Raw genomic sequence first — 144,179 nt, 5'->3', positions numbered from 1 at the left:
TGATGGCGAATTGCCTTGCCGTAGACTGAACGAGTAAAAATTATTCGTCAGTACTTATTGTCGTTCAGTTGCTTTGAACTACACAATTTGTTGAACGCTTTTGTACTGTTTTTTGCCATATTTTGATAATGTAATATGGATTCTGCACTATAAACGTTTACATGCTTGAACTTGTTGTACATCAAAAGTGTGCTATTGCGAAGCTGATCAATTACAGCTACCTCCGTTCATACACGAAAAAGTGCTTCAGCTTCGTTCTGCTGTCAAATGTTATAGGAAGCAAAAGCAAAATCGTACAACATAACGTTCAAAATCTACACCCAGTACGTTCCCCGGTGCCACATTTCAGATTGCCAATGTTTCATGTGAGGCGACGAATGCAGCAGAAAACGAGTGAAGCTTGAATGACTTGATGAAGAGACCACTTATTTCGAGTGTAAGACGAAGCGTAAAAAAGAAAACAGACCACCGAAAACACCCTACCGAAGACAATAAGCGAGAATGACGTTTACTAATTACATTTTTCACCGTCTCCGCTCGACTCCTTCGAGGATTGCATTTTGAAAGGAGGTGCAAAAAATACAACTTAGGTCAGGGAAAGCGAACAGGCGGGAGACAAATATCCAGGCAGTAGTTCGTCCTTCGGTTACTATGAACTGTCCACCTATTGTAACTGGCTAACGGTCACCTGCCGTGTGAACAATGAATCCGGTAGGGATTTCTTCGAGGAAGCAGAGCAAAAACCAACCATCTGTACGGTTCGCTAGCATCCGGCAGAGTGCGTATGAAAGTTTTTCATGTCGATTTTGCTACCACTTTCTGTAAACCAAGGATGAGACAATGCAACAGATAAGATAAAATGAGGGTAAATAGAGTACAAGCGAAAAATTGTGTTCCGTTGACATATTCTTTTGAACAAGGAGAGATCATGACATTATATCTATTGTATGGATGGTAAAACGGCTTAGCTTAGTAATAAAACGTTATGAATGTAAAAAATAATTCGTAATAATCAGTGGATTGTAATACACGCAGCCCGTAAGTGTATATATGTATGGTAGAGTGTAATACACAAATTAATCAGGCACTTAAGGATACAAAAGAAACAGTTGCTGTGAAAAATACGAAATATATGAAAATTCACAATCTACCGAGGTATATCAAATTACCGGAAATGCTCAAATGTGCTTGACAATGTTGTTCGAAAGGCTTCGGATCATTCCAGATGGCAGATTGGTAGTCGAGGTTTTCAACCTATTCCCCAACCTCAACCTGTCCCCGCTATTGAAGGAAATAATAAAAATCCAACAATTTATGGAGCTCTTTGCCACGCTCTTCGTGGAGTGGTGGTCGAAATGAGTTCGGCCATCTTCCCGGGTTGATGGATGATAATGGTTTCCGGTTCAGTCGTTTGTTCGATGGATACGTAGAACGATAAAATGGCTTTTTCCGAACATATCAGCGTCCTGAACAAGCCCCGAGTGTGTCTTATAAGTTTGTAGCTGGATCGGGATAGCTAGGAATTATTTCCATGAAAATGATCGCGCATGCTAGTGAATGACAAATAGTAAGTTTCACTGAAAACTGTGCATCATTTACCATGAGTCACGCAATGCTGTAATTGGACAATGAACAGAATATTTTTAAAGCCAAATTCCCTCGACGTTTTTTGATCAAAGCATGCGTGTAAGAACCGTATCAGTTGTAGTGGTTCGGCAATTGGTCAAAAGTTGAACATTACATTTAACATTACGAAAATGCTTTAAGTTTACATAAATGGCTTAAACTTACAGTTATTACTGATTTTCCGTTTAATTATGAATTTCTCTCCGAGAAAAAAAGAAAACCACGAAACTACTGCTATTATACTTAACAGTGTAACATTAATTTTACAGCAGAGCTTAATTTTATACAGTTGATTATTTTTTTGCACTTCGTTTAATGTTAGTGTATTCATAAGTTTACTGAAGAAATAGATCTAATGAATTACTAACACCACTTGTTACATTACATATTACGTCGCCCTCTACAAACATTACAAGAATGGCTGAATGACCACGTGAGTCGCTCCACATACCGAAGCTTTATGCGATGTGAATGGTTTATGCACATCTTATGTTCAGAAATCCGTGTACAGTGCTATTTGTAGCACATTGGAAAGTCGTACTAACATTTAGGTTGGATTTGATTGTCCATCGTGACGAAGGTCTTTTGTTATAGAGATTGGCACTTAAGCAGCTTGAGGGAAAAATGTTTTCTTCAACCTATAGGTTTTACTTTGATTTCTTCGTTTTTTTTTGTGAAAATGTTGTCGATGGTTCAACGGTTCTCGCAACTTTCAGTGGAGATTTTCCCCATGACAATAATAACACAAACAAAGAAGATTCCAACTGAAAGCACGCGCATATTTTTCGCTGTACTGCCGCTGCTAAAGTTTGAACTGTTGGTACTTATGCGTGAATGACCGTTGAAGAGAGACGCTCTGTGAAGAGAGTGTATGCTCTGTGAAAACATCTATCCTGCGCACTTTGTAGCGCTTTCTTATTTTGTGTTGAGTTACGTTGACACTTTTCTGATGTTTGAAGCTCTTGTAAATCGGTTTTGAAGTTTTACTTAGACTCATGGGGTTATTTTTGTAACAATTCTTCAACGCTTGACGTGAGCTTTGTGAAGCTACAGCGTACAAATCGTCTCTTTGATAACATTAACCATAACATGAATTAACATTCATGAATTGTGTGTTTTGTAAGTGTATTTGATATTAAGTGAGTTTGCAAGGAAATCAAAAATCATTTGATCAATTAGTTGGTTTATAAAGTTTATTTCTTAATTAGTAGTAAAGCGTTTTTCAAAGCTATCCTATGCCGTTCATCTTCTCATGTCCCAAAGAGCGTGAATAACTTGTTGAATTGTAATAATCAGCATAGCAAGGTACCAACACACGGTAGCAATCGATAAAATAAAAAAAATATTAAATAAAAAAGAAGGCGAAAAAGATTACTTCTTGTTCAATGGACCGGAATTCTACAGTCGGTTGGGGAAGCGTGATAGTGGAAAATATTTAGCATTTTACTTGCCACAAAACTTGAACTTGGGTTCTACGATGCATCGGTTCAGAAAAAAGGGCTTATCGAACTGGCGAAATCAGAAAACGCAAGAAGGTAGTCTGGTGATGCAAAAATATAGCAGAATCACGTATGAACGTTTGATTGTGAAGTTCCGTACACGATTTTAAACACGGCTATAGTTTGTTGAGAAAAAAACTACTTGTAAAAATGTTGGTGATTATTTAAACACTTTTAATTGTAACACTTTCTTGACTGCAACGAAACAAAGGAAAATAATCTATCCATTACATCGCCGTAATACGAAATCTTAATCTTAATAAGTCATGCAAGTTTGTAGTCCTTCGAGAAATAAAGCCAAATGAGGGGCTAGCACATTATTTTCATTTGGCCATCTTCAAAACACGACATATCTGCCCAACATAGTTCAGATCATGTCTTGATTTTGTAAATTTGTAAATTTGTAATGTAATGTAATGTAAATTTTTGTGAATCTTCAGAAAAATAAATAAATCAAATTTTGTGTAAAGTATATAAAAAACCATTATTTTTTTTTTATTCTGAATGCTTACTTTTACGATTATATTTTTCCGAGCTTTACACACTACGAAAAAAAACTAACGTCATGTTCCCGACACTAACGGTACTGAAGTAAAAATAAACTGAGCGTTTTAGTTTCACAAAATTATACATAAAAAGAGCAGCTTTGCGTTTGTCAAATCATACGCTGGGATGTAATATTTATTTATTGAAATTAAAACGGTTCTATAATATGGCTATTATTGCTAGGATGTAATAAGTGGATACAATATTTTTCAGCTGCCATCCATCCAAACTGAGCTGCCAAATCCATCGAAAATGAAAAAAGCTTGTTGCAAAAACGTGTGATGAAAACATAAAACACAATCATAATTAATAATTATGTTACGAAATGCGCAGCCTGTCTACAAAAATAAAAGAAATTGTTGATGATCATTGCTAATTTACATTAAAGAGCTTATTTTATGGATACAATTTGAATAGTGCAAACAAAAATTGTATTCTAAGTGCACAAGAGCTTCACCGATATCTGGGTGTCATATGTGACGTAAGAAACGTGTCGAAAATCGCAAGATTAATGAGAGTGTTCTTATGTATTTTAAAACTAAACCATTATCTCCGAGACTTGTTTTACTAGTGGTTGTGGCTGGCCTTGAAACGATATAGCGAAAAAATAAAAATAAAACATATCAGCATTACGATTTTCTTGTTTGATGTTTGATTGAGAGTCTTGAATGCAGCTTGAACGTTTGCTGTAACTGTAACTGGAAAAGCGTTTGAAAGATTTATGATTTGGTAATTTTACCATATCGCACCTGCCATCAAAACTGCCCGAAATGGACGGTTTAGCAATAACGCATTTATCATTCATTAGTTACGTTGTGGATCATGTTTGCGTTTCTCCTTCATTCCACATCGAGCGACGGTTCGGTCGGTTTTGCTACCATCGCTCTTTACTAAGACATAAAAATTGATAAAATACATATTCTCCACCCACCGCTGCTAGTTTTGTTCCAGAAATGATCGAACCGAGAATTGTATAATGTTTTCTCTGTTGTGCTTGTTCCACGTTGTGCTTGTTCCACGTTTGTTGTTTTCCTTCTTCTTATGTTATAGAAAAATCTAATGACTACCTTGGGAAATGGTCAGTATCGACCAAACCGATAGCACGTAAGCAAAAAGAAAGAAGAAACACAGCTTCAATCCCATTTGAATACAGCATGGCTGCATAGATGCATAGAGGAAAGACAAGACAAAAAGCAACTTAGGTTTTTTGTGGAACTGTGAAAACTCTGATTGGGATGTTTGGATTTCGGATGAATGTAAGGTTTAAAAAAATGAGGAGTGGGACATTGGATGCAATCCAAGATTGAGGTAAATGCGCGAAATGGATGGATTGTAATAGGGGTAAGCGTTGGTGTATTCGATCGTTATATCTCTCCCTTTATCTGTTTCGCGCTCTAGCGCGTACACTGCTTCCCTTGCACGTTGGTAATATAACTAGAGAAAATGGACGCTTGCTGACGAAAGAAAAATGTTGAATAATGCTAAAAGCTTCATGGGAGGTTAATCCAGTTTCTTCCAAAGCGGAAACGAACGATGGGAGAATCTAAAACCCTTCACCAGATGCTCCTTGACAGAGATCCGATTCGTGTGGCAGGGATGCGCATTGATTCTGGCGATACTACCGGCAACATGTTGATAATCTGTTTTTATTCGTCCAATCATCGTTCGGGTTTTTAGTGCACCTTGCTTTGCGTCGGAATTTTAACCGGAAGGGACGAATTCAAGTGGGAAACGGCTTCAACTCGAAAGGCACCTATGTACGGCAGAAAACAACCCTGTAAAAGCCTTTCAAATATTCATGCTCGCATGCTTGCAACGCATCGGCTGTCCGCGATGTAGTGAATTTCTCGCCTCCAAGTGGACCAGCATCCAGCAACTTGTTCATGTGCCCTGTTTTTTATGAGCAAAGAAGTAGTAAATTTTTGGGACATGACTCTTATCGACAATCGCTAAAGTGTCGCAGATGATGACCAGTGCTGGCCGGATTTTGGGTGTTATTCTAACACTCTCAGGCAGCAGTGGAAGTAAGGACGGGATGCATCACGTTGGGTGAATATTCGGAAATCGAAGCGATTTTTTCAAGCAAACTTTTTGCTTTACGTGCCACATTTTACACCACTTGACAGTTCATGTTGATGGAGATGTGGAGCCAAAAAAAAAACCTTTGAGAGAGAATCGAATTTTGGAAGTACTCGAGTTGGGTTACAGCCGCTCGGGGAGGCTGTAAAGTTAATATACAACCTAGCGGAACCTAATTCGCGAATCGAAGCTTCCGTTTATGATCCCAAAGGAACCGTTTGGGATCGCACGCGGTAAGGTCTGATGTCCGTTTGTTTCGTTCATCCTGCCGAATTTATCCCCTCGGGAACCCTCATGGGAGTGAAAAGTGGAACCATGCTTCTTTAAACAGCCTGGTAGGCGTATATAGCTCGCCGACGAAGGGAGTTAAGCTGAATGGGGTCAGGTGCAAGAAAGGCTTTCACATAGTATGACCAGTAATGCCTGATATTATTGGGCCGCTTTCTAGTGCTAGCGAATATTCTAAGGGGGAGGTGGTGAAACAAGGTAAAGACGGTCTCATGGTGGATGTTAATTTCCTTTTGCATAAATTTTGGCAGTTTATTATTACTTTTTTCCTAAACCGGATGCGTTGAGGCGGTTACGGATAGTAGCGTCCGGTAGGTCTACCCTTGAATTTGGGAATCGGTTTCCCCGGTCTTACCTTTGTAAATATCCTTTTTCGGTGCGATATTTCGAAACCCGGCGGATGTTATGATACAGGTAAAATTGAAAAACATTCTTGGTGGGATGTTTAGGTACGGGTAATGGTTTCTTGTTAGAGATGGTCTTATTTCTTACAAAAACTAGATAATGGAATTTTCTTTTTTCTTTTTTATTTACTTTACTTAGTACACCTTAGAAGATACCAACAAGATCAACCTTGGACTAATGCCTGTTACAACTTCCAAAGCATTTTGGCAAACATCAATAGCGCATAGGGTCGAATTTTAAAAATATCAGTACTCTTCTCTTTCTGGAAAGTGTCCCTCAATTGTCGTCTAAATAATGTTCTCGACACTTGCACAAAGGTGAAACAGGTCCTTTGCTTGTTAGAGATAATTAAAAGATCGCAACATCTAGCTGTACTTTGAATTTGTTGTAATGAAAAGAAAACAATATTGGTTTATCTCTCAAAGGTGTTGAAATAATATCACTCGCTATTTAACGATAGCACGGATAGTACGGATACACTAGAATTAAAACTTTTATAAATGTAGGCAAATAGAAATTAGCGTTTGACTAAGAGGGAAATATCAGACAAATGTTAGCATACAGATCATGCTTTGAAATATTAACATTTTTCCCAGTCGTTACGGCTTTACGGTGATTCAACAAAATGGGACATAGCACAAGCAACATTTTTTATAAAAATCTTCACTCAATTTGGGTATCTTAGAGTCTATTGAGTTTTACTTTTTATTTATTTGACATATATTTACTAACATTGTTCTGCTCTCAATAAATGTTCCTCCCTTGGTCAACGCGTAAAGTTTACTGCAAGCGTTTAAAAGCAACCTATCGAAACCGTGTTTAACTCTGCCGCTTCCGATAGTCCAAGGTGTAATTGAAAACCTCCTCAATACATTGTTTAGATAAAGTTTATGACAATGAAAACGGTTCAATTATGTAAATTCATACCGCCATTAATAAACCAGTGCTAGACTAGTCTGGCGTTTCGGAAAACTTTACCGATTCATACGGACGCATGGCAACCGAGATCTTTCGTTTTGTTAAGTAGTGAAAATAATGATGCAAAGTTAGCCATTGGATACTTCTGTTCTAAAATTATCCCTTTGCGGGGAATTTCATTCATGTTGCATGACTCACAGTAGGGTTTCGTTTTCCAGTCTAACAGACTGAATATTTGACTAAAACATGTTCGAAAATGGCTGAAGACTGGAAGGATGCGGAGAGAAATATTGTCTGAAGGAAAACATGGTAAAATGTATTCGATCAATGTGCCTTCTTAGCAAAATATTTGTCGTTCATTATTGTACGAACGAATTCAGTTTGCAGTTCCACGCAAATATGATAAGATCGGTACCGTTACGCGAAGTGATCGGACCAATGCCTTGTACGAAACCGAAGGAAAGAATGTCTTCGTCCAATTTAACCTTCCGACCGTCGCATAACCTTCTACTCTTCCCATGACAAACGTTTTCCCGTAGCAGTGTGGGAGAAGGCAACGGTTTACTAGAACATTCCAAAAGCTGGTTCCGTGAGGATGATGACGGTGTTTCTAGCCTCATCAGGCACTGTTCCTTTCTATGTCTCACGGACCAAAATTTTCTCCGAAGTTTGATAGCTATCTGCTGTTTTTGCTGCCCGGGAGCTAATTAATTTGATTCAATTAATTTCAAAAACAAAAGCACACCCACAGCAAAGCATACCGATCCCGAAAGGTCCCGGATGGTGGCAGGCAGAGTCTTAGTACGCTCTGGCCGCCGGGTCGTTAATAGGTAGGAAAAAGGGCGTATTGTAGAAGTTCAGGCAACGAAGCGGGTTGAAAAGCTGGTCACTGGAGAACTGTATGGTAGAGTAACCAATTCAATGGAATCCTTTTTCTCCGGCAAGTGTGTGAGCTGACGACCTTGGTGCTACCTCAATGGGATCCTTACTACTACCGCTGGTGTTGATGCTAGGTTTTCTGTTACTGTTTTCAATTGTGGTGATGGCAATGGCGAATTGAAAAGAAAAGTCGCGAATGGGGCGAACCACTTTACGTTATTGCAACCAATTTTCCAAATAGCTCTATTTCGAGTGTTTCGTACCCGTGTGAGAAAAAGTGGCCACATTTGCAGCTATCTAGCTGCAGATATCTGCCGTAAGACATCGCTACGGACGAGATCTCTATGCTCGAATACTTCGCTCTCGCGCGTCCATTGGTTGCATAGAAGCGGAACGTAGGATTATGTAGATGTGATGTTGATTTTGAAGTTGAAATCACATTATGCACAGCCACCCAATTCATGCACGAAAGAGCACGCTAGTTTTGTTTTGCGAACGAGAACAATGCCTTTATCCATTTTGGCGGAGAAAATAGTAAGCAACGAATGGTTTTGTATTTCATGATGTATCATCTTGGTGTTCAGCTTAACTGTGATCGGAAGATATAATTGTGATTATTCTTTATATTTCTACATAAAGCACCACTTATACTTTGCTAATAAATAAAACAAATCTTTCAGAAGGCAGTCCAAGCACATTCATACTACTGTATAACGTTTCCGTTCGTATAACGATTTTTTCTGTTAAAAGATTATTCCTTTTTACAAAAATCGAATTTGAACAAGTTTTAACCCAGTGATGCCAAAATTAGTTTGAATTGCTGGTCAGTTTGCGTTTAAAAGACGTTCCATGAAGAACCATGCTCTAGTCACAAGACCCCTGTGTAATTTAAATTAATTTCGATTATTAAAATTATACTAATCGATAGGCAAAACCATGTTTCGAAGTTATCAGGTGTCCACATGTTTTATAATTATGTATCTATACTGAAGGATATTTTTTAATTGAACTATGACAAGCATGATTTTTTTCTGGTTGATCTGAAAGTTTCAGCTTAATGCACCCAAGCTTACTTTTTGTATCGTTTTGGATGAAAAAGCACACAACCCGTTTTTTATCAATCAGTTTGGCTTTCTGTGATAACTTCCACTACTAGCTACAGAAAACAATCCTAAGAGCTACGACGAAGGGGCTTTGTTAATCTTTCACATTCAATCGGCTTTCGGTTGTGCTTGAACATCAAAGTGATTTTACCGATCAGAAGGAAGTATGTTGCCGAAGCCTTGATTTCGCCAGAAGCACATTTTTCACATCACAAAGGCGTTTTGACATTGTGGAAGCGGATCTATGTTTAACGAGTAGAAAAGGCTCTCTGTCAAGGGTTTTGAGGGATTTTAGAGAAAGGTTATAAATAACGACCACCCTAACTAACTCTTGCCATACCGATTTTTTGTTCAAACCAGCCTAAGACTATCATATTTCATAAAGTCTACGATGTTGAGTTGCTTGTCGATTATCAGATATTGTGAATTCAATTTGAACTTTAATTACGGCTCACGCTAAAGTCTTAATACTTGGTGAAAAAGCAGCGATTAATTGAAAATATTTAATACATCTGAGCTCTTTAGCCAGTGCAAAAACGTACAGCTTTTTCACAAAGTGTTCAAACAAGAAATTTTTATACATTACAGTGTACTTAGAAGGGGGCGGCCGGGTGGCATGATGGTAGGGGTATCCGGCTACTGATCTGACACAATAGGACTATCCGGCTACTGATACTCCGGCTACACAACTGACTATCCGGCTACGTAGTAAAATAAGTCGATACGGCCTGGCCGATGTGTTTAAAAGAAAAAGTACTTTTAACTACGAAAAATTGACGAAGAAAGAATGTCCTTTTCGAAATCTGTACTCAAATGCTAAAAAAAGGCTTTGTCATATATGTTCATAAGAACGATTGCTTAAGTTCCGCAGAATGACGTAATTTATAAGAAAGAGAGAGAAAGAGAGAGAAATAAAAAAGAAATAAATTTAATTGCGTTCTTCAAGAACTAGCAAATTGTGAAAAGATTACCTGATGAAAAGTCAATACATCAACTTTGAAAAATCAGGCCACCAATTTGCAATACGGTATTTTGAGTATATTGAGTATGAAGGTATTTTGAACATGTTTTTTGTGGATAGAAAATAACTTATTGGGTGTTGGTATAACAATTTGCAAGTTCGAGTTAAATCAAAATTTCCTGATAGCTCATAGCTTCGAGAAAATCAAAAAGAGACTTTAGTGAACTGCGACTGTATATTTCTTCTTCTTTCCAGTTTGAATTGTTTGAATATCAAATTTAGAACACATCAAACCCCTTAAATGACGGTTAATTTAATGCAGATCTATAGTGGTTACTATTTACGGAAGTTTTATTTCTTATATACTTTCTTATCCGGCGTAGCAACCGCTTTGCGGTTTGGGCCTGCCGCAGGTTTCCTCAGACTGTAATATGTCCGGTTGGCACCCTAGCGCGTATCTCAAGCGCGTATCCAGCCAGCACCCTAGCGCGTATCTCAATATCAATTTTACGGTAGATGCTGACTTTTGACCCATGCAAGATAGGTGAAATTTTGGACGACTTCGAATGTGTGCACTTATTTATTTGCACGTCACCCTTGCGTAAGATAGGATTTGTTGGCAGGGCCGCTGTGACACCATCAGCGGTATTTGCAATGAACTTAGTTTTTGTTTCGTTCATCTCCAACCCGAGGTTTTCCCCACCCTTGCCTGCTCAATCCTTTGGTAAGCATCCGCTACGTAGGCGAGGCGTAAACCAATGATGTCCATGTCATCAGTGTATGCCAAGATCTGGATTGACTTATCTTATATAAAATGGTCGAAGTTTCCATCTCCGAATCGCGGATGGCCCTGTCCAGCGCTAGGTTGAAGAGTTGACAAGCCCAAGGAATCTACTATACCTGCAATTAGCAGGCAAGTATGCAATCATAAACCCAGTAAAAGGATTATTCGTAAATAACCGAACGATATCGGATGCTATATAAAATGAATTCAATTTCCTTCGTACGCTTTGCTTTTTACTGAGTTCGGATTGACTCGTGGTGTTGAATTCTGTATACCAGTAAGAGGAAGGCAAAAAACAGCAAAAATAGATAAACATTCATCGAATCGTAATCAGAGAGAAATACCTACTTTGGCATCGTCATCACCGAAATAGGAAATGGTGAATATAGACCACCACCTGTCAATTCTGTCGACTACGTCCCATAACAACAATAAGTATGATAAGAAATCTAATCACCTTTTTCCGATATCAAATGTCGATCTTCATCAGTCGCAAAACTCATGAACAGATTTCGTGTCAATCTCTGAGGCCGGCCGTTATGCTAGTTGCTCGGCTGTCCTATTGGACATGCGAACGGTCCTTTTCATCCCATCGTTGCCTTTACTTGTGCCTTGCTGTATTGGCAGCTTTGCCAGCTTAACGCCTGCCACCCATGAGCGGCCAACATTTCGCGCCACGCTCACAATGAACGAGAAGCTGTGAAAACTCATGGAGACTGATAAGCCGCATTTTGACTTCACCTTCAACCTACCCTGCGTGGACCTAAGCTAGAGGGAAACCCACCCGCAATGGCAACAATCGAATCCAGTTATTTGGATGATCAAATCGTCCAACCGTGATCCCAGCTCTGTCGGCATTCCAATTCAACATCACAGCCGAAACTGGTGCTGATTTTTGCAATCCGAAATGTATTTGACCTCGTATTTTTTCTTCATTCGAATTTACCACCTATCTCCTCAGCCCCCCCCCCCCTCCCCCCACTCCTCCCTCCCTACTCCTCCTCTACATCGATTCCACGATTTCCCCATAAAACGTACCAGCAGCACGGCGACGGAAGGCAAGCAGCTGCACCACGGCACAGCTTAGGTCCGTTGTCACTTCCGTCACACAAACGGCAACATTCGGTTATGTGAAACATTTGCCTAGTAGTTGGTATTAGGCAAGGTTCGTGGAAAATGTCACGGTATTTGTGCCGCTTTCAATCCGAAGGCCGAACCTTATCAACTAACATTGGACGGTACGTGTGCTCTACGTGTTCTTTGGTGTGGTCCGGATCCGGCATGCTTCTCTCCCCGGGCCGTACGGGTACAATGCACCAAACTATATTGGAGCATCTCATTCGTTCGGTTGCCTAGCTTTGCGATGTTATTTATACTATCAATATGTAAATATCTCCATACAAATGTTTCCTGGCGTACATGCCGCATACATTTCTTCGTTCCCCAGCAACTGGACGGTTGCGATCTTCCGGATGGCAGAGAGCACATTTTCCACCAATCGTACAACAAACCGTTGGATAAAAAAAAACACGAAAAGCTTCAAAATAGAGTACCCGAGCTTCCCAAAAGCATGCTACGATGGCTACGACGGCCACGCTGTGTACAAAATGATGCGGTGAAACGGAAAAATGTTTTATTTTGCGCACTGTTGTTCCTTCAGTTCTTGATGTTGTTGTGTTTTTTTTATAGTTTCCTGGGGTTGCTTCTTCATGATTTTAACAAAGCCTGCATTGAACCGGAGTTATTGGAATGTTGGGACACAGGCCGGTTTAGACGAAGTGTACCTTAGTCAGGATATAGCGAAACACATCGCTCCATTTATGTCGTATTTCGCTTCCTTTCTCTCGCTCTATTTCGCTGTGTTAGTTTCTTTTTTCATCAAAAATCAATCCAGTTTAGTACTCGACCGATGGTATCAACGACTAGGAAGTACGGGAGATGTATAGAATAAGTCTTGCAACGGCTATGCTTTATGCTGCAAAGCTTTCTGCATTCAAGTCATTGTGTGGTGCGCTTTTGTGCCACTTATTGGTGCATCTGGTAACACCGTCAGTGCTGACGGTTATTTGATGCGCCGAATTGCCACCAATCCATTATCTTCGATATGACGCGAATATTCCATTTCCACCGGCGCATGCTTTTGTCCGGCGGAGGATACTCGCTGCTCGTGCAGGGTGGTATTAGAACTATGATTCGAGGATTTGCTACAAATTGTTAACATTTTCAGCTACACAAAAGCATTTTCCAACTCGGGTCACCGAACTAACACGAAGATGGACGGATCGAGAGTGAGAAGAGTTTTGATAAAATCAACTAAATTTCATCACCATTCCCCGGACCCATCCAGCAATCTCGATCAGGATCACCGATATTCTGAGTGGCAGATGGGTTTTGTGACAGATTCAATGCCCCTGCACAAGTGCCATAGCTCTATGGTGAGGGTTTGTGGATTGATGATGGTCCGAAATACTGGAGTGGCTTTAAGATATTCATTTATTCCGATCCTACACAGCAAGCACGCAAGCAGTATTCAGTCATGTTCGTACCCTTCCGATTGGTTCAATATATTGCGAATTGGACTGTGAGTTTCCCGTAGTTTTCTCTTGCATCACGAGTTATCATCATTATCATTGCTGTTTTTTTATTTGCATTAGATTGTTGATTTTTTTTTCCTCTGAAGCCTTTTGCTTCTCGTAGCAGCGTTGGTGAAGAGTGGTTCGCATGTACAGCTTCGCAATCGAACTTTTCATGTGAAAACCAACATTTTTGTACAATTTGTGCCTTTCCATGGATTGTAGGCTATTCGGTATTCAGGGCTTTCAGGGCTGAACAGCAGAACAATCGGAAAATGAATTTGAAATTCTAATCAATCCTCATCCGTTCGCTTCGACTGTCGAGTGGTCAGAAAGTCAATCTCTGGTTGGATAGTTGAAAATGTTGGAATGTGTTCTTTGCGTTTAGAGTTTTATCCAAAAGCAATAGCACTTGCGGGCGGTTTTGATTAATTTGCCACTTCCAATGTGTGTTGGATTATTTTTGAAGGATGGTTTAATGTTGCGGATGAATGATTCGGTTTATCATCATGTTGATCAGCTCAGATAAGGTAAATTATGCGCACGTGGCAACGTTATAGTGTCCTTTACATTGCATATTTAGGATGTACATAGCTAACAAATATTGCAAAGGTCACTGTCGTGGGACATATTTATTCGTCTTAAATGCTACTCTTTAAACGCTGCGATACACCAAAAAGGGTAATATTTATTAAAATATATCCTGCTGCAAACGTACAGCAATGAAATTACATGATTCGTTTGTTTTATTTTGATATACACTATTATCATACGTCAACTGTAACATATACGATAACTGTATCATATACGATATACTTCTTAATATAAACATTTCCGTACAGAGGTAGAATGGAGACGGAGTAAACGTCTTGCGAAAAGGTGTTCATTGTAGAATAATATTTTTGATGGTAATGGTCGAAAGCACTTAGGCTACTCATTTGATTAACGAAAGAACCACCTGAGGTTCATTTTTTTCTTCTCTGTTCAGCAACAGACTTTTGAGCAGGATAGCACAAATGTTTCAGTGGCTAATTGTATCCCTATCATCTGTTTATCATTTTACTCTTTCTTATGCATCCTGCTCTTAAATTTGTATATCAGTATTTTTATGTTCCATCATTAAAATGTGCTGGAACTGCAAAAGTACTGCTATTATACTACTTTTAATCGAAAAGTATGGCTAATGGCACTACTGTAGGAAAGAAAAAGTCTGTTTTATTGTACAACATATCTAAAACTCTTTTCGCATAGCGCTTTGGATCAACAAATATGGTCCATACAGAAGATATGGTATCAGTGCGTTAAATTCAAACCAAAAGTTTCATTTTTAACGTAAAAGAGCGCTGAATGCAGTATAAACCTATCTAATCACAGTTGGCTTTGCCCGGTGGGAGATAATGTTGTTCTAAAATATTTTTACACCCTCGTGGAAAGGCTAGTAAGCGATAAAACAAAGAAGTGGCTGTCAACGTTCTTCGCTATGCTACGGATAAACACACGCAAAAAATCAAACAGAATGGCTGAAAAAATGATATTTTGTTTACATTAGCAGCTTCTAGCGGTGGTGCTAGTTGTGCTGGGTGGTAGCAATTTTACGCTTTGCTGAATGGTTGCGAACTGCAAGCAAGAGAAGCAAAGAAAACACAGACTCTAAAATGGCTCTAATGTCCAACACTGCGCGTTGGAAGTTTTTTTTTCTTCCTTCCCCTGAATTCACGTTCCCACCAACGCCAACCCCTCCGTCTGGAACTGGTGACAAAATCTGGGATACGGGAAATTGCTTATCCCTTCGAGAGCGTTAGGAAAAACGGAGCGAAATGAATCGACGGGCACTCGGGATGTTTTCTTCCCTTCCCGACGATTTTCCGACTCGAAGGAAATGGAAATGAAGAGGAAACGCGGCTGTGTACGCATCGCAGTACCAGGCGAACGTGGTTCACCCTCGGAACCGGGTCGAAGCAAGAGGACAGAAATTTATTCTGCATGTAATTTCGCCTTAATTGAATTACGCTTTTTTGCGCTTTTGGTGCGCTTTTTTATTAAATTTACATTGATTTTGTGCCCTTCTTTGCCCGCTTACGGATTTCGGAACCAGCGCAAGAAGCACGGCAGGCGCTTGGCGAGGTGACCGACAGTGACACCATTGACAGTGACGCAAAAAGGACACAGCTTTCTCAACCGGGTGGTGAGATTGTTCGCCATTACGGTACACCGTGTGGCTGCCGGGTGTCGGTGAATGACACTGGATTTAGATTGGCCATCCAAAGGATCACGCGGGCGCAAAGCGGCGTGGATCTAGATAAAAAATAAAACAACTCAAACATGCTGGATTGCTCCCAGCGGACGATGCAACAGGACAATCATTAACAGCGCTGTGGTTTTTTTCTCTTTTCCCTGCTATTGGATGTCTGCATACTGGTTGGACTTCGGGCATAAGTGCCAACACCGGCAAATGATGGATGGTTTGATCGGTTTATAACGAAACTTACTGTTACGTCCAATTGCCGCCACGCAATAGGAAGCTTTACTTTATTTGTTATACTTCCGTGGAAAAAATCGGCCCTCAAAAACATTGCTCTATCAAAAGTGACAAATTTGATAACGTTAAAATGTACATGATAGCGTGCTTTGATTATCCTCTTTTGTTTATTCACCCTTCTCTAGTTTAGATTTCGTAATGGCGGTTTTTTTAAACGTTTAGTGGATGAAAAGTGAAGCACATAAGCGGGGTGTTGTTTTATTTTCGTTGTGTGAATTCAGCTGAAGCTGTGGGATGTAACACATCAAACCGGGATGCAAAATCACACCAACGCCAGAATTCCTTTGAAGACTTGACAAACATCATCCTGTACCTTGTGGATTTGATCAAGTCAAAAACATCCACGCCATTTTTTTATGTTGCAGTTTTTTACCTGTACCTACGTCCATGCAACACCTACGGCTAGCGCAACTTAATTAGATTATAAAATTGTTACAGTCCCGGACAGGGAAAAGTGATGGAAAATTAATGACATGTCCGTATAGAACCTGTGCTACGTATGCAAAGTACCGTTTCATTTTTTTGTAAACGTTGTTGAGTGATAAAAAGGATTTCAAATAATGGTTTGCCTCGTCAAATGGTTTTATTTATGCGTTTGTTGAACAACCTTTGATTAATCGGTAGAAAGAGTAATTATTTTTCCATTAGTTTAAGTGTTTATTGTACAAGATTCGGCTGATTATTGCGGCTGAAACTTTAATATCATTTCGGCATAACGAGATAGGACGTCTAAAAAATGTCCCACTCTGCAGTCACAAATTAGAGTCATCTGAACTATCATAAAGTACATCTCTTACCATTTAACCGACAATTAGATCTGGTTTCTGCCTTGATGAAAAATTGCCGGCATGACTACCGAAATGCTACAGCAAGCCCCTCAAGGTAGTTGTAGCAGAACGCTCGGATCAAACACCGATAGTGATGGCGGCAGTGCTGGTAGCCATAAATTATTCCCTGGCAATGCCCATCGATGGTTGAACGTACACGTAACGCTCCTCAAACGCTGTTTGGCATTGTTTCATTCCCTTACGGCAATTGGCTGACCTTCGAACCCCAGCTTCGCACGATTGCCCTACATTTGGAAACGGTTGGTTGCACGACAAAGGAGGCGAAACCCTGGTCTTGGAAATTGCTTACAGGATCGTTTTCACCTTGCAAATAACACTTGTCCAAACGGGGTTGAGCAACACTGTGGGGATCCTAGTTACACCGTTGCACAATGGTCGGTTACGGCATGGGGCTATCTGCTAATGACATAAAGCCCTCTAAGCACTTTTCTCAAACCATTATACCGCGGCGTGACAAATCGGGTTTGAGCTAGTGTTTCACGATGCTGTCTTTGTTAGAAGTAATTTCCTTTTCAGAGAAATCTTCTAGACATAGTTGAAAATTGGTATGGAGGTGTTGAAAACAAATCGTATTTTTATGGAGCAATTGTATTCTCGGACTTTGTTGTGATTGACCCAAAAAAAACTTATATTCATAGATTTACACAAATTTAAGTCGATTTCGGCTTACCAGAACATAGAGCATTTTGTCCGCCTCAGTTCCCACAATGTGTGATCCATACACTGGTTGGAGTTCTTAGGTAAAAGCATGAAATATTCCTGTAACATGCCATGCGTGGACGTATGTATTAAAGGTGTAATATTGCATGTACATACAGAGTTACGAAAGCGAGAAAGCAACGAGAAAACGAGACAGCACTGAACTAGCGTCCTAGCTAGCAATACATCCCGCGATGCCGTAGGACCAGTGCCAACGACTACAAAACGTTGGAAATGGTTCTGGAATACGGCACCAACATGGTCGCCTCCTCCTCGGACTATCTTTCACCCTTGAAGCTATGGAGCAATAATTTTCCAACCGGCAGCCAATCCAAACTAGTGGTCTCACACGGCGCTATCCTTCTAAGTAGTTTGGCTTGTTGAATGGTCGGCTGAGAGAGTTTTCAATGCGAGTTGCGCATTCCTTCCTTGACTGCACGTTACATCTTCCCTTCCGGCACCGAACCAAATGGATGGATGGTAGTGGTGGCGATGGTGAGCGGTCTTAGTTGAAGGAGTTTGTTGTAGTTTGGCTTGAAAACTACTAGAAAAGCTCTCGAGCGAACACACTTCATGCGGTAGCCTGGCCCCTACTTCGGGTCTTGCTGGAGCCCGGAGCTAGCTGTACAAGCACGTATGAACGCTTGTTTGAAGTTGGCTGTGCACATTTTTCGATTCCACGCCACGGTTTCGTCCATCATGAACGGTACTGGTTGCGTCCCACAGCGAACCCCACTGCTTGGCTGGATCGGTGCGGGACAGAGTGGCATGTTATGATTAGGAATTTATTGTAATAACACCTCTAAACGGTTTCATGCTTTGGCGAGCTACAACACCACCCGGAATGATAAATGGGTTTGCGAATGAGCCAAGTGGTGGCGCTGCTGTTGCTCTATTACACGCCCTCTACGAATTCTTACGGATATCGCACAAAATCACGATCTCGGGGTGTTGTAGGGCCGGTAGGTTTCTTTTGCACCACTCGAAACGATTACTATTGTCGATAGCTTTGTTGCAGAAGCGTGTCGAGGAGAGCAGTGGTGTTGGTAAACTTTGTGGCTTTGTTGTAGCAGACGGTGGCAACTGGCAGCAGGTGTCAAACCGCTTCTGGGCACAATACCGAAACGATTAAACGATTCGATTTTCTGTAGGAAGTGATGTCGGTCTGTGAATCTGACTCGTGACGAACTTTCGAAAACACGGCATTTCGGGAACGTCGAACTGAAGCAATTGGAAGGGGTTTTCCTCGTGAATGAATTCAGAAACCATCACCACTCGCCTTCAAGGTCAGTTACTTTGAAATCACATTTGCTTGGAATGTATAAATTATTAACTTTGTCCCGTTGCTTCGCGGCACAAGAACGGTGGCACGTGTGAGTTTGTGGGGCTGGGATTAAATGCTAAAGGTAGCTTTCGGTGCTAGCTGGCTGTATCGGAGGTTTCCGAAGAGATGGCAGTATGGATGACTCACAAGAAATAAGTTTTCCTCTCGTGCGTGGGAATGACGGGTTGCGTACGTCAAACCGTCTTCACAAATTCCTTTCCTAGGGCCAGCCGCTCGGTTTCCCCTTGTCTCAACTACATAAATTCCATCTTAGAAGCTAAACATTTTCCTGCAAACTTCCATCCACTGATTCGTCAGCCTCACGTTTCCCTTCTACGAAGCACCTAGCACCTAGTCTACCCTGGAGCCGAACGAATGGATAGGTACTACGTTTGACGGTGCCTAACAAGGAAAATCGTTTGAAAATGCTAATTGAAACATGCTTTCAAATCAACTGAGAAAAGCCGCTCGAAATTGTTAAGCACAAAATCCGCGCAAGTTCGGTGAAAGGTTCTCCGGTTAGTCTACCGTTTTCTTTTATCTTCAGACAAGGCCTAGGCCGTCGCTGTTTTGCAAGATATTGCCGAAACATGCCGTTGGAGTTGTTTTCGCGTATATTTTCAACAGTGCTACGACTTCTCATCGGTACTTTTTGTTGTCATTCAAGTTGGATTCGATTGTAGGTTTGTGGGAGGGATCGAAATGAACGTCAAGTGGATTTTGCGACCGGCAACGATGGTTTTAGTTCGTAACATTTAGGTTAAAATTTTAAAGCAACACTTACAGTAATAATGCGCTAAAATTACCTTACTAATAGTTTTTTTTTTCATTCAATGTTTTTTTCTGAATCATTATAGGTACGTATTTATCAGTCGAATATGGACGCATTAGCTACTCATTTTCGTCAAATGGAGTTCACTATGGAGGACCATCTAGCAAAAGGAATATGGAAAAACGTAAGCACAACTTAGTGACCAACTAGCCTGTAGCCTGCCCATATTTCGAAAGGGAAAACAGCATCCGGTAAACCGTTTGTTCACTCTGCTGGCAGATTAAAAGCTCCCCGGCACTGTGTTTGTATTGCAGCAATTATTGCACCAACATCATCAAAACCAATAACACCCGAACGATCACTTTTCCTCTTGCGATAATTTTTGTCTGTCGAATGGTTGTTTAATCTGCCGTAACACCGTCACGTCTAAATCTGGTATGGCGAAACGTTGATCAGGAAAACTTCTCCGGATTTTCAAATCTCCAATATACTGTTGACTGTTGGAAAGTTGTGCTAGCGGTAATGGCCAAAGCCCGAATCCACTTTTGTCGGATGAGTCAGGTTTAAGTCATCTGCAGATTGAAACACACTTTCCCACGAACCGAGTGGCATCAATGCATTGAAGTACCATCGATGCAGATGCTTACAGGTCTTCAGCGCCGTCCATTAGATGGTCTGCACTGTGTGTTTAGCGTAGGAGTGATGGTGTCCTAGAGTTTGTACCAGCACAACTTGGTGCGATACGAAAGACCTGTCCATCAAACAACACATTCCACTTTACCAAGGCTTTGGTCAAAACATGCAAAGCATTTTTCGCCCATCCGAATTAAACACTGTGCGAAAAGTCAACGAAGTGTAAAAAAAAGAATCGGGTAAAAAAAAAGAAAAGGAAGGAGGAGTAGTAAGAGAAGTAGGAGGGAAGTATGTTCCGCTAGGCGAGATGTAACTGAGGTTGACAGGGATAATGATTTTTCGTGTCGAGCAATCGCTGTCGGATTATTTGAGCATGCAAACGTCACAGCATTCACAGCGTTCATCAGTACTATGGTTTAGTTTCCCTGATTTTACTACGTTATTTCCATCAGCAGAGGCACACTTCTTTTTCGGCTTTTATTCCAAACAAATATTGTGGAAAACATGTAAATTCAGAGTAGTTTTTACACATTTCAACATTACATATAGTTTAATGTGCGGACTCGATCTAATAAGATTGATCTTCTCATATACTTAACTAATTCATGGCAAATAATGAACATGATAAAACAAACGTTTAGTGTAATTTTGTCACATTATCCATTAGATTTTTAATTTCAAATCGATAATTTATTTTTGACCAATACGACTCACAGTAAAAAAAAATATGTAATGTAATTCGTTAATCTTGCTACAATTGGTACAGAAAAGAAACATCTCACCAAGCGCACATATATTTCTACCACCATGAGGGGGCCTTGAAAAAGTTTTCTGCGATTGATCGCTTTTGGCAAATCCTTCATGCGACAGGTGGGGACAATTTTCGTACGAAGTTTACAGATAATAAGATGCAAACCACCGTAAACGGCTCGTTTGATAAGCGTGCGTTTTTCCTTACGGGGTGTTTATTTTCGCCCCCCCCCCCTCCCCATCCTATTTTCAATGTGAGCAAGCGTTCGGTTTTGTTACAGCACACAAACTTGTGAACCATGAATGACATGGTTTTGTCACGCTGTTGAAAATAAAAGGTGAGCTTTTTTCCACAATCCACGCGTACTGTGAACAGGGGGACACATTTATGGGTGGTGAGCAACATGCTTGAGAGGTGATGGGGAAAGCGGGTTGGGAGTGAGGTAGGTAATAGAATGGTTTTTCCAGCGCGTCGTAAAAGGTTGAAAGAAAATTGAATATAGGTGTCGATTGATTGTTATTTTTCGTCGCCGTGCAGCCCGACTAAGCAAGGCGTTTTGGCCCAACTCGTTCAATAACGCCTATTTGTGTTTCCGAACGTTACCCGGTGATGGAACGATCTTACCATCGATACATCGCTAATATTGGGTTGAGTACAAAGTTTGAGTATGATTTGAACTATAGTTTTAGTTTTTGTTTGTTTGTTTGTTTGTTTGTTTTTGTTTGGACTTTTAGTAAATTGATTCTCATTACTTCAAATAAAGTCCGAAGAGAAAAATGCGCTTTTCGATTGTAAAATAAAAAAAAAAACATGTGGCATTTTTACTGATGGAATATATATACACTTTCGTAATAACCCATCCGTCTTTCATGCGAGTGTGAGTATATAGCAGAGTGTAAATGGTTTTGCACAGGTGCAAGCTACGGTATTGTTGTGGCGAAACGTTATAGCATCATTGTTATTATGTTTCATTCAATTTCCTCCTACCACCGGCCGTCTACCGTCTACCGGCCACCGTCTCGATTAGATTCGATTTTCAATAGCTCGTTTACGGTTTTGATGTTTTATTTATAAACATAATCGTTTGAAGCGTCTCGGTAGTTGGGCAGAGGAAAACACGTTCACGGTAGCGCAGGAAGATATGAGATAGCTTTTTTATATCGCACCCATTTCACTTCAAACTCGACCAAACCACGACAATCAAATGGAGGAAAGTTTCAAAACCCGGATTGAAAATAATGGCCAGGTCGATTCAGGTGGATCAAGCAACTTTTACACAGTACTTTGTTTTTCATCACTCCCATCATTGATCGACGTTAAACAGTCTTTACTGGGGCATTGGTGAGTGCGTGCCCGGGCTAGAAATATGTTGCCACCAGCAACTTGCACGATTTTGCCATTTTTATCCATGTCTTTTCCACAACCTGTATCCTTTCCGGCAGGAAGCAGGAGCAAACCTCGCACAGCAAGAGAACAAAGAGCCAATCATGGGCCAGACGTTCGTGCGGGAACTTGTTGAGTCTTTGCTCAAGGAAGCCTGCCTTACTGTAAACAGAACCCGTTTACGAAGTGGAGCTTCCTCGTGAAGTGTTAACTGGTGCACATAGCTGCCGTGTCAGAAGGACAATTAGTCAGTCAGTCAGCCGTTTGGACGGCGTGACTTAGGCTGTGCTTACATACATCGATCCCATTAAGGAGGATGTCTCTGTTTCGTGCTCGTTAAACAAGGGCACGTGCTACGAACGCCCAGCAATAACTGGGGTGGCCGAGGGACTGTTTGGCCAGGGCACACATACTACCGACAAGATCTCGGGTGAAACGGTTTCACCGTACGTTTCCCAACTACCAATTCTTCGTTTCCCGCTAGGAAGCCAGAACAGGTTGATTGTTTACAGTGACGAGCAAGTCCTTGAGCAAGTACTTGGCTCACCAAATGGCTTCGTTACCGATCGCTATGGTGCACTCTTTATGCACAGACTGTGCATGCTAACTTCGCCACATACCGTTGACATCCCGTATGCTTTTCCGCAAGTGCAAGTGTGCCACATTCGTCTGAAGAATGCAAAATCTCTGTTTCAATGCTTGTTTTGCCATGCCCCTGCTTACGGTACATGTTTCAACCGTGATTCATTTTCTCGAAGGCATGCAGCAGAAATTTGAACCTCGGATTCGAGACTTTGACAACCGTCGTCGGGTACAATAGTTTTGCAAAAACATTCGTCGTTCGCCTTTGCCACGGTTGCTTGCCAGAGTGCGGGAGATCGATCTTTTAAAGACGAAGAGAAGTTTCGATGCAATCAAAACGAAATGCCACTCTTGCAAAACCGAAGCTTTATGGATGGGGCGCATCCAGGGAATGCCGTCACGTTGCGCGTCATCCTTTGATTGTCAATAAATTCTAGTCTATTGGAATAGACAAACCGTACGTACAACATTTTATAGTAGCGCCATGCAGCTTTGTCACTGTTCACAAGAAGCTCCAATCTATCCGTGGATGGCTAAGGACACGGGTGATGCGCTACTTCTTTTGCTGTTGTGTGACTTTAAGCATGTGGGCGCTCACGGAACACTTCATTTCCCGGATGCGGTTCTCGTCTACATCAATAAACCAACCGCCGTGAGCCGTGTTGTTCCGTTGGGAACAAAGGAAGGACGGGGTTGATGTACGTCTATCAATTCCGTTTACTGAGTAGCGTCCTCACTTGACATGCATCCGGTAGCAAATTGTGCAGCCTTTGCAACAGGCTTCTTCATTGCACCACCAATAGGAACTGTTTGCGCTGAAGAATATACACACATACAAGAAGCATACAAGAATGCTTTCGCTACTTTCTGGTGCTTTTTGCTTATTGTCGTGTTTTATGGTGCTGTTTTACCCATTTGATTAGATTCGTTGGCAAATACAATTGTGGTATTATATCATTTTCTAGAAGTTTGATTTATGTATCCATCTGTTAAATAGTCTCATTCGAGTTTCCGAATTAGTTCCTTGTTAAAGTTCGTTTGCTATTGTTCTTGGTTTTTTGTTACTGATTTAAAATGTTTCATCGTCGTACATGCAACATTCCAACAAGAATAGTCCTCCATTGTGCACATGTTCTGCTATGGTTATTTGAATGGATTAAATACATGTTTTAAGTCTTTCAGTTCATTTATTTTAAAGTTGCTCTCTCTCTTCTTGGCGTTCATGCCTGCTATTTCTGGCTTACTTAATTTTACCACGTAGCCGGATAGTATTCCTTGCTACGGGTGATTGGTACGGATGGGAGTTTGAATTGGTCCTGTCTTGTGAAGGGCGTCGTCACTACTATATTTATTTTATGCAAAAAAGATTAAAAAACGAAAGCATGACCCTGTGCCAACTATTTCCCTTGCAATGACCACCAGGAATACAAGGCTAGCAAACTCTTACATATAGTCACACACACACATATTGTAGATAAGTCATTAGAAAATTGCTCTATTGTGCTGTTGCCGCAACCAAAACTTCCCCTTTTGACATGTATTAAAAATATTATTTAAATATTCCTTGTTTAGTATTGATCGCTATCGATAATAGTGATTAGTATTGATATAATGTGATTTCTTGAGTTTGATACAAAACAAACAATGCAATCGAAGTGCTTCCAAAAACGAATAGTGTGAAAACAATACAGACTCTTACGTTGACGACGAATTTTATGCCAAAAAAAAAAACAATTATTTTTTTCATAAGCGGATCAATAACGGAACTCAAATGGAGCGCATGTACAATGCACCATTTCGTCCGACTTGAAAAGGATAGCGCTGTTACTCGAGGCCAACTTTCCTGAAGTTCTCTTTATCAATGTTTAAAACAGCGGTAAAACCCATCGAGAGAAGTGGACTGCTTACCAGAGTAAACAAGTGATAGGCCCGAACAGTGGCGTTTCGTGCTCGAGCATGCTCTGGTAGATTTGCAATGACCACTCTGAAGCACTTGGAACTTTTGATTCCACCATCACCGATTTGTGTGTACTTTCGGTCAGATCGAATATCAGCACAGGCAGCAGCAAAAGGTCTGCAACTGCACCGCTGCAAAGTAGATGTTCATCGAGTCGTGCACGTTTTCCTCCCGTTTGTCTGTAAGGATGTACGAGGGAGGGCGAGCAAATAAAAACGGAATGGAAATTGTAGATGAAGGAAATACAACGAAGCGCTCAAGCAGAAAAGGGATGACAAAAAAAAACAACTGCCATCCGGAACTCGTTGAATGGAATGGCGTTCGCTTGTGTAGGTGCTATAAAAAAGGAAAAACACGATCACATAAAACAACACTTTGAATCGCGTTGCGATGGGAAGGAAAAGATTTGAGGCTATCCTGCAGACTGGAGCGTGTTATTAAAGTTCGTCTATTGGCCGGCAGTACATCGTTGTGCTGCTGTTGTCAACGGACTAGCGGTATCAGCGGTGCGATGCATCGGGATACATATAAGAGAACCGAAATTCGATGACCTCACGCGGAGACTGCACCCCGATGTTCCCCCCGAGGGATAGATCTTCGATCCCCGAGGGCAATAAAAAATACTTTCTACGGTACGATAGGAAGTGCCCCAAAATTTTCACTCCACACTTTCCCGGTAGGAAATGAGAAAAACGAAAAAAATAAATAAACCTTCCAGCCTACACATCACAGGAATACCCAGAATCCAGTGATCCATGACCCGATCGAAGATGACATCCGGTTGCAACGGTGGTCGTGGGAAAAGCAGATTTTTCCACTTTTCTCTCGGTTCACCCCTCGGGTTGCGGTTGAACCGTGGCCAAAAGCAAACATCGATGCCATTGGTGCAGTTGATGTGTGCACTTTCGCCTAGGAAAAGCTCCGTGCCACCGCCGTTTCCGCTCCAACGGACGCATTCATAATTGAATTCGCTTCTTTTGTGTGCTTCCTATTGCGCACTTTGCGGGCACGGTTGTGTTTTCGTTCGTTCATTGCAAACCTTTCGCGGCATAAATATCTGCTCGAAATCGACCACGGTTGGTCTATGGTTGCGCGGCAAAATCAAACGCCGAATGATTTTTTTGTTGTTCCCGTTTTCTCTGTTTTGATTCGTTCTGTAGCATTTCACGTAATGTGATTACTGCTTCCGGCGTAGACGGCGAGTCACATTTGGCATCCGTCGCAAGTGCGTCCTTCCGGCGCACTTGATGCGGCTATTCTGCCGGCAAACGGGGGCGGATGTTTCTATCCTAATGAATTTGCCATTTTGGCAAACTACCATGGAAATGGAAAACTAAGGCGTAGTTTTTGCTTGCATATAATTCAAATGGTCCATTTCTAATATAATTGTAGGGCGCGCATTTTATTCCCATCCTACCCGTAACCACAATATTCGGTTTAAATCTAATGCTTTGCTCTTCTTTTCGAGCAGATTACATGCTGCAAATGTTTGGAAATATTACAAAAGCCTGTCATTTCGAGCTAATTATTGCGCTAATTTATGTGTTGATATTGTTATCTATAATTGCGGATAATAAAACCGTCTGCAGTCGGTTGTTATAAGTTTTAACAAATATTATGTTTGACTATTAGTCAATCTCAATGGTTGTCAAATTTGTTTGTAACGTATACTGGGAAGGATAACGTACATAAAATCCCATAATGCGTGCTGGTTGGTATTTTAATCATGACTTTAATCATCGATCAAACTTTTCCACGTTTCTGCAACCACAATAGCACCGATATGATTGAAAACGAATGCCTCCTAACCGAACATATTGTTTGTGGTTTCCAATGCAACACAAAACACCACACGATATGCGCGCAGAAATTCGAAAACAAATACAACAAAAACAACACCACCAAAGCATCAACATCACAGACATGATCACACACCCCTTTAATGGCACAATATTTGTTGGAAGAAATCAGTTGCATTAATCTTTAATTTACGATATGTCAATGGGTGCGAACGCTAGATAAAATTAATATTAAATAGCATTTGCATTCGGTAGCGTTTGTTTGCTGCGGCTTGTGCAGGGTGCAATTATGGAATATTAATGTAGACTGATCAGTCTAGTTCGGGATGGTTGTGGTTAGGAAAAAGTGGTTGCTAGAAAAAATGTACAGCATGGTTTTCATTGGCCATCGGTGCATCGGTGCACAGTGCCGGTAGTACCGTAACTTGCACCCGGTACCGCACAGTCCCTCATTTTAATGGTTGGCAACTGTCATTCAAAGAGAAATAATTAAGCCGCAAATAATTAGCTGCAATTTTAATTGAAATTGAAGAATGATAAACAATAACAGGTCGCCCGGGCCGGTAAATACAAGTCCAAATCGAGTACAATGCCCAAAATTAAGCGTCATTGTAATGGGAGTTTTTTTAGCTTGTCCCCTGCACAAATGTCTGATTCCAGCTTATCCCCATACTCACACAAACACACACATACACATGGGGCTGTTTGGTTGTGGGCATCATTATGTAGGCATATTTGTAAATGGCGGTACACCGCATACCCTGAATGATCTGTTCAGCGTGTTATTGTTCGATACGATCATCTAATTTCGTGTGCGTGTGATTGTTTTCATTTTCCCCAGCCTCGGCGCATAATGATAATTTGCTCTGATTAACCTTTTTCATACACCGCTCACAGTGGCAGTTGGATAGGATGTGGTTAATTGATGTCTTTAATACCATCATTATAATTTTTGCATACCATGACCGCGGCAAACTTTTTGTGTTGTAGAGAAATAATGTTACCTTGATTCACTAATTACTTTGACCGGCGGAGTAGTTAAAATGGAGTAGTTTTACTAATAACATCCATCATAACCGTGGCCAGGTCAGGTTGAATACCTTCAACTATCATGACTGAGAACAGTGCCCATCATTGGCATCATGTTTAAAAACTCAGTTGACAGCTTTGAAAACAACCATTGCAATTGTCTGTTAAACAACTGTCATCATTGAACTTTAATCGATTTTAATTTTTTTATCAGAGCTTAAGAGCATGTAAATTGTATTGAAAAGTTATCTATGACGTACATGCTAAAAACTTTAATAAGCAAACAGCAAAATCAACGAGGCATAACTCACAGATACAAATTTATTTTTTTTATTAATTGATTTTGCACAAAACATTCTCATACAATGCAAACAGTCTGTACCAAGAGCAACCCCTCCTCTCTCTAAATATCCCTTCTGCCTTCCCTATATATTGAAGCAGATAAAGGCAAGCTGAAAATGTGTTTGCCCATACCAAAATGTTAATTTCAACAAATAAACTCATTGAAGCTCGTAAGCATACCGAAACACTCCATTGCAAAAGTCATACCGTGTGAAACGCAGGTTCGAGGATTACGGTAGGATATGGTCGGTAATTTCGTGACGGGCTACGATGGTAGCAGTATGTTATTGAGCTCTTCCTGCTTTCCTCGGTTGAGCAAACTCACCTCCCCAACACTACCATGGGACAGTTTTATTCAATTTCATTCCGATAGCATCTCATCAATCTTGTGTCCTCAAACTCGCGACCACGACGCCACACTGACAAGCGCCCATCGCTTCCAGCTCATCCTGAACGAGCTAAGAGCAGCTTCATGATAAAAAGCATGGATGAAAATAAGAAACAATTGTCTTCGCTGGGAAAACATTGACACTTCAAAGCGGCGACACGGAACGCGACTAAGCCCAGCACGCGATGTGGTGAGGTGAGATGAATGATTCTCCCGCGTACTGGAAAAGCTGCAGCATGAAAAATAGCCACCCGTCGGTGCCACCAACTTGTATGTGTGTGTGTTTGTGAAACGTAGAAACGAAATAAAGAACGTAGCGCCAAGAAGGGATATACTTTCAGCAAAATCATCCCGAAAACGACGGGCACTGGTACGTCCCGAAGAACCTGTACATCTTGTCCGCACCTTTCAATAGCATACGGTGAAAGTGTTGTCGCCACTGGAGCAAGGCATCCATCTGGGAACGGTTGGCACTAGGCAAGACTGCTGGCGGTATTCTTTTCCGTGCGATTTCAGATTCCTTTCTCGCGTTTGCTTCCTCAGACACGTTCAGCTCAGCGCTCAACCAAAGGATGTAGTTCGTGTTCGTTTTTTGATGAAAAATGATCCCATTTTCCACCGCTCGCCTGGCATCCAGAGCAGCTGTGCTTCTTGAACGTCACCTCTGGCACGACTGGATGAAACGGAGATGGATCGGAAGTGTATCACAATGCAGATGGCAGTAATCTTCGGTCATTTGGGTGAAAAAGCGAAGAAACATGAAAATTTCAGACGTTCCTATTGCTAGCACAAATTTAAATATGCAGTTAATCATGCTTGGCGGCGTTAGGTTAGGTTCATTTGTGTTCTTAGCTCCATTAAGAGTTCGATAGCGTGGTAAGGTGGAATTGAAAATAGTACATCAAAAAATCACTCGCAACGCTCATCAATGGTGTGTAGGAAGCTGCATTTTTCTAGCCGAATGAATTATGTAATACCTGCTGCGATATACAACGTCAATGTACAACAATTTATCGTTCAACTACTTTGCTGCTTGAAACAACTAACGAAGTTTCCCATTTGACATCAGCAATATCTAATTAGCAAGCTATTTTAGTAAGGCTATGTCATTATCCTGCAAAACGCTTTATTACGTCCAACGGAGGCCAATGAAACCGTGTCATTGGTGTTGAATAACAAACACCCAGCCCGAGTGCTGCAATTAGTGGCACTGCTTTTTCAGCTAACCCATCCAGTTACCTCCAGCCGGATGCGATCGACAGGATGACTTGAATTCGGAACTACGAAATATATATGACCACTGTCACAAATCCTCCTACCAGCGTCCCACTGCCGGGGAATCGGATAATCCAATCGTATTCGAGAGAACTGGAAACACTGATTTCTATCAAACCGTGTGTAGACTGACTGACGTAGACTGTAGTTAAGTTTTTTATTCGATCTGTTCGTATCACGCACTTGCCGCTTGCCGTTGATATCCTTATGCAACCAGCTTTTGCCTTTGAGCTTCGATCACTGGAAGAAGCTAAACAAACTTCCAGCGTTGCGTGTGTGGTGGGAAGGTGACCGTTCCGATTGCCGGAACCACAGAAGACGTACACAGTTCATCAACTAGAAGGTTTTCCGAGAGCATCAGCCATCCGTGTGCTTCGTTGGTTGGAATGAAAATTCTGAAACCGTGTGCGAGTCGGTGACAGGGAACGAGGAAACGAAGCAACACATTTCCGGTCAGTAGAAAAGGGTATTCAACGCGCCCCATTTTTATGCAGCTTCACCATGCTACCACCCAGTTTTGGACATTCGAAAATCACTTCTTTGCTGGTTGGTGCTAGTGCTGGTCATACGATGATAGGATGCGTTTCTGGGACGCTTTGAATATTGAACTTCGGCATAGATGGCTGACACATGCAGAATGACATTCCCGTAGTCGTAATCATCATGCACACGTCATCACTTGACGATGTGGCCAACCATGGACGGAGTTTTACCATTTTCCAGATACGAAAACTGAGATGAAACGGAAAGATCTGTAAAAACTGCCATCAGAAGCTGGGGAAAAGAAATGTTGATTTTTCTTATTACTTAGCAGAATGCTCGTTTGCCGTTGTCCCAATTCCACTGATCGACTGTTTGGTTTGAGTTCATGATGAGGTTGGTTTATGCTGTTTTTTGTTAGTGTAATCATGCAAAGCTCCAATCACTTGCATTCATGTAGTTTTATATTCAGTTTGGTCTATTCTAAATTCTGAACGAACTCCAAAACCACCACATGTATGTACATGAATAACTAAATAATTGTGTGGAACATACCTTTGAGTTCTGTGTACACTACTGTGTTGAATCCTTTTCGTTTTCGTTTTGTATGATCGGTAGATTTGTAACATTTTATTATGACTGTTTCAATGCTATTAATGCTTATTTGAAGCATTTTTCTCGAAACCCATTTTTATACAGCTGTCCTCTTTTAGTTGGATGTGCACGCTGCACACATATCAACATTCACTAGTTCAAATCTAATATTAGCAATTCAACCAAAATGAGTTGCATTGGAAGAATAGAAAACCAAACGGGCAATCTCAACGATCGTGGATGGCAATAACCATTACAATTCGTGGATGAACAGTACAATTGAAATGACGGCAAAGTAGACGTCAAACATCATCAGCGACGTCTCTGTTCGTTCAAGCAATCATCAAAGATGTTCGCCTCAAAGAAGCCAGTCAAAGGCAGAAGCTTAAGCTTATTTATGCATCTTGCAATCATTGCATTCGGGAGCGATGCTACCGATTTTCATCTGTAGCATCTCTGACTAACACTGGGTAGTATCAGGCACCATTCCAACCTGTGGCAGTTACATTGACTAAGAAAGTTCAAGTCACAGCACGCTGACCAGACGGTTCCTTAACCAGGGTGCGGGTTTATCAGTCGGTTGATTGGATTTGCTTCGCTTGCGATGCTGGCACTGGGTCGAGCATTCATTGACGCTGTTTTGAGTGAAGTAAAAGTACCGATAAGCTGTTGAGACCAAGACAAACAATTGCAACAGCTAGGAAGAGGAAGGCAAATTGGTTTATCCGGGACTGGTGTACGATGCAAAGGGTTCGCGATGCTGAGTCAGTGTTTTTCTAGATCGATTTTGATCGCGCTGGCGCTTTTGAACGTCTACTAAGCTTACAGAACCATATTGAAAATGGGCAAAGGTATATATGTATGTGACTAGGATTGCGATGGACGGAACGCGGATTCGTACTTCTTGCATGCAGTTATCACATGGGATGCTTCCAATGCAAATCTAACATAAAGTAATTGCTTTTATGTACCAAATTTCTGATAAAAAATAAAACTATTAGAAATGAAATTGCAGCCCTGATCTGGAAAATAATGCAAGCGAAAAAAAACGAGTGAGCACAGCAGGAACATAATGCAAATATTAGCGCAAATTCTCTAAAGAAATCAAATAAGAATGAAAACCCCCGTTCTTGAACCCCCACGGGAGACCGCCATTCGTCGGGGTGTAAGAAAAGTCATAGCAATGAAAGAACGTCACGAAAGCTCGCCACGGAAGAAGTAGGATACTCGATCAACAACGCAGCTAGCTTGTTATGAAAAAAACCATTGCCTGTACGTTGGAACGCGCTATAAACATTTTGTTTTTTGCTAGCATCTTACTTGCAAGTCGTTTGTTTTTTTCAACGGATTGGGATTTATTTTTACTTAGGTCATTTTTGTTTTGTTTGTGTATGCCTTGTTGTTCTCCCGACTTCAGACGTGCAACTCCGCTCAATGCAATCTTACTGTTACGGTCTGTAGTAGACCAAACAAGCTGAGGGTAATTTTGACGTTCATGCGAGTAGCTGGGAGTACAACTCTTGGTCTCGGTAGTAATTTCATTTACCCCATACCGAAATGAACAGAACAAAAAACCCCTTTTGGATTGTAATGAAAATAGCTCGCCCTCACTGGTCTGTCCTCACTGGTTTGGCTCACTGGTGGCCCCTCCCCTCCCCCCCCTTGCATCACCAGGCACAGAACAACCGGAAGACGCCGATACGATTTAGAGGTGGGTAGATTCGTTAGATTATGTTTTCCCTTCACTCGGTAAGACTGGGTTTTGTCCGTCCCTTTTGCCCGCCAGTCACTGGGGAACCAGGCTGACTGTAATAAAAATTCAAATAAAATAAAAATCTTCCGTCTCAGACTTATGACGATTGTTTCGCTTCACCCGGCTACCAAAGAACACCAACCGTTTGCTGGATTTGCATCTGATGAAAATGTGCCGTTCAGTCCACGCCCTTCCAAAGCAGGAACTGGTGTGGGAGTATATGTGTATTTTCGTTGACTTTCTTTTTACTTAAAAAAAGGGAAAATATGTTTACGCTCGCGCCAATTTGTCATTTTGATTTTTTTTTCCACTTCCGGTTCGCCTTCCGTTCACGTCAGAGTAGAAATAACTTTCTCGGGAAAAGCCACCATAAAAATGAAACAAGACCTCTCGGACGTTCAGTAGCTGATAAGGCAAAGCGCGGGTGGTGCAGAATTTTTATCTGAAAATTGTCACAACGGGAATAGGGTTTATAGTTCCGGGTCAGCCGTGCCACTAGCGGCCGAAGAAGTAGGCTCATATCTGATTTTATCTGCTCTGTTATGCGTGCAAAGCAGTCATTTTGATGAAGTCTGGTGGATTCATTCGGGCACGACGCAAGCGTTTGAGCAACTCGTGTACTTAAAGCCGCTGCAGAGCTTTATTTTTTCGGTTCAGTTTCAAAAACATTGATAAAATATTTATGTTTGGCGGTACAATATGGAGGCGCCTGGTGGTTTAGTAGTAACCGCATCGATCGCTAATGGACAGGCCCAATAATAGAAGCTAAGCAATCTTCTAAATGTAGAAAAAAAAAAACTAAGAAGATACTTTTGAAAATGTTTCGCTAGCACAAACTTTGCAACAGTAAGCAGTAAATAACATGATTCAATAAAATTAGCCGAAATCCAACGTGAATGCACTTATTCAAGTCAATTCGGATGCACGTTGTGGAGTGGTTAATTCCATTTTGTGACGTATTACAGATCAATTGATTTCCACTCGTATACATTTCAAACGCAAACAGCAATCATTGAACATTTCTGTTCAATTTTGGCTCGCTATTAGTACTCTGGTATGCAAAACTGACACATTCTTGCCAAACGCTAATCGCAAACGACATGTGTTGTGATTTCTGTATTGCATGTTTCTTTTAGCTACCTTCATTAAACCACCATGTTTAGCAAAACGATAGTAAGCGACAATACCTTCGCCTTTTGCCACCCCGGCCCTGCCTGCAAACAACCCACGGGAGGGAAAAATGATATTTATATGCAAATTACAGACAGCGGCACCAACCACCACCCGCCCGGCTGGAGCGAATCCCTTCTGATTTCATAATAATGTGCACTTGAATGTTGAGGAGCGTTTTCAAATTTCAATATCATCAAATCAGAACCGCAAAAACGCGACCCTTTCGGTTGCTGACGTGCGTTCCTACCTATCAGACCGCTGCGTCGCTTCTGGCTGAGCATAATCGTTATGATTTTGCCATTGCAACTAGCACTCCTCTACACGTGCCGGAGGATTGTATTTATTTTTAGGACGTACGTTGTCGATGTACGAAACCGAATCGGCACGAGGTACTGTATGGTATGTGAAGAATATTCCGTCCCAGCGCATAGATTCTATGTTCACTTCTGTGCCTGTGCACACTGTCGTTTAAAATATAATTAAACATAACCTCAAAAATGCGCACCAACGCATACGTTCAACCGCACGTTAGCGAATCATGCTCAGCAGGATCGCAATCACCGCGGTGTTCAATTCCGTGTGCTCTTCGCACAGTTTCGCACCATAACGAGCTGCAATTGTGCCAGTGCATGCGTATGTCTGTGAGTGATCGTTTGTGTGAACCTGGAAGCAGTGGAAGCAATTTCGATGGGAGTACAAGTTAGCATAACTGATCCTTCCAGTGTTACCCGCGTTCAGCGAGACAAGCAGATGATATAATTTAATTGAAATGAAAATTAAAAAATACATTCAATTCCACCATCCCTTAACATTGGCACACATTTCGCTTGCGGGCTTGATGAAATATCACTTATCCGTTAGTGTACGGCAGGATATTGCTCTCGAGTTTTATTTTTTATTTTTTTGCGGAACGATGGTTGAAGGTGTAAACGAGTTTGCATGTGTGATTTTTGTTTGCATTTTGGGCAATTTTACAGTTTACGCCATGTTCCTGCTACAACACTAAAGTTGCGCACTTTACACTCTGTAGTCGTACCTGATGCTGGCGTACTGGTGAAAAAAAGGTCAACTGATGATATCAAACAACCACCAGAGAGATACAAACATATGAATCTCGCATTAAGGGATAAGAAAGGGCAGTGTGAACAGTAACCGGAGGTCACAGCACACTCCAAAAGCCCAACTCGATGAAACATATCGAAATCGTGCCCGCCTGCTATCGTCCTGCCGGCGACGTTGTCTACCTGCGACTGATAATATCATGTAGACGGCACGTTCTATTTCCCACCACCGTGACTCGGCTGCTGCTCCTCTCGTTGAGCATTGAGCGGTGAGAACGCGCATCCAAAACGTGGGCGAGCTTTGAAGCTGTGATTCGATTTGATTCCTCCTTGGCAACACGTTCATTTGCCTTGTTTTATGCTGCTGGAGTGCTTTTGTTTTCGCTTTTGTTACGCTTATTTTACTATTGTTGTGTTGTATAATTTCGTTCCGGACCACCCGCAGACCATGGGCCTATGTTTCGTAGCGCGAGCAGGTTGTAACACGGGTAAGGAAATGCAAGCTTTTTACGAGCTGTTCCCACATTTTCTCCGTCACTATCGCAGGCGATTGGGGATGAATAAAAAAAACCAACGGTTCACCGAACTAATGGAAACTCTCTGCATACGTAGCTTTTGTTTGTGCGCGCTAGCATTAAATGGATGAATATGGTTTTGCAGTTGAATTTTTAATTTTCCAAATTGGCGCTTCCTGGCAAGAGGCTGGACCGGTTGTTGTTTTTTTTTTATCTCGCTCGTCCTACTATACCGTGTACAAGTGGGAGATTTCGGGTGGCTTTATGGTGGACAAATATTTCGCGAGCGTCCACAAAACTGACCTCGCGCGCATCCCGCCGGGAGTTGATGGCAAAAGTGTGTTGTCGAGAGTTGGCGTTGTAATTGAAATTTAAGTGTTGGCTCTTGTTTCCTGAGCTACTGCTGCTGCCTGTGTTGGCAGCAGTCGTTGTTGATTTGTTTGTTTGGCGCGCAGTAGGGTATTACAACGCCAGTAATGGGGAAACTTTTTTTTTTGCATGACTGATATCTCATTTTTGAGAACAAATATGTATAAAGTTCAGCATCATGGCAGATCGAGCGTGGGCGGAGGATATTATTTTGCTGTTCGAATTTAATATATACATTTCAACAACGACGGATAATATATTACTTGCAGGAATTTTGCAACTATTTACAATTATGAGACGGAAATGAGTCATCTCTAATGACAAAAAATACATGCTGGCCGTTCCTCTCGATTAAAATAAAATTGATAATAATTACAACAAACTATTACGCTAGCAATCAAAAGAAAATGTTTATCGCAACGATGACTCAAATTTATACCAATATCAAATTATTGACCAAAAAAGAGTGATAAAATATTTGGGTATTCGCTTAAAAATCCTTCAACTATTAACTGTTTGCTGTACTCACAATTGTTAGGAAATCAAATGCTCGAAACGGCACTTCAGTGCAGCTTGGCCGACGTGGCCAAATGCGTTTCGCCATGGATCCCCATGGTGCACAATGGGCTTGTTTTGAAATGGCCCAAATGAGTATGATTTCGTAGCTACTGCACCAAATAACGTACCACTTTAATGAGCTTTCCGAGGGCTGGAGTAGTTGTTTCTGTTGGGCCCTGCTGATCAACGCACACATAAGGTACAGAATCGGCAAAACGATGTACGTAATTTCATTAAATATTAACTGCCACACATGATGGTAGTGTCGTTTAAATTATAGATTAAAATGTGCATTTTCCGTTCGCTTCCCATTTGCAACCATGCCAAAGTCAGCTGTGTGGAAAGTAGCTAAAAAAATGGCGAGAAGTTAAGCTCGTGTTTGTTTGCGTTGTCTGTTTAGAGCATAAAGCTGTACTTTACAGCGGAGCTTTTGGGATAGTTTTGTTCCGGTGGGACAAAACGATCCCATGAAGTATTGCAACCAACCGTCAATTCGTCATAGTATTTTGCAGCATCCGGTGGTAATTCCATGCAGACGCACGAATGCGCACCAGCCACACCGATGGGCCACGTGTCGTCGAAAACACAATTTGATTAGCATTAGCGAGGAAAGCCGTGCATAATAATAAGCAACTGCCTGACGCTACTACTTGGCAGGTTCCACACCGTAGTATGGGTTCTGGTACAGATGCAATCCCACTGCATGAAGTTTTGAGCTTAGATGCAGCTGGACGGTACCACAAAGCAAGTGCGTGTCCATCCGTGAACAATTGAATAGATCATTTTGGCCATCACGTACATCGCAAGCAGGTTAACACATTCACGCTAAATGACCATAACAATCGATAAGTTTGTAGCGTTTGTGGTGCCGATTGCATATACCCAGGGGGTTTTAGCATTATCATTTCACTGATACAACTACCTCTGATGAAGTGAACAATTTTAAAAACAAAGACGATATACCTATTACAAGCAAAAACATTTGAAATACTGAATTTGATTTCTGCGGCGGCCCGGTAATGTATATGGTTGCGTCACCGATCTACACACGACCCCGAGCATTAATTAATTTTATTAACTTATCATAACAATGTCATGAGAGAACTATAACTTAAAATAGTTTTGCTCTATGTAAATCAATTGCGATTCTTCATCGATTTTTTGTTTCATTTGAGTGCATTGAGCAAGAAGATAATTTTCTCCTCATGTTTATAATGCCATAAACGCTGCGTACTGATACGTATTAACCGCCAAGTTTCTCACCGTACAACAACCGAATTTGAATCCTTAATACAAAGTTGCAGGGAAACTGTGGAACCTGCCTTGGATGGTTACGTCGTTTGCTGTTCTTTTCAAGGGTTACGATCCACTTCAAGTCGCTCATTACAAGTTTGCCCAACCAGTCACGGCCCGATCCAAAACTCGAACGCATCGAACTCACGGTGAGGGTGTTGATAATGATGATGAAAAAGATGGAAAAGCATTCGTCGTACCTATGAAACCCGACGGTAGCGGTTGTGGGTTCCGTAATAATAGCTCCCACGTAATGCATTATTGATGTTTGGCGGTTTTTTGATGTCCTCCATCCTGTTTGCCCGTGCCACTTACTGGTGAAAGTGAAGACGACACTGAACGGTGTGCTGCAAAGATAGAATGAATCCTACGAATGACAACTCGGTGACAACGGCGATCATGGTGGGCGGTTCGATGCGGGAAACGTTGGCAAAATTAAAATCATCTTGACAAGTGCTCGCGTGGCACCATTTGCATAATTTTCTTTTGCCATCAACCTATCCGCTTGGAGATGGATGGGTCTGGTGAGGTTCCGTGTCCGCGACAAAAAGCAAGCCCGTCTGCTTTACCGGAATCTCGTCACGCTTTCGCGGAGCATGGAGGCGTCGGGGTAATGTGGAGTTGTTTCTTGATTTGTTAAAATCTTCACCCTGCCTTCTGCTTGGTGACAATGAACGGTTCGATAACTTTATTTACCATAAATGACAGCACCATAATTTGGCATTGCGTCGCCTCGATTATCCTTTTAGAACTAAACTCAAACTAAAGCGACAAGACACTACAAAGTCGACCCCGACGGTTGTTGCACGTCCTGCGTACGTCATTAGTCTGCGAATGGCCGTTATGGCTCTTGCTATTCAAGGAATATTTTATCTGAGTGCATAAAATTTAACAAATAAAACAATGTTTATACCCCTTTTGGTAGCATTATTTGACGGAAGGCCATGCTAAAGTTCATTCACCTCTGTACTGGTTTAATTGATAATGATTTTTTTTTTGAAACGAAGAGATATGATAGCAAAATATTCAATACTCGCAAGCTAAGTAAATTATCATTTGTTATTTTTTAAATCTACTCACCAAGAACAAGAGCTTAACTGAAATAAATTTGATCGTTCTCTGTGCCCCTTACTACGTCCTTCAGATGAGCTTTCATACGTAAACGAACAACATGGCAAACAAGTCATTAGATGGCTTTATGAGTATCACAAACAACTTTCAAATACAATATGCGAACACCGAAAAGATATCACCTCTGACGGTGGGTAGAATGAAACACAGCAGAACGAAGATAGAATCAATGCAAACATCGTCCTACCATATCGGGAGGCAAATTTGTTTCCTGCTTGTTGCGACAGAAATCGACGCCAATGGGAAATCGAAATCTGATTCGACGTCGGATTTATTCTGCATTCACACACTTACACTGTGATCTGTTGGCAAGGATGTCGTCAGTGAGATTCGTGCCGAAGCTTCTTGACGGAGGTCATGAAACGGTACCGTCGGCACCATACCAGGTACGTGCCCAAGAATAAGGAAGAAAACGGTCCCCTTGCCTTCCTGTCGACTGGGCGTGGATTTACACGGAGGCGTAGTAAATTGTATCACGTACTGTTTGCATACGAATTACACACCGCACCGATACCTGCCGATTGGGGAAAAACATTCTTTCGTTAAAATACTCTTGATCTGATGTGTGCGATAACCATTCATACGGGTGGACAACTTCGAAAGCCTGTTGAGACTAGAGGCTATTACATGATACGAAAATTTAGCATTATGGAAGATCGGATGTTTAACAGAAATGATGGGTTTATGCACAGGTTATAAACAACTTTAACTAATTCAAACGTGACTTAAAATTTTATTCCAAATTATGTTAAAAAACTTACACCAGATAAATATATGAAAACACTGTAACTTCCAACACCAAACACTCCCTCTCATGGACATACTAGGTGTGTGTGTGCGAGCTTGTAGCAAATTTTGCTAACAATCAGCGACAAATCAAAACTTCCCGTACAACAAATAGCACAGCATCATCGATGCGATAACGCTGATAGATAGACACCGGCGCAGCTGTGTAGATACAGTCTCTGGAATAGGGCCGTGACATTGGTCTAAAATGCCAAGTGTCACCGTGCTGCGAGTGTAATTGACAGACGAGTGAAAGTGATTGCAAGCAAATAAAATCATATTTTTCGGATTATCATGCTCTGCGCGCTGCTCGCACGTTGTGAGCATTGAATGTGCGATGATGCGATGCGAGAGCTCTACAGCCGGGTCCTCGGAGTTTCACTTTCCTATTATGCAGAAAACATGGTGGCAACACATAGACATAAACGTCTTGTGTGTCAGGGTGGCGTTTATTTTTACTGTTTATCTTCAAACATCATCTGCCCTGATGATGAACAAACAGTATTGGTTGATATTGATTCGCCGGAACGATGGGTACCATGATGACAGCATATGACTCCGACATTTGAGCATGATCGTATCCGACGAGAAGTTGGTTATGCTTCATTAGGTAGGAAAGCAGTGTTGATGGATAATTATTTTTACGATTAGATAATGCGCAATATCTTGACAATACAACTGACTGCATCCTCCGTTCTTCACAATATTACGATCATGTAAAGTCCCGTAAATTATCAAGCTAATTTACCATTACAAACAAAAACATATGACTAAGACCAAGTTATTATCAGGTAAAACTCAAGTCAACTGGTTTACTTAAGCATTAAACGAACTACAGGTAATTCAACTATACCGAAACAGGTTGATTAAACTCCTTCGTACCTTTCATCCCGTGCGCAAGGCAAACTCAATTATCGAAACAAATGTTAAACTAATTGTTTCCAAATTTGCAGCAAGTAAGAAACCAGGCTGTTACGGACGAGAATCGAGAAAAAATATTGCTGCCCGAAAAATTAACGTCTCCCAAAAAAAACGATACTGGAACTTTCGCTTTTGTTGCTGAAGTTGGGTACCATTACAGAAATAACGTTCTGCGGGACGATGAAAAAAAAAGCCGTCGTGGTGCACGTACAACTGGCATTTGCCATCCCGCCACGGCTATTCGTTCGTTGAGAAATGATGGGAACTAATGCGAACGGTCTGCTGTTAATGTTTCGCAATAAATTTTAACCACGATTTATTTGCTGTACTTTTGTGTGCGCAACGTCCCCATGTCTCTATTTTTATGCCGCACCGAAATGGGTTCCGGAGAAAATTGGATGCCCGTTTAGGGGTAAGCTCTCAGGCGCGCTTGTTAATTGTTGTGCGTTTAACTAACCGAATTGAATCGAATGTTTACGGCGTGCAACCAACGGATACTTTGGTTCGGTTGCAAACATGGCAAAGCACAACACATTTCTTCACTAGGCCGTCAAGGTTTGCAATATCAATATAGGTTTGGGGCTTAAAAAATGCGACCCGATTGTACGCGAAAGATGTACATTGAAAATGTATGTTTAAGGAACATGGTTTCTATTTACGTATGTAGGATCTTGGAAGAATGTGATATTGGCAGTACTCTATGTGGGTATTGTACAGTTTAGCTCCATGTCCATGTTTTTTTTTCATGTTACAACACCGATGACGGGATAACCTTAAATTGTTAAAATGTCTTATTATGTTGGCGATATAGTTCACGCATTACTTTTGATCATTTAAGTTGTCTGTTTAGTTTCATACAACATATTAAATGCATTTTGGTTAGATTATCCAGCATTACCAAGCTTTATTAGTATTATTCAAAAATAGAAACAAAATTGTAAAGAGTAAGTGCGTTAATTCAATTCAATAGAAATAATATTCAAGTTTCGAATAATATCAAAGTTTTACATTAGTAAAATAAAGTGAGTGAAATCGAAAGAGTATTTTGAATGATACAACGATACTCGCAATCAGTGCTTGAGTCTACATTCTGATCCGAAAACATGCTGAAAGTGGTATATTTTATTATACGCCCGGACGTAATCACAATGCGATGGAAACGTCAACCTTGCTACCAACATAGACCCACTGTAATGCACTTGGCATTTGAACTAAAAGTAAAAGAAGATAAAAAAACGAAGAAAACAATAATTAGCTGCAAGAGTCCAGCTAGAGCGGTAAGATGCTACTGCTTGCTGACTCAGTTGTACCATCAATGGTTGAATCAGAAGTTCGATACACCTTTACCTCCTGGTACTTACGTTTTGCATGTGCACCAAGTGTTCTAACGTTTGAGTAACGGTATATGCCGTGTGGGAGTTTGAAATGTTGTAAATGCAGAAGGTTCGTGAATCGCGGCATCTGAACACTTTTAAATGATGGTTCACTGTAATGTGCATTCCGTGGAATAATTGTAAGGCGCGCGTTAAGCCGCTCGGATTGACGTAGCTCACGTATGCATAGCCCCTGTTGCGTTGCCCGTACCCCATCAGCAGGCGTATGGAGTGGATTAGGCCGGCGCAGGAAAATACGGGAACCAACTCGTTCGGTCCAAAATTTCTCGGAATGCCCTTCACAAACACTTCAACGCCTCGTTGTGTTTCGTGCATCTTGCTCCTCAGCACAATAATGCACTGTCCGTTGAAAAGTTGCACTACAAATTCATTGTTTAACCAAGTAATTGGCATTGTTGCAGCTGTGTAATGCACACTTCAAAGCACTTCTATTAATGTTTGCTCATCAACTATTTTCCCGTCACGTTGTACCACCGTTTTTTCTTCAGCAAATAAGGCCGCTTCTTACAGTTTCAACCAAAACGCTGCGCACTTAGTAGTTTACTTGCAAATAATGTCGCCAACACGTGGATTTTATGTTCGTCATATTAAAGTGTGCGTGTGCGGGATGGTATTTTTGTAAAACGCACACACTCGGAAAATGTGTAAGATAAAAGCTTCACATACACAATTACGCATGTGTTGCAATTGCCCATACGTACGGCATTTAGGCAGCGAGAAAGAAAAGGGTGTGTGCAAAAGATAGAAATAAAGGATTGTAGCAGAGTGGAGGAACAGAGTGGGAGAGATATTGAGAAAGGGAGAAAAATATGGTATTTGTGAATTTACGACATGTCCTGCCAAAAACAAGTTATAAATGTGTGATCATCACACCTCATCACACACACTGTGATGTGGAGTGATTTGACGCACCGGGAAGCTGTGACAATTCTAGTGATTGGTTATTAATTGATATTTTATCTAGTGCGTAATTTCATCCGTGTCGTAGGAGCATTGCGTGCATTAGGAAACAGTCGACGCCACCTTTCTTTAGTTGCCCTTTTCGACCCATGTATATAGAGGTACAATTTTAGACAAAATTGTATCTTTGTTTGAGCAAAACATTGTCCCCAAAAGGAATAGAAAAGTACGCTTAGTAAAGTTCCACATGCCCTGCAACCTTTTCTAACCGTTCCCATTTTATTAAGCTGTCTGTGTTGATCGGGACAATGCGGGAGCTTTACATAATAAGTGTTTTATCATAGTGTTGTACACCGCCATGAACGTTTGGGACGCATGGTTTCACCTCTGACACGCGACGCCGTTGCAGTGCTGGCCTTTCCGATAATTTACTGTTTCAATTACATTGTCTCCAGTGACCGGTGAGTTCGAGCTGTGCATAGTAGTAGCAGGTTAGCAATTTCTTCCCCCCGAGCTGATCCACATGACACGGCTGGCCGGAACGGATAAGTTCGGCTGCGTCCAATAATTTAGACCTAATTTATTATTGAATTAGCATCGATAAATCACACGGGAAATAATTACAATATTGCACGGTTCCCAGCATCCCACCTGGCGTTGCTACACGGCTCAAGTTTCTCATCTTCGGGCGTAATGGCCACCGTTTAATTTCAACAGCTCGCCGGTGTGCTGCTTCTCAGCGCCGCAAGCGATTAAGGTAGGTTTGGAAGCATTTTCGATGGGTGAATAATTTAGCAATCGGTGGTTTAAATTCTCCTCTGCTTATAGACAATCAGTTTGTCGGAAATGAAGTTTAAGACGTAACGATCTTCGAATGCTTCCAAGAACTGGACTATGTTTGATTCTGCATGTATAAGGAATACTTCTCATCAATGTCATGTTCTGCGGTAAGATGTGCTAGGGATAGCTTATCATATGGTGCTTCTGATAGACCGTTTTCTGTCTTAGACTGCGGTTGTTGGAACATGCTGGTGTTTCTGATTCAACTATGAATTGCGGTACAATGCGCTGCTGATGCTAGCCAACGGGCTTTCAATCATGCAATTTTGACTGAATAAGCGTTGCGGTCGACCTTGGACAGTGTGAAGCACACGACATTGATGAAACCGCAACTTAGTTTGGGTACTGATACGCAAATTGGAAGATTTCTTACTTGCTTTACTCGATGAAAATCTGTCAAGAAGAATTATCTTCAAATCGGAACTTAAATGAGTAGTATATGATTATGGTTAAATTTGAAGTATCTTAGTTGAATGTGCAATCTAGTAGGGTACATCATATTTTTCACTGAAATAAGGTATGTCAAGTACAGAAATAAGCACACAAAAAACTTCATGCAAACATTGCATAATTGTTACGTTCTCTTCATACAAACTTATCTATATAGTTCGCAAATGTTTTCGAACAGAACAAAACCGATCGTTCCTCGGGCCATATCGGTCTGTATCCAGTTGCATGAGAAGTTTACAACATGTGTTGGTAACAGGAAGAACAAAACACCACTAAAGCGGAAGTCTGTTGTGCGGAAATCCAAACAGAATAGGATATTAGAACTTCATCGGTAAATATCCGTTTCGTGGTTTAAACCTTTACGATCCAAAATTGTCACAACGGTTTGCTACTACACTCGGTCCCCGACTGCTGGTGGGCTGTTGTTATGGTAGGAGCAAACCGGACTCAAACGGATCTTTCATATCGTGGTATATCTATCCAACGTTCCTTCCCACAGCATTACGTACTTCTTTGGCACCACAGGACACTCACAGGTTGAAATACTTTACCGCGATTTTCGATAGCTAAACGATGGTACGCAGAAGGAGGCACGGTATCGAATAGAGCAGTAAGCTCAAAATTGTGACCCGAAGCAAGTTTCGTCTACTGATACCCATACCCTAGATTGGTCGTAATCATTGTCTTCATCATCTTCGTAACAGCGTTTCACCACGAGCAGCAACCATTTTTCTATTTCCGGTCCAGCGGGGTGAAAAGATACTTCCATCTAGCGCCAGGGTGAGTCGGAATAGATGCTTGAATTGAAGACAGAGCTAGGGTGCCTCGAGGACTAAAACTTGCTTACGAAACTTGCTCCATTATCCGAAGCCCGGGTAGAGTGCAAGCAGTACGGTGCCTGTTTACTGCTTCCGGATGTCCTCGGGGTGTATTCTGTCTTGGCTGTTCCTTTGCCCGGTTTGTGCTTCGATGTCAATGATGCGGAAAAATGATTGAACCCTTACCAAGGATGGCCTTTTGCTGAACGTAAGGAGTGTGGTGGGTTCTGTTGAACTCTTGCCCGTTTCATTTGTGGATGTAAAAGGATCCGATTCGGGACTGTTAGAAAACCCGTCCCGATAAAGAAAGAATTTTACAAACTCAACCCGACGGGCCCGTCTGCGGGCGAGGACTTTTCATAATTATTCCCGTAAAAATGCTACAAAATTTGCATTTCGGGCTGCCAAGAAGAAGACCTGTTTCTTAGAGTGAGCTTTTGCAGGATAGTTGGCATCGGAGTCACACCCGCACTAACCTTCGTTATCTGGAATATATTCATTTCCTTAGTCAGGTTTCTCTTTACGAACCGTTTAATTGAAGTAATGGATGCTTCCGTTGCTTTCGCTGGTCTTTTCTAGGCTGGTCTACGGGACTCGCTTTGTACAATGGGGCCAACGAACGCAAAATAAAGATAAGAAGAATAGGAAAATACGACGGTCCGGTTATATTGTGAGATCATTGAGATATTTTTTTAAATAAAAAAAGGACGTTTGTAAAAGGTGGATCGACAGGGTGGTACCATAATCACCACCGGTTAGACTTACCGAATGCCCAGCAAGGTACACCGGTGTACTCGTATGGGTACCAATGGAAATACTCCCTCCCACATAGTACAATGGGTTTGTTCGTCTTTAGAATAGATGCCGCCTATACAGCACCTGGGCGACAATTAGCGAGGAGATGAACGTCATTTGTTCGGTTTGATTGCGGTCATTAGTTTTCGGATGATATCGTACCGGTGGTGGTCCGTACAGTTACTAAGGGTACAACTTCAGTAAGCCTTAACCCTGCAAGTGTAGGTTTCATTGGGTTAAGGATTCAATTAAAATGACTGTTTTTCTGCATTGAAAGGTAGATGGCGGTTAGAGCTATCCTCGAGTAAGGTAAAATTAATTAACCGTCTGAACTAAATGGAGTTCGGAAAACCTTCCGAAAAATCTAATGGAAGCGAATCAATTGTAAAAGCCTAGTTTTGAGCGAGAAGTAATATAAACAGCATATAGACATATAACTACTTAGAATACGTTACTTCGGTTACCGATGAACTTGAACTAAAATTAGAACACGTGTGTTCCGTGGTCTTGAGATTATTTATGTATAGGTAAAGCGATGAGACTGCTTTGTAAAGCTCTCTGTTATAACCATACAGTAGAATTCTGTACAGCAAATTAATCTTTTCAAAGCATTATTTTTTCGTATGAAAAACCAGAACTAGAAGAAAATTAGTAATTAATATTACCGCCATATTCATTTCGATACAAACAATTTCGACGCAGTCTAGTAGCTTCTCTTGTTATTACTCTACAGTAAGCGTAACTGATGCGGCACCTTCGCGGAAAATTTACCATTCCAATATACAAATGGTAGGTTGTGTTGTTCCTGCGTAATAATACCCGCCATGCACGTTTGCCTGTTCGAAAGGTGAGGATATTTTGTTTTCCTTCTTCTAACACTAGCAATTTTGTTGCCATGGGTGGGTGCAAAGTTGGGCGAGTTAATTTTTCATTCCAGCAAAATTCTTCCCAGCGCACCATTGCTGCGGTTCGTGAAAATCTCGATGTTCATGTGCTGTGCTGTCTCGTTGGCAAGGGTTACTGGCAATTACGAAATGATTTTACCGGACCAACAACATCCCGTGTAGCTTAACGGGTGTTGCAAATGCAAAACTCATAAATTTCTGGCAAAGGAATGCCGGGAGGTGGAATGAGTTCGATGTGGATACGGCAACGGGCATGTACATTACCTGAGGGATGGTTTATGACCGTGCTTTTTACCTAGCTCGTGTCCATTGCCTATCCGGTATGGTTGAGATACGCTTGCAGCAGATTGGTGGAAAACCACCAATCTGACACGATGTTCGTTTCGTAATCCTTTGCTACATCCTTCGTCACCCTTTCGGCAGCACGGCAGTTGTTTTCCGTGTTCTACTGCAATGCAATTACGCTCCAATGTAGCAACACGTTGCATGGTTGCGGTGTCGAAGTCGCCAACCAAGGTACGATGCTGGTTGCGCTGGAAGCATGATGTTAGGAACGCTTTCGGTACGGACGAATCGCCAGGAAACGATGATGAGTTGCATCCGATAGAGGTTTTCTCCAAAACCATATCGATCACGCATATTAGTCAACCATTGACTAACATTTTCCTGCTCCCAACGTTACTCATTGTCCAATTTCCGCTACCAAACATGCACCATCGGATACGCGGACAGTGTTATGTTATGCGTACAGGAAGGATGACAGCCAATGTTGTGATCTGAGGAATAAAATGCATATTGATAATTATGTTCAAACAGATTTAGATTAGTTTCAAAACTCTTCAAAAACCACTCACAACATTACCATCTGTATTATATCCTCATGTTCCGCTTCCTAGTAGCGGGACATCAAACGCAGGACAGTTAACAATATTAGCATCCACGTACGAATTTTAATCTATTCGATTAAACACGCTGATAAGGTACAGGCGAAACGGATTCCGTCCGGTTACGAGGCGTGGGGAGTCGGAGTATGCCAGGGAGTCTGTGGGAAAAGAGCATTAGTGCAGAAAATTGGTAGTTTCCCTCCCCAACGCTCGGCATACTTTGGTCCCGATTTCCCAAACCGAAGTGATTGTGAAGTGAAGTGATGTTGCCAATTGCAAACTGCAATGTGAACCCAAAAATACCCAATCGGTATGCTAATAACAGGGAGGACGAGCTTTCGGTGCTTTGCTGTGCGCTAATGTGATGTTAAATGACATTCGATTTGATCACAATCCGTAGGTCAAATCCGTAGCTTCCTTGCATCCCGCACATACGCGTTGTTCCGCTTCCGTGGGTGATTTCGAATCAGTTGGAATGAAGGTAAAAACCGGGTCACCAGTTCCCCTTAGCGGGAAACCTGGTTGCACAAACGGAAGCAAATTGTTTGATGGTGTAATTGATTTTCGGCAAAACTGGAAATGAAACTATAATTAAACATACACAAACAGATCCATGTGCGGGCTTTGCGTATACCAGTGGGCCGAATGCTTTGCGACAAATTGACAGTTTTCCGTAGTGGGGACCACCGAGCGTTAGGTTTATTGACACCGGTTGCCTTGGCGCCGTTTGACATCAATCATACCTGTTTTTATGGATCTGTACTGTGCTTGAAAACGAAAAAAAAACACGCATTTATGTTTGTCTGATGCAGTTGGTTTGCGCTTTTGCAGGTTTAATTGGCCAATCTGTGTATTGCGTTTTGGGTGCACCACAAAGAACTGGTACGCTCGCCGTTGGTGTCATCGGTCATCGGTAGCACTGCTTACGTGACAAGTTATTTACCGACTAACGAGTGGATTTTGTTTCCTTCCTCCGAGAGGTTCGGCACGCAACAGATTATGGATAGTACTAGTCAATAGCTCCACTAACCTTCGTTAACGAACATATACCATCAGGGCAAGAGGCAGTTTTTCGCTCCGATTGCATTGGAACATCCAAGTCAACAGAGCGTGTAACATGGTACCAGTATTGAAACGATCCAAACAATGGCAACATATCCGTTTTTATGTTGTAACTTGCTCCAAGCGTGCCATTTTGATTGATTTTCATTTGATACTTTGTTCCTGTTGAATGTAAATAACAACTTTCTGTTTTTCTGGCAACACTGCCAGCGAATTGTCAAACTTGTAAATACGTGAAATAAATCAGTTGAGCTTTGAACGTAGAGTAAAACGGACGCCGGACTGTGTAAAGAGTTTTACTTGCGTGAGCATTACTCATCAGGTTATGGGCCCAGGAGCTGAAAATTGCTAGTTTGAGTAATTTGCGAAACGTGCTAAGCGAGTGTATTTAGTTTGCGCGTTATTTCTTTCTTCGTGATCGTAAGAAAAGATAAAGTTCCTGAACAACCGGCGTCACTAAGTGTACAAAATGGCGGATTCCGTTAAGGCCGTTTTTACGAAATTGAACAATGCGAATTTCATCGCATGGAAATTCCGTATGCAAACGCTGCTAGAGAGAGAGGAGGTATGGGAAGTGATCGAGGTTCCTATACCAGACGAAAAGAACGACAGTTTTGCAGAATGGAAGAAGAAGGACACAAAGGCAAGGAATACAATTGCGATGTTTGTCGAAGACAACCAGTTGCGCTTTATCAAGAAAGCAGAGTCAGCCAAGGAAATGTGGGACAATCTACGTTGTTACCACGAAAAGGCTACAATTGGCAACCAAGCTTTGCTTTTGCATCAATTGTGTTCTACAATGATGGCCGAGGATGCTGATGTGGAAAAGCATATCGAATATGTGGAAAACATCTACGAAAAAATGGACAACGCCGGCGTCGATTTGAGTGAAATGCTACGGATCATCTTATTTCTACGGACTTTGCCGCCGTCGTACAGCACGTTTGTCACATCGGTGGAGACCTGTCCTCAAGAAGACGTCACTATGGAATCGGTGTTGGCTCGATTGCGAGAAGAAAGCATGAAGCGCGAATGTCAACCAGGAGTAAGCTGTAAGGAGGAGAAAGTCCTTAAGGTTGAAACAAAGGATCGTGGTGAGTTGAAATGTTTTTATTGTCACCAACCTGGTCATTTCCAGCGAAATTGTAAGAAACGGCCATCCTATAAGAAGACTCCGAAACCTGCGCAAGCTAAGCGTATCCAAGCTAAGCAACAACCAACAGAGAATGATACTGCTGTTCATGGCGCGGCGTGTTTTGTTGCTGGGGAAGTGATTCCTGGCGCTTGGACGATAGATAGTGGCTGCACGTGTCACATGACCAACGATCGCGAGTTTTTTACGGAGTTCAAAGGCGGTTATGTGACTGACGTGGTGCTGGCCGATGGAACAAAGGTAAAATCGGCGGGATGCGGACACGGTATTATCTTTGGTGAAACTGGAGAAGGTAAACGCATCGCCATTACCCTCGAAAACGTTCTTTATGTTCCCGGATTAGAGGGAGGTTTAATTTCAGTAAGAAAGTTGGCACAAAAAGGTTTTGACGTCGTTTTTAATGCCAACGGTTGCGAAATAAAGTGTGGTAAGGGTGAGGTCATCGCGATTGGTGATATGGAAGGCAACCAGTACAAAATGAAGATTACAGAGGCGTGTTTGAAAGTTAGAGGAAATCACACAGAAGAGTGTCAACATACTTGGCACCGGAGATTCGGTCATCGGAGTATCGATGTTGTCGCGGCAATCCGGAATAAAGGGTTAGCAAGCGGTTTACATGTGAAGGATTGCGGAGAAAGGATTGTGTGCGAGTGCTGTTTGAAGGGGAAGCTATCCAGAAAACCTTTTCCTTTAGTGACCGAACGCAAATCCAAGAAACCATTGGACCTTTTACACACTGTTATATGTGGACCGATGGAGAATCCTACCCCAAGTGGTTACAAATACTTCATGACCATTATTGATGATTTTAGTCGCTTCTGTGTGATCTATCTCCTGAAAACGAAGAATGAAGCAGCCGATAAGATCGTCGAATATGTTCGCTGGACAGAAAACACCTTTGGTCGGAAGCCTAGTGCGATTCGCTCTGATGGGGGAGGCGAATACACGGTTAAAGCTCTACAGGAATTTTATAAGTCCCAAGGTATAAGCGCACAATATTCCACTCCATACTCACCACAATCTAACGGAGTGGCTGAACGAAAGAACCGAGCCTTGCAAGAGATGGCGAACTGTATGCTGCTTGATGCTGGACTGCCGAAACGGTACTGGGGAGAGGCTGTAATGACAGCAGCCTATGTGCAGAACCGACTCCCTTCAAGAGTAGTAAACCGTACACCCTACGAGCATTGGACTGGGTCAAAGCCGGACTTGTCCAGACTACGAGTGTTTGGAAGCGAGGCTTACGTTCATATTCCCGACCCAAGAAGAAAGAAGTTCGATGCGAAGGCGGAGAAACTTATTTTTTTAGGTTACTCGGACCAGCATAAGGCTTATAGATTTCTAAACATCGATAAAGATCGCGTGATCATTAGTCGTGATGCCCGTTTTCTTGAGCTAAGTAATGGCTCCGAACAGCAGGAGGAGTGCACTGTGGAAAACGTGCCGGTGGAAGCTCGGACTGAAGTTGTTGAACTGGATTGGACGGATCAAGTATCTGTGGGAGAATCCGAAGAAACTATATCTGTGTATGAAGATGCAGAAGAGAGTGACACTTCTGAAGAGCCACTAAAAGAAGGTCGAAGTACGCGTGGCGTTCTTCCCAAACGTTATGAGGACTTTGTTGTGGGCAAGGTCACTCATGACGAAGAGCCGTCAAGTTATCATGAAGCGATGAAAATCCCTGTTTGGAAAGAAGCTATGATTGAAGAAATGAAAGCCCATGGACAGAACCAAACATGGGAGCTTGTAAACTTACCCGTCGGAGTGAAGCCCATAGGAGCGAAATGGGTTTTCAAACTGAAAAGGGATGAGACGGGCAAGATAGTGCGACACAAGGCACGAATTGTAGCTCAGGGCTACACGCAGAAGTTTGGCATTGATTATACAGAAGTATTCGCTCCAGTTACTCGACAAACAACATTACGTACGATGCTAGCAATAGCTGTGAAGAAGGGGCTAATATTGAAGCAATACGACATAAAGACGGCCTATCTCAATGGCACTATCGAGGAGGAGTTGTACATGCAGCAGCCATCGGGATTTAAAGTTCGTGGAAAAGAACACATGGTGTGCAGGCTACAGAAAAGCATCTACGGATTGAAACAGTCAGCCCGCTGTTGGAACAAGGCTTTACATGCAATTCTGTCGACGCTTGGATTTGTACAATGTGACTCCGACCCTTGTCTCTATGTACTTCGTGGAAATCAGTCTACAGTGTATTTACTTGTGTACGTAGACGATTTACTGATGGGATGTGCAGAAGAAGCAACAATTGATCGAATTTTTGCTGACCTAAAAGATCGACTCAACATAACTTCGCTTGGTCCCGTTCGACATTTCCTGGGTTACGAGATTCATAAGGAAGACGGAGTGTATACTATGCGACTGACAGGTTATATAGAAGATCTAATTAAGAGGTTCGGAATGAAAGATGCGCATCCTGCTAAGACTCCAATGGACCCCGGCTATTCACTGGTTAACGATGACAGTAAAATGTTTGAAGACAAGACTCTGTACCGCAGTTTGGTAGGAGCGTTGTTGTATCTAGCAGTAAATGCAAGACCTGACATATCGCTTAGTGTTGGGCTATTAGGAAGGAAAATGGAAAATCCCAACGAAAGTGATTGGACAGCTGGAAAGAGAATCCTGAGATACCTTAAAGGAACAAAGGACTTTAGGTTGAAGTTCGGATCCGGCAATGATTGGACTTTAAGAGGATACTCTGACGCTGACTGGGCAGGCGATGTGAAAACACGAAAATCTACGAGTGGTTTTGTTTTCTTATTTGGTGGTGGACCAATTTGCTGGACCAGCAAAGCGCAAGCGAGTGTTGCATTATCGTCACTGGAAGCAGAGTACAATGCATTAACGTTGGCGTGTCAAGAGGTGCTATGGTTGCGGCGATTGCTAGAAGACTTCGACGAACCACAGACCATGCCAATTGTGTTGTACGAAGACAATCAAGGTTGTATATGCTTTGCTACTGCAGAGAGATCGAGTGGGCGAGTGAAGCATATCGATACGAAAAGGAACTTCATACGTGAATTATGCGAGCAGAGAACTGTGGAGCTGATATACTGTCAGTCGAGCGAAATGATAGCAGATGCATTGACAAAGCCGTTATCTGCGCCTCAGATAGGGAAGTTTTTGAAGCAAATCCAAATGTGCTCGAATTAACTATGTGTTTTGAACAGTAGTTATTTAGGAGGAGTGTTGAATGTAAATAACAACTTTCTGTTTTTCTGGCAACACTGCCAGCGAATTGTCAAACTTGTAAATACGTGAAATAAATCAGTTGAGCTTTGAACGTAGAGTAAAACGGACGCCGGACTGTGTAAAGAGTTTTACTTGCGTGAGCATTACTCATCAGTTCCTGGGTATGTACGAGCTGTGACTTGTCATCGATTGATTGATGCAATTATTGCGACAAAAGGAAATTTGCATTCAATTGCCACAAAACTGGCAGCATTCAGGTTTGTTGGGTTGTAAAATTGCCAGCCTATTAATTGATTGTACTGCTAAACGCGAATAGTTTGTTGTTGTTAATTTTGCTTCCAATTGCAAATGAGTCGTGTGGAGTGTAAGCAGTACGCACGAACTGGACGGTGCAACTGCACTGTGGAAAATTCTATACCTAGGTTTCCCGTTAATGCTAAACAACCTTTAAGCGATATGAGCTTTACTGCCATTTGACTGATACTTACAATTGACCATAATTGTTAATAATGAGTATTTTTCAAACAAAATTAATTCAAATACTTACGAAATAAAAAACCAAATCATCAGTTGTGCGATTATCGTTAAGAGGCACAGCTTTACCATAATGGGTCATTTTTGAACGCTTGTTTACTAGATTTCTGAAAAGTTAAGCTCAACGTTGCCTTTGGTGTGTTGAGCTGCACAAAAACTGGCAACTTCAAACGAAGAAAAAACAAAAAACTTTTTAGACTTTGAAGTTTCTTATATGAGTGCCATTGTCAACCTCTTCGTATCGGTTGCACGACCAAGAACGAATGGACTCTCGTCTTCCGTCTATATGCGACTATGCCAGTTCACTGTGGCTACGGTACGCAAACGGTTAGTACTTATGGGCACACGTATAAACGGAAGCACTACAGTCCAGGCACGTAATGACTGCTGGCATTATTTTAATAGCTTAATACTTTTGCGCCATATGTTCACATCCTACTTATACACTTGGCACTTTTCCTTCCGCTTTCGCGATATCTGTGAGGAACCGTTCACCTTTTACAATCGCTGTATGTGCTCGCTCGCACTCGAACAGCACGGCGGAGTGGAGAAAATGGCTGTGCACGCAGTCCCGCAGTTCGCCAAGAAATCGTCGCCTACAATGAAACTGAAATGGAGACGCGTGGTTGAACGCGGGGGTGCCCTAATAGCGACTCGGTTATCCTCGAAAACGAAATTGAAGGTAACAGTGAAGCAATGCACTGCGCTTCACATACGAATACGCACGGGAACTTAAACGATGTGAGTGTCTGCCTTTTTACGAATAGAAGACTACGTGGTCGTACCGTTTGTTTTCATCCAACCATGCACTACACTAGCAAATGTAAGTTATTGAAGGTTATTGTGAGCAAATTTCTTCTAATTTCTTTAAATTTATATTTGCTTTATATTTTTGTATCGTGCAACATTTATTGTTTCACTAACTTGAAATTTTAGTACTATGTTTATCAGTCCTTGTTACATATGCACCCGATCTACAGTATACTGAGCGGTGAATGGCTGAAATTTTAGGACATTCACATCTCTCTCTCTCTCTTTTTTCTCTCTCTCTCTCTTTATATCTCTCCTTCTTTCTTTCTCTCTCTCTCTCTTTGGCGCAACGTCCTTCTAGGTCATGCCTGCCATTTCTGACCTACCAGACTTAAATTTATCACGTAACCGGATTGGATTGGTCCGGATGGGATTTGGGACCGATCCTGCCGTGTAAAGACCGGTCCCGCTACAAATACACCTCCGTCTGCCCCATAGTATATTCTCATATACTTCACACCAATGTTCAGCTGTGCAACTGGTGTGCAAAGGAAAATTTAAATCTACTCACAGTTTTGGGAGGGCAATCTTGACTAGATATGAACAGCGTAAAGGAAACTTTTTACACTTTTCAAGATGCCTCTCTAGCGTTATAATAATAGTCAATCATTTCGAATGAGAAGAAAATGCTTAACCTAATGAATGCACTCCCCAGTGAGCTTTATTGTTTATGCACAGCAAGTTGGAGAGTCGAGTCGAGTGGATGCAAAGAGTAACTTGACTCCGCTTTTGCTCTTGTCCTGAAGAGCATTATCATTGCTTTATGCTGGCGTAATACTGTCAGCGAGCACTGTTTTTACGACGATGAATGCAGCACCGAGTAGTTGTACAATTTATTTGAGTCACTGATTATGAATGAAATCAAGAAGTCTCCACAGTGCAACCGTTCGAAGCAGCAGCATCGTAGTACGGCGAGTTGGCGTTAGTTCGGTCATAGAACCGGCATCATTTCGGTTCAAGATGGCTCGAGGTGCAGCTACTGTCCACCCAAGAGTCGCATTTAATTGACAGTGACCGATGGATCCAGGAGCAGCCACTGCGACCTGCTGCTCTGTGAGCACTGTTTCACTTACCATTTTATGATGCTGGGATTATCCTGCGAATGTGCTAATTCTATTTTATTTTCCATTCTCTACTCCCTTTCTTCTAGGTAAGTCGCCTATCAACCGAAACCCGACGTGAGCGAGTGCGTTCATAAATTATGTGGCACTCGCACCTTCAGCATATCATCAGCACCTGATAATGGGTTGTGGCTCCTTGCTCAGTGACTCACAAATCTGCATCAGCCGTCTTCACTAAACCACGGCCGATGTGGGACCGAGCTGAACCGAGGTAGACACATGCACGAACGGTGCTGTTGGTAACGAAACCGTTGCCGTTGCATAATGCTGAGCTTGCACAATGCACCCACAGTCAGCAGAAGATTGATTCATGCATCTACACATCGGCACATGGCTGCCGTGTATACCGAAGGTGTTCCCGAGTCCGCTTTACAAACGTTCCAGTCAACAGAATCGAGTGGTGGTATCCACTTACATGTTCAGTCAGTGATTTCATGGCAGAAACGATCCCAATGGTATTGGCATTAGTTACGTTCACGTCGGGTAACCTCGGCGTTGACTTCTAGCGATGCGCGAAAGGATGGACTACTCATACATAGAAGTACTAAATGGCGGCGGACCCACTGGAGCTATTAATATCCGCGACGGGCTTGTGAACAGCCCACGGTGCACGTTGCACGGGACTATTAATGTTAGGCACTAGCATGGTGCAATAAGTAGACGTGTGCAGTTCTCTTTTTAAGATCTCAGGACGTAGGACTCGTGTGTTGCGACGATTGTCCCCTATATCTTGTTGTACTCTCTAGAAGGTGAAATTAAACTTTCGTTCTCTTTATCATTTTTCACTTTGGCTGCAAGTCGCCATCGTTCGCCGGTTGATCGTTCGCCGAACCAGTATTTTTCACAACTTTTTCAAATCTGCGGCCGGAGAAAAGCGTCGGCCAAAAAAAAGGATCCTTGGGAAACGTAGCTGGGTAACATAAACGCTAGCAAACGAGTGGCGATAATTTATGTGCAATTAAACCTTGGTCTTGGCAGAAAACGTGTAACCCACCAGGTACCGTCGTTGGCGGGGATGGGTTAAAAAAGTAGTTCGAAGTTGAAGGCAATTGTACGCATTAGCAATGGTACAACTCTACTCTATTCAATCGTCCATATCGTTGGGACACGAACAGGGAGTCCACAAGCGTGTATGTGTTCGTTCCTGGGCTTAAATGAGAACGATTGGGTTTTTAATAAGAGTTAAAGCGATTGTACGGCACCTGCCTTTTGCCCACCCGATTGCATGGCGAACGGTCGAAGGGCTGTGAAATGATCTTGCTCTAATTTCATCGTTCTAACGCTCTCAACTCCCGGGGTGAAGTAGGTCTATTACCGGAATGCGAGGCACTTAAATTCCGTTTGATAAATTTTTCACTGTTTGCAGACGGCGCCGGAAGGTGTAGATTGAGGAAGCTGAAAAATTGCTACAAATTAGGCTGATTTGTTGCAGGGCAAGTCCTTTCCAACGGAGTCATAGGTTAAAATTTTTCATGCTTTAGGACGTGGCTCACGATGGACCGATGAAAATGGAAACAGATGGCCAAAAAGTGTATATGATTAAATGTTAGCTGTCCACCAACCATTTCTCATAGAAATATTTTTTTTATATTCATGTAAAGTTAATAGCACTACTGAAGATTTTAGTCTATTTGCTATTACCAATTACTAAGATCGAGTACATTTGTACTCAACTTAGTAATAGATCAACTTATAATGAATAATTTTGTAACTGTCATTTGTTTACCTCATATCATATGTTTTTATTTTACTTAGATTCCTATTTTTATATTTTTCCATTACATTTTAATTTAATCAATTAAACTTACCTTTGGCACAAGATAACATGAAAGCATACTTTGAATGTGAATTTAAACCACACATACCCTCGGCTTGCATGATGCTTTTACTATCTATAACACTATACTTCTTGTTTTTTGTTCGCCGTAGCTAATTATAGCATGGCAACCGACATAAGAAACATTGTCCTAGCGACAGCACCTCTGTATTTCCGTAGTAAAAATCCCTCTTGATCCTGTTACTAATAAGGGTTGCGTGAAATAAATAATGTGAATTCTTATGTAGGAGAACATCAGACATCACACTGCGAACTTGGTTCCTGGAGGACGAAAGCAAGGAAGAAAGCGTGTGATTAGTGATAAAATGTTGCGGTAAAGGCAAAACCTTCTACCAATTCATTTCGTTTCGTTCCATTACATTCGCAGTCAATCCAGGGTTGACCGTTCCCTTTTCATCTTTTGTTTTAATTTGCTCAATCGCATGCGCCATTCGGCCAGCATTTAGTTGCTACTGGTGCCTTTATGTCTTCATAGAAAGCGTTACGCTTCATTACCGAGCAACGCTTCATTAGAATCCCTTTGACCGTGTTACAGTAAATAAAGCGCTCTTTCGATGCGCGTGAGTTTATCTAATCATCGATAAATCACGATATTTTTCGAGTTTCATCGTTTTGTCTTAACGCTGCCGTTCTGGCATTCGGGAAGCACGTTCCAGCTTATACTGACCAATGCCAAAACTGCAAACGACGCGCAATCAAGGCTGGGAAGGAAAGTTGAAAGTCACGAAGCTCATTGGTTTTAGTGGTTGAGAATTAATAAACTCGCTTCAAAGCTACTTCACGTGCCCCAAGCAGAACGATGGCTTTCGCTTGCACTTTACTGCAGATAAGTGAAGACGTGAGTGGTGGGAAAGCAACCACCGGGGGTAGCTAACAAATGGGAGATCATTTTGAGCTGAACAGCAGCGCTCGATCAACCTAAAGCTTCGGCTATCGTTTCAACGAGCAAATTGCGCATATTAGTCGGAAGTCTTACTTCCTTTACACTTGCGAAACCTTGCCGGAAGGATAGAGAGCATCCGGATGCTCATACGGCCCTTCTGTAATCCGATGGACAGTGTGTTTGGCTAGAAAAGCATGTGTGATTGCTTTCCTTTTCATTGAGCAATCTTCAGAATGGGTTGGAAGGGAAGCCATCATGCTGTTCTAAACCCAAAGATAAACGATCATGTATTGGTAGGAATAGAGGATTATCCATAATTTATTTACCATTTCATCTCATAATTAAAACCAAATGAGCTTTTGCAACAAGCAATGACAACTATGCAGATCTTTCTCTAATTGAATGAGAGGAAGCGCTTAGCAAACATACTACCAAGCTTTTCAACAAAGAATGTTAAAACAATTAAACAACGATATTCAATATTTACTAAAGTGTTTATTAGTGTTTAAAGAGGATTATCCATAATTTATTTACCATTTCATCTCATAATTAAAACCAAATGAGCTTTTGCAACAAGCAATGACAACTATGCAGATCTTTCTCTAATTGAATGAGAGGAAGCGCTTAGCAAACATACTACCAAGCTTTTCAACAAAGAATGTTAAAACAATTAAACAACGATATTCAATATTTACTAAAGTGTAATAGATAATTCAATGGGCAGACATGGTAAACAAATTAATGGTTCTGTATACTTACTGTATGTCTGATGACTGACGAAAACGAAATGAAATAATATAATCAGTAGATATCTGTCAGTTCAATACCATGAGAAATGCTTGTTCATTATCGTTTGTACCGAGCGGAATATTTGCGCGTAATAAGCTTTTTTCTGCAGCACATTACGAGAAAAGAACAGGACATCAACTACTAATCCTTTTACTCTTCGTGTTTGACTTCAACCCACAAAACCTTTTGATTGAAAACATCTTTGCCAACGATTTCTTGAATAAATCATGACGGAATCCACCTTTTTCAAATTAAATTATTCAGAGCATGACCATCGCATCCATCGGGTTGACGAAGAGTGGTGAAGAGTGGCAGGTTCGTACGGATATCCTTTTCTGAGTAATCAGACTAGTTGAAATTTTCGATGCAAATGTATGAAACGATAGAATGTCGAACAAAGATAGCAGCACGGGGTAGAACGAAACATGCAGCAATAGCGATAAGATGGTACCCTAAGAAGGCTAGCAAAACTAAACGACTTGAATGACCGCGATGGTACGGCGATGGGGAGTAATGACGCGCCGGCGGTCAAAGGAAAACGTGAAAAGATCAATTTGCAATGTAAATCATGCTTTTCTATAAAATAATGATAAAAACCCTCCTGCAGCAGCAACGGAAGACCACGACCTACCACGGTCTGGGGCGACATCGATTCCGGGCGTCTCTTGATGGTGGCGAAAGAAAAGCAGAACCATCCACAATGACTAGCAGAAGGCGTGCTAGCAGGATGAAAAGCAAGAGCGATGGAGACGCAGTACTCGTAACTGTCTCTATCGAACGTTTTCCTGTTTTTTTTTGTACCCAACCCAACCCTACGTTCATCCGACACTTTCTGCTGACTCATTCCCCATGCGGTGGACGCGATTCGCCCTTGCAGCCATTGCAAGGCGATCGATCTGCGACGACCAGTTTCACTGTTGGCGATCTGTGGTCCGTTGAATGCCGGTGGTTTCATTTCCCTTTCGCGTGAACCCAAAAACACCGGACAAAGGGCGATGAATTTCGGAATGGCCAAATCGTGATCGGCAATCGTTCGGTGCAAGTGGATGTAGTGGATGGTCATGTAAAAAAGTGCATGGTATGGAACATTTATTTCATATGTTACTGTTATCAACCCGGAAAAGGAGTTCGACAGGAGAGGGAAACAACAGGAATAAGGCGAACAGTCTCACAGTTTATGCCCTTTTCCACTGCTGGAGCCATTCGATGCAAATGAGCTTTTTCCAAGTGCCTTCCTTTGCTGGGCGCCAGATTTATGCAAGTTCCCAACGCCACCTTCACTGTCGCCGCGTTCGTGGAAAGCGCTAAACTTCTGTTGCACCGTTTCCCATCTGAAAAATATCCACGAAAGCGCATTACATTCCATTGCGCATTCGGACGGAACTAATGAAATAAAATTTTCGATCATTCAACCACATGCCCCGGCTTTCGCTATCATGATAAAGACCAACAGATGGCACCAAGTGAGAAAGGAAATTGGTGGAAAAAATCTATAAAATCATGTAAAAAGGTTACAGCTCGAAAGAAGGGCATTCAGGGCTTTTCTAATCGTTGTCAATGGGAAACGAAAGCACCGCGTTTCATTAGCCCGTGGTGGACGGTAAGTAGAAGTAAAGAAAAAGGGTTTATCTGTTTTAAATGCATTGGCGAGCACCACACGACAACTTCTGGAAGCGTAATTTATTGACTCTTGTGGCAAATTTTATTGGACCATCATTGGTTTGCGGTATCCGCAATTATATGGTTTCAAACGGTGGACATAAACGATCATGACACCGAGGTTCTGATATTGCATGAGCAAGAACCTCATAAATTACACTGTATAAGTGGATTGCTCAATTTAAAGCATTGTATGACGACCACGTGAGAAAAAAACAGCTACGTTTAGTACCAAGGAAAGGAAAGCTTATTCAAGTACTCGTTATATAAGGTGGGCATTATAATGGACGCTAGATTCAATGTAAGGGGTTTTTCCCATGGAAGTATCTGGAAAGGGCTTAAACAAATTTTGAGACATCGATCATTGTAGAATTATAGAAATGAATGTAGATTGAATTGTAGCTATTTGATTCGAAAAAGGAAACGAATGTTTCGGATCTTGAATGGCTTTTCTATTTAATTCATTTATTACCATTTGTTTCCGTGGGACGGTGGATTTGGGATTTTGTACGGTGTGTTGGATCAACCTCTTGCTACCTTAAAATTAATTAACTAACCGTAATGTGGCTGACTGCGGCGGCCCGGTGGTATGATGGTAGCGAAGCCGGTCTTCACACGAACGTACCGGATAAAACAAAAAGATGAGGAAGAAGAATGGGGCTAGCTGGTACATGATGTTCAAAATAAGTTCAATTCATGTAATGCCACCTAGGTGCTGTTAATTAGTAGTAATCTCGAAATACTAGCAACACCGACGAACCGTCGTGGCACTTGCATTTAAAAAGTTTCTAATATGAAGGGACTGTCATTTTGAAATGAGGAGATAACTTCTGCCATGTAAGTTGTCAAAGTAATGCTAAGTTGGCTCTGACTACGTTTGGTTAAATGAATACAACTTTTCAAAATACGAATTTTGACTTAAACACTCTGAACTCATGTTTTCCCCTTAGCAACAATTTTCGAGAAACAATCGAGAAACAAATAATGTGGGTACTATTAGCACAATTACCTCCAAAAAGGTTAACTAATCATGAAAGAAACAAGATAGTATCATCCAGCTATGTTTCGGAAATTGCACCGTAGAGTGCAAGTACGGGAGTGAAATAAATTTCAATTATTAGCCCACAAACGTGCTAGAAAATAAACAAGCTTCATTTTCGTCGAAAACTTTTCAGCCCGGATGCCGTTTAGTGCACAGTGTGGGTTGGTACAGCGGGTACCAGTGTTCCAACCCATTCCACCATGGTTACTGCCACTTGCGTGCGTGAAACGGTAATGCATTAGTGGCTCTCGTAATTTCAAAATTGGCCACACAACCACAACGGACAGTGGTAACGGTGACTGCTTCAGCAAACCGTCGACCTCAAAGGATAGCGATGGGTTAGTGGTGCAACGTGCCTGTAAGGAAAAATGTGCCGGATTCGCGCAAAGTGTAACTTTCTTTTTCGTTTAGTGCTTCCAACCGGAGAAACATGAAGAACGAAATTGTTTCGACACTTGGCACAACTTCATCCATCATCCTAACCCAGTGGTGTTGGTGGTAACCAATTGCAAACTAGCGCTAAACAGCACCGGGAGCACCAGCATTAATGAGCATGTGGGTGTGGTTGGTGCTACTGCACTACCTTCTCCCTTGTGACTTGTGTTCTGTTCGTGTAATTTCGTCGAGTGTCACTGAAGACAGATTTTACCTTCTTGACCAGCTGGGAACCAGACTGAGCAAAACCAGTTTCTAGCAAACTTTCCACTTCTGGCTCAGTGCGCGTAGTTAGCAGTGGCATAGTTAAGCTGAACAAAATTACGCTCCTGTCAATGAGATAATTAAGGTGGAACAATTGTTCCTTACCCTGCTGGAGTTCTGGTGGTACGCTAAATTCGCAAACTGACGATGTGAGCGAAAAGCATTTCATGAACATGAAGTTACTGCAATTTAAGTTTTCATTACAGCATTCCCATGAAATTAAAATTTATGTTTGCTTGACATACAAGTGTGATGCAACCTTCGCAATGTCTGGTGCTAGTCAACCGTCACATTTGTTTTAATTAAAAACATATTTACGCTGATTTGTCTACAATTTGCTGCAAGGTATATCTGTTTGTTACTAAATAGTTTGACTTTTCCCTGTCTCTTGGTTATTATGTGTGCCTGTCGCTGTTAAAAGAACCGCACTCGGTGCTCCAAGAACCTTCAAATGGCAAAAAGGTTGGACCAAAGTGTATTGAACCAGCGAAATGGTCTCTTTTAATCAAATCAACGCAAGAATTCGCAATAAAACTATCGCGAAGTGCACGGTATAAATTGTTCTGCGACATGCAAAAGAGTCCTTTATCTGGACCCACAGTCAGTTCGTATTGGTCAGCACAGGGAGTGTTGCGGGAAACTGGAAAGCCGTTTAGTTACGACTCGATGCAAGCGGATTCTAAGCATTTCGAGGACATTTTAGTAGTTGTAAGGAACTTGTATTTTCTGCCATTCCTTACCTGTTCGTTCTTTGAGCCCTTTGCTCATCGTTGTTCGTTTGCTGTGGGTATCTATCATGCTTCGGGACGATATTTTGTGTTTCGGCTGTGTCAAACATGTACGAAGCTTCGTGTTGCAGAAAAATCGAACGTTTTATCAAGCCGTGCTACTTGCTTTCGAAATTCACGGTAAGGTTTCGCGTGTAACCTGCCGATCTGACTACGGCCATGTAGCACGTGAGCATAACTGCCCAGCCGTGTTCATGAGCAGGGTGAAATTTAAATAAACATGAACATTCGTCGAGGCTTTCGTTCCGTGTGCTTTTCATGTGGCAGGCTCTTAAAACATCTACAATGGGTGTAATCTCTCGGGCAGAAAGGGGTCCGACCTCTAGGTGTACATTGTTTTTTTTTTATAGTCTGCTTGGAGACATTTTTGCTTGTCGAATAATTTTTCGTGTGTAGCCAGATGGGGAATGGAGATGCAGTCTAGATGGAGGGGACTGCATTTAATGCGGCACCTCCTGTGTGTGGTAATGAATGTTCAACTGGTTCTTACGCGGGTCTACATCAACCATCCTGTCATTTGATTTGATGTTCTTTGCGAACATGATCCGTTTGCAAATATAAGCCAATCTAGTGACAAATGGGATTGAAAGGACTTTTATGGTTGCCCGTATAACGAACCAACGATTCTTCTAAATATCACTCTCACTTATAGAATGAATAGTAAAAGAAAATAAGTTTTGATAATTGTTATTATATAGTTTGATAATTGAATTTTAATATTATTGTTAAATAAATAGTATTAACTTGAAATAGTTTTTTTTTCGTTCACCCATTGGCTAGTTCCGAAAGCTGATGAATGTAGAATAAACTTTGAGAGTCATGCAGAAATATTCAAATTCTACTTTTGTCAAGCAATGTCCTTCCCGGCGCAGTTAACCGTTAATGAGCCTTGTCGAACGGAAGCAAAAGATGTGTAGATTTTGATTTGTTTGGTTGCGAATGTAGAGTATTACAGTTTCGTCAGAAATATCCAGACGCTTGCTTGTCTTTTTCGTCATTTTTCTCGCCTTGACGAATCTTTCGCTCCATCATAGGGAATGAATCTGCACAGTAAAGCAGAAATCATACACAATGAATGGGTTAAACGAGCGAAGAAATGTCTATTTGTCTTCGCATATACTATTTGCACGGCAATCCACGTATACAAATAGACAGGAAGACACGGCCGCTTACGCATCAGGAAATGTTTGTGACAGCAACGCGACAGCAAACCATTGTCAGTGCTGTCATCATTGTCTAGCGGTGTGATGCTCGCATCACCTTCCGACTCAGGGGAAACTGGAAACCGTTGCTGCTACACTTCTTCCGGGACTTGCTGGCGGGCGAAGTAGATCTTTCGCCGAATGAATAATTGTTACAGCGATGAAGAACATGTACAAGGAAATCAAAGAAAACGCGAAAACCGTATGATTCAAGAGCGCAAAAAACGGAGAGACCATAATTTTTAGCAAAAAATAAAATCATCTTGCGAACGTTGCTTTTGCACGTGTGACGTGCGTACGTACTCACTCGTAGTGTAGGTAAATGATTTTTATTGCAGTCCCTTATTACGTTCCGTGACAAAGTAACATTGTCCGTTTGATATATGGCGTGGCATCTTTATTATGCTTTTCTCCTTTGTGTGCTGCTCGTCGTGTCGTGTGAGCGGGATCCATATTGTGCCTGGCCTACGCATGCCTCTGCATACAGTGAGGACCACTGCATAGCTACATTACTAATGCCTCTAGCCTTTCGGGGAGGTTAATTCGTGACCTTCTGTGTACGCTCACGCCATTCGTAATGACCCATAACCTATAAGTTTTTGAGAAATATAATTTTTCAATCGAATATGAAGGTTTTCGTTTTACCCAATTCGATGAAACCATTGACGGTGCCCCATTTTATGTCCACTACTGTTCTTTCCCCGGAAGTCGCTATTGTGGCAGTGCGCCATCGTTAAAGGTAGGAAGCGTGTTCATTTATTCGCCTCTTCACGTACACACAAATATGGCAAAGAAACAGATCTGCACATCCATTCATTCACATTGAGCGAAAGTAACACTTTTCGTCGTCATTGAAAACAAGCAATGATATGTGTACACTACAGGTGAAACAAAACAAACCGACTTCATATCGTCCGCGGCGAAAGTGAAACAATAAAAAAGGGAAAAGCTAACGGCTGCCCATAACCACAACTCTTGTGGGGCATGACGTACACAGCACATAATGGGCGAAAACAATCAAGTGAAAATTTTAAGCCCATTTTTCATAAGCACATTACCATTTTCCCTAAAGCTACTAACCAGTTACAGGTCGGTATCCAACATAACCGTTGGTTGAAGGAAAATGCAAAGGAGCGACAGAGAGAACGAGAAGAAGGTGATGGACCATTGATGGTCATGTCGGTGAACATGCCCCTAACAAGGAGCATTTTTGGAATGGAAATATCCAAGTGTGTGTTTTCGTAATGAAATATGAACTTTTATGAAATTGCCAGTACTTGGCTAAGGCCTACTCACTTACATACATACATACACACACACACACAAGAGAAAGATCGTCCGTTGTATATCCAATGATCTTGCTCACATGGAGTCTGTAAGGTTAAAACGACAGAGTAGGAGGAATGGTACAAGTAAATTGATAAAATGACGAGGTATGAGTATGGCTTCTTATGCGGGTGTTCTGCAAGGTAGAATGTGTGTTCCACGAATAGAGGAACCCAACTTCAATCCCACGTATCCCAATCCCAATTTCCAAAGTATCCAGCGCACGGAAAAGAAACTCGATTTTCCAATGTCGGTTCGGTATCCGCCTGGTACCTCATGGTTTTGGATAGCCAAGGCCCAGCAAGTGACTCCGATGGTGATGATGATGTAGAACGAGGTTTTATTTTATGGTTCTTCAATATTCAACCTCGGTTTGAATTTGCACGAGCGAGTACGCTAGAAAGTTAAACCAACTCGACCGCTTCCGTTGGGAAAACTGCGTTGTGCACCAAACTCTAGGGGGAAGAAACACTGGCCTGTTGGCCTACCATTATTCAGGTCAGCATGGGACGGTGGCTTTCATCTCCGCCCGGACCGATGTCGAACGAAAAGGAATATGTGCACCGGATGGCAAAGGTGGTGCTTATGAGAGGAGAGTGGAAGGTGCACAATAAAACTCGTTCTTCACCGGTATACACCACCGGGAAGGAAAGAATTTGCAATCTCATAAACCTCACTCCACGACAATTCATGCAGGCCGCACTACCCACAATGTCCCGAACCGCAGATCGGATCGAGTGGACGATAAAATAATAGCATCCCGCGTGGTGTAGCGCGAGAACAGATGAGCGCAATCTTGGCGAAGCTATATAAATGCCACAAACGGAATAGCATTGTGGGCGCAAAGCTGCATGGGGCTTTACGTTCGACAACGGACTGGGCTATCGATGCTGGTGTGTTTGACCATTGCGAACCCATGTTGAACCCCAAACGGGAGGAAAGATAATTGCTTCGAATGCGAGATCCGTGGTAGAGTTGATATACACGGTAGGGTGTGTAATTTATTAATTCATTCATGTAATTTATTAATTATTCGTTTTTATAGAATTGTCAGTGTTGTGCATGATTGTGAGCCTTGTGAAATTTTTTTGGAATCTGTAACTGTTTCATGAAAACCTGTATTAGTATATAACGTCAAGTTGTGTTAAGAAGAAGAAAATAATTTTGTGAAAAATAACAAAGTATTTATTTCTGTTATAGATGTAACGTTAAAGCTAGCTTTAAAAGTTTATTAGATAGGGCAGAATACCATCATTTGGTTGTGATGCACAAATAAATTAAAACCCTTTCCTTTTTGTTCATTTGCACATAATATGGTCTATTCGCTACTAGTCTTGACTTTTCAGAACTATTGTATAATATTGACATTTTTGCTGTTGTGCAACTTAATTGAATTAATTTGATTGTTTTATGTGCTCTTTACATACCTCATACATTTTATTAATGTTATTTCCACTCACCTATAGCCAATAATCGGTTACAATTGAGATGGATGCTTTGAAGTATTTGAATTGTGATCGTGTATGTTTGATATTTCCAGGCACGTGATATTTGCTGCCTATTTTCATCTCACGCATACAGTAAACAGTTTAATAGCCCGGAGATGATCCGGAAGCGGAAATGTGCCATTCCAAGCTGTGTCATAAAATCAAACCATCTCAGAAGCAGATGGGACGTATTCTTTGCGGTAGCATAAATGGCGTAATGAGTGACAATGTGAGACCGACGACAACAATCGGCACCGTTGCTGTCAAGCGAATCCGATTGTTCTGTACTTCTGGAATCGAAAAGGACATCTTCACCTTTCCTTGGAATAAAAGATAGAGTCAATAGAGTAGGGGAGATTATTACATACGTATTCGCCCCACCAAAGAGCCCAAATGCCACAATCGTTGGGCCCACTGTCATACAGCGTAACGTTTGGGAGTATTTCGTGCGAGGTGTTAAATAAGAAGCTCTCGTAAAAGCTTCAACACGAGTGGTTTCGTTATGGCCAACGACACAAGACGGGACCGTCTTTGTGCAACACAATTGTGTTTTGATTGGCGCAATCTTCCAGATCGTGAGTGGAAATGAAGTTAAAGATTATAAGGAAATGGAAAAAAACGACATTCGGATAAAATGAAACGGTGGCAATTATGTGTGTTGATTTGTTGCTTATTACACACAACAATGATGATAGCTGATTCTGTTTTACGTTCTTTCTACTAAAGATAATTTAACATGATACGGAAATTATAGTGCAAATGTAATTAAATTTGGTGTTATGTTTTTGTTTTTTTTTAAACTTTTTAAACAAATACTCCATTGCCCAAACTTTATTAGCGTTTAAGTGTCATTCCAGAACATTGGCATCAAAATTTATAAAATCTAAAGTAAATAGTATAATCCTTAAGTGTCATAGATTGGTGTTTCGAGAACTTGTTATGATATTATTTGATCCATAACTCAATACCAACAATTTCAAACAATTCTAAGATTAACCATATAGCTTAACCTTAATAGATGAATTAAAAACACATCCGATCTCGTTTCTGGATGATGCGTTTTGGATTGTGCGTTTGGACTTAAGCTATAGTCAACCAGCAATTTGGAAAGGCATTTATCTTGTAAACCAAGTTTGTTTTCATACTTTGAAAGCTGTGTCAAAACCGTGTTAGGAGATTTCTATAGAGCATCACCCAAAAAAGGTTGTTACGGTTCTGAACGTGTTAATAGAATGCAGAATGCCATATGAAAACTAAGATTCGGGAAGCACTATCTGGTTTATCGAAGCGTTTTCATTATTTCAAATTCTTCGTTCTTCGCTGTATTGTAGCTTTTCGGAGTAATTATCGGATAATTTGTGCGACCCCAGTGCGACACGACAACCCCATACATACATCCCCGACTCACGCCAGACTGAATGTACGCAGGATTGACCATCCAGCTACGGGTATACGAAATCAATGTGATAAAAACCCGAATTGATCATGAATGCTAATCGCTCTGCAATATGTTTATCTGTAGTATTTTTTGCTGAATTTCAGCATAAAAAAATCATTTGACGGCACTGCTTCAAATTTAAAAGGGAAGTAAGGCAACAGTTGATAGCTAAATGTTCTTAACTGAAGTGTTGGTAAGGTTTGGTTCCGAACACGACGAGCCTCTCGTGAAAAATTAGTTATATCGTTTGGGAACTTGGTATCAAATGAAATCATGTGATACATAAGGTACCTACTGTTTTTTGTTCATCAACAAATTTTACCGATATGGTCCTTGATCAATAAGAGTTCCATAAAGTAAGTATTACTCAAAGTTGAATGGTAAGTCCAATCCCTATGTCTATGAATGGTATTCTACAAGGATGCGTAACTATTCTTTCTTGCATGGAATTTATCATCATCATCCAGAAGGAAGTTTTGCTATTGGCCCATCATGTCACTTCAATTATGAAACATTTAGTAAAAATGATTCATCATGCCAACATTGTAGTATCCACGAGACTTTTTTTATGATGGATACTCTTTGGAATAGTATGGAAGGGTTGGATTGTAGTGATACATGCTTATAGTAATTAATTGGCAGAACGCAAACGCAATCTATTCAGTTAAAGTAACCCTGGTATCTCATCTCTGAATAAATTTAAAGTATAGAAAGTTTTTGGCATTGATTGATTACTCATTTTCCAACATTCTATTGTTAGAAAACTAGTTCAGCGACGCATTGTAATATTACATGTCATCTAATGCTGCTAAGCTTAACAATCGAACAACGGTCAGTCGAATAAAATTTCTGGACATTATTACCGGAATCATTATTATCTATATCAGATCCACCAAGAGCACAAAATCAAGCGCTAATGCGTCGATGAGGCACAAAAAGCACAATACTTCCTTTGGAAAGTCGTCAATGGTTTGATCATTTTCTGTCCTAAGACTCAATCGCGCCGTAACAATATTAACATAAAACTTCAACTATATCTTCCATCTTTTCTAGCATTTTATCGCTTTGAACAAAAACCAAAAAACTCACTTTGAGTTCGATATTTTCATATTTTCTGTGGGTATGTTTGACATATTCTTATAAACAAAGGGAAACTTGAAAAACTCATAGAGATGGAACATGCTAGCCATTGCTTCAAGAATTTGAAGCTTGTTCGTTATTGTTGATTGTTGTTGTTTTATTTTTTTTGGGGCTTGTTTTGTTTTGTGGATCGAGGTGCCTGTGGGTTTTAATTAAATTTTGCAAAACCCACCGAGAAACATCCCTACATCCGGCCCAATAACTTAGCCTTTGATAAACTTTGACGTCATAGTTAACGATAGCCCGCCTTACAATCTCCAAGGACTCTATTGATCTGGTTCCCAAAATGAGAATAGCTCTCGTTGTTAAACTTTAAACAACATGATTTGGGCTCCTTGCAAAATCCAAAGTTTTATGCAGATCCAAAGATTAGGAAGTTATTTCGTGGCAGTTTAAAACTTTTCCTGGAATCTTGCCTGGGTTTCTCATTGTGGCTAATAATTTGACAAGATAATCTGCTTTTGTAAGGACATGAATTCATTAGATCTGAATAGTATTTCGAACATCGATTTAAATATTTTCCAGCAAGGTTGTATAACTTTTTTCAAGTAAATAAATTTCACTATGTTACGGAATTGCACTAAATGCTGTTTATTAATTTGTTTTCTTCATTCGTTTTGTTGTTTTATAACTATTTGCAAAATGCATTGTTTTTAAAATCAAACCTATCAAAACTATTCGCATACCTTTTATCCCACAAAGTTAACCCTCAATTTTATAGGATCGTATTTATTCTTTACCACGTTTTATTCTCAAACGAATATTACTTTTACGTAATCCCATAGCAAAGATAACTTTTTCAATCAACAAGCCACATTTGCCTTTACCCGTTGATTAGAATACCGGCTTGAACTAGCTCCGACATTCGACCGCACGCTTCGGCTAAATCGAAAAATGGAAGATTTTTTTTATCGTTTTATCGTTGTTACTTCTTCGGCCCGAAACTAACAGGATGTGAACGCTAACGCAAACGTCAGTTTAACTTACCCACAAACCCCATTCGGATTACAGTTAATCCATCGTTAGCAAACTATTCGTACGGAAATATATTGATAGAGCTTCCAATATCAACCCCGTCGTTTTTGTGGTAGCTCCACTTAGCGCTCAGTAAAACAACTATGTTTGGCGGAGTATGGCTGTTGAATGGTTCATCTACGCTGCCATGAGAGCCCTATAGATCGTGCCTTTGGTAAAATTTTCGAACAGTGACTCGGTTGTATTAACAATGTTTGGTTTCCTTTATTTTCTAACCAACTGATCTTTTTATTAGAACGCCCTAGTAAAGGCTCGTCCGAATCAAATCCGACGATTAGTAAAAGTGTGCTTCAGTAGAGCATAATTTTAAAAGCAGGAGAACTGACCTTTTCGCCTTCATATCTTCGTTGCACATTAATAATGCAACCGACGAAGGTACAATTGTACCTATTTTGCTATGTGTCCATTTGGTATTTGGCCTGTTGGATGAATGCCAGTCCATGACCTTCCAGCAGTTTCCTGCACGGTTCGGCCACTAGGGAACTTAATTTTATTTTAATTTGTACCCAGTGCCAAATACTGATTGTAAAATTTGTCCTCCATAACCTTGACTGCGCTCTGATGCAAGTGCAATAATGTTCGCAAATGCTATTTAAAGTCGCTTTGTACTGTTAATGCGGTTATCACTGTTCTTTACTAGAGATGAAGTATATATCAAGCATATCTAAATCAAAACTTGTCTAAAGACTAAATTAAAGATGACACAAGTGTTAGAACGATATCTTTATGCTGTCGCCTTAGTGCATCCGGAGCTACGTTCACTGTAAAATTTGTGTTGTAGCACATTCTTTGGCAGTGACTGGCAAAGGCAGTGGTTGACTGGTGTGAAGAGAAAAGATAATGAAGTAATGATTACAATTGTTAAATGTTTTAGTCTTTCGTACACAATTATATCCATATCACACTAGTTTCCATTAAACAGAATATTTTTGTATGTGCTTAATCGATAACAAACATGGCAATGGAAATAAATTTTTGTTCTCAATATGGTTAAATAATATTACACAAATAATATTGAAAATATGTAGAAATTCAACGTCAAGGATAAAATTTTTGAATTCCAAAAACACTTTTAGTCCCACACGGACATGCACTTGGAAGTTTAAACGGATAGAAAAGTTTTCATCCGTGTGGTTAAATCTTCCATGAAAATGTGTCGATGTATCAATGTCAGTCCGCAGACTGTTTCCTTTTTTCAAGCTGTTTGATTGAGATATGGTTTTCTTTTTTCTATCCTTTCGATTTACTTTCTCTACCTAAATGTCTCAGTGTTTAGTGTTTATGCTAGTTAACTTATTCCAAATGATCCACAATAGAGATCTCATTCGTTCATGTTTACTCTGAGCAGCTGTGACTGGAGGTGCGAGTGAATGGGAATATAGGAGGTCTTTTCTCATTGAAATCATGGCTGCATCATAGGTGAAGTTATTGTAACTCGCACCCGATATATACAGTCAACAATGTGAACGTGAAAAAAGCACAATCTCTAATACAGATACAGCCCACCAAGTATCATCAATGGTTAGCATGAAGTCCGATACAAATTGACACAGATGTAGCAACCATTCAAGCTTTGCGAAGTCTTTAGAAGAAATCCACCGAACAAACCCACGTGACACATGACACAAAGGCAAGAGTGAACGCAAACTAAAAACTTAAATAGATAGTTTTGCTTCCGTGTTACTTTTGCTGCTAGTATTGCGCCTCACAGCCCGATGGGACATGAGAGGTATTTTGCTCCAAGGAAAATAAATAGAAAATCAACTATGTCCGGCCAAGAGAAAGTTTACAACATTTTCTACACTTCGTTTTTACTGATGCTGTAAGTTTTTCAAGGACTCTTGTTGGTTGTTTAGGGTTCGCCCACCCGAGTGTTGGTTATTCGTAACATCGGTCAGGACGGCCTGTGTGGACGACCGACCGAATCAGGGGTCAGTAAGTAAAAGTTTGACAAAGTTTTCTGCAACGAGCGCTGGTTGCTGCTTTTTGCTGGCATCATCTTAGCTTAAATCGATGCTAGACGCCAGAATAAACGAACGAAAAAAGTTTGCCAAATGGTCGCCAAGCAATGTTTGTTTCTTCTAGACGTTGCACAGGAAGAGTGTAATGGTGATTGTTGTTAGTTATTTTCACCCCTATACAGTGTTGTATTCCGGGTTGAGTATGATAAGTTGTGGATAAGCACGGCGTCTTGTTCGTATCATTCATACAATGTGCTAGTTGAAACTTGTTCCTACTCTTGGTCAAGAATCGCCAATTCAATGTTATCATTTCGCTCACAAAAATAGATGGAGTTTGTGGGAGAAAATGTTGAATGGAGTTGGGAAACACATGTGACGAAGAACTGTTTAATTGTTTCTGTTTGTAATTTTTTTTTCAGTAAACATTTATCATATGTGTCAATTCTTAATTGATACAAAAGGTCAACGAAGGGTTGCAGCTCCTTAGTCAAACATTCATTATTAGATGTGTGGCAGGAAATGCGAAACGTTCCTACACTGAAGGCAACTTTTATTTTCTATCTCCCTACATCTGTCTTATGAATGTTCAAAAAGCTTTTGATTTTCATTTTACCAAATAAAAGCGACACTCTCTCGTGGGGCTAAGCTGCTCTCGACTGTTAATTGGTGTTATTATTTGATTGAACTTCGGTGGATCAGTTTTCAATTGAAATAAACCACCGTAGCATACATTTTGTCAACATCCAAATTACATTCTGTGTACCAGGCTCAAAGACCATCCAACGTCCAATCAAACCTCACTAAAACCAAAAAGCAAGTGTAATTTAAGCTGCATCCGAGACGATGCTAGCCGACCTGTTTCCACAAAGATCGAAAAGCGCCGGTCGGAAAAACGATCCAATTCATGATTGATACACTTGCAAATGAGAAATTCAATTTCAATTTTTCATCACCATCAACCATACCCTTTCGTAGGTGATTCCTTCCGTTCCTTATGCCGGTACAAACCGTGCCCATGTGGCAACTCACTGTACGTTGTCATCGTTACGGAACTAGACACACGTCAAACAGGGACAGAGTGGTTTTGAAAAGCATAGGAAAGATTTGGGAATGAATCGTCGTATGCTGCACGTCGAAGAATTTGGTCATGCCGGAAAAGTATCATCAATCTGGGCCAACTTCACTCTCCGGTATGGATGAAGCTTGGGATCGTGGAACTGTGCTTTTGCTACTGCTATAACGTATCCTAGCTGTACATCAGTCAGTGAACGGTCGTACCGATTGTGGCGTTACTGCACGTTCCCATGATACTACTCTCGAAAAAAAAACCAACCTAACCTTAAACATAGAACGTGTTCGTGTCCTTCATACGTCACGTTGCATCCGTCCACACGATTCTTTCATTTGTTCTCGAATGCTCTCAGTCATCAGGTTCATGACAACTGAATATAGTGCCAGGCTTTACAGAATGAAATGAATAAACCTCATTCTGCATACATGTAGCCTTCTCCTTGTTTAGGCCTTGAACTGCACTAGAGTGCTCTTCTGTACAGCTATCGCATCACGATCAACGAACCGGTTTGGATTGTGATCGAAGAACATCAAAGTGGAGTGGAGGTTTCCGTTCGAAACCATCCAATGTCGATTGGCAAATTTACCATAGAAAACCAGCGCCTACGAAAGAATTTAATGGTGTATCATATTGAAAAATTGAAAAGTGTGGTCTGATGCAGAATAATAACAATATGGAGGAATCATCTGTTGCTTTTATGGAACTTCATGTTGCATCAAAGCATCGTGAACTTTTTGCGAATAATTTGGAATGCCAAAAGCAACTAAATAGATTATTGAGTTGGACAAAAATTTTCCTGAATCCTACCTTTACTCAAATACCAGGAAAAAATACATCCACTCCTCAATAAAATTTCTTTATAAACTTTACAGCCTTTTGTGTTAATTTCTGTTGAACTTCACGGGCACCGTTTAGGTGCTGTATTTTTGGCTTTATCTACAACTACATCCACATCTAAGCATTTTCAATGTACGATTGGCCATATCCGTCTCTCGACAGTACTGCCAAACCAACCCACAAATGCGATTCCAGAAAACCCTATCCAGTGTCGGATAAAGCTTTTACTTAATAAAGTCATTCATTACATTCAACAAGTTTCATCGATGTTTTCCTTCACTGAACAACATACTGTTTGAAATACTGGCAATGCATCGTTCCCAATTTTATGCAGTGTATTGGTTAATAGTGCTACCAACACTTGGCGTTCCGTGATAAATCATCATCATCGATGGAATGGTTGGTAAAGTTAAGCACCGATCATGCAAACTGTGCTAGCGGGGAAAATTGTGCCCGTATCGCCTACGGTACCGTCTCATTTTCCCATAAATTTTAATTATCTACAACATGTTATTAAAATAATCACGAACCCGGGTCCAGCGTGGGTCGGTGGCTATCCTGGCGCGTACGAAATGCGTATCCGTGCTTCCGGTAGGTAGCAAGCTGCCCGACGAGAGGTAAAACGACGCGAAAGTATAACGCAGGGGGAGCTTCCATTTGACGTTTTCCACCTTTGTCGTTTAGCACCTGTTTTACGATGTGCTCACCTATCAACTATTGCGCAGAAGAGTCGTACTGCCTGCTGGTTTGATCGATTGTTAAAGTGTTCGAACCGCGACGGGATTTTATTCGGGACATGTGACCACAAAGCTCGTCATGGAAGAATAAACGGCAATGTAAAACAAAGGATGTAAATGTATTTATTAGTCAGATGCTTTGTTCGCTCCGGTGTTTGAAATGGCAGCAAGCACAATCGTTTGACAATGTTCGAAATAGTTTGATGTAATATAATTTTCCATCCACTACTGTTGCTGTATTGTTCTATCTTTGTAGTGGAAGTAAATTTGATTTAAACACGTTACTCTTGCGGGCGTGCGTTCTATTATCCGTGGTTGAATTAACCTTCCCAATGGAACTTTCCAACGCTTTCCGAATGAAGTGCAAATCTAGCACAATCCGCACCGTGCTCTGTGACCACCCGGTTTCAAAACGTTTTCTTTGCCATTAAACAATCTGCAACTTTCTCACGATCTCAGCACAAGAGCGGCACTAACATTCGCTGCAAAAGACAATCAGAAAATCTCATTAAGCCACTTCTTTCCAACGGTAAACCATATTATCGAAACATTACATGGTGATTAAACTTTCCATTCTCCGGCGACCCTGGCGTGGACCGGTACGAACCACTGTTCTTGTCTCTCCCAACGCCAAAACCCAACGATACTTCATCATCATCATTCCCATCGTGCACCATCGCAATGGCGTTGGTAAAGGTGTTTGAAAGCAGTGCTCCGTTTGCCATTGCCCGGAACCAGGCTCGAGAGTAAGCATTCCCGAAGCCGCAACCGACGAACGTTCATCTGCATCGGGGCATCGGCTTACAATCCATGCGATCATTGTTTTTCGGCTGCGAGAAAGGAATTAGCACCAACGAGAAAGTGTGTGCAAGAGAAAAAGAAGTCGTAAGCGCTAAAATAAACTTTTGCACCATTTCCCCCTGCCCCATGGTGTGGATTCATTTTCTCGAGATATTTCTCAAACTCGCAAAAAGTAACACAAAAAAGAAAATCTAAAGCAGGAGCGAAAATATCATAAACCCTCCGAAATGTCGTATGCAGAGCTATTTTATTTTCCATTGCTTCTCATTCAGGGACTTTTTCTTTATGCTCAGTTTTGTGCGCGCGTCGTCGTTATTTGAATTGTGATTATGTGCTTTTGTACAGTGAACTGTGGGGACTCATTTTTCTTCCCATCGTCTTTACATGAGGCTGGTGCGTGAAAAATGCACGACAGTGTGCTGCTTTCACTGAAGGCTCAATCCCGACGGCAAGCTTTATTAATCCAAGCATGCATCGTTGCTTTCGAGCGGAAGCTCTGACACTGGGATAGAAACGAAGGTGGTAGTGTAATGAAGACATATTCTGCAAATATAAACTAGCATTAACATCGATTTTTTTTTTTTCGTTTACTAAACAACGAACTCATCGTTACCGAAGCATTTACCCGCTTAAATAAGTTAACTGTGGATAACAACTGATTTTTAAGCTGAACGATAGGTACAGGTACAGGTGTATTGAGGTCCTGATTTTATTTACCAACTTTATCAAGTAGTCTTTTTCTCGATTATGAAAAATAACATTCAACCAAAATTGCTCGGAAAAGCTGGGATCAATCTGTCGCTGGAAAATTGATAGTAGCACAACAACACGAACCACTAATCACAAAGTTCATAATTTTTAAATGTGATTTTACTTACGGTTTCAGCTCATAAACGGCACAAATACATACAGTCAATCCACAGTGTTTTATTGGCACTTCAACAGTTGAGTCGCATGCCTGTTGTTGGGCATGTAGCATTGGGGGTTGTCATTGGGTTGGGTTGTCATTGCAAAGTAATAGAAAATAATTCGGATCTTTTTTTTGTAAAATCTTCTTGTCTGATTCGTGTGCTTTTTCGGTTATGTTCTAGATTTATAGTCTACTATTGCGGTTTCAATTGGCCAACTGAACAATTCGGTTGTGTTGGTCTACCCAACTGTCGCGTGGGAGCTCACTAGTTGGTACGGGTTCATATCTGTACCAGTAAGTTTAACCATATTCGTATTTTCTTGGAATATTAAACTTCCTTGCTGGAAATACTATAAAATTTATCCAAAAACAGAATGAGGAATTTTTCATATTTCGAACGTTAGCCATTCACCACCTGAAAAACTAACAGAACAATTGTCAGTCCGAGGAAAAATGTGTGACGGTAAACTGAACATCATTAAAGAGCATAATGATTAAAACAGTTTCATTGAACTAAATTATTAGACCTCCACTCGAATGCATCAGCTACAGTGTATCTTGCACCAAGAAAGCAGGGTTGCGGATGAGCAAAAGCAAGAACCAAAAGAACAGAGTTAACAGAAATTTACATTCCGTTCTCTTCTCACTGCCCCACGTTACCCCGTGATTATGGTTCCGTGTCCACACAGTCATCTACGCCATTGTTCCCTTGTGAACAATTACAGTTACATCGAATGGTGCGAGGAAAAAATTGTGTGAGAAAAAAACTTCGTGCGGTTTGTGACACGGCCTGTCGGCATATTGCCAGCTCCGGCAGAATAGCAACCAAAGGGAGTTGCTTTTGAATGAAAAAAAAAATGCAATATTAATTATAGACATAAAGCGCGGTACGACCATATTGCAGAGGACTAAAAGTTCTATCCCAGGTGTGTGAGTTGTGCGAGTGTGCGTGTGTGCGGAAATGTGGTGGAAATGGCATGAAAAACCTCAACCCGAGGGAATAATTATCATGTTATTCAACCGCACAAAACCCAGGTAGCATGGGAAATGTTTTAAATAAGTTTTTAGATTCAGAAATTTCATTCTGGGCATTTCATTGAAGCTACATTAATTCCTTGTAAATGTATTCTTCGTACGATTATTTGCATTGCATAATATGCACACATTAGCGATGATTAATTTCTAGAATCTTGCAAACTGATAAATCCAATCCCATAACGTAAGCATCCTATGTTAGCATGGATTTATCCGAAATTAACATTTTGTGGGAAAACATTGAGCATCTCTGCTTTTCCACCCACTTGTTCTCTACGTAAAAGTTCTGGTCACGACATGCCTCTCATCACGTCAGTTAATACACTTCGACCGATTGTAGCTTGCGGACAGAAAAAAAACAACAACCAAACTAATCGATGCTGTAAGGATTCCAAACCACAGCGAACTAGATTGTCCTGCCCACTAAATCGCACTCGTGGAAGTAATCGGCAGCATTAATGAATGTGTCAAATGTAATAGCGTTGGTCCGCTCTTTATTGTTGCAAATTCTGTCTGACAAGTGCGTAATTCGATTAGTGCGATCGATGCCTTTAGCAACATATTTTTCGCGTGGGTGTATGTGTGTGTGGGGTTTTTTTTGTTCGTTTGGAAATCGATTTATAAGTTGATAGTCGACTTTGCTGTTTTATTTCCTTCCAACGATTGACACGCGTTACAATTTCGCTCACGTTCCGTGTTCATCTATAACTTTTACCGAGCCTACAGCAACATCGATCGTGGGACTACTTGGTCTATCGCCTACCTGCGTTTCGCAACTCAATCGGTAATTGATTTCATTTGCTGCGAAGGAGAACATTTTTCGCCATTGGCCATGCGGTCCGCTTTTGCGGCAGGTCACGATTTCGGCCGGTGCCAAATCTGTGCGAACCGCCAATGTGAAATTAACCATCGTTAAAGTAGTACGTGAGCGAAAAACTCCGGCTTTGGAATGATTTAATTAGGCTTCATACCATGGTGTTAGGTCATGGTTTGATAGCCTCGAAAAATTGGGAAGAGACGAATAAGAATTAATTATTAATTATTCCCAGGCCAAACGAAATACTTTTTATGCAATTACTTACTGTGCAGTGTTTTCGTAGCATATTTTTATATGGTGTCGCTTTTACGGTTGCAATTGGTTCGTGCGTAAATCAATCATTTGTATTACTGACTGCAAAGGTAACTTCCTTTTGCAAATCGAACATCAAGAATATAAATTAAAGGAAATATTGTTGCTAAACAGCTAGCAATTGTTGAGAGATATTGTTGTTCTACTTTCATGAAAAACGAGTTTACCTAATAGTTACTCTTTAATCTTTCTTTATAGGGAGCACCAGCAACAGCAAGGCCAGCTCCGTACCAAATAATGGACTAGTGCCCCGATTTATCTCACGAGGCCATACCTACCGGGCAGTTGTCGGCGATACGTTGGTGCTACCATGTGAAGTAGAAAATTTGGGTGAGTAATTATGTTAAGATTCATATTATTTTAGTACCAAGTAAAGATGAGATGGAAACTAGATTGCATTGATTAAGATTAAGATATTGAAATTGAATAAGTTTTGTTTATTTTAGCAATATTTTTGTAACTAAATAATTTTGCTACTTTCATGGGAGAGTATAAGAAATGTTCAAACTTTTAAATTATGTTTTTAAATCTTCTTATTCCTTCATGCATCTACTGTACGCATAAAATCTCTGCCGTGTATGATATACCATTTGAATGATTTTTTTGTTGCTACAAATGAAACTTCAGGCAATGCCGTGGCATAAATTACCAGCTCTGTCAACGAGTTATTACAGCTGTCGTTTGATGTTTGTACCTGGTGATAACTTGCAACCCATTCTAATCAGGCAACCCATCATCAAGGATCACTTAGTAGGGTTGAGTGAAGGAGGGCAGTCATTGTTAGAGAAATCCCTTGCCTAAAGTTGAACGTTTTTCTCCTCTGGAAATCACAATAAATTACCAGAGAGCCACGATTAATTGCAGGCAATGTAGCAAAATAGCGCTGATAGCGATGGGAACGGGGAAGATGGCTTAGCGAAAAGAGTTTTGTTAAGCCCACATCAATTAGAGCTGTTCTTTCAGAACTTTGATTTGATTAATGAAATGGGCTGAAATTATCCGTTAAATTTGCTATTAATTCTATCTCTAGTGAGTGGTGATTGGTATGGAAATTAGAAAAAGATTTAAAGAAACTGACTAACGGTTCATAAGGTAACGTGCTGTATCAAAAAAATATTACTGTAGAAGTGTATAAACTCATTTTAAAATGTAGTTGCTTAACAAAGTTCAATATTATGAAACTTCTTTTTCATATTCGAATGGGTTAGACACTATTTCAATCAGCGTTCACGCGATTAAATATGATTGTTCCAAGGTTTAATCAAAAATTCTACCAATATATATCGATGGGGTCGCCTGGTGGCCCTCGACGACATCGTGACAACGCAAAAAAATTGTTTGAAGCATTCCAGCACTGACAATACTAACGACAAACCATCTTAAAATGGTACAAACTGCCACTGCGGCATACCGGACGAGGTCCAATCTGTTTACATTCGATTTTGATTTATCCCTTATGTCATCCTGGTCGTCCCACAACTGTCCTTAGTCTCGTCCTCGCTGGTATGTGGGTTTGTGTCACAACACACAACACAGAGCGTTGAAGTTTTTCCAGCAAGTGTAAGTTAATGGAGCTGGATGAAATACGGAAACGCACGGTGATATTTATGCACGGTCTGTGATGGATGGTTCACAAAGGGACAAAACACACACTCACACAGGAAGGACCTTGTTTCGAGGACATTTTTCGGAAGTCAAGCGTATGCTCTGACTTCTCACTTTTTTGCTCGATGCGGACGGCTTTGACGTGGACGTGGAACAGAGCCCAGTAAGCCTAGTCGGTTTATGTACCCGCTGATTTGAGGTTGAATACAGCAACTCATCAAATGCTCATCATTCATCATTCCGGAACCGTTTTTGCCATATTGCACAGCCTCATCGTCCATTCTTTTGGAATAGTGCAAATGGTCTTAAGCTTTACTGTTTAAAGCCATTCTCATTTACGTTGTTTCTTTGGAACAATTGCGTTGATCAACCCAGGCATAGTGATGGTGACAAAGACGATAGAATAAGATAATGTTTTTTTTGCTTAAATATATTGGAATATTAATCTAAAATAACACTCACAATAGTTTTGAAACATTTGCTGCTCCGAACAGTGCAATAGCGCTTTTTCCCGGGTGTATTTGACCCATAAACCTTTCGAAATAAAATTAATAAATATAAATTAGACTTGAGTTAATTTAATGAATAGAGAAAATTTTAACTTACTTTAAATAAATAGAACTATTCTGTTATTTATTTTAGAAATAGACTATCCGACCCCCAAAATTCAGCATAAATATTTGATTATTATTCTGCCGCGTCACATCTAACCACGTCGTCAAAGTTTATTTGCAAGCAAAAAAAAAGTTAGAAGATATCAAATGTAAGTTGGAAACGAGAGCATACATTTTCTTGAATAATCGCAGCTGGTCTATCACACATTTCAATATTTATCTAATCAAATTGATTTTTATTAAATTGTTTCTGAAAACAGTGAGGAAAACAATTCTTATAAAAGAGTTTTTTTCTGTGACACGCTTGTATAGCTTTGTGATAAACAATGCAAACGATCTAAAAATTTAATTAAACCAGACACCAACGCTTTTTGTTAAACAATGAATTTTATTCGCTTAATTTTGATATCCTTTTCCATTAAAAGGTAGTTTTCAAAATAATTTGCTTCATATACCTGTTACACTGCATGAATCACCCAATGAATTTCATCACAAACTTGAACAAAGCGATCAAAAGAAGAGTTTTTCTACTGTATGTCGAAAAAAGCGGAAAAAGTAATTGAACTTCTATTTAATCATGCCACCGCATCGTGCTGTAAGAACCGGGCAGCGTTGAACGCAATCGTGTGCTATGTCTGTATCATACTAATTACCCACCCGTGACCCCTCTTGTGCCAGAGTATTGTTTTTTTGTTTGTACGCTTCACTCTCGGCGAGTCGGATCCTGCACAATGGCAACACAAAACTACGAGTGGATGAGTAAGGCCACTTTCATCACGATTGCAGCAGTAATCAAATGTATGAGAACCACACCATAATTAGCGAGCGCGTAATGATTAATTATCCTCTTGCTGTGTTTCGCACGGCTTCATTGTTTTCAGCTTTTGCTTTCAAGTGAACTGTAATAAGAAAACCGTCACCACCGGATAGAGGTGTATAGTGTACACTTTAGCAACTGCAATTAAAACACTGTTACTTACACTGTTGACTGCCCGAAAGGTTTAAAACAGTACACTTCATTTGTGGCCATCACCACTGTCTGAAAAACGACAACGACAAGCATGGCAAAGAGAAGCACGGAAATGACTGACAAAAATTGTAATGCAATCAAACGTCATGAATAATCAATGCTATCAGTTTCAGTTGAGATCGATTATTTTTATCAGCGTACCACCGGTCCACGTTCTTCTTCACGATGAAGCGAAAGGTGATGGGTCAATTGATTAACTTTTTCATCCTGTGCCCCACCTATCGTATGTAGCATTTTCCAACCATTATTGGTGGTAGTTCTTTGTGGTAGGACAATTTTGTATCCCTTTGGCAGTATCGTTTCCCGCGAAACGGACATTTCATTTCAGTCCAACAGATTCCCCATTTTACTCGATGCTGCAAGTCGTTGCTATTGTTTTGCTGAAAAGTTTTTTTTTGTTGAGCATTGTTTGTCCGTTTCTACTGTATTTCGCTCGTTCCTGCGTACTACTGCTCTACTGCACTAGCCCATACATCAAAGCATCGGCACGTAGCGACCAAATTCCGCTCCATTAATTCGTTTTACTGCGATTTGGCTCTGGTTTTCCTTGGATTCATTTGCATCACACAAAGGAAAAGCGGAATGAGGAACTTCCAGCGGTAGGACGGTACGAATCATGTTTGAAGCTGTGTGTTCAGGGGAAGCAGAGATGTATTGCAAAGCGAGTGATTTTTATTATTTCTTTCTAAAGCTGCCAACAGTGTGCATTCGTTTGCGGTGTACAGGAGAGTTTTTTTCCCGCCAAAGCTTTATTTAATGTAATTTTTTGCTCCTTTCTAGCCAAGTATGCATTTCCCTTCATGGGGCAGCAGTTTGCCTTTCGCCGTGTAGCTCTGCTGGAGCTGGTGCAGTTAAATAAAAACACGAATAGAATTTTCACATTTTTTGCAGAAAAACACAAATTCCGTTTCGTTCGGGAGCACTTTAGAACAGTTTAACCAATTTCATTAGTTATATGCTGCTGTGGGTCGTTGTTCTGGCTCTCGTTTGGTTTCATTTATCCCATCAAAGTGTTGTATCTCTATCCGCACTTCGGCGTACTGTTTAGTAACTAGCAAACCTATTTCCAAACAGTACGTGAGCAATATTTATGCGCATGAAAAAGAGCTCAGCTGAGGAAAAACTAATGTATGAAAAAATGGTTGAATATCCTTTTTTTTCACATCCGTACGATATTACCGCCGAAAATGTTGCTTTGCAAATCGGAGTTTTACTAAGTTATATTCTATCGACGGCCCTGAATCATCTAAGTGAATAACCTTGGCTTGTTTGCATTATACTTTCCATTGCCATCTCTAAGTGGTTAATAATTTGTTCAACCCTCTTGATTTCGTTATTGGAATTATGAATTAACATATGTGATTCTGTGAATCGGAATCATATGAATGTGTGTGGGGACGGCCGGTGGTGTATTGGTAGCGGCGCCCGTCTTCAAACAACAGGACCGGTCCAAAATCCCATCCCATCAAAAAGACTATCAGAAATTGCAAGCATGACCTAGAAGGTCGTTACGCCAAAAATTAGACGTTTAAGTCAAATTAACTTGCCTGCTATTTCTGGTGTCAACAATTTTCAAAGTTTTGGTCAAAGAATTATTTTACTATTTTTTATCCATACGTCTCGTTGGATGTTTTATTGAGGTGTCTTGCAGGTTAATCGCCCGTTGGCTATGCATTTACCTAATCGCTATCCACAAGCTGCAGCCACAATTTCCCATTCCTATCACGTTACGGAAATGGTTTCACTTCAACCATCGTTAAATACAGCCGCAAGTTGCAAGCGCACCGACATTGAGATGTCCGTCTGACTGCAAAAACGATCATTTACTTCCAGCTTCTCACCTACACAACTACGCTTGGTTATGAATCGTTTCGCCCAAAAACCAAACCAAAGGATAGGAAGTTGCGCATCCTCCAGTGCATGGACAGATTGTTGACAATCGAGCAACAGTAAACGTTGTAACGTCAGCATTCCTGCTTTTAGCAGTAAAAAATCCAGAGGCTTCTGATAGGTGCGTATGTGTGTCGATAGCATTTTGCCCGGTCAGCGTAGCACACGTGACACTTGCTTCAACTACACACCAAATTGTACTCCTAAGTGGTTGGGTCTTGGGAAAATGGGATCATATATTTCCGTTGGCCTTTTATTCTCGCGGGGTTTACAGATTCTACCCAGAATCATGGAACGTTCAACCGGTACAATGGTTGTGCGCACAAAAGTGAACGATCATTCTCACGATGCACAAAATCACACTTTGTCGTTATTGAAACAACAGGTACGGGTCCGATAAGCCGCTTTTTTACTGAAAGCAATATGAACAAAGCTTTGTGATTCCGTCACACGTGATTCTGCACAGGACAGGACAGACGTTGCACCAAATGTTTTTTTTTCTGTTTTGTTTTGGTGTATGGAAGCATCACGTCAAACGCGAATTTGAATGCATTCTTTCGATGGGTATGGATACCATCGGTTGAAATGGATCATTAATCAGGCGAACATACGCACACAAAAAATCAAAACCAAACCATGTCGATGATAGTAAATGGCCTCAAAGTATACTGCAATTTAATTTTGAGGCATGCATCCTTAATTGTTTTCATATTTTCCTATGTGGTTAATCTATAGAAGTATGCATTTGGTTGAGCAGGTTGTAACACTAAGGGCAATCTAAATACAAAGAAATATTCATAGCCAGCAACCAATAGCATGTTTCAAGCCATATTGAAATAATTATTATTTATTTTATTTATTTATGAGGTACTTGTTGATTACAAGTTTGCATTACAAGATTACCCTAGTTTGTACCCATATCCAAACGAAATGAAACTTTGTAGGCCATTCAAAAATGTCCCAGAATGTGTAGCTAACGCAATATTTTCATTTAGCCATCTTCAGAAGTGAAGGTACTTTTCGATGTAAAAAAGGTATTTTTATTTATTTTTACTTTGTGTGTGTGTGTGTGTGTATGTTTTATTGCAATATTAAACAAATTTTCAGTCGAATTATTATTCTCTTGCCAAATTATCATTTATCGTTTTATTTATTTTATTTATTACACTTATGACGGCTCTTCGCTGTTGTTATTTTATCACATATTGTAGATATTAGAGAAGAGCTTACTTTTCGACAGTTTTAATTGTCTCTTAATAAACGCCCAAATGTAAATAAATATGAAGGTTTAAAGGCTTCGCAATGTATTTTTTAACCTCTTGTGCTCGGCACCGGCTAAATCCTAATACACGCGGTATCCATATTAGAATTGCATTGCTTTATCGAATGCCATTCAACAATTTTACTACAAATCTGCGATAGTTCCAAATTCGTACAGCAAATTTCCATGACAGTCGTGTTTCTCGATCGTTCTTTTTCCAACGTATGCCTCGCACACTAATCATCCAAACGCGCCATAGTGCTTTCTTTAGCATGCCCTTACATCGCGATACCGACCTACCGCTTGCTGCCGTCTATCGATGGCATTTTCGTAAAGTGAACAACGAAAGCATTCCGCTGACACACTGGGAGCACGCAGGAATCTCGCGAACTTAATATATAAATAATGATGATAAACGACGGTAGTTTCCCACGTCCTCGCATCTTTTTCTTTCTTTCACTCTCACGAATAATGGTTCTGTTCGCGGTTCATGATTCGCTTACCACACTCGCTTGTGTCCTGAAATGGGCGATTTTGGGCAGGTTTCTGGTGCTTGGGTACACCTTACCTCAAAAGCACGATTCACCGTTACGGCCTTTTTGTCACTAAAACGGCCAGCTCCTAAAAAGATTCGGTTCCATTCATTCGCCACGAAAGTCGTTTAGTGTAAGAAGGAAATGTTTTTTGATGATTTATGAACCGAAATTGTAAAGTTGCTTCGCTCTGCCAGCCTTTCAATCCCTGTCCCATGGGCATGGTTCGAAATGATTTTTCGTTCATGGTTAATGAGGGAACTTGAGACCGTACACTGACCAGCTACCAGAGGTTTCCGGAAGCGTCGAATATCAAATGACGTTTCGTCGTGTTCGTATCGCAGTGAGGTAAACCAACCCATACCCCCAGCATAGCTCGGCTTAGCTCGATAGGAAACACAATAAACTCGACAGTACCGTGTTGGCAACAACAGGCAACTCTCCGTTTGATATCATTGGCGAGGTAGTCGCGGATTGACACACACGCAAACAAAGAACAACAGCTTTGTGCTGGTGGCAGTCGGTTGGGCGAAAGGCGCGTCGTGACTTCCCGCTGTCTGGTTTGATGGTCTGTGGCCAACTTTTGCCTGTCAGATTTGCGATAACACGATATGGTGGTTGGTTTTATTGTCCACGTGGCACACATTTCCCGCCTTCGTTTCCACCGCATAAACATTTGCCGTGAAGGGGAGCGTATGAGCGACTGGGGGAGGAACACGTCAGTGGCCATTTCTTTTGTCATTAGGAAATGACATAGAAACTAAAGCAGCCGACGAAAACATGGAACGGGTATGGCATTAGGAAAAAAAAGACCACAAGAACGACATATGATCCAAAATCCAAATCATAATCCAAATAAAGGACACCAGCGGTTGAACAATATTCCTGTCACGCACTCTAGATCTATTTCCGCCGAGACCAAGCCTTAAATCAGCATTTGTAGGTATTTTGGTGTGAGAGAGAAACGTCAAGAGTAACACAGAAACATGTGCGTGGAAGAAAACAAGGCAGGCCCTAGCCACCAATGAAGGAATCCTCCTGGAGTGCTGGAAGTGGATGTTAATCTGCCACGATGGTGCTAGACTATTACAGGACCCCATGGCAAGTTCTGTATAGCCGTATAAGTTTGGTTTCAGTTTCATTCGCAGACACTTTTAAAACGCGAAACAGCAAGCCTGGAATGCTTTGCGCACACATTGGGGAGTTAGCATCTGCACCACTGGTTGATAGCACGTTCCCCAAAGAAACAACTTTACTGTCGACCCCAGCGGTGGTGAAAGCTACATTTACGGAATTGCGTGTATTTAAAATATATGTCTTTTAATTTATTGTTCACATCGTGTTCCACTCCCGACACTCACTTGTCGTACGTTTCCGTGTGTCACCATCCACAGACAGACGTCTAGAGAGACACTGCTTAGTTTTATATCCAAAGTCACCTGTTTTGAATTGCCCTTTGGTTCTTTGTTTTTCATAGTAAGTGTCCAAAACATAATAAATGGAAGGGTGTTAAAACGGAAATGTTTTACTTTCATATTTCAGCTGAGCTGCTCGTAAGAAAGAACGTTGATCGTAATATCGCATTTGCACTAGTTTTCAGCCCGTTTTGTAAACTCACTTCAATGCGTCCGAACGTAATCGATTAGACAATCGCACGTTAGTTTTGCACAGGGTTATTCTACTTTGCATAATCTTATTCACTGGAACTTGCAAACTGCAGTGTCTCTATCAGCCTGAAGCGTTCGAAAGACAACTGCAATACAAAGAGAGTTTGTTTCTGCCAACACCACTCGAATTAGTGCGAACAGCAGTAGAATTATGCCTTCGGTGCTGCGTCTGTTACTCAGAAAGATGTTGTTAGGAAGATTTCATCTGCTCAGCTCACGAAAGCCACCGTATAACGTTCTGATTGATGTTTCATTCGGCTTTGACACTGTAGGTTGACGGTTCTGAATGCTAGAGATGATTTATAGCTATCGAACGATAGTGGTATCGGGATGTCTTGCACAGAATTATTGATTTTTAACGATATCGTTGGAATTGTTTGGTCCGATATAGAAACTTGGCCAGACTGACGTGGAAAACGTGCCATTCATTCATTAAATATTTGATTTCAACACAACCGTGTCCTAAAGATTTGTTTTTTTTTTATAATACCATAGGAGCTAAACTGCCTAATGTCAAATTATAATATCTTTTATGGATTATACATTATGTCGACAGTTGCTGTATCGTGAAATACTAACATATTATGCAAACATACCATATTGTGTTCTTTAAATACATCCACTGAACTTACCTATAGTTTGCAAAATAGTTATAAACGATCACATTGATTAAAAGCTGTGACTTTATTATCCTTGAGCTGAATTTATCTTATAGTAACATGTCACGATTCAGGGGCGGGCCGGTGGCATGATGGTAGCGGCGCCCACAACGGCGCCCACACGAACGAACTGGACCAAAATCCCATCCGGGCCAATCCCCCGTAGCAAAGACTGACTATCCGGCTACGTGGTAAAATAAGTCGATACGGCCAGGCCGTTCTAACGAAAAAAAAAAAAAAAACATGTCACGATTGTACTTTTCTTGGCTTTATACTAACTACGAATTACATTCCCGTTTCATTACATCATGCTAGTATCGGTAGTTAACTGCACTAAGCCAGTAGTCGCTGGACAGAATATCTAGCTATGGGTAAACAAAATCAAAGAACGTAAGAAATGACAGGGCTAGACTTCTTGAGGTTGTTGTACCGATAAACAAGAACCAGTGGTCGTTAAAGTATGGTTCGTGAACAGCTCTTTGGTACTTTTATTGTGACTATTTGTCGAAAACTATCCATTCTATGCCTTACTTGCTATAATTAGTTGCTATAATAAATAGTAACTTCATTTAAACGTTATCCATCTAAATATTCCAATAATTTCAAGACATTTTTAAAATTACCTTAAGAACTTGAATTTTTTTTGTATCTGATCCATTCGGCTGTATCGATTCCTTGAGGCTAGTGGCCTACACTTCACGCAAGGTTTGTACGCTATGCTGCGTTCCAAAATGATACCCTAATACAACTTTTTCTATATAGTTAACCAAGATTAAGCAGCGAGTAGATATCACAAATTTAACAGATATTTTACCTGGTAATTTAAAATAACGTGGGTAATGAAGGCGATTGTTTACATTTCAAATCTCAAACGGTAATAATCTTCATTCACAGTGCCATCGTTTCAGGCGTATGTTGGGTTATCATTATGACAGCTATCAAGGCCTATATACATCGAGTAGATAAAGGGTAATGGTTTATAATTCTAAACCATTCACAGAAAATTAATCAATAACATCTTCCCTAATCAGGACGATTCAGTAATCAAAAGGACTTTATTTACTTGGTTTGAAATGGTCGAAGGTTTAGAAGCACTTTCTGATCTTTTATTCGGCTGTTTTAGCACGCAGGCTTTTTTCCGTTAGGACCTCACCTCCGTTTTCACTTAAATCTGACACTTTAAAGCTCATTTCATAAATTTATCATGATGTTTGGCCCTTTGCTCCAAGAAGTTTGCCGACTACAGAAACCGATGAATCTGCGCATTGAACGACACGTTTAGCCATTGTTTTTGTTCGTCGATACACAACTGCACCAATCATCTGTTCTACCCGACACTACGACAGCACACAAGTTGTTTGCGAAGTTCGGTCAGACGGTGATCAAAACTGAACCACCCATTTAACAGCATATGCCCGAGAAAAGATAGCATTTTTTGTGGTGGAGGAATTTTTCACACAAAAAAAAGGAAAGCAAAAATATCCACCGTATTTCCTACCCTACTTGCTGAAACTTGTTAACCTACGTTTTGGTCTTCATTTTTTCACACAAATTGACGTTTCATACCCGAGCGCCCTGTCATGGACACAGAATTTACGCTAATGGTTTCTCAAGCGTTAGCCCACCTGAGGAGCTGTAACAAATAAAAAATGGGTTTTCTCCATTCCGTATCGCCACGGCTGCTAAAAGGACACGTGGTAAAGTTAATGACAGTTTAATCACGAAATAATTACAGTTTCGTTCCGCAAAGCTAACACAAGTGCATTCATGTTACTGCTGGGTTGGGTTGGCTCATTCGTTTCATGTTATCAGCGTAACCGGAAATGCTACACGATGTCGTTCGTTGATTGGGACGCTTTTTTCAGCGCTTCATCCTTCGTCGTCCTTTAGGCGATGGCAAATGGAATTGGAAGCATCCGGGCGTTTTTCATCGTGATCAAATTGACACCTGCGAAAAATTGCTCTACGGAACAAACAAACAGATAAAAATATCGGAACAAAACAGATGCTAGAAGTCAGTCGATCTCATCAGATGAGTACGAAGAGTATACGATGAGCGTAGATTTAGTTGTTTCCGATGCTTACCAATAGACGGGTTACATTGCTAGTACGGTTTGAGTGGAAAATGTACAGATCGACACCCTGGATGAGATTGATTTGTGGCAGTGCCAGAGCGACAACCAACCCGAGTGTGCGAAGATCGTTTAGCATGACAGTATGGAAGTCAATTTATGAAGTGCTATCTAAATGTAAAATGCTACTCGCCAGATTTGTTGGTCCGTAACGAGCAATACTTTTCTCAACGGATGCAAAGTTAGAACTGAAGCAAAGTAATTAATTTTCTCACTCCTACACTTCGCCTAGAGAAAGACAAGAGCGAAGGAAACGAATGCAGGGCCGAAGTGCATTAATTATCGAATGGCATCCTGAACGAGGTAAATCATTGAACATCACAACAAAAGGGTAAAACATAATGAAAACCGGATCACCCTGGTCGCACAGAAGAAAAAAAAATCACATAGAAGGAAAAGTCAACAATCGGAACGCGCTGTTTTTCTATTTTCAGATTGTTAGCTAAGTTTAAAATTACCACCGTCAGATTTCGCAGCATCTGCAATATTCGGGTCCGCAGTGCAAACAACCAAACAACGAATTCTTGTCGGAATCCGGCTGGATTAGGGCCAGGGTTAATCCTACATTGCTGAGCTATTCAATCCAACCCTCAAGCAACCGAGGCTGAAAGCAGGATAACATTTCGAAGCAACGAGAAAGTATATCGAAAAAGAAATTCGTCTGCTTCGTGGAGCAGACTATTGTAAGGCTGTGGTAAAACTTGACGTTCAAAATCAACTCATCAACCTAGCAAAAGTCGCACCTCATAAATAATGCCCGAAAATGCCGTCGGCCAAACCACGCTCCCCAGGCAGCACTTAATTCATCCCACCGCTGGAAGCCACTTCCGATCAATAATCTGGGGAAAGTTTTGCTCGCACCTTATTAACTGGTCGCGCGCTGCTGGCGTGGGAACAGCGTGTGGTGAAGATAGAAACCGCTGGATAAGCATGGGACGAAGGGCACTCACAAATAAGCATCGGCATCGAAGTTTGTCGAAGAGTCAATCGCGGGACATAGTCGATGAAGAAGGTGGTTACAACGTAAAACAAAAAAAAAGTATGGAAGAAATTCTTCTCCTTGTGCTGTACTACAAAACTGCGAAGCAAAAGTAACTTTTTTTTTCTTCTCCCTGTTCTATCGTGCAATGTTCAGCAGGAATTCATCCGCCCATGAGTAAAGCCCGTTCCGCTCACTGCAAACAGATAGAAACCAATTGTAGGCGACTGTGTTGCTCCCGACGCCTGGCATGACTATGGACGATGGCGGCTGATGGTCACGGGTGAGATGACACACGGATCGTTAGGTGTATGCGAAAGGGTGGTGGGAAAAAGTTTATTTACGCCCGTCGACCTGCCACCGCTAAGCAGCTTAAAGCGACGTTTATCCAAAGCTATTTTTAATGAAACGGAAGAATGTTACCTGCTGCACACCGGATGGCCGACATTGGCTTTATTTCCTTGAACTGCTTTAGGCAGAGCTTGCTATAAAGCTTGCTATAAATTTCTTTAAACTTTAATTTCCAATAACTGAAAATCCAAAGCATAACAAAGTAGCACGCATGTGTTTGTTTTTGCATCAACAATGCAATTAAAAACTCATTTCGTGTACAGTGCAACGACAATGCGACAACTAAGTTTGATTTTAGGCTGATATCAAGCAAAACAACCTTATGCTTAGTCTTTGTGTAGTTCTTTGAACCACTATTGTTGACACCCTCTATTGTACATCATATGCAAACTGGGAACATTTAAGTCCGTAAAGAGATTAAAATAGAAATAAAAACTCATTAAGCTACATTTAGGCGAGTAGAAGGGCGGACGCATTTCTTGCGAAAATAACAAACAAAACGATACCATGCGTTTGGACCGGTAATTACGGATCCCCGATAGAAGGCGACTAAAAAAGTGGTAGCAAAAATTGTTGAACAAATTTTGCCACCGTTGTGTTTCGTGCTTGATAACGAACAAGGAACGCACAGAACGTGTACAGGTTTGGAAGCTTCCTGTGTCGTCCTGCGTACCGTCTGGTGTGTTGAAACTTTTGCGGTAGGAAAGCAGAAAACTTTTTCCCCCGAATGAGGCAGCGAAAGTGCGGAACCTTGGATATGTGGGCACAGATGGGCTTTAGTATGCTGGCCGGGGATAATGCCGGCAGTTTCGGTTGACACCTGATATGGTGGCGACCCTTGGGTGGTCCCGTCCACCCCGTCGCTAACACGTACCCGAAGCTGCTTCCATAAGCTTGGTGTCAGACAATGGAGCTAAATAGAGATAGTTGGTTGGAACGATTTTCTTCCTAGCAAAAGGGGGGAAAACATCGGGCAAGGAAAACATACGAAAAGAAGGATATTGAGTGAATTCGAGTAGAAAATGCTGCTCCATAGCATCTACTGTATTCTTTACTTTCGCTTAAAAATGTTACAAGCCAAAGTGTTTCCGCTGGTAAGCAGGAAGCAAAATGAAGCAATACAACGTCGCGAGACACATGTTTCCGTGTTCATCAAGCGTGAAATTAGTTTTTTTTTCGCTTCTCTTGTTCTTTTCCTGCATCACAGACCTTCCCATTTCTGTGCATTTGTTCAGTATTGTTCCTTGTTCGTTCTCCGTAGATGCAAGAAAGCTTGCAGAGAGAAAAAATCAACCCTAGTGTTTGGTGAAGGATGGACAAAGTTTGTTTTAGAACTATTACGCGCTTTTCTTGTCATGGCATAAGAAAGCATGATTAAATTTTCCGAGAAATGTATTTTTATATAATGTTTAATGTTTTTTTCTCTTGGAAAGGACAGTTTAAAACTCAACCAGGCTGTACAATGCTGTACAACATTACTTTAATGTTGTTCAGCCTTTAATGTTCTAGTCTAAGTAATAACAATCAAGTGCAATTGAAAGTTGTGAAAGGATTAAGAAAAAAATATATAGAATAAAATAAATAAATTAATAAACTGATAAAAAATGTAACTGATTTGATACGATGGATAAGTTTTATCAGTATTCATGCTACTCTACACAATATCTAATATTTCAAAACAAATAAAATCCTATAACTATACATTGCGGTGACATTTCCTTATCCAGCCAATGCAATATACCAAACCCTGGAAGTTTCCGGCAAAATCTAAACAATAAAAATTAATATGAAATATGGAATTGAACTCTTAGTTTCTTAATTTTTTTAGTGAAATGTCTCGAAAACGCATATTGCGTATTTTAAAGTATTTTTATTATTTTTCAAACTATGTATCGTTTCCGTGAGAAGAAGAGCATGTGGCAAATGAGAAACCTATTTAAAACCATCACGTTTTCTAGTGAACGCCAACAGTATATAAAATATATTAATCAATACTAGCGCATCCCAACCGTAAAGCTATAACGAAGGGATTTCTTTTAGCGCTTGTTTGAAGTTTGGAAGAATAATTGATAACTGAGTGCGTTTGAAAAAAAATACAGAATCCGTAGATTGGTATGCATTTAGCACGCTAAACAGTGATGTAAAATTGCGTTTTCCTGCTTAATTTCTGTTTCTGAAACTCTACAAAGTGAAGTAAGCAGTGTGAAAACAGAGCTACACATTGGTTTGATAAGACATTTTCACCGTTAACGCGGAAGCATGTGACTCAACGACAAAGCACACCAGTATTTACGGAAATAGTGCATACAGTCCTTTGATTATGTTAAAACATCAACTGGAAGGTGTAGCAAATTGGAATCTGAACTCGTACAAATGTTTCTTTACCGTTCGTATCTTTCCGTACACCGAAGTAATGATTCCACCATTTCTTTCCCAACGATGCCTTTCCGTGTTTTCCTCTTCCAATGCGCTAGCAGTGTCAGGCAAGGTTTCTTTCACGTTTTCTCGCGCAACGTGCCCACAGGGTGGCAAGAAATCGTAGCCAATTACGATAGCAACTTACGAAACCGAGTGAAGATTTACTGCATCGAGGCATGCAAATGTCTTCTTCGTTTAGTATTCTTGTGCTAATATCATTCATTCCCTGAGGCCTTCGTGGAGAAACCCTTTCGTTAGAAAATGAAGTTGACGAAGAAATCTGCTAACTCAAGCGTTTCAAACTGATTTCAGGATAGTATGGAAAGAGTGGATTGGAGTTGGTAGCAAATATTTTTGGAAGGTAAATGAAATTTCCAATCCCTTCGTGAGAACTTAATTGCTTCCTGAAACGTATATGGGATGTTCTATAAAAAAAGTCATTTAATACATTATGAGATAATAGATAACGCATCATCTTTCCCATTAGGAAAGTTACATTTCTCTGCTACACGACGGTTTTAAACACATATTAGCGCGCATAGAAAAAAAGACACATGTTACCAAACTGGGGCATTTGTTTTGCAATTGACGCAAAGCTGATTAAGCGCATATTGTTTCGTGGCAAGGCCACGGTCTAATATATTTTTCAAAGCTACGCAAGCTATGCCGTACGGGCGTTTAGGACATTTTAAACATAAAATGTTCAATAATGCAATGTAAAATGCACCTTTAAAAACGAACCATGGCTTTATAGCCTGGTTTCGATCATTTAAAAATACTAAGGGTATGATTAAGCTAACCCTAGCCTATCGCTGTATGCACAAATAACACGGTAGTTTGATTTTTGAAATTTTGAAATACTCAAAACGTCAATTTCTTGAGAACAAAGGTAACGTTGTCAGGATTCCTTTGTTATGAAATGTATAATACCGCGCTGTAGGGTAACTAGTCAATAAATTTAATGTGCATGTTATGGTAGTATTAGCTATTTAAGCATCCTTCTTACAGTAATGTCAGATTCAATTTCAAAACATCAATACTAAAATTGGTTGAACTACGGACGATAGTCTTGACGCTTCAGTTTCAGACGTTGATGTTTCAGCTTCAATACACAGTCCTTCTTGTAGTAGACCTATTAGTTTGCCGAACATTTCAGAATTTGTTCCATCAGATTTGCATTATAGTGGTGCTTTGTGGTGACGGCTTTGTTTCAGGTCGCTCCGTTTCGGAAACTGAAGCAACAACACGGTTATAAGACGTACCGAACAGCTATTGTTAATGCACCGTTCAATGAAATCCTTGGTGGATCGGTAAAAGCACTGCTTTCGTATGAAACAATACGTTATTACAAGTGCCTAGCCGGTTTTACTTATTATCCTGCAAAACACAATTCGATGAAACGAATTATTACGTTTTAAGCTCATGCAGCTTCATGTTCTAGAATTCCTACGTGCACAGAATTTGATCCTGCAAGTAGTGGTCGCGATGGTGCATCGGTATTTTGCATTCAATTTACCTCTCGAATCGACTGGTCGATACCGTTCATAGCATCAAATACAGAGCTTCGTTCGTTACACAGCTACAAAATAGACATTGTCACAAAGTTCTGATAGTGGATCACAGTGAAATCGTATACTGAAGCTACTGCTGTGCCATTGATTCCGAGCAATATCCTTCACCTGATCAGTTGCCCAACCCAGTTAGACCGCAGTAGATTAACCCTGCGTCCAGCTTACTAGAAACCCGTAGAATCTGTACCGGAAGAAGCGATCGGAAGCAGCCATAAATATTGTCATCAATCGACCATGAAAGCCCAGCTTTTCAGGCCCGGATCAATGCACGTTCATATCCGTAAAAGATTTACGAGAACGCTTCACTCCGCCTTTGTGGGTGTGTCTCCTTTTTCTCCCTTCAGCTCCTTCAGTTCTCTGCGGAATCAGAAAATTCGGCAAGAATCCGTAATTTCCGAAGTAATGAGAACTGTTTTCTATGCCGCATCCTTTTCAATAAATATTCACTCCAAATGGTACGTTGTGTTTCGGTTTGCCATAAGATCGACTCTGGTACTCCCTTGTAAATGTAATGGTGTGAAATGAATTCCAACAATACTGAACGTATTGGAGGTACACAGGGTGGAACTTTTACACGATAAATTTGACTTAATTAAGAACTAATACTAATACTGATAATACTAATACTAATAATATTACGACATACTAATTAAAAAAAAACGCATCAGAGGCCCATTTAGTTCAAGAAATAATATAATGTATAACAAATAACATATTATAAAAACAAAGAAAATGTCGTTTAGTATGTGGAGTTGACACTGTGCGATAAATTTCTTAATGAATTGTGGAAATCAGCGTTCGATAATTTGATCATATCCTGCTCGTGATTGGTTACTCGCTTGACAAATTTTTATAAAACCTTACCGTTCTTTGCCGCTCCAAAGCAACTATTCCATCCTTCTTCGTCCAACATATGCTTATGCAATACAAGTGCTTATACACGATACAATTTGCCAATGCAGCAGGTGTGAGTCAAACCTAACCAACTTGATGGACCGAGAGTTTTCTTTGCTGTGTGGTTAATACTATGCTTCACCACCTTGCATGGGAACTCCTGTGGTTCCAGTGAATTACATGCTGGTTGAGAGGCATTAAGTTTTCGCTTTTGAACATAAAATCCGATGCGAGAAAGCATGCGAATACCCTTGAGTGGCAGACAAACAACGATTGTGTATCGCACAAACCGAAGGCATAAAACTTTTCCTCGGCCAACATCAATTTTGGCGTGCCGTTTGTGTATGTGTCGGTGCAAATGTCGGTGTGCTTCCAAAGAAGGAAAGATACAAGTGGAAATGATAGGCATTTGAGAAGACACAGCTGGACACAAACGGAAAACGGATCGCCCGGTTGCCCGTCGTCCCAAATTAACGTCCTAAAGTGGTTCGCCCACGATTCGCTGGCTGCCTTTGCAATGAATGGCGTACAGTTTTGGCGGCGATGAATGTTTGGTGGTGAGGAAACTTTTACTTTTCACCTCGTTTCTGGCGGTAGCTACAGAGATATGGTTTCTGCGAAAGGCAATGCGGCATTCGCAATTAAATTGTTTCGATTGTTATTCTTGCAATGCTTCCCCCTCACAATGCAAGCACCTTTGAAATGTTGGAATACCTTTTACTTTTTGGCCTCATATTTTTTGAACCAAAACAACATTCCCAAAACCTGGTCCACTTAAATCATGGCGTTTTCGGTGGCAAACTGTTATATTATTTCATAGCTTAAGAAGGAAAAGAAAAATGCAAGAATAGTTCCTCGTGGTTTGTGTTTTTTTTTTTTACACTTTTGGTTGCACTGTTTCATTATATTTTTGCGTTCTGTAACATTGGAAAGTTTTTCGTTATGGTGAAGAATTTTTCAGTGATCAAGGATTTGCCTAGCAGCTTCGGTGATGTATTTTTTTATTGTTTTCATTTTTTTCTACTTTGCTAGACACATTACAAAAGTTTGGACTGTGTTGTTGTCCATCGCCAAACCGTGCCACGAAAGTACAATCTGTTTCTTGCAACAATTCATTGCCATAGAATCCAAAAAATGCATTGAAAAAGCACATCAAACAAACCAAACGTACTGTGAAGCTGAAAGCGACAGCATAAGGATATTCTTATATTGTTGCTTTTTCCTGTTTTTTTATGGTTAATGCAACGGGGGAAGACACAACGAATACTATTGACAACAAAGGAAGCTTTTCGATTCGAGCTATGGTGAGAGAAACAGTACAGCTAGTGAGGGGGTCGGTGAGGAAAGCTTCCGATTCCGTCCTCAGCGGGAGAATGGAGACACAAGTAGAAAAGAAAGAAAGTTGCTTTAGTGCGAAATTGGCAAGTCAGTGGTTAGCTTTCAGGGGTGAGTTCGCGCGGTTTTGTGCCATTCTTGCACTCCATTTTTTTTTATATCCGTGCGCCTTACTTTCAAACTGGAAACTTTTCCAATTTTCTGTCGAATCATAATTTTCCAGTAATTTGGTCGAAAAGTTCCGTTTCCGAACTGCCCCTCCCAAACCAGGGCAACAGAAGCCTGTTGGGAGAAGATCCGCACAGACCGAGACCACCTACAGGTCCCAATCAGTAGCGAGAAATGTCTTAAGGATAAGAGGAATTAGTGCGATGTGATTTGGCTCGAACAAATATAGTGGATAAGAGAATGCCGGGTTGAGATACGAAACGCCTTTCGACTAGCAAAATTCATACAACCAACAGGAATAGGAACACACGAGCAAACTTTTGCTATGGAAAAAAGGTCAAACTTTGACAGTACCCACAAATGGAATTTTCGCTCTTTACCCGCTCCCCACACTACCGATCAGCAAACCACAAAAAGTCGAACGCAAAAACCGCAAATGACAATCTGCTAGCGTAACGATGCACAAGCATGCTCCCACATACAAAGGCAGAGCGCATGCATTTTACTATGCGTTGCGTCCACGAGCGTAATTCCGTAATATCCGGCGAGGTTCTGGGTGCTCTGGCGAAATGCCTGTAAGTTCCAACACTTTTCCTTACCTGTTGGTGGGAGATTAGGTTTGGATGGTGGTCAGGGTATTTGGATTGGAATCGGAAAAGCAATTCTACGTGGCAATCCACTATTAACAGCACCTATCTGTGGCTGAAGTGGGAACAGCGGAAGCACTACGATTGCATCTTTCATCTAGTGGAAGAAGAAGTGTGAAAAATCTGCAATGAAGCTGGGTTTTTTTTACTTTCATATTATCCGAACTTTATATACGAAAGCCAAGAATTACCTTTTGCATTGGTTAAGCCACACAGACCATGGTTTCGGATGAGTTTTGCGAGACTGTATCTGTTGGTCAAAAGTACTAATCCTTGTTTATGTGTGGTACGTTCAGAGCAACACATTTTGTTTCATTCCCTATCGAAATCAGGTAAATATGCCAGGAAGTTACACATCGTTATGCTCCTTAAACACCAGATTAAGTTTTTGAGATACTTTTTCATCGCATATCATAGCCAGAAAACTTTCCGTAATCATGCATTTTAAAATAATTTTTCCTATTTAACGTTATTTTGTTTGGTATAATAAATCCCTCTTTTCTATTTTTTTAAGGCTATTACATGAGCCGAGTATAAATATGTGCCCCCAAAAATTCCCTTTTCCCGCAATCGTCGCCACACGTTTACACCATTTACAAACGTACTAATGTTAAAACTCATTAACCAAACCAAACTCTTTTTGTCATTTGAAACGATTCGGCGAGCTTACCAAAATCTCTTATCCTGTCCGGATCGTCACTCGCGTCGGGGGTTTGATGAATTCCTGTGGTGGCGTTAAAATGGCAAGGTAATACGTCTCACGCACCATTCGGAATCTAATTACAGTACTAAAACTCATCTTACGACCAGCATCGCTAGAAGCTTTCAAGACTAAAATCGAGATTTACCTCCTGCCACTTCCGGATGATTCCAACCATCCAGGCACATATGGCGGCGAGAAGTAAATTTTGCGCCCGTTTGAAGGAAAATTAAACGTGCGTAGTGTGTTGTTTGTGTTGTTCCTCCCATTGTGTCATAGCTTATGACGATGTCACACCACTGCTACAAAGAAGAGGATTTCACACAACGACATTCAAGCCTCTCGTGGGAACCCTCGAGCCTTTCCACGTGAAACTCCCTTTTGGGAACACCCTTGCTCACATATTCTTTTCCAGTTAGCATTAAAAATGCGTTTAAGCTCGTAGGCTCCAGCACGTACAGTACGGTACACTAGCACTTAAAGACAAAGCTGTACCGCAACCTGCTTAACCGAACCGGGTGGGTGTTACTTTACGAGAGCCTCCTTATTTCATAGCCATGGCATGCGTCACCATTTCGCCTGGCACACAGATGGAATATCAATTGCTGAGTTGAGCTTTTTAGCAACCCCCTGGCGAAGGGAAACTTGTACGACACGTCAAGCCAGACCTTGGACACGCAACCACTGCGACATAAATCTTATTAATTATCGTCTCATGCTCTCTGCTTACAGGAACGCTCGTGCTGCTGTGGCGACGAGGCTCGAATGTGCTTACCGCCTCGCAGCTGATGGTAACCCGTGATGAGCGGATACGGCTTGTCAACGGGTATAATCTGGAGATTTCCGAACTGGAACCACAGGATGCCGGTGACTATGTCTGTCAGATCAGCGACAAGGTCAACAAGGACCAGGTGCACACGGTAGAAATTCTCGGTAAGTTTTGACGTACCTTCCTGCAATAATTTATGGCCATCGTAGAAGAAAGAAAAGAAGCAAAGAAAAAAAAAACAAGGACTCCCTGGATCCGGTGTACTCAGGGCAAGCAGTTACGGAAAAGCGTAATTTGAGAAGCAACCCCACGGCATTTAATGGTACTAACCGAGGAACTGAGACGTTATAAATGCTGCAAATGTTTTCGCTTAGTTCTGGGGTCACTAAGCGGATGACTCGCTGATTGAAAGCTTGTTAGTGTGCAGACGTAACAGCTTTACTTCCTCCCCGAGACTCGTCCAACAAACTTGCCTAAGGAAAATTCGCACAATTTAGACGAAGAGCGCGGACCGACGGCAGTGGAAAGTTACATGCTTTGAGCAGGTCAAAAGTTCCTTCGCTTGATTGAATTTAAACGAATGTTTGACGGCTTGCTCGTTTCACGCACCGAAACGGAACGGAATGCATCCCTAACTAAGCCGCTCACTTGTCGTGTCCCGTGAGAAGGAGAGGATGGTGATGATTTTCCAGTTCGAGACCTTCCACGAAGTGCCCTGTATGGTGATGAAAGGTGGTTAGTGTGGTTGTTGGTTTTAAGTTTGTACTAAGTTTTCCTCCTTTTCATTACTCGATGATGCATACATGATCGAGCTGCGGAAGGGATTGGGTTTTGGCATGCAAAGTTGCTCGTAAAGTATTATGGGATGGCAGTGGAAAAGCAACAGCCACATAGCAACAACCGGTACGGACATGATGCTCGTCACATATTGTGTAACATTTGAACAATGGTTGCCTCTCCGTGGTACCTAATGGCTTGGTTTTTGAAGCCGCACGGGAAAACAACTATTTCATAGTCGCCTACATCTTGTTACAATGATGAAAAATGATCGATCTTTTTTTAAGCGTTTCTTCGAAAGTTTGATAAACTAAATGCTTGGAGGTCGCGTAAAAATAAATCATATCGTCTAACGCCGTTCTAGCATTTGGTATGTTGTTGCCAATGTATTAATGGATGTAAATTCGTTGCCACTGTGAGGGTTTCGTGAAAAAAAAACCCTACACAATACATCAGACAACATTTAGTGATAACATTTACGTTACCTGCATTCAAGCCTCTTTCACGGTCACACGTTCTCTCCTTAGCTGCAAATTGCAGATGGTACAATCAGCCTTACAACGTGTACCCATCGCCCATCTCGCGTGACAGCAACACGCGGCTTTCAGTTCGTTAAGCAACATCTTACCTTTGGCAGTAGACCGCTTAAAGTCATCGGATAATAATACTACACAGCAAAAAAAAAAGAATATCAGCAAAGAACTTATTCGTCAGCCGACCCTGTCGCACGTGGCGAGTGATGGGATCTGCAGAAGCGTAACGATGCAGCATGTATTTACTCACTACCGGGAACTTGCCGGGCTACACTCATTTCTTTGCTTCACTGATGCGCAGCAATATTTTGCTCCCATTCGCTGGTCCGTCCTCTGTCCCTTCGGTTGCTTTTGCATCGCAGGTGTACTTCTAGGCCTTCTAGAGCGATCACAGCACCAGTGTTCATAAGCAGGATCTTCGCACGGTTCAGCTCCTACGGTTTATTTGGTTCTGTCTCCTTTTCATCTGTAATGATGATGAGATGGAGAACCGTCAATACCGCTTCATCCTTTTGCCCATATTCCAGAGCGCGTATCGTCGCGCCATCATCTTGCTCAACCGTGGCCCGGGCGTTTTTCTTTGCGCCAGCATTGAAGCGAAAGTACAATCATTGGGCATCACATTCTTTCCCTGCAGGGAACCGTTTCGTTGAGTAAACATGCATGAAAAGAAATTGAAGATATGCCGAAGACCGTGCCGACTGTTCAAGAACTGTTGCTATGGGAAAGGTTCGGGGACCTAGTCTTCCTGAACCGTGTGGGGCCATTGCGTGGGTATGAAGTATTTCTGGCGCCAGATTGAGGTGTAAGGTAGTTGAACCTACCCGATGAAAGGCAATACCGTACGGCGTTGTGCGGGTAGCAAATGATAGTAAGCAATGGTGTTGTTTCTGTTTAGTTGCGTTTCCGTCTATCTACCATTTCCATCACCAATCGGTACATATGTGTGAGCTGTTCCAGCGTATCGTCGGGACCGGTGAGGTATGGCACATGCTTTGAAGCAACGCAACGCATAGCGTGAAGGGAATTCTTCCCCATACCGGTAGAAAAACGAATTGACTCACATCTGCTGGGGCTGCAAATGAGAAACGAAGTCTGGAAGTCTGAAAGCTAGAATAGCTAACCATTCCGAACGTATGCATACTTTCATTTCAAGTTCATTGAATCCACCCGTTCGCAATGGTCGTGTGAGCTATTCGAATGATGATATCGTTTGAAAAAATACGAAGATATAATCCATCCTTGGATTTCCTAGCACCAAGACTTCATTTTGGTGTACCGTGATGTCATCATTAAGTATGCTAGGCTACTTTCCCACCACAAGGTACCCGGTGCCGGCTGTACGGTTTGTTCATCAAATCATCATGCTTCGGGGGTGGAGTATTCAAACGACGCGGACCGTTTGCTTTGCAGCGAACCGCATACATCTATACCAGACCATTCACTCGTACCTTTTGCTGCACTCCCACCATGAAGGTAAATATTGTAGAATAGATTTTGCGCGACGTCCTGCTCAGGCAGCGGAGCGGTAAATTTGCATGTAGCTCGATAGGCAACAGATGAAAAACAGTTGGTCTTGGTTTAAATTGAAATAACTCAAATTCTTTGCACCCCACGAAACCACCAGACCGGTAAAAAGGGATTTGCCCGACTGTTGGCTGTGGAATGCATTTTTATTTATCAAACCAAGCGCAAATACCTTACGCCTTCTGCTGTACGAACAGTCGTACATATTATTGCCGGATTTTTGAGGGAAGGATGTAAGCGAATGCAGCGATGTTTGGTTGGTTGAATGAATACGGCCAATGACCTGACGGGTGAGGCGAATGATTCAACCAGTTCCTCTTCACCCAAGAAACCGTCCTGAACCGTATGTCACCAAATACTTTTACAATCAATCAGCACTGGGAAGCGATAAATGGAGCGAGTGCTTACATCAGGTACGTACCCGTGCGGATCTTCCACCGTTTACAAAGTCAATTTCGTTCAGCAACTTTGGCGCTTCATACATCTAGGCAGCAAAATATGAACGGAGCTCACTGAAGGAATCAAAGTTTGACGCATGGAAAGCAAAAAAAAAAGATGTTCTTGCAGTCGCAAGTAATGAACCTTGTGGCTTGTGAAGAAGCGAACAGGTTTTCGGTAGGATTAAAAAAGTTTCAATTGATTTATTATTCTATTCTCGCACTTGCTAGGGAACTTGTTGGTAAAGACAAGGGGAAAGTGTTTCCTTTTTCCTGTTTTTTTGCGCATCCTTCTAGCTTGGTACCAACTTTTATGCATATAGTCAGCGCTGAGTAGACTGACGGGCTTTCGCAAGTCACTTTTGCGTTGCTTGTTCAGCTGATAGTATTACGTAGTTCGTGTCTATTTATGCTTTAGTTGTAGAAGGATGCAGTTTTGTTAAATTTTTCACAATCTCTAGTGAAATTTGAGTGCTTCCTTTTGGTTTTGAATAATCCGATGTTTTGAAACGCAATATCGAGCTTAAAAATGACCTGCAATAGATAGGATTTATAAACTCCTTACTTATTGTAATGCACCATTGCTTCAATCACCGTAAACAGTCACTTTTTTACTATTTATCCATTCTGTGATGTAGATGTACTCGATCAACCCCATTGCCTAATTTTGTTTCCACGATCATCCCGTGTTGGTGGGTGCATCGAAAGTGAACTCGCAAAAATGATAGATTATTCGTCGAAAAATTCAAACAATCGCCGACCACCACCAACCCTAACAGTGCGAATGCATGAAGCGGAAACACGGTAAATTATGTTTGCATTTTCCGAAAGCAATCGTCTGATGAGCAAGCGTTATTTATTAATTTTTAATTAACATGCGTTGAAATTGAATCAATACATAGTGTGAATGCAGCAGCTCAACTCGGACGAAGTACCGACAAGGGCACCAAACGATCCATTGACTTCGCGTAATTGCATATATTTCCAACCACTATGTCGGTAAATGATTGCGTTCGGTGGAACAGGAACAATGATGTTATTAACATTTTTGATGGGCAGTATTGTGTTTTGCGGTTCATCTTCATAACAATACCGCGCATGGAATACAGGTGTATGGTTTAAAGAGAATCGTTAAATGCTATCCAAACTACTCGCCATTCATTTGGTCTTATTGTTTTGTTCCTGTTGCAAGAAAATTCGAGTGTAGGTTTTTAAATGTTATATAGGACTTTGAAAAAGGGTTAAAAACGTTTCATTTTTTTATTTTAACAGCAATCAGCATTTTGTTCCTCCTTTCAGTCCACGCACCCTCTACGCTATTCGCGAATATTGTCTGTAATTTCACAAATTATGGTCCCACACAAAACATAATCGTCCGTGGCAATCGGTCTTGTCGATCAAGCGGACAAAAGGTAATAGTGTGGGAGGACGGAATTTTGCTCGAATTTTGCTAGCAAACAAACACTCACACGAACGCGCAAACACCGAAACTCAAGAACACGATCAGAAAATGGATTACTTTGAACGGAACGCTCAGACTGCACACGTTAAAGATGTGGAAGAATAAAAAGAGAAGGAGTACAAAAACGTCATTCCAATTTCCTTCCGCCTCGGGGCGGACTTACCCTCCCACTTTCTGGTCGTTCGTCCCGCAATTGGTCGCAACGGAATAGCCACAGAATTAGATATGAAGCTAATCCCTTTTCTGTTGTCCCACAAATTGTTGTTCCACCTTCCATTCCATCCCATCGCTTCCTTTCCGATGTTGTCACACTAACAGCATGCCGCATTCCACCGGGACCGACCACGTACATCAAGCAACCAGGCGTCTCCATCGTGTAGCCGTGCAGAGCAACCTTCACGTTTTGCGGGTGGAAACTAGCGTTCCTGTGGCAGCCGGTGTTTTGCTTGCAAGTGCCATCCACGCCCGTGCGAGGGCTCGTTAGTTTGTAAGAAAGAAACACACTTTCCTGCTTTCGCATGAACTTCTGACCGTAGCCCGGTGCTTGCATTGCCATTTGAAAGGGTCGCTCCCGGCGGACGGTTTGGAGGATATTAAATGTTTTGTGCTATTTACACCAGCAGAAAATGAAAGAGCAATTGAACATTGCTGTTGGTCGCGTCTCTACTGTGCGCTCTCCAATGCGTACCATGTGCTGCCAAGGTTTGCGGCTCGTGCTTGAAAAGATTCTGTGCTTCGTTATGAACATGTTTCGACCGTCCCTTTTCTACCGAACAGCGTGGACTTGCACTCATTCTTCACTCGTACTTTATACATATATACACACATACACTTGCATTTGTATTGAGCGGATCTATTGCATCACCTTACTCAAGGGACATACCGAACAAACAGTCGCATTTGATGTGCAATCATGTGGCGAAAGCAAACGTGCAACGTGGAAACTAGTTACGGGAAGGGAGACTTTTAGAGAAGAAAGTTTTACCAACCGTGTTTGATACAGTTTTTTATCCGTCGAGCCCATGATGCTGAAATGACGAAGAAAATCGTCCACCCGGAAGATGAGCGCGAAACTTTAACCGTCCCGTCCAACCGACTTTCTCACCGATCCCGATTTCAATACCCGTCACACGTAACAACTGCTGAACGGCTGAAGGGACTGCCATCGGTTGTCACCAAATTTCAAACCACCCCATCTCTTCACTATCCTGCAAAGTTCTACCGGTCGGAGGGAGTTGGGTGAACTTTTTCATAATTTATAAAGTTCCTGGTATCCAGCAAGCAAAACACCATCCCGAAAGAGTTTTTGGGAACTTTACTTCCAATCCCGTCGAACATTGCATGTTGTTGTTGTTGCTTTTTTTGTCATATCTGTTTTGTTACACCGATACCGTTAGTCTAGTGCTTCTTTTGCTACCGGAACCATTCATCGATTGAAAGTTGCTGGTATGAGGTTCCCAATTTTATCTAAGCTGCTCTGGCTAACACCACGCAGAATTGGAATGTGTGATAAAGGAGGAGAACTGTGACAATAGATTCGCACAAAAAGGCAGTAGAGTGTAAGAATACAATCTGGAAAAAAAATTGTTTCACCCCTTTAGTGATAACTTTCTGTGGCTTGGTGATGGTGCTGTGTTATATTGTTCATTTGCTATTTGCTATCGTTTTTATTGACTTGACTAATAAATAATCAATATTCCCTTGGCCAATGCTTCGCTTGCATGTCCATGGCCTTCCATTTGTACTGACACGATGCGGCTCATCTGTGGTCGAAATGCATTTGAATGATTATGGTGGGCTTCCAGCAGCAGATCATTGATTTAATTTTGTGTGATTTTCTATTACATAAATAAAGTTGATGCAGGAGAAAAACAAAGGCACTCTCTTCTCCCTTCACCCGCCTGAATGGACAACCAACGAATGGCTAACAGGCGTTCTAGCAAACCACATCCAACGGAACCTGCGGTGCATTCGCTCACGTAGTCAACCTCCAGCGTACGTACGTGCCCTCACTCGATCCACTAAAATCAGCTGGTCAGATGAGTAAGGTTCGGAACCAACGCAGGGCCTGCAGAATGACATAAACACACATATCCTTGGGCTAACCAAGGCAAAACACCATTCAGTGCAGTACAAACACACAAATTGCATTGGAAGTCGAGTACAAGCTTCGGAAAGTTTTCCCGACCACGTATTTCAAGCTGAAGCTGGTAGATTCAGGTCCGGTCATTATTTAAGGAGTTTCAAGGGAAAGAGAGAGAGAGCGCCCAGGGCCGGAAATGAAAAGTACATGTGTAAAATGGTGGTACATAATTCATAATTTACAATTTCACCGCCCACATGCTGCAACCTCGGGGTCGGAGATTATGGCTACGAACCACAGCCGGCAACGAAGCCACGAAGAAACATTTGCCCGTGGTCTCACTGTAAACGGAGAGGGACTAATCTCGGGAATAGTTTTGGCTTTTCTGCTCGATGATCGTAACGAGCGCAACAGAAGAAAAAAAAGATATGTGGAAAAAATACGATGCCCTAACGATTGCATTTCTCGGGTTTCAGGCGAACCCCCCAAAAGTCGGGTCGGTGGAAATCAGACGGGTGCGGGTAAGGAATGCTCTTCTGTTGGTCAAGAATTTCTGCCAACGGTTGTAGTATGAGCTTCACGTATTCACTTGGAAAAAATAATAACTACAAATGAAGAAAAGTGGTCTGCCTCCGGTCGGCAGACCATCATCTACACGCTACGGTTTGTTGCATTCGAATAAGGGCAAACTACTCTAATCCGTGGGCCGTCCAGAAACACGTGGTGGTTTTTGGTGTATGATGTTTTAAATTGAATGTTGTTTCTTCTGTGTTGAGCTTCATGCGCCCCACAACTCGGTAGCGTCCGTTTTTGGTGGCTGAAATGATGGTGATGCTCGTGGACAGGCAAAGGACCTCTAGCGGAGAAAAGTCAATGGATTGAATGAACTTTTCCTCGGCGTATTTGGTGCAGCTGTGCTGATAAGGAGTCGGCGGGATAGCAGTACACCTTTCCCAATTGCACATTGCTTTAGCTTTACGAGCTCCGCTAGCATTTTCGGTAAATGAAGTGGAAGTTTATTAATAAGCTTTTTCTGCTTTCTCTGACAAGCATCATCCGGGATGGAAGAGGTGATTATTGTAAACTTTCCAGATTGCACGTCCCAACCATGATGGAAGAGCATACTGCGATGTGGCTAGGAAAGGTGGTATGTTTTTCGGGAAAAGATTTTGCAAGTTTTGCTATGCAAACTTTCACATACTTCTCTGTGAAGGGGGTGTTTATAATGCAGATATGATTAAATCACAGACAAACGCATGGAAAGCGAGTAAATTTTAATTGAATGTCAAATTTTGATGTGGTAGGCTAAAACCTCCATCCATTTAATTATACTATGCTATCACGCTGTTCGTACTTTAAGTCAATATCATGTAGGCTTTAGAATAAATTAGGAAAAGTTGAAGTTGTATGTAGGCTACGGTGGCAGATGCAATAACAGTGAAATAAATATTATAATAATATATGTCGAAATATTGACACTAAATAAAGGACAGAGCGATTTTAATCTCGTTCATGCTCCGTTAGCCAAGCTTTTTTAAGTTCGAAAAGATCCAATAGTTGAAAACAGTGAACAAACGATTGCTCAAGATGAAACCCTGTGCAGAATGAAATTGGATGTGAAAAGAACGACATCGTTCGGGAAATTCATTACAATAGCTATCATATAAGCTTAAATAAAATTTTATGCAAATTTTCCCGATAAATTTATGTTCTCTTCGCCATTCTAACGAGTAGCTCTGAGGATATGCTGCGGAAGCCACTTTCAACTCCTTTCCGTTCACCAGCGGTTGCTATCCTTGGTCATTCATACATTTTCGAAGTACTTCGGCAGTTATTGAAGCACCCGCTGAGTACGTACATTTGCCTATAGTGAGTAAATGGTAGCTTCAGCCTATCTCGTGCCCTCACCACCGCCCATCAAACCTTTGACACTGGTGGAACCGTGTGGTTTTTTTTCAGTATATGACCTACCACCATACACATGCACGATGCCAATTATTATTCAACCACGTAACAACCTCCACTTTAGGGTTGATGGGTGACTGTCTTCGTCGCTCGAATGATACTGCATGCACGATAGTTTCGCGCGTACCATCGCGAATCCCTGTGCATATTCACAATACGCTCACCGCAGACGATACGCCTTCATCCGACAAACGAATGGCTCTGCCGGAGGGTAGTAATAATTTCTAGATTGCTTTATGGTCACAGAACTGAGTAGAATGGTACCACACCCACGCGCAAAAGAAGCAATGATGATGGGAAGCCTGAATTGAACCTAGATTTGAATATCCTATCTGGCATCCAGTCCGCAACGGTGCAATCGTGCACCATTTCGCGCTCGTTGGACTGCATCAGAAAGGATGTGAGATAAATTTTTCACTTGTCAGCTAATACGGACGATACCTCAACTCGAGGTATTTTCAAGCAGCAGTGCAGTGCATGTGGAAATGGGGCAAAGCACGTTGTTCTTTATTACATATGATTCTAGGCACCATTTTAGGCTTATGAAATTCAAAGAATGCGTATTTATTTCCCATGCTTTAAGAAGACTGGCTGCATAAAATTACCTGCCCATTAGAAATGGCACAGGAATAATTCAAGCACGAATTAAGCTCCCACGTTAGTCTCCGTCAAGCGATAATGAGATTCGAAACATTTAATATTCCATTTCAATCAGAGGTGCCTCCCAAGACTAGAAACACTTACGATGAGCTGCAACACCTACGAACCTTTTAAAATCGAATCACTAACATGAAAACTAAACCCACACGTAAGCACAGCTTATCCGTTTCCAACTCGATCTGATAAGCATAGCGACGGTGTTTAAACCGGGTACAGACGAGGTCTGACTTCTCAGGCAGAAAGATCTGATTTCTACCTCTACCGAACGTGTCTCCGGTGCGAGCAACACTTTCAGTTTGTTCCCCATGGAATCATACGATTTCGACAACCGGATTATGATCCACATAATCCTTCCGTGTTTTGATTTTATGGCAACCAGTCATTAAACTATTATCACCTTGGGTCCTTCCGCCCGAGATCTTCCGAGCTATCTCGGTGCGCCCATGTTACCCAGGTGCGATATATGGTACCGAGCAGTTTGAGTGGAACAGCAACAACGACTACGGAAGGTCGATTAAACTACGCTGATAAGATTTCCCGGTGCAGAAGCAGAGACACGGTACAAGGGTGACAGGGTGGAAGCAACCGGTTTTCTATCGAATTAGGGCCTGGAACTGTTGGCATGAGCGCTGAATCTTTTATGACATTTTTACGCTCGTTTTCTTTTTTTTTTTTTGCTGTTTTCTGTCCTCCGAAGGAAACAAGAGCATTTCCACAATCAGTAGACAATCGTTATCTTCACTACGAGACACACTAACTACTAGCTCTACGGGCAAACCTTCGTCAACCATCCAAGTGGATCGATTTTTCACAGCTCTCCGGAGTACTGAAAACAAGGTTAGATCTCGTTTGTCTCTGGAGAAAATGAAGCGAGCAATCCACTGCTATCGTTTTTGACGTTGAATTTTGCGATACCGTAGCGATGAAGCAACGCAGCTACTAAGCTACCGTTCCCACAGGCTTGGAATACATGTGGTAAATTTATAGTTCTTAGTTTGGGTTTTAATAGCTTCAGTTTAGCTTATCGTCGTAATAACCCAACACCGCTCACAACCACTGGGGGAATTATTTTATCTTTAATCCCTCCATCAAGAGGTCATATTCTCATGCAGCACCAATCGTGATAGATGGCATTTAGATGATTTCAGAGGTGAAATTTCCATTATTGGGGACCTCTTTGTACAGTTTACACTTACACCCAACGATAATCAAAATCACCGAGGAAGAGGGGTAACTGACGATATCTCTGGAATATTTTAGCACGGGACAGAGCCCGCATCAGCCTGAAGCAAATTGTGTCTCCAAGGAAAAATCGCACGTGACATTATTGCTTCAAGTTCTTTAGCACTTTATCGAATCCGAAAATCAAGCGCAATGCAATCGCACCGCCAAGATGAACCTCTTCCACGTACTTAAGATGCAAATTGCTTTTAGTTATGACAATATTTGCCTTCATTAAGAATTATGCCGCACTTGAGAAACGATATTTCCCCGTGTGCTTCCCCATTGCGCAGAACTACCTGTTTCGCTACAATTGTCAGTATCTCGGCGATGTTTCGTTGTTGTGTAAATAGATGCTTCGCCTCTGCTGCCCTTTGACATTAGCGTAATTAACAGCGAGACGTTTCATCCTGTTCTTGCTCCTGTAGACTTTCGAGATTCCATGCTTTTCTCACTCCTGAAAGCCATTCCATTGAACACACCATCTGCTGGTGCAGTTATTGTACTGAATGCATTACGGTTATGCACTGCTCCTGGTGCTTTGCTACAGTGTTTGCACAATGGGTAAAAGCTGCAGCTTTATGAACTTTTTTTTTAAATCTGGTCCTCGTCCCATTCTTGGGGTGTCGTAAATGTAGAGCTTGAAATTTCGCTCCATTAATTGTGGTTCGGTAATGTTGGACTGGGCCAGTGTGCTATGTAAGCGTGTGGATGCGTCGTGAGAACTGTAAACAAACCACCAGAAACGTATTTGCTGTTGTGAGGCAATACGGCATTGCGGGATGCGAAGGTTTTGTAGATGTTTCACGATAGTAAGGCCCACCTTCCCTGCCGTTCCAATACCCTCGTACCTAAATAAGCTGCTTTCGACTTTCGAAAATGCTCTCGAAGGTGCCGGAGTTACCGTTTCTTCGCGGCTCTGGAATATATCCCGAACCGAGCGCACATCTGCAATGAACCGAACAGCATCACTAAAGTTCGATGCAATTGTTGTTGGTGTGGAGTGGTAAGATTGGTGTAACGTGCTGTAAGCGGCAAATACTTGGACAAACAGTAAACCGTCATCCGGTTCTAGTGGTGCTCCATATAATTTGATGGCACTCTCGTTTGGCAACGATTCATTTCGCCGCCTTGTTTGACCTTCGTTTCCTCCACCGGACACTGGTTGGAGACAGCAATAAAAAACATAAAACATTGTGAGTGTGACTGTTTATTACCGCTATTATCACTATCGTAGGATGTTCGGGCAGTATTTGTTTGTAGTGTATGTGTGTGTGCTAACCGTTGTTTCGGCCAGAACCATTACCCGTCGGAGTGGAATGTTTTGCACTCTGCTGCTGTGGTGACCTTCAACTGTGCCACGAATATTTCATTCGATCTCTATGGCACCTTCTTGCAGTTGTGTCTGAATTTCTTTTACGTCGAACGATGAATCTGTCTGTGAATGATTTACGGTTAGAACTGGATTTGAATTCACATGTGTATCCAAATTCGTATAATTCGCAATGTCCACAAAAAAAGGATGTGGGTCAAACAAGGAAAGGATTTGCTTATGAGTTATTGTTAGATATACCTACAAAAGATTTCAAGTGTATTTTAGAATCGATGAAGATAATAATAAAATGTTATCTCAAATGTCATTTTTCCCCAAAGAGAGAATCTTACTTCATGAACCAGCAACTTCGGCGAGTGCTTCACTGACACTATTCACGTTATATCGGTAACATTTACACAATACCATGTACTAGGAAAGGGAGGAGTCTTGTCCCTAAATGTCGCACGATGTCGCCAGTCAATGCCCACCATCGGTTAGTCCGTTGTCGTAGGACCTATATCGGTCATATAATTATGGTGCCTTTTATTGTCGCACAAGCGCTGTCTGGCGCTGTTGCATCATAAATACGGAAACACCCCGAAAATGTTGCTTGCCGGTGTATGCTTCCACTTTGCATGATGGCCATTCACGCACACTCGTACAAACATACATTTATGCTTCAAAAACTGCTCGGCGGCGGTACCAACATGCAGCATTGTTGCTCCGAACACACACTCAATCACGCGTAAAGTAAGCGTCAAGAGCTAAAGTGGCAGGATAATCGTTGTCCAACGCCAACACGATCCTTTCATCCGTTGGCCAACACGCGGGAGCGCTGGTGACGGACACGATCACATTATCAGCTTCAGTCAGTATTATTATCGTTGTCAGCCCATTGTCGGTCAAGAGCAACGGAAAAGTGGTTGTACTTTTGCCACCCCGTGTCGTGTACTTCGCCAGAAGTGGTCGAACGCAGTAGAAAAAGAACATCGCAGCCATTGTTTTGCCGTATGCTCTATATTTATGGTTCACCAGGTCTCATACGCGTCTGTTCGTTTCTCACGCACATTTGCCTTTTATGATTTGTGTCCCGTTTATTTTATTGTGCTTGATGTGCGCGCTTGTCGCGCTGGGGAGCATATAGCAATGGTTGGAAAATTCACATCAACACGTGTTTCAACCAAATTTCAATGACTCTCTTTCTGCTGTGACACCCAGAGGGAATTGTTCCGGTTTACCACTGACGGACGTTGACTCGCATGCCAATCCATCTCCATCCCGTGCGTCATCCTTGGGTGCGTTCCATCTATAAATGATTTCTCGGACGATTTTGCGCGAGGTGAAGGCTCTCATAACCGGCAGTAAAAACAGGAGAAAAAAAGGTCATAACAATATCTTGCACCTCCGCTGTTCGGTTTGCATGTTTGTCCACCAGTGCACGATCAAATTCATCAATATTTATGAACAAGGCCGTTTGTGTCGGTCGAGAAATGAATTTTGCAACATTTGTTGCTCCCTCGTTTCCGACAGCACACACACGCGCGTGAGAGCACAGGGTGGTGCAGTTTCTTTATGTGCGTTGTGCTTTTGTTCTCACGAAATAAAATGTTGAATCTATTGTTTTATCCGCATGTCGCAGAATGATTACACACGAATAAAAGAGCACACGAATTGCGTTCCTAGTAGAAGTGCGCTCGGCTTGCACTGAATTTGCATGGCAATTTTATGCACTTTTTGCTCTCACCGTAAGGTGACAGTGGGTGGCCAACTATGGAACGCTATAAAACATAACTTGTTGTTGATCCATTTTGCATTCAGTTTCGGTTTTATTTCCTCGAGACACATAACTCCCGGTGCAGCGTTTACAACGATTGCTCGGAAGCACTCGGTGCCATAAATCATTGCACATGCACAGGGGGAGAATGAAAAATATACGACTCCGCTCATCATGGTTCATGTGCACTTTTCACACATTATGCCATTTTCCAACGCCACTACCATTCATGAGCGATTCCGATTTAACGGGTAATGATTATCGCATGATGGCGAATGAACGAACAGCAAAAACACGACTCGCTCTCATGTGATTTCTTTGGTGGAATTTCTTTTATTAATCCAGATTCAATTCAATCCTTGGCTGTGTACTTCTCTCACTCGCATATTGCCCAAACCAGGCTTAGAAAACCTGATACATGCCGAAGCCAGGCTTAGCACGAACGTTGCGTTCGACAAAACATTATTGATTCTTGAAAATAATTCGCTAAATCAATTCCACAATTTGAGTATTCAAGGAAACGGTGACAAATGATCGCGCCCAAATGCTTTTCTTTCGTTTCATTTATAGATCTTCCAAGAGGCATTATCGATAAATTGAGTTCCCAATGCTATTTTCGCTGCCTTGGTAACGAGTGTTTTTCCTCTGTGTATGTCGAAGGACCACAGTGGCATCAGAAGACATTTCCACACTAAAAAAAATACACACTATGATTAATTTCTTCCGAGAATCCGTCAACGACCCCGGGGGAGAAAAAAGCTTCCAAAAGCGTATAGTCCCACACCATAACAACAGCACATTTGAGAGTGTCCCGTTCATTGGGCTAGCTGTTCCTTCCTGTTGAGCATCCCGTCGGATGGACAAATTTTCACGAAAATATTGACGGCACAGCACGTACAGAGCACAAATCTAGATTACGGACAGTCGTCAAGCCGCTTACGACACCCGCCTGCGACATAGCGAAAAAAAACAGAAAAAATAGCTAAAAGAAAAGAAACAGAGCAACCAATTTTGTCGCGGCTATGACCTTTTCGGAGTCAGTTCTATTTCACCTTTACCTTCTTTTTTGCTGTCGCGATATTTCACCGCAGAAAAAAAAGAAACAAAAGTGAATATTTCACTCCACATACCTTCTTGACCAGTGCAATCCTCCCATGCTGCCAGTCTGATTCACTTCCCACGGGAAAATCAGCTCTGTGGAGTAGGTGTAGGTAAGGTATCGGCGGGCGATTCAACTGGAATCCCAGCACAAAACAACCCGCCCCGGAAGGACACTCGGAGAACACGTGTTTTGAATAAATCAACGTCTTGTTTCGTTCGTGGGAGCTGGTGCGTCACACTCCCCGCACTGTCAGCCGGACCTTTTGCCACAACGGCACCCAAATAAAGAAATGTAAATGTTCGTCCTTCTGGTTCCGACGGTGTCACCGAAATGAAGGCGAGCATGAAAAACGATGCTTAAAGGCGTTTGGTGTTTCGGTTGGAACAGGTGGGAATGGTGGTTGGGTGATTTTTATCATGAAATAATAAAATAAATTCTCACCCATACTACTTGTTCCTTCAGTCCGAGAACCAAGGATAATAAATGGCAGGCAATGGAATATTCACCAAAGCTTGGCGATATTTATCCGCGGACCGATCTCCCTTCATGAGTATCAATTTAACTCACTTTTCAATCCAAATCGATCAGTTAGCTTGTTTCGATGGTTTGGAAATGGTCTGGCTTGCAAAACGTTCAAAAAACTATACTGGTGGTCTAACAACCAGATGAAACAACGAAAGAATTTCTCTTTCGCTAAACCCTCAACTATGTTTATTGCATTTGTACCGGGACCTGGAATGGAGATCACTCCCACTACCAAATTAATGGCCATAGCCTCCAATGAGTCCGCTTAATAACAACATGATCCAGCGTGCGTCGAGTATCCTCCGACCCAATCGTGCCAGGTAATATCGACGTAAATTAGTTTAATGGATTTCTGACAGCCCTCTTTAGGGAACGATGGAGGACGAGGATTTTCGGATCACAGGTGTATGAGCCCGTTGGGAGCGCCATTAACTATTCATCTCAATTTAGAAACCGAACGGGTTCCGTTGTCCCTCCCTGCTACGGGTAACGACTCGGCTTTTTCAACTCGGGCGTGTACAGTTTGGAGAGACGAAAGATGACGAAGGTGGGAGCTCCTGGCACGCTGGTAGCTGAAGAGGTTGAGTAACGGGAGCCAACCAGTGTTACGTTTGTCCGGTACTAAAGAAATGTAGTAAAATTTAGGATAAGTACGGAAAGCTTTTAACAGTATTTATAGGAAACGGATTTTGTACCCTGGTACATTCTAACATTCATCTTCGTCCTTTCGGTGTCTGCCTGCCATTCACCATAAACTTCGGTCGTGTTTTTGAGGTTTGGTTCCAGAATATCCGATGAGTGATGTTTTGTCATTCAAGGCACTAATACTTACCCAAAACCCTTAATTGTCTTTCCGAGCCTTAATTTAACCTTGCTCTCTCCTTCATACTTTCAGTTCCACCAAGCGTCCGAGCCATTCCACCCACAGGCCAGGTGACGGCACGCAAAGGCGGGGCCGTAACGCTCGAATGCAAAGCATCCGGTAATCCGGTACCATCCATCTACTGGACAAAACGCGTAAGTGTTCTCTTGCTCTATTCGTGAAAAAAGGACCAACTTAAAGTTTAGGTCCAAGTCGGCCGAATGCTAACGCCATCGGATATTCCGTCATGTCTATCTCTTTCACTTTCCAGCAGAGTGGAACGGGAAAATCGGCTGCCAAGATCGGCGAAGGACCCGTGCTCTCGCTGGAACGTGTCGAACGCCAGCAGGCCGGTGTGTATCAGTGCACCGCGGACAACAGCGTCGGAGATCCGGTCACCGTGGACATGCGGCTCGATGTGTTGTGTAAGTGTTTGCTAACGATGCGAGTCTCTCGCGCATTGCTCCTCCCCACGTCCACATATCCATTTGCCTTCCCTCTGGAGCATAATTTGAAATTATATGACCTTAGCAACATTATTCTACCCGACCTACAACCACGGTTCAGGGAGTCGCAGCATAAATCAGTCCACAAGAAGGCTATCCATGGAGTTGTTGCTTTTTAGATTTCGTTCGCGAAAACTTCTGGCTGACCGAATCAGAGAGCAATGCGGTTATGGGGTAGCGCCGGGAAGGTGGCATAGAAGCAGGCGGGTTTAATAACCATCTTAAGCTGAAATAAAGTATCACATTATTATTTTGGCATTTTTGTTCGTTCTGTTACCACAGCTGCAGTTTGTGCTTGGTGCTGGTGCTGTACGAAACGGCTACGAGTGTTTCTTTCGCGATGCAGACATTTTTGAGCGTGGGGTCACGATAATGCTCGTCCAATGTGTTGCGATTATGGTGGTTAGCCGTAGGGATGGTGGCCGTCACGGAAGCGGAAACTGGGACGTATACATTAAAATATATTATGCTCAGTATTTTTTCCGGCCGCTCCATGCTCCACCATGTGATAGCTATTTGGCCATTAGGTTAGGACGGGTAGTTCGGGCAATGGAAGCGAAAACGCAACGATCGGACATATAATTGGATGTACGATTCCGCCTGCTGGGTAAAACCTTCCATCCTGGTGCACGTTACGAATGCCCGTCTATTTTCCTCGCAGGAGTTCAAGTGCATCGCGTCCATAATAGTGTTTTATTTGTAGAATGCTCGGTGCAAAATGGACAATGTTTAAGAAAATTTTGTCAGGATCAGTCATTTTTTTAACAAAACATAATTTTAAAACAGACTATACAAGTTTCAGTATTCGGGTAAAAGCGAAACAACGAAAAATCATTGTGGTACGATTTATGACTCTTTGGGTGTTCTGCGGAAACGAAAAAAATTATACACTTTGTAGGTTACGGGTGGCCTTACACGTGTTGATGAAATCGCTTGGCGTTCAGAATATAGGAAGTCGCTATGAGGTTCAAACAGGCGTATTGCTTATGTACTCTGTTTACACATGCGAGTTTGGCGATTATCGAATCTTTTTTATCCTTCCCTCGAGTCCGAGTCGAGTTTTTTTTTATTCTTGCTGTTTTGACAATGCACGAAAGCTTGGCTCGCTCAACAACATTCGCTCGTGGAGATTCAGTTATTAAGTTATTAAGGTGTGTAGGTATTTCGGTTTATATGACAGGTAGATGTCAGACTATTTTGTGTTTCAATTATTCAATATTAAACAATAATTAATTATTGTAGCACCTATGGTAATTGCTAATTTAAAAAAATGGCCTGGCTACAATGCTCACCTAAAATCTTTTTTATTCGTTTAAATAAGGTATATATTTTAAGCAGTCAAAAATATAGACAACATCAAATAATCAAACGTCTTTTTCGGTGTACTAAGCATAAATTTTCGCATTCCATTCCTTTATATTCCAAAATGATTCTTCCAATAACTCGGCACCCTGGGGCTTTAACTAACTCTAGAAGAAAAGAATTTACATGTTACTATCAGTGTGTAAATACAACTTTACGTCTTTAGCGGCGGTGCCGCTTCGCCCAAAGGGTTCATTACGCGTATATAGGTATATTCAAATGAAATCCTCCATGTGCATGTTTATGTAGAGCGCGGAGAGCAACCATCATTCTAATTAAGTTCCTATGTACCACTGTACAATGCACTGTTGAGATGATTGGCAGTCAGCTTTGTATCATTCATCCCCTACCATTTGCGTAAAATGCACTGTGTGATAGAATATTTGTAATTATTAGTAAAGAGCAAAAGTTCAGATATTTCATCATTTTTAGGATTCTAGTCCTCACCGTGCGGGGGTTACTTCAGGGGATAGAAACACAACGCATTTGTGCAAACACTCGAAAGCAAAACCAATACGCCGTGCACAATTCGTCACGGTCCTTGGTTCGACAAACATTCCTTCCGGCGTAAGTGTGCTCCAATCTGATTCAATCCCGGGGGAGTGGTTTCCGATCAGTGAGTTGTGCATAAAATCAGAGAACCGAGAAGACCTGACGCACGCCACTGGCACCTTAAATCAAACAATTTAACGTTCGGCTGGGCCACCGTTCGGTGAAAGCCATGCGAACCGTAACAGCGCGACTGCACCACGATAGTCGCGTGCAGTTATGTGCTTAAGCTACCCCCCAAACCGGTCCGGTTACCTAGAATGCGCTAATTAAATTTACCACGTCGATACGATGAAACCCGGGGCGAGTACTGATCGGATTAGACAATCGACTCGCGCCAATCGGTGGCAGAGGTATAAAATATTCAACTTCAATGCCAGTCCCAGGAGTTGGGCAGCAACGTGCGTAGGCAAATGTGCGGGTACATTGGATGAGTTCTCTTCGTTGAAACTTCCGTACTTGACCAACAGCACAAGCGATACCCTGGCTGCCAGCGCAGGGCAGGTAATCCGGCTACCGTTGTATACAGCTTCACAGCCCTACGGTGTAGGCGAGTGTGAAATTTAATTTTTCATCCATACCCACTCACTTCCACTCAGAGGGTTGCGGCAGCTTCCGGTCGCTTGCTGCGTAGCATTTGCTAGGTCTGACAGTTCAATTTCGACTCGGTGGATGCATATCATTTATTCATCTAGCATGCAGGTTCTGCAATAGTTGTGGTGGCCAGTACCAAGGTATCCGTAAACATCATTGCCTCCTTTTCGTTCCTTGCACAAGGGTGAAGGGGTTGTTCCTTCGTTTCTGTGCTGTTTGGTGAGAATCGTTGGGAAATAATCAGCTTCCCTTCGATCGAGCATTAATGAATCGCACAACGGTGTGTGTGTGTGTGTGTGTGTGTGTGTGTGTGAGAGAGTGGGAGTTCCTTCCCCCGGGGAAAGTCAATCCCAGACGAGAAAACACAATGCAAACAATCACTGAGCAATTGAACCCCAAGGAATAATTTTCCAAGCATCGCATATCAAGCGATAAGGGCTTCGGGCTGATTGTTTCGCAACAGTGAACCGGTTGATAGTGAATAAATTAGCCAGAGAAATAAAGCAAAAAATATCTTCATTAAAATATCAGCAAGAATTATTCCAATATCTGTACTATGTATTTTGATTTGTTTTAGAATAACCCATGAAAGCATTTTAAAATGGTAATGAATTAATATACCTGTTGCGAGCAACGGTTTGGTTGAACCCAGCATCAGCGATACGTTGGGTTTACGCTAGGTGATGCTCGCAGCTAATAAGGGATCGTGCCCGATGATCGATTGTTCGCGAACGACCCGGCAAAAACACTTAGAGAAAGCGAGCTTTGAAAGCGAGGGCCAGGGAAAAGGTGACGCTTACGCAACTAAAACACCAGATAATTAAGGTTTGTTTTCAAATCCGCTACTCCGTTCCGAACTACGCCAAACTGCAATTGCAAAAATATGGTGCAAAATAGTCTTATGTTAAAAGATACTTCACGTGGTAGCCTATTTGTTGGGAAGGTGGTTGCTGGATGCAACAAACCGATTGATTTTTAAACAGACATTATCCTTTATGATTAATATTTCGATAATATTGTTTAAACCCACTACCATCATATGGATAGAATCGAAAAAAAAAAAACAATTTGCATAATGCATCTAACGGACACCAAGCCGCATTATTTAAAGCTCGGTATTGACGGTTAACAATCATTCAATATGAAGTCTTCATATTGCACTTATACACCCTGCTAGTTGACCTCGATGGTGGTTGATTCAATCGAAATATGTATAAATAAAATCGATTTTAACCATTACCGCACACAAACACTATTCGCCACATTCACATTAAATCATCGCTGTTACCATACAACGCATGTGAATGATTTAGTCCGACTTGACCAAACCCTGGTATGATTCCACTTGATCCCATAAATAGCGGTGAACAACTGGACTTTACCACGGAAATACCGCGTAGTTCATTTTTCAACTGTGAACCATTGTGAACCTTACTATATAGAACGGTAGTATTTTTTCTTTTACATAAGCTGCAATAATCTTTTCGTTCAATCTATCATGTGAAAAGCATTTAAATGAAACAACCGACGAGCATAAGGCATAATAATGTATTTAATAAAATATTATTCAACACAATACAATTCCCCGTCTGCGCAGAGCAATAGTGCAGTGCAGAGCAGTAGTGCACTATGGAAACGTACTACACTGATAGAGCCGAACGGAACGGGATGCAAACGGAACCACTAGGGAAGGAGACACCATTTTCTCCACCTTTTCACCCCCGTTTTGATTTCCGTGCAAAACTTTTGGTTGATCGATCGCTACGTCGCCGCGTCCATCACCGAAATAGCTTGATTAAAATCAGTATTTTTATTGGTCAGCCAATCTCAACTGTTACTCTGCTGCACTTCACCGCATCTGCAAACCATACGCCACCATAACCGAAGTGGAACATGAAAAGCTGATTGATTTTAATGTTGCCTTTCTACCGTGCTTTCCATCAACGCACTGACCCCGGGACGTTTCCCATTCCAATTTCATTTCAGATCCCCCCGATATCAGCGTGGAAAAATCGTGGATTCATTCCGGTGAAGGTTTTGAGGCGCAGCTCGAGTGTATCGTACACGCTGATCCCCAACCAACGGTAAGTTCCTCTTTAACCAAACGGAGAAGTTGTTGGAGAGTTGATAAAAGTAAACCTTTCAACAACCGAAGTGTGTGAGAGTGTGTGCAGCGCTTTTTTTCCTTTTCGTCTCCATTTCATCCTCGCTCCGAATGGTGAACGGTTTCCGTTTAATGAAATAAGTCACGTAGCATTTATCAAATTAGAATTACGTTCTGGCAAACCGATCCGGGCTGCTGGCAGGCAGGCACAGCGTTCGGTAGGTGAAATCCGAGGGCAACAAGTGAGTTTAAATTCGTTACGTCTATACGTCATGCGTTCACACATGCTCGTTCGCTTTCCCATCTTTCTTCCACCGTAAGAAAGTAAGTGAGAGAGAAAGCATTAATCATCAAAAAAGTGGTTGCCACTGCTAGCTTTCGCTAGAAAAGATTGAAAGTGCCCAATAATCGTCGAAAATCGTAAGAGGGTTTAAGGGTTAAGCGTAGAAAATTCATTGAAATTCATCGCACTCTCAACTTGAATTCAAAGCTCGTCTGTTCGTTTACTCGTTTTCTTTCTCGCTTCTCCTCAACGCTACATGCAATCACTTTGGTTTTCATGCACCATGGTTCTATTGGAGTAGTTTTCAATTCTTGATGGAGACGCATGGTCACTCATGTGCTCAGGTGTGCAACCGTTCTGTCGTCACTTTGTTGCCATACCCACTAGGCACACGATTGCCTCTTAGCGGATGAAACAAAATTGGAAACCAATAACATGTTTTTGGCCGTGCCATAGCACGCACCGACCATTACGTTTACCTGCATCCCTCTATCCGTATCGCCTACCAACGGCACATTGAAGGTCTTATCGTTCAAGAAGTTGGGAGGAGAAATCGTATCGAACGCAAGACTGCAATAAGCTTCCTTAGAGGCAGTGGGGACAACACTCTTTTCCCGCAAACTGCCTTTCCTTGTTAGCTGCTTCAAGATCTCAGGATTGGCGATCATGCCCAATGTTGCTGGCGTGATGAAACAGCCAACCAGCGTACACATGCGAATCCAGCAAAAAGAAATGAAAATGAAGCACTTTATTGCAATGATGAAAGCAAGTGGCTCGACTTGGCACCTGGACGAAACGAAGCGTAACAAAATAGGCTCAGTTTGGTAGTTTAGTCATGTGCTAGTTCCCTATAACAGCATAGCTATTCTGATAAAGTCAAATAAAAACACACGCCTTTTCTATGCTGCCAGTCCTTTTCCGGACGCAAGGTGTAATCAAACTAGATCCTCTTGAGGCGGATCAATCGGCCACAACATAACGGCATACGAGAAGGTTCACTCGGTTGTGACGAGAGCCTTACGAAGGTGATCATCGGAAAGGGGTGGTCTAGCGGAATCAAGGGATGCAAAGGGTTGGTGTGAAAATTGACTCCTGTCATGCCACGCTCCGGTTGGCCCTTGATGGATACCAACCCCAGTGTATAGTTTTATTTTCTAACTTTAGCTTTTCCTTTCGTTTGTGGACACATATGAACCTCTTACATGTACATCAACGGTTTTCCCAACCGGATTGAAAATCGCCATCATTCCAAATGATATGGGAACCAACGCAGAGTGCACTAAGAAACGGTGGTATCTGAGGTTGTGGCGTGAGAGATGCTTGGAAGGAAAACTTTTCCTAGTGATTCAATTTGTGAACACGATCTTTCAGCAACACGTTTTCTCTCTTCCTATCTTTTTCTCTCTCTCTTCTTCTCTTTCTCTCTCTCACTCTGTCCATCTCTCTGTCTTTCTCTTTTTCTATGTAAATAATACTCACAACTCAATTCTCTCGTCCAGCAGGATCAATTCAATAGAGGTACTAGTCGAACGCATTGCAAAACACACGCTCGTGCACACAAATTCTCAACATTTTCATTGCTAAACTGATCTTTTTTCTGCAACTTCTCTGTTCGAAGATTCCAATGATTGGCTATCGAAATTCGATTCAGGCTTCGTAATCGCAACCCGTTGGTTGTGTGGGCGTCTGATTTCTACGAAGTGTCCTTTGGACCATGTGAAAATGAAAGAAAAAGGAGTGAGAACATACATCAATGCAAAGATAACATAACTTCCAGCATACCAACTTTGCAATTCCATTAAACTGGGGTAGCAAATTGAATTTTAATTTCTTTGCTACAAGCACAAGTTCAAGTTATAGTCCTGATCCTAAATGTGGATTTCCGGATAAGTGGTTGCTGGACCAAAAGCCTTTGCATGTCAAAATTGTTGACGTTGCACTTGAAACGACTTCGGGCTATAGCGATTCGGAGACCAGCTGGTACCATCCATTAGCAAAATCAAATCTGCATGCGCTTGAAAAGCTGCTTCTAGATTTATTGGTATTAATCCTGCTGGAAAAGTGTTTTTTTTTAATAATACATACTCCATAGAAATAATACATACGGTGTGGCCGTTCTTACAAGAAATTACACATTTGAAAATAGTCATTCCTATATGACATTGAATATTGCATGCTCTAAATATGTGGTACTTATTTGTGAACATTTTCATATATTTAAATCGAGAAATCATTTTATGATACACGCGATCAAAATCTTATGTTTGCTTCATCATTGTTCACTATTAACAAATCGAATACACAATATAACCAGCTAAACTATTGCAAATTGTCAAACATTTTAAATATCCTCCCGACAACAATGGACCATCGGAAGCTAAATGTAAGCCTCTGCTGGAAAAGCAACGTTTGGTCCTGAAGGAACAGCTGATCGACGCGTAAATATCAGTATTTCGCCCGAACACAAATAAATGCACTCGGTTGAATGAAAAACTTTCCGAGATCTATCTTTCATCCACTCTCTCGAGCATTGATGATCGATCGTAAAAGTTTTCTAGAAAGATTCTAAGGCCACCAAAAAAAAACACACACACATCACAGCATCAACATAAACTGCCAGCTTCAATCTATCAAAAATACTAACCCGGCCAGCAGAAAAACAGATTGATCAGGCGTTCCGATGCCTTTCAATTCATTTAATGGTGCACCACCAAATTTATGGTGCTTTTAGCTTCCCACTAAATTGCAGCACAACCAGAACGATCTCATTTTTTTTTCATCAAATTAATTGATGCACAAAAAAACATTTCCTCGGCCAACAGTCAGCTGCTGATGCGCCAGCGTGTGCGTGTGCTTGGTATAGGCTTATGTGGCTGCTAAGTGTTTGCACCCGTACGCTGTCCATATTTTTGCTGAGTGGGTTCAATTTTCTAATTGGTTCTTTCGTTTCCTGTACCTCATGTACGCCCAAGCATCATTGTCATCAATTCCACCCTTGACTGGAGCGCCCTCGGCCCAAGTGCTGTGTGGGGAGACTCTCCCGTATCACCTAGCTGCACGGTTGGCTGGAAGAGTCCATGCGTGGAAAGGCGTGATAACAAGTTAGGCCACAATATACAAGTACTTTCCGCCGAACCGCGTGCAACAGGAGGCTGCAGCATGCATGTAATCATAGGCCCACTTCAATCGCAACGACTTGTCCTTCAATACTAGCTGCAGGAAAATGCGGTACGGTCTACTCCCTCTACAGCATACAGCCGTTTGAACAAAGTGAACAACTTTCACTTGCTCTTGCTTTTTATGTACGATAGCTCCCCTCGTGACGTTTGTTGGACGGGAGAGTAAAGTGTAATTAAAATTCATAGTAGAGTAATATTGACGCTACTGTAGCCTCAACAGCGGTTCTAACGAACCGGTACAGTAACGCTCCTCGCGGCATAGTTTGCAATTTTATTTTTATTCCACATATTTTCCTTTTTTTCCTATGCCCGCTGCCTCTCCCAAGCATATTACATCAATACAGAACATTCCGTTCCATTAAGAATTAAAGTAACGTTGGCTCGCACCAAGAAACTTTTGCTTTGTTTGTATAAATTAATTTCATAATCCCCAATAAACCAAGGCGCTCGAGCGAGCGGGGCTATGTCATTACGCTGACGTTGCAAATAGAGATGACCGCACAATGGCTACCGCACGTCAGCGTGCTTCTAACACGTAAAATTCATCGTAAGCCATCTAGCGTGGCAGGAAGGTGGAACTGTTCGGTTCATCATCGGCTCGGCTATGAAGTCGCAGCATGTGCTCAATCTCAGATAGGCCGGAAGGAAGGAAGCTTTTCGCTCGAGCGACAAGCACTGCGGGCCGTGTATGTATGGTCGCTAGTGTTGCTATTGCAGCTGATGAGTTGCTGATAATGATGTGCGATAGGGCGGCTTACGAGGAACAGCAACGGAAGCAAACATGTGTTCCGCCATCGTTGAGCCGTGGGTGTCTCTGCTTCAACCAGTGTGTATCATGTGTTACACACTGCCACTGACTGGTCGAACGTTTGCAGTAGCTGCTGTTGGTGATGTGAATATAGCCATTAGCGTGACGGTATTCACTCAAATTGGATACGAGCGGAAGACGTTGTTTGGTGCTGTGTTATGGTCTTTGATGAGCATTTCATTACCCGTATCCTTTTGGTAAGGGTAAAGTAATGGTATAAAACCATTCAACTCAGAAAGTGAATAAGCTAACTTGTTGTAATTTATTCTTCTATTTATACAACATTAACAAAAACAACGCTCATTGCAAACTCTTTCGTTTTCAGATAAAAAAATTGATTTTATTCTCCGGTCCTCCACTACTTCCTTATATCGACCCCGTATGATAAATATCCCTCGTAGTAGGCGGCAATGCAAATGAAAATAAAAAAAAAACCTTCGCCATTTAGAATGTGCTTATGAAGCTTATCACCTTTGGAGCAATGCGGACTCACGATAGAAATTCTGACACGCTGTCGTAAAATTTACCGCATCGTTCGGGTGAACACGGTACCGAACACGAAAGAAAAAAATGGAACACCGAATACCATTATCACTTCCATCGCAATCGTCACCATTTTGTTCATTCCCCGACCGTTGTTAGACCGTCAATCCGGTATGGCGTTCCCCACAACCGATGATGACGGTGATGATTAAGTCGAGGGGAACGAATGAAACACTAAATTCAATCGAACAAAAATTACGATAATAGAGACCACCGTGACCGATCAAAATCGCTGCAACAACCAGTAAAAGTTGTGAGAAATTTTGGAATTCAGAATTCGATTGCCAGTGAGGTGGTGAGAAATGAAAACATACCAGTCGGACACGGTTAAAGGAGGCAAACAAATAACGCACGAAGTGGGAAAAAATACGAAAAGCACATAAACACAAACACATATACGAACGCAAGCAACCAACTCCCAGGGAAAGATTCTACAGCAGGAAAAAACTGTATAGCCAATCATGAACAAAAAAAAACCCTTGCCAGTGACAACGAAACGAGTCGGAAGGAGAAGCTGTGAAAAGTGATAAAACTTCAAATCAATAATAATAAAAGAAGCGTCGCAAAAACAAGTTTACCAGCATCGACTTGCCGAGAAACTCGGTTGCCAAAGCGAATAGGTTAAGGAAGAAAATGTTTTTTTTTGCTTTCCTTTGGCAAAACCCTCGTCCGGAAAGGAATAAAGAATCGTGCCGAAGGACAAAACTGTAAAGAAACGACCAAAGATGAAGCTTATTACTGCATCCCGAGCACGTAGAAAATATTAAGGAATTAGTTTGGAATGTGGTCTTTGCGCGCGTCACTCGGGGAGGGTGCAAACGGAAGCCAAAGCGGGAGATAACATACGAAAGTGGGAAAACCAGAGATAAAATCGACAAACACAGCACCATTGTTGGATCGCGCACATTCCATTGCAAATGAAAACCCGTGTCCGTGGTTCCGATCGATGTCCGCTTCACAATTTTTCATCCAGTTTCCCAGACACCCTTTTCGTATTTTGGGCCAACGAATTCCATCCCTTCTATCCAAGAAGATGTAGAAACCTTAACACTTAACGCAAACCACCCCGGCATCCGTTTGTGGTGGTAGAATATACGAACACGGTAAGATTCTTCAGTATACATTCGAACAAATAGGCGTAAAAAAACCCTAGCGAAGGAATGTCTAAACCCCCCGGGGGTTGAAAGAGCGATTGAGTGTGGGCTATCGCGCTCCTGGATGGGCGAGGGAAAAATTCAATTTTCCCACTCATTGAATTGTGATGTTATTTTTGGTTTATCGCGCTCCGTGTGATGTCTCTCTTTTGTGCATTTGGTTTAGATGCGAAGCAATGGCTTCGGTGGGCCGTTTCTCCAGCCGCAGGACATTCACACAGGCACCAAAACTTCCCGTCCACCGTAGAGACAACCATCCTTCTCACTGTGTTGCAAATGATAAATGATTCTGAAGCGGGTGCTAGTTTTGTGTGGTGTACTTGAATGCTACAACAAAACCGGCTGTGCATTGGTACGATATTACACATTTTTCGGGGAAAACTGTACGGAAGCTAGTTCATGGTTTGGCAGGTATTTTCAGTGCCCTCGTCTCGGGAATACGTGTGCGTTTCAGAGCGGGAGGCTATAAACAGAGTTTTAATAAAGCTGCGCACCTCTAATCGACCCAATATTGCCTCTGTGTCGTACATTCTGTTGTTTCATTTACCTGGTACCGGGTCGCTCTGGCAGCAAATTATCCGACGGTTTTAATAAACTTTCTCGCTGGTGGCGGGCAACAATCACGCCACCGTTAGTCGGATGAAAACCGTGCTCATCGCAACTGAACAGAATAATGCACTCTACGCGGCGGAACTAGCGAGTGCAAAAACTAACTGCTCGGTCCGGTCGGGCACGGACCTGACGACGGAATACGAAACCACACCACAGAATGTCCAACGCACCTGAGCGCACCGTTCTGGTGGTGGGTAATAACTCGTCACGCTGCACAAAGGTCAGTAGCGGCCCGTACGCGAAAGCCCGTGCGCCGCAACGTCAAATCAGATAGGGTGGGCTAATAATTTGACCCACCGGTTGACTCGCTACTCGGTGAGAAGATAATATCTGACAATCCACCATATGCCCACCATTGCCACACATTCCTTTCTCTGGCGTACCCAGCGCTAACTCAGGCACGTTTGTATCCCCACAGAGTTGTGGGTGAAGGATCTGGAATAAAATTTTACAACTTCTAACCAATTCCAAATGGTGTTGATGGCAGGGGCGAATCGACACTAAACTCGTGTAGACGAACAGCTACAGTGCTAGATTTTACTACACCACGCTCAAACGCGCACGAACCCGTAAATTTATGGATCGATTTCGAATTCAATCGGCTGCAGAGTGTTGCGAGCCATGAATCCCCCGTGGTGCCCGGAAAGGAGTCGACTGGTGTTGTGAAATCTAATCTAAGAAAGTGCCAACATTCTCGCGAAAGGAAATCGGCCTCACCTCCACTGTGTTTTCACCTCGTCGATGCACTGATCACCCTACCCATTGCTTCAACTTGGCAAAGTGATAAATAATTCATCGCGATCCTTGATTCCTTGCTAGCATCACACCGTACACCGATACCCCGCTAATGGCACAGAGCTGAAACCTTCCTAATTCAGTGCATCCGGGATTGACCTGAGTGGATAATTTATAGTGCACAGTGTAATCACAATTTTAAATCAATCTGCTTACTTTTCTCAAGTGCATCAGTAGATTGAGCAAGATGAAAGCGTCCGCCGTCCACAGTCGAGTGTGATGGGAACGGATTTCAACCGGTTTCTCGAGCTGGACGATGAAACTGAACATTGGTTCAGTTATAAGTGGGATAGTTTCCATCCAGATTCTAACCTGTGACCCAGAAACGCTTCAAGAAATAGCGCATCCAAAAGAGAGCTTATGAGCGGTTGCTCAGGAAAAATGGCCTACTATAAAAATCACGACACAACTCGAAGAAATTCTGCCATATCCTAATTCGCATGCTATGGGATGTCAAATAAGCAATACAAAGTCTTCTTAAATCTCTCGAATCACAAAAAAAAATCGTGTACAAATTGTCATTTTCTCTCTTATCATTAGAGATGACAGTAACTACTGCTGTTACTACCACTCAAAGATTCATGTTCATGCACCTTCCATCGTACGGCCATTCCCAGACACCTTGGTTGTTGCCATTTTATTTTGCGGAATGAGCATCTTAAAAGAAATATGTCTGCACTACCCTTTACGGACCAGCGGACTCGAGATGAGATCATCGTCGACGGATAATCTCATTGACACCTAACAACGGTAATCACTGGCAATCGCTTCATCAACTATTTATGAACTGGTATCCTGCTGGAAATCAGCACTCTCCGTACAGCCCTTTGGTGCTGGTGACATCGGAGGAGTGTGTGCTCACTAGCATAAATGTTGATTCGAGAGCCGGGAGAGTCGTATGCATGCATGAAAACTTGGTCCCAATTTCACTAAGCTTTATACCGCACTCCTATGAATTACCTTTTTCCCTACCGGTCGACCTTTCGCTTCATTCCGCCGTCTGCTTCAGTGTTGGAGATGCTTGAGAATTGGACTAAAAGCCAAGGGACAATTCCACGGAGCATAAACACAGTATAAACACACACGCGGACAAGCACTCCTCCACACCTTCGGGGACATTTCGTCGAAAAGGGAGATCGTTTATATTCATGAATCCACATTTTCATCGCACGTGGTCGGATAATACACCTTAAGGAAACGAAATGCTATCATATGTTTTGAGCATCAAACGGGCCACTCGTGGCAGGGCGCGGGGAAAAGCGAAATGAATTCATTTTCCCAAAGCTACAACGCCGATCATAATATGGTGGCGTTGCATTAACTTCAGGCGTGCCCTTCACCACCTTGCCATACGCCCACTGGTGTGTTAAGCAAACTGAAAATCTTCACTTATAGCCTGTTATTTGTCCCTTTCAACAGCATTTCATCACCGAGCCATATATCGTCGGGCTCCATATCGAGTTGTATATTAATATAAGCACCGACAACTTATTCTGCCATACATTTGCATACCTTTTCGGTGGTATGAAAATGTTTACTCAGGTCACACTAAACACTGCGACAACAATGCGACTGTATGTGTGTTCTTTTTTCTGTTGCTCGTGTGCTATTTTACACGCGTTGGCCCGCATTTTTCCAATAAACAATAAGTTACAATCAGCACCAATACCATCATCCTGGCACACCTTTCCTTATTTTTATTTTTTTTTTGTTTCAGGCAAATTTTCACATTCCACCACCGTGTCGCATCGAAAGCAACTTTTCCATTCTTCCTTCCGCGGCTCGTGTTTATTGCATTTCGCCTGTTGGCACGTTAAATTTAACGTTTATAGTACACCATCACCCCCACCACCATGTTGCTATAGCGAGCGCTGTGAGAAGGCAGAACCGGCGGCCAAAAGGAAGCCATTGTCGGATGGCGTCGTTTTGTGGGTTGTTTTCATTTGGTTTATGATCAATCAACGTGTCAAGAGTGAAACGACTTCATGGCGTTGTTTTCGGTTTTAGGTGCCACGTAAAGTCGGCGGCGTTGTTGCTATCTTGTGTAACAATAATTCAAGCAACTTGCCCAATCAGATGGCTCTAGCAGAGGGGACGGAAGGGACGTAACGGTTGTACCAATCCTATAAACGGTCCTATCAACAACTACACTTACACCTTACGCTCTTACCGTAAGGTATTACACTCAGGTGGACACAGAAAATATGCAATAAGTTCGTGACGGCAATGAGAGTGTTCTTCCATCAATAAGAAATTTAATAATCGTAACAAACAACGACTCAAAGTTGCCTTTCCACGCTGTTGCCAATCGAAAAGATAACCGCATTCCAACAGCCAGACTGCTGCGTTCGAACTGCTAATTGGTATGGTGATTGGTACTATGATTAGTCACTGAGTCGGTTCAGGTCTATCACACAACAACTGGTCTGGAATCAAATCTCAATCGCACCGTTTCTCTTTAGCAAGGAGCAGCAGCTTGAAAAGATCAAGCAGAAGATCCGTCATAGTGTTCCATACAAAATGGTCTTATCCCGAGTTGACAAAAGATAATTTTTCATTGATGATTTACGCAAAATATTCCATTGACCAATTTTCATTCGTTGAAATAATTTCGAATGTTTACTGGAACGCATCACTGGAACATTGTTAAACTCACTTGGTGTATTGCATTAAAACGATACATTTCAGTCGCGTAGGCACACCTAAATTACAAATGATCATCCTCACAAAACAAGGTCCATTTTCTCATTACTGTTCTTATCCGTCAGGTAATCCGATTTGTCGCAGTTAAACATCCGTGCCGGCATGTGCCAAACGAAAATATTGTCACATTCATCATTTGTTTTTAAAGTCCTCTAAAGCGGAGTGTCTGCGTGGTGGGATCCGCTGCCGGCTGACCGTTGCGAAATGCGTACCGGGAAAAAGGGTCTACGGTCGGAAAAGGACAAGGAGAAAAAAGGGAATCCGCCTAGAAGATGTAAATCTCTTCCTTCAACGAAAACATCCTTCGCAAACAATGAAAGCTATTTTTTCTTCTCGTTTGTCCCTCGCGGCAATGACCATAGACAATCTTCCATAAAACCGAGCCATTCCTCGACCTGTGACCGAATCCGTATACCGTGCGAGGAAAAACGACCACCAACGACCGTGAGGCTCCGGACCGCGATGGGTAGCTGTCCGGTATCCTTCGGTTCGGGTAAAAAGGGATAATCCTATTTGTTTGTCATGGACGAACGGGAGGGCACGAGGCACAAATGTTGCGAAAGTCGGAAAAGGAATCGGGGTCCACTAGTAGCGAGGACAGACGTCCGTTTCCAGCCACAGAAACCACAATCGTATAATCGCCTTCCATCGCTGTTCGGGATTTGCTTCCAATCCGTTCGGTTGTTAGTGGTGGCTTTGCTGAAAAGGGGTTAAACCTTTCGCTCTCGAAGACCAACCGAAAGGGGCCGAATCGGTGACCGAATCATCGAGACTAGGTACATGGCTCCACAAATCCATAGCATGACGGTAAAGTGGGATCTACTGTGGAGGATGTTTCACTGTCTAAAAATAGGGGTATAGGCGCGAGAGTAGAAGAAATGAAAATAAGTGGCCCCAGTTCCCGTCCTGCTCGGCGCACTGCCGCCGAATCACCGAGTTCGATTTGCTTTCCTTAATCCGTTACATCAATTAATCCGACGGTTCTCCTGTGGATGGTTCAAGTAATTGTTTGTCGTTACCGAATCGTTTCTAGCTAAGTGGCTAAGTAGGAACCCCACGTACAATAAATAGCACCGAAAGAGTTTCCCACACACACACACACACACGTACGAGCACAAGGCGCCTTCTGTTAACCTCAACTTACTAGCTGAGGATTATGAAAATCAATTCAAAGCAATCGTTAGTACGTGCACACCAACACTCGGCCCAACTGAACATTCGGCTGGCCCTTTATCGCTCCCGTTTGAAGATGTATCCCGTACAAGAACACACACACACACACACCGCGATTCATTCTCTCCCCATGCGAAAGCTAAATCGCACTGAATGATGATGTTCTGCGCTGGTTGTTGGTTTGGGGTTAAAAACAAATTTTCGTCAACAGCCGTTGATCCGTCGTCGCTTGTGCAAAATCCCCTTGCCAATCCGATCGTACCATGGTGGTATTTAGACATTGGCAAAACACACGTGCTTCCGGACGGCACGGTGATGTGTAACGGCCCAAGGTGACTAACGAAAACAACAACAACGTAATATAAAAAGTCAAAAAAGTCTTCGTGGCTGTGTGAGAGATAGCTTTTCCATGAAGCGAAGAGCAAATTGCAGCGCACGTAATACGTAAATTCCAATTTGTTTTGGCAGAGGATTAGCTCATCCACCGAACGCACTCTGCCCTGTGGAGACGTATGTTTGCGCTAACATAACCCTTTGCGCGTACACGATTTGTTTACACGAACGGCAAACGGGAGCTGGGAGCAGAATACCGTAGGAACCAAACAGTCGACTAAGCTCTACCATTTCATGTACCACCATTTCATCGGCAATGGCTAGACGCGGAAGCGCCTATGAGCGCCTATGAGTGAGTAATGCAAGAGAAAACTTTAATACCGTTCGATATTTTGGGACACAGAAGCGCATTTCGGTGCAGGAAGCGGTGCTACGCCAACGTGTCAGCACACTCGCACCAGGTTAAAACATTTAAAACATACCGATTAAAGGATTAGCAAGGCATTAACAATTCACTTCACTCCGGTAAGGAAGGACTGGTGGAATTGATAATGGCGTGAATATAGTTTTAATTAACCTCATACTACAATGTATTGTGCAACGCTTGGATAAGCATCGCCACGCCACTGTCATAGATCAATTAACCCATTTAATCCAGGTTCAAAAAAGCACTTAACTTTTGGCTTTAATGTTGGGTAATTGCAAGAAAACATAAATATAATGTACAAGTAATCCGTACGACCTGAAAACAATGCACGGTGTGCGGATATCGAATATGATTCAAATGTGTATACTACAGTTAATCTCACCTTCTTCTACTGACGCAAGGCAATCAAAATGTATGGAAAAGTTATGCTTTCTATTGTTTCTGCCAATCAGCCATCCGAATGCCTAATTATCCATGGCTCCCGTTTCGCAGAACAATTTTGTGTAAAAGCTAATAAAAAAATATCAATTTAGTAAGGGTGTGCACTCTAAATGCAGTTCGTAGAATGAGCACTGCAAATACCAAATTCTAGCAAACTCACCCCTCTAACAATAGATTGAACGCTTTGGGTATTAACGTTGCGTTTATTGGTTGTACCGAGTTGCACGACAGCACTCTTGCGTTCCAATTTAACCAAATATCACAAACAGAGGAATTCAGCTGCGATGTCGTAGCATGTACGGTCAGTGGTGTACTGTCACATTCGCTGTGAAAATAGACCTGCGTACATCGACAACACATTACCGATCGTTAGCGTCAGATTGACTATTTTCCAGCCAATTGAAAATGGGGACCCACAGGACGCACAGCCCCAGGAGGTCATGGCACATGTAACTTGTTGAAGTTTGGATTTTGTGGTTTCGTGAACAGAGTCGGTCATCTATCGCCCCGGCATTGGTTTAGCTTTTTAACAGCACGAAACACGATTCCGAAGCGTCAAAGTGCCACCTTGCAGGTGAAAATTCGTTTGTGGCTCGTTTACATTTTCGGCCAATTTTCCCACAGAACCATGCACAATACGTTGTGCGATCAGTGGACGGGTGTTGGAGTAACATTCCGCAGGGTGTAGGGCGTTTTGCAGAGTTTTTTTTTATCTTCTATTGTAATTTGATCATGGGAAGCGTGGTTGCTTTTATTTGTTTCTTATTGTACGACCGTATTTCCAAAATATATATCTATATAATTTACACAAGCATTGCTATTTTTTACTTTTGTTGATCATATTTATGAATTGGCAACTCAACAAAATGATCATTATTAGTTTAAGCAATATTTCTATTGAACTAGATGTACAATGCTAGTACTGATGTATAATAGGACAATAAAGCTCTTTGTTCATCCTACTGATGGAATTGCGTTCTATAAATTTCATAAACTATTTTAAAGCAAGGTAACTATTTTGAAACAGAGGCATTTTCTATACAAATTTTAAACATTCCATCGCGTATGTTGCTTATGAACGCAAGGACAATGAAATTCGTACCGACGAACAGCCACCCGAACATATTCCCTGAGAAGCGTACTTCCGGTGATTAAACGGGATTCTCGATTGTGGTGAACCGCATCCCGTCGTCGATATGTGTTTGCGCCACAATCGACGTCGGTTATTTTGGTCCATTCCGGAAATTTTGTACCAGACCTAACCACTGCATCGGGCCGATAGATTGTGCCAAATATAGATACGTATGGTTGTTTCCAGGTCCTATACGTAAAACTGGAACGATTTTCAGTGTTAAATGTGTTGGTTTTGTAATAAATTATGAAAATGTTTTTAAGTTTTATTTCAAAACACTATTTCACACTGAAAACTACCATAAATATTGTAACATCTTATGAAGTGAACTATAGTATAAAACATAAAGTATCAACTTATATAGCAATTAATGTTTGTCACTGGTTTCTTTCATAATAATTTCAAGTGCAAAACAAACATGGCCACCAGAGTCATTTGTAATGGTTAGCATAGTTCCTAGGCTACTTTTTTCTCCAGCCAGTGATTATTAACAAAAAATCCGATTGCTATCCCCAAAGGATGCGACAAGAGAGGTCGTAAGGACAAACTGGCACAAAAAAAGAACCACAAACCAACCACTCATGGCCAACCCAAAAACGATTACGGTTCTGCTACCCAAGCGGCAAACCAGACATATTTTCTTTACAATCAATTAAGCTAAATAAATTGAGTTATTCGAAGTTATAAAATTTCACTGTTATTACTCGGTACAATGACCAGTTTTCTCATCCACTTCCGCCTCGTGATGGCTTTTGTTGGTGCAATTCTGTGTAATACCAATGCTCGTTGACGCTCAACCGGTACAGTCACAATCGAGGCGAAGGGGGGGATATTTGCTTTTCCATCCAACTGCCTTATTCTTGCACGCCCGCACTCGTGGAGACACATACCGGCAAGTTTCGACCACTTTTTTGCTTTGCTTTTACAAATTCACCGTAACGCTGGAACGGACCAACTTTATTCAATTGTCAATCGTTGGTCCATCGCGCATCGGTGCCAGGAAACTGGGACAAGCGAAACACGAAGAAAGCTGGCCCTTCAAAGCAATAATAGTCAACCTCAGGCAGAACGATGTGTGATCAAACCATGCAAACCGGCTCAGACTTGCACTTGGCCCGAGTGTTTTGAAAGGACGTCCCAGAAAACCATTCATTGGCCACAATCCGATCTTGCTGCATGTGCACGGAGATTGCTACGGGTCAGCTAAACTCATATGTCGTACTATACGAATCACTAATAGCATGTCCTGGCCCAACTCAATAGAGATGGGAGAAAAAAAAGCCTTGTAGAACACCCGTTGACAGCATTCTAATACCATACAACGGAAGCGAAAACAAGAATAGTAAAAGTTCAAACGAACGATTCTTGTCTCTCTTGTCTCTCTCTCTTGACTCTCTCTACTTGTTTGATCCCAAAACCTTACATTTCGTGGTTCAGCTATTCCCTTAAGAGCGAATATCATTTTGACCCGATTTCATCGTCCTGCCACAGGGAAAGGACATCGAGCTTTTTTTATGTAATGGCAACTGCTAACTCTCATCTCTGCGCATCTCTTGACTTTCTATGCTTTTTGTATACTCTCCAATGCAGGTCTCGTGGAATCAAAACTCATTTCCGCTGCAGCCAACCGATCGGCGTACGATGTCGTCCAGAGGAAATCGCCACACGCTCACTATTCGCCATGTGCAGCAGGAAGACTTTGGCAACTACAGGTTAGTGTACAAAGACACACTATTTTTGTTTTATTTTCTCCATGGAAGTGAACTTTAATCCGGAATGTAGATAGATTGATACAACTACCCCGCACACTAGAGCAGTGATGAAGAAACAGGAATGAAACTGAAATTAACTCATGTGCATCCTATAATGGATCAATGGTTCGAAATTGGGCCACAACTATAGGGACTTTGGGTGCAAAATTTGCTAACACCTTTGTATAGCGCAACATTTCGTTTGAGTTATTTATAGATGCATGTATGATACAAAAAACTCCAAAGCTTCGACCTCCTTTATGCCCATCAATTGTAGCTCATTCTTCTAGCTGGGATCAAACCGTTCTCCGTTCTTGTCTTGTCATGCTGGTCTCAACATCCGTTCATTTTTTGTTCTCGTTTGATAGCTGCGTTGCGGACAACTCACTGGGACGGTCGAAGAAGTACATGGAAGTATCAGGACGGCCAGGGCCAGCTGATTTCCTGTCGCCACCGTGGAGCCGCTCGACGGACAGTTTTAATTTGACCTGGAAAGTGGAAAGCTATCCACCACTGCAGGAGGTTCGACTGCTCTACCGGAAGCTGATGGTAAGTGTGTCGGCCCGTATCCATACCGGCCGGCCTTGGAGTGGTTCCAATACATGGGGATTGATTTCGTATTTCTAAAATTGTTGATCTTTTTACCGCTTGCGCTTCTACATCAACATCCGTCCACGTTTGCCCTTCACGTCGCACAGATGAATGAAACTTTCCAACAGCCAGGTCGATGGCACGATGTCATTCTAACGCCTGCACCACGACCCCCATCAGAGCCGTTGACACACGTCATGGCGTTTACGTTGCGTGGCCTACAGCACAGCTCCGTGTACGAAGCCATCGTGCAGGCGAAAAATCGTTATGGCTGGAACGAGGTAAGACTAACAGCGTTAAACGATATTCTCTGGCAATGACCATCATCAAACGCACTTTTCCTCTCCCCAAAAGGTAAGCGACATCTTCCAGTTCTACACGCAACGAATATCGTCCGACATTCACTCGGAGGAGATGCAGGTTGCCAGCTCGACATCGCGTTCCGGTTCTACGTCCTTACACCGAAACGCCCCAAAATCATCAGTCTGGAGAGTGGTGACACTGACGCTACTGCCCATCCTTCCCTGGGTATTGTCTCCATTATGCGCACTGCTACACGGCGGCACGCTTTTCGATCGGTCGAAACTCATCATCTAAGGATTGGCCGAACTCAATCATTCCAACGATCATCCGTTTGTGTGGCATACTGTAGTGCAACGTCTAGTGGTAGTAGACTCACATCTCCCATCTCTGCTCCCAATCACGCCGAAGATATAGGATTAGGACTTTTTTATTTTGCTGGGTTAAATCGGAATCACACAACTCATCTAGAAACTGTTCCTAGCATGAGACATTATGATTAAACAATCCCTCCCCGTTCTATGAAGAAATTCAAACTCTAACCAGTTTCCAATGGAGTTCGTGAGAGAGCTCACGCAGTCCTTCCCTTTACCTTGCTCGAATCTTAAACTTCAAACAGCGTGGCGCTGCGAGGCATTTTTCAATGCGACAACTCAAACTTGATCATCATTTGGTGAGCATCAACCCCGAACACAACGTCGACCCAATTGATAAAGAATGACACACAAAGCAGAGATACATTAGATATAAATCAAGCGTGGAAGAATCGGGCCCGCGTGGTCACAAACGACTGTACTTTGATAATTTAAACTAAACAAAAATACAATCGCTATCATAGACAGCGAAGTGTCACGTGTCTGACATTTAGGGAAGAACACTTCTAAAACCCATATATACATGCCAAAGAGACGACTCGATGCACACTTCCCTTAGCAATAGAGCAAACCGTTGTTTCATGCGCTTTTCAACTAGCGATTCCTCCGACAGAGCCACCGATTTTCCCTTTCCCTTCGCCCCCGGGTAGCTCATCCCTTTGTATAGGTGTATATGTGTGAAGCATAAGAGTTTGGAGAGTTGAATTGCTCGCAAACTTCATTCTAGCAAACTCATCAATATTAACGTCGAACTATCGCTTGCTACTACCTTAGGCGCTTTTATCGTGTACATAAGCATTTGTCCGCAGGAAATTGTGCATTGTCGCTAATTTGCAGTCAAACACCTTGCAAATCACGCGTGCCACCGCAACGTTGCGCCAGACTTTCCCGGTGACACGCACCCGTCAGCCGGGAAGGATGGGAATTGCCTGTGCGTCTGTTACTTTGGAGCGGGTCCCGGGTACGTGACAGGCAAATCCAAAAACTTTTCCTTGCGCGCCTCCGATTGCGCTTCAACGAAGGGGTCCAGTGCGGCAATGGGCTGACGGCAAACAACGTTGTATGTCAGCTCCCCTTCGCATGTGACACGCTGCCATGGGTTCGGCATCATTACTAATTCAACAAGAAAGTCAACTAAATCGCTCCGCAAGCTGTGTATGTGTGTGTGTACGTGTGAGTGTATGGATGTTGGATGGATGATGAATGATGATGCTTTATGGATGTCAGGATCTGCGGTGGCCTATTGAAGCCGGTAGCTGTCATTGGAGGGAAACATCCATGTGGTAGACGGAAGAGATCCACAGAACCGTAAGTTGTGTGCGCTAATATTTAGATAAAGTCTTAAGCAAATTAAAATCAATTCGGGCTAGGCGCCCCGGTCAGAAGTTGGTGGACCGAGGGTGGAAACATTCTGGGCAAGTGTCATCTTACCGAAGCCTGTCACTGTCACTGTTGTTAGCCGTCATACTTCAGTTCTCTCCTCTACGGGTACAACCTACCGTTGGTTTACTTACGCCTCGCTGCACGTTGACGAGCCTGGGACTCGGTACGAGAGGTTCATTGTGAACGTCGGCATATGGCACTCTCTGGGAGCGAAGTCTTTTGTAAATAAATTTTAACCATTGTTTTGATTATCAAAAAGTCAACTTGTAGCAAAATTGACTAAATGACTTTCATGCTCGTGTGAACCGCACGAACGGTGGCCAGGACAGTGAACGCCGACCGAAGTGGGCCGAACACTTCACGTTGCACCGATCACGGTATACAGTTTCCAAAATCGCCCTGAAATGTTTCAATAATGAGGTTTGATGAAGTTATTACACCGCAGGCAGGGAAAACTTTCCGAAACGTCCAATCGTCGCATTCTTTCGCTCGTTCCAGGCGCTCCGGCGCTCGTTCATTCAACGCCAGGAGGAAAGAATCAATTAAAATATGAAAATAAACAAACACTGCTGACATCGAGTGTGCAGTACTTGGTGCTGTTTTTCTTACTGTCCCCAACAATCATAGCACACGGCTCACGCACAAGAACACATCACTTTCGCAACCACACATAGATACCGACAGACGGACTCGATTTTCCAGCACAAGTTTTACACGCGACCCAGGGCGCAAGCTAGGACCGACGCTTTGCTATTGAAACCGAGTTTACATAACGACCACAGAAGCAGTTTTCGCTCGTCCGCTTTTGTTGGTACAAAATTAGGAAAATTTCGTCAAACTTTCCACTCACTGCCCACAACCACCTGCTTTCCATCACAGTAGCAGGGGATTCACTCGGTTCAGCTTGCTTCAAATTGTTTGCCAAGGCCGAAGATTGAATTTCCGCGGTTTTAATGTGCTACTGTGTAGGGTTTGTTGTTTTCCGAGCCATTTTGTGTCCTTTCCTTTTTTTCGAATCGAAATGTAAAGCAAAATGAAAACCCTTATTTGGAACTCGTTTTTTCTATTGTTTTTTTTTAAGGCGTGCTGTATGGGCTCGCTTTTTCATATGGAAGGGTTTGCTGGGTTTGGGCGATTCGATCAAGTCCGATGTGTCGCATTATTCTGACGGAACGAGATTAACGAAGATTGTTTCCGCAGTTCCATTGCGCCCCAGCATGATACCGTCATCCGTCTAAGCGTTTCATTCTGTCCAGTGTGTCGTTTGTTTCATCCAAAGTGCGGATGGATGGGATTCGGTTTTTGTATCCTCGGCGTTCGTTCTTTTATGTGGTCTTTACACTTTTATCCACTTGAAACCCATTTCCGGATCATTCTTAACGAAAACTTTGCAAAATGTTGTGGTTTTGGGAGCTCTTTTTTATGCATTGAGTTTGTGAATGTGTACGGTGTGTGTTTGTAAGAGGGAGAGAGAGACAGAGAGAGAAAGAAAGATTTTCGTTCCACAATCCTTTTTTTTTGCTTTTCCCGAGAGATGGCTTTGATCGTCCCAAATTCAACACGTCAATGTGTCTGTGGTGTTAAAAGTTTTCGGTTTGGTCTATAAAACTTCCGTCCCGATATTATCTTGCCCGCATGGTTCGACCGACATCCGCTTGGTTGTCCGTGGGACACTCATGTTTGCGTTTCGCCTGTCCCCTGTCATGCACCAGTCCATAGACCACTCCATTGCTACCAGCACAGGAAAGCACAAGGATGCGGAACACATGCCAAGAAAACGTCGGGCAAACCCGTTTTCGGGAAGAAGCGAAAACTGCGCTCCCCGGAACGCTACCATTGCCTTCCTGAGTGGCATTCATTCACTGAACACAATCACAATCCAGCCGGGTGCGATGCAAAAAAAAAGAAGAGTCCACATTAAAGAATGGAACCAAATAAAGGGACAAGAATAGAAAAAAGGATATGCAGTCGGCACTTTTGATGCACTCAAGCGTGAATAAGCCTGCAGCCATGATGAATGGTGCTGGTGGTGCTACGCGCCAACTTTTCGTGCTTTGGTGTCTTTTTATTTTTATTCCATTCAGTACTTGAAGCTTCACTGCTATTCTACCCCAACTCCTAACACCCTGCACAGTGTCTTGATTCCATCGAGCACTGAATGAATATTAAAACTCAGCATTAAATTTGTTGAAATTGTTTCACAAAAATTAAGCAACCAAAAAATCCTAGCCCAGCTCTGAGGAATAGACTTTGACAGAAAAAAGTGTAATGATAAGGATCATGTTGAGAAAAAAAAAACAGCGTTAGTCTAATTCCCTTCCAAGCGAAAATGACGTCTAATCCTCCTCTGCTAACCGTTTGCTATACGAGATACTTCATCAACCCCATCAAAGCGAGGCATTGAAATTTGTGCTTTTCTAGGGCCACGTGCTTATAATGTACATTTCTAACATGGAAACAGCGGCTCATTTCACAGTAAACGATTTGTTAGTTAAAGCTCTAGGAGCACTTGAATTGATTCGTCATCTTGGCGTAATCGTTTTGTAAATAGCACATTATTATCTACTTAAACACAATCAACCCAAGACTAAGCAAATAAAATACACAAATTACTTTCTGGCACAGATAGAGACGTAAGTAAAGCTCACGTACATACATCGCTGTGAACACCCACAAGCTCAAGTACATACACACATCCACACCCATTCGCATTTAACTGACACGAACAGTTTCACTTATACCCATCCTCCGTACAAAATGAGTGCAATAGTGATAAGAAGCATCAGTCTCTCCGGTGGAAGCATATGAAGAATCAGTACATACAACACTTATTTATCTGATGATACATTTTTAACTCAAAAAAAAACCGATAATGCAAATGGAGTCTGCCAAAAGCCACACTCCGAAAGCTCAACAAGCTCTGTGCATAGAACAACAAACACTCTACTGCTCAAAAGTGAGCCAAAGTTGCAAGCCGAAGATAAAAAAAAGTTACAAAAAAGAAAGCGTAACATCAAGCGGACTCGTGCATTGAACGAAGACTTTTATATTTAATATGGATGTACCTTTGAGCATGTAAATCGTAAGCCACTATATTGATAAGTATCACTACTAATGAGACCCAACCGAAGTGGACGTAAGAGAAATAAAACAAAATTAAACAAAAACAGAAAAAAACCGAAAATGTGCGGCGAGGAACTAAACACTAACAAACCAACGGTGTAGACGTGTTTAATGTGGATGCAAAATTTATTAGGATTATTCAGCGATCGTACAGAAGGCTTATTGGCGATAGCCGTAAATCGTAGATAAGACCGTAAATATTTAGCCTTAAGCATATTGACACAAAACAAATGCAGCCCCACAAACACACACTGTACGCGAGCCGCAACATCAATGCGACAAACAAACGAAAAAGGTAAAAACAAAACAACAAAAAGAAGAAAAAAAGTGACATGAAAATGAAAGTACTTAAGTTGAGGCTAAAACCACAACAACAAAAACAACTCTAGATACATTGACAAGTAATGGCAGGCTAGGTGGAAAACATATTAAGTAAATTAAATATTAACTTTAATGGTAAATAAATCACCCACGTACCATACCGTACCGTAAGTAATTGCTCCAAGCCGAAACGGTGGTCATCACCACAATGAAAAAAAAAACAGAACTGGCTCGATACAAGCAAACACATCTTGATCGAACACAAAACCAACCAACATTGGTGTCACACATAGAAAATGAGGGATAAAAAAAAGGATTTCATCCCCTTGGTTGGAGTCCGCAACCGTGCTTGAAGCAAATCCTGTATGATTATTGTACCAGTCCACAAATTCGGAAAATAAAAACAAAATTAATACGAAAAACCACAGCCATTTTTTATATCTATTGATTTCCGCTTCTATTGCAGTTTAATTAAAAGCTCCATTTCATGAACTCCTCTTCTTCAGCTGGGGGGCAACATAATCGAAAGCTTTTCCCTACCTATTTTCAACAACAAACACGCGCAGACACACCGAAAAACTCCTGCTAAAGTAAGGAAGGACTATTTCATATTTTTTGTCTTGCTGTTTCCGTCTCGCGTCAATTGCCAAAGACTGCACAGGGTAGTAGTTCCATCTGCCCCATCAATGACATTTACCCACACAACAAGCAACGCAGCTTGATAGCCACTTTGACATTCCGAGCGATTTTCTTCGCAGATTTTTAACCGAACGACAAAGGGAAAGGCTGCCAACATTCCAATACCATCTACCAGCTACACTCTACTTGACTTGGCCACTCGGCTGCAGCATTGCAGTTGACTTGCTG

General features: G+C 41.8%; 2 protein-coding genes across 2 annotated transcripts; one reads left to right on the top strand and one right to left on the bottom strand.

The window, feature by feature from the left end:
• Positions 1-41,686: 41,686 nt before the first annotated feature.
• LOC128718066 (uncharacterized) lies at positions 41,687-42,403 on the bottom strand. The gene is made up of 2 exons (XM_053811740.1): positions 41,978-42,403; positions 41,687-41,827 (listed from the first exon to the last, which is right to left on the bottom strand). The coding sequence occupies exons 1-2, from the start codon at positions 42,401-42,403 to the stop codon at positions 41,687-41,689; spliced, it is 567 nt and encodes a 188-aa protein (XP_053667715.1).
• Positions 42,404-49,133: 6,730 nt separating this feature from the next.
• LOC128718065 (hemicentin-1) lies at positions 49,134-138,408 on the top strand. The gene is made up of 10 exons (XM_053811738.1): positions 49,134-49,758; positions 79,504-79,635; positions 100,492-100,692; positions 116,805-116,926; positions 117,043-117,196; positions 121,769-121,866; positions 137,060-137,181; positions 137,589-137,769; positions 137,919-138,092; positions 138,166-138,408. The coding sequence occupies exons 1-10, from the start codon at positions 49,134-49,136 to the stop codon at positions 138,406-138,408; spliced, it is 2,052 nt and encodes a 683-aa protein (XP_053667713.1).
• The last annotated feature ends 5,771 nt before the right edge of the window (positions 138,409-144,179 follow it).

This window comes from Anopheles marshallii, chromosome 2 (genome assembly GCF_943734725.1).
Source record: "Anopheles marshallii chromosome 2, idAnoMarsDA_429_01, whole genome shotgun sequence".
NCBI lineage: Eukaryota > Metazoa > Arthropoda > Insecta > Diptera > Culicidae > Anopheles > Anopheles marshallii.
Note: the sequence above shows the minus strand (reverse complement) of the source record. Positions and strands in the feature narration are given on the sequence as shown.

Excerpts from the sequence above, each read along its gene's own strand:
- LOC128718065 (XM_053811738.1), top strand. The coding sequence starts at position 49,134 with ATGGCGGATTCCGTTAAGGCCGTTTTTACGAAATTGAACAATGCGAAT. Across the intron at positions 137,182-137,588 it reads GAAGACTTTGGCAACTACAG|CTGCGTTGCGGACAACTCAC; the intron begins GTTAGTGTACAA and ends CTCGTTTGATAG. Across the intron at positions 138,093-138,165 it reads ATCGTTATGGCTGGAACGAG|GTAAGCGACATCTTCCAGTT; the intron begins GTAAGACTAACA and ends TCTCCCCAAAAG.
- LOC128718066 (XM_053811740.1), bottom strand. The coding sequence starts at position 42,403 with ATGCCAATTACTTGGTTAAACAATGAATTTGTAGTGCAACTTTTCAAC. Across the intron at positions 41,828-41,977 it reads ACTTGGTGCACATGCAAAAC|TTCAAATGCCAAGTGCATTA; the intron begins GTAAGTACCAGG and ends TTTTACTTTTAG.